General features: G+C 42.0%; 6 protein-coding genes and 4 pseudogenes across 11 annotated transcripts in view; 9 read left to right on the top strand and 1 right to left on the bottom strand.

The window, feature by feature from the left end:
* The first annotated feature begins 2,185 nt into the window (after window positions 1-2,185).
* On the top strand, window positions 2,186-11,538 carry LOC133133093 (organic cation/carnitine transporter 2-like; annotated as a pseudogene).
* A 4,239-nt stretch (window positions 11,539-15,777) lies between these two features.
* LOC133132474 (organic cation/carnitine transporter 2-like) lies at window positions 15,778-16,637 on the top strand (annotated as a pseudogene).
* A 224-nt stretch (window positions 16,638-16,861) lies between these two features.
* On the bottom strand, window positions 16,862-17,936 carry LOC133133051 (uncharacterized; annotated as a pseudogene).
* Window positions 17,937-19,373: 1,437 nt separating this feature from the next.
* On the top strand, window positions 19,374-28,345 carry LOC133133050 (organic cation/carnitine transporter 2-like). Its single transcript, XM_061249011.1, has 10 exons — window positions 19,374-19,772; window positions 19,900-20,003; window positions 20,107-20,261; window positions 21,189-21,360; window positions 25,466-25,592; window positions 26,537-26,619; window positions 26,772-26,986; window positions 27,582-27,764; window positions 27,963-28,098; window positions 28,256-28,345. Exons 1-10 carry the CDS (start codon window positions 19,374-19,376, stop codon window positions 28,299-28,301), a joined length of 1,620 nt encoding a protein of 539 aa, XP_061104995.1. The 3' UTR covers window positions 28,302-28,345.
* A 4,786-nt stretch (window positions 28,346-33,131) lies between these two features.
* Window positions 33,132-44,294, top strand: LOC133132475 (organic cation/carnitine transporter 2-like). The gene is made up of 8 exons (XM_061247931.1): window positions 33,132-33,530; window positions 35,401-35,504; window positions 41,419-41,545; window positions 42,478-42,572; window positions 42,726-42,940; window positions 43,489-43,671; window positions 43,870-44,005; window positions 44,163-44,294. The coding sequence occupies exons 1-8, from the start codon at window positions 33,132-33,134 to the stop codon at window positions 44,206-44,208; spliced, it is 1,305 nt and encodes a 434-aa protein (XP_061103915.1). The 3' UTR covers window positions 44,209-44,294.
* Window positions 44,295-48,746: 4,452 nt separating this feature from the next.
* LOC133133762 (organic cation/carnitine transporter 2-like) lies at window positions 48,747-60,468 on the top strand (annotated as a pseudogene).
* Window positions 60,469-68,440: 7,972 nt separating this feature from the next.
* On the top strand, window positions 68,441-77,143 carry LOC133133098 (organic cation/carnitine transporter 2-like). Its single transcript, XM_061249085.1, has 9 exons — window positions 68,441-68,839; window positions 68,967-69,070; window positions 69,182-69,336; window positions 70,264-70,435; window positions 74,550-74,676; window positions 75,622-75,704; window positions 75,858-76,072; window positions 76,623-76,805; window positions 77,004-77,143. The coding sequence occupies exons 1-9, from the start codon at window positions 68,441-68,443 to the stop codon at window positions 77,141-77,143; spliced, it is 1,578 nt and encodes a 525-aa protein (XP_061105069.1).
* Window positions 77,144-79,045: 1,902 nt separating this feature from the next.
* On the top strand, window positions 79,046-91,232 carry LOC133132100 (organic cation/carnitine transporter 2-like). 6 transcript variants are annotated; one of them, XM_061247263.1, is made up of 11 exons: window positions 79,046-79,686; window positions 80,671-80,774; window positions 81,976-82,130; window positions 82,906-83,077; window positions 83,373-83,499; window positions 84,306-84,397; window positions 84,512-84,726; window positions 85,451-85,618; window positions 88,818-89,000; window positions 89,202-89,337; window positions 89,775-91,232. In XM_061247263.1, exons 1-11 carry the CDS (start codon window positions 79,288-79,290, stop codon window positions 89,845-89,847), a joined length of 1,824 nt encoding a protein of 607 aa, XP_061103247.1. In that variant the 5' UTR covers window positions 79,046-79,287; the 3' UTR covers window positions 89,848-91,232. The 6 variants fall into 6 exon arrangements, 5 of the variants coding, with proteins under 5 accessions (XP_061103247.1, XP_061103248.1, XP_061103249.1 ...); XR_009709069.1 differs by lacking the exons at window positions 89,202-89,337; window positions 89,775-91,232 and adding an exon at window positions 86,211-86,313 and having other exon boundaries at window positions 80,653-80,774; window positions 88,818-88,852; XM_061247264.1 differs by lacking the exon at window positions 85,451-85,618 and having other exon boundaries at window positions 80,653-80,774.
* Window positions 91,233-92,682: 1,450 nt separating this feature from the next.
* LOC133132104 (organic cation/carnitine transporter 2-like) lies at window positions 92,683-105,538 on the top strand. Its single transcript, XM_061247277.1, has 10 exons — window positions 92,683-93,096; window positions 93,514-93,617; window positions 93,997-94,151; window positions 95,376-95,547; window positions 96,826-96,952; window positions 102,019-102,116; window positions 102,238-102,452; window positions 104,743-104,925; window positions 105,126-105,261; window positions 105,408-105,538. The coding sequence occupies exons 1-10, from the start codon at window positions 92,698-92,700 to the stop codon at window positions 105,481-105,483; spliced, it is 1,665 nt and encodes a 554-aa protein (XP_061103261.1). The 5' UTR covers window positions 92,683-92,697; the 3' UTR covers window positions 105,484-105,538.
* A 31,589-nt stretch (window positions 105,539-137,127) lies between these two features.
* LOC133132105 (organic cation/carnitine transporter 2-like) overlaps window positions 137,128-144,179 on the top strand; it is a 15,682-nt gene continuing 8,630 nt past the window's right edge. The window contains exons 1-2 of the mRNA XM_061247278.1: window positions 137,128-137,211; window positions 141,308-141,708. Of these exons, the coding sequence (XP_061103262.1) occupies window positions 141,316-141,708 (393 nt within the window). The 5' untranslated portion in view covers window positions 137,128-137,211; window positions 141,308-141,315. The remainder of the gene's footprint in view (window positions 137,212-141,307; window positions 141,709-144,179) is intronic.

A 144,179-nucleotide genomic window follows, 5' to 3' on the forward strand; every position in this document is an offset into this window, starting at 1 on the left:
TTGAGCTTTAGATGGTGGTTGTCCATCCAGCTCTGGATGTCCCTCAGGCAAGCAGAGATACGGGCTGAGACCTGCGTATCAGACGGCGGGAACGAGACGAAGAGTTGGGTATCGTCCGCATAGCAGTGGTAGGATAGCCCATGTGCAGTGATCACCGGGCCAAAGGAGCGAGTGTAAAGAGAAAAAGGAAGCGGGCCAAGGACTGAGCCCTGGGGAACTCCTGTGGCAAGGGGCCAAGGTGTCGATACCGAACTAGCCCAGGCAACCTGGAAGGAGCGACCAGAGAGGTAGGACTCAATCCAGTCCAGGGCTGTGCCACAGATGCCCGTTGCTGACAGGGCAGACAGGAGGATGGAGTGATCCACAGTGTCGAAGGCAGCAGAGAGATCTAGAAGAATGAGGACAGAGGAGAGGGAGGCTGCTCGTGGGCTGCCCCAAAAAAACAAAAAGCAGAGCATGCTCAACCCAAGTACAGACAAAGCGCTGTACGGTCCTGAACACTTTTGCTTTCACTTTTTAGGCAACATGCAATTCCATGCCGAGAAGGGGAGGAGTAATGCAAGTAAAAAAAACAAAACAGATTTTGTTCCATGAGTTTTCATAATTAACAGTTACTTCGCAGTTTTTATAGTTTTTTTAGCTGATGCTTTCATCCAAAGTGACTTAGGTTGGTTAGACTAAGCAGGGGAGCAGAGTGGAGAAAAGGGCCTGGTAACGGGTAAGAATAAGGCCCCGATCTTAATAAGATCACTGCTCTTATTGTGGCTATGCTGGGGCTTGAACCACCAACCTTCCAGGTCCCAGTCATGCACCTCAGCCAGGAGGCTATAGGCTGTTTTGTATGTGGATACTGAACCATAGATAGACAGACAGACAGACAGACAGCCAGTCAGGAACTCGGTTTAAGAGGTTGAAGAAATCCACTTCATGCCTCAAAAACATTTCAGATTGTCTCAGATATGTAGGCCATATTTTTTTCCCTCACATACCAGGGCAATAGGTGGATTATCAAGACATATGTACATGTAACATGGAAGAGTGGAAAGACTCTACATGCATTATCTTTTTTGGTCACTAGGTGGTGAAAGAGTTCATGTGATCCACTGAAGTCTCAAACTGGAAAATCAGTCATGCCTGTCATCCGGATAGTTTTAGCCAACACACCGGGGCAGCCTGTAGTCTAGTGGCTAAGGCACATGACTGGGAACTGGGAGGTTGTTGGTTCAAGCCCCCACCGGGGCAGCCTGTAGTCTAGTGGCTAAGGCACATGACTGGGAACTGGGAGGTTGTTGGTTCAAGCCCCGGTGTAGCCACAATAAGATCCAAGGGCTGTTGGGCCCTTGAGCAAGGCCCTTAACCCCGTATTGCTCCAGGGGAGGATTGTCTGCTTAGTCTAATCAACTATAGTTTGGTTTGGATAAAAGCATCAGCTCAATAATTAATAATAGGGTAACCAGTTAAAATAAGGTGCCATGAATTGGCATGTTAACTAACTACTACTGTGTAGTTAATCTGTATAGCTCTGTTCATCATTAATTTATTGTCCATTAGTTAATGGCAATTCATGAGACCAATTCTAATTATTATGGTAAATGGTTGGAATTTATATAGTGCCTTTATCCAAAGCGCTGTACAACTGATGCTTCTCATTCACCCATACACACTCACACACCATTGGTGATTGGCTGCCATGCAAGGCACTAACCAGCTCGTCAGGAGCATTTGGGGGTTAGGTGTCTTACTCAGGGACACTTCGACACACCCAGGGTGGAATCAAACCGGCAACCCTCCGACTGCCAGACGATTGCTCTTGCCGCCTGAGCCAATGTCAGCCCCTCTGTTGTTATTATCTGCTCAGGTGCGATTGGTCTGGATGGGCACTAAACCAAGGTGCGAAACACATGCCCATGACAGTCCTGTAGATGTTCCAGCCTGGTTAAACAGATGATGTGTAATGGTGTGGGCTAATCGGTTCAATGAGTCAATGAACCGCATCCATGATGGATTCGATGGATCCGCATCCATCTCTAGTTAGCTGGCATAGCTTTTCGAAATTACATTTAAATACCATTTGAAATGCAAAGCCAATGTCACTGCAACGTGGCATGAGAACTGTTATGAGATTAACTGCAACCGCAGTTGATACCTCAGTTCTGTGTGCAGTCTGCACTCAATTGTGCTTACAATGACCACGACAGACTATGACGATGTTACCAAATTTCTGGGAGAATGGGGACATTTTCAAAAACTGATCGCATTACTCCTCTGTATAAGCGTAATTCCTAACGGGTTGACAGGTTTTTCCGTTGTATTCATCGCTGACACGCCTCCGCACCACTGCTTGATACCACCAAACGCCAATATTAGCGCAGAATGGAGAAACTATTCTATTCCACTGGAAGAAGATAATGGGGAGATGCGGTACAGCAAATGCACCCGATACAAACTGGACGTAATAAAGCGTCTTTCAGACAACGGATCCGTGCCTGGAATCGACGTGAATGTCACTGAAATAGAACAGGAAAGCTGTAAGGATGGATGGCATTACGACCGATCAATTTACATTTCAACCATCGTGTCCGAGGCAAGTGACTTTCGTTTATTTGTAATTGATACGTGTGTCAGTTAATTAAAAGAAAAACGTAATAACCTGAAGTAGGTGTCGTGAGCCACGGACCCCTTGCCGAGCTCAGACCTCACGTTCCCACGAGCAGTACCTCACCATGAAGTGTCTCGGGGACGAACTCAAGTACTCCGAACGTCCTGGAGCCCTGGTAAGTTCTACTGAACTTCCAGCTCAGTCTCAAAGTGAAGGGTGTGATGCAAATCTGGTAATCGATGTCCTGTATTCAATGTATTCCTCTAAAGAATCTTTATCACATATGATTATAGTAAGATATACTTTATTATAATCAATCAAAAGAATAGAGTTGTACAAATTACAGTGTACATATCATCTTTTGCAGTTTGCTAATCACATGCAAGTTACATATACCCCTCTTAGCTCTTTCTAAATTACCTTTCCACCACGATGTTTAAAAATCAAGGTACACCCTTCCTATATCCATCCTCTTTGGCCGTAGCCTTATCCTATAGCTCCCCCTTCTTGACGTTTAAAAAGAAACTATTCCTATAATATTATATTTATCTAAATATGATAATTTCTCTACATTTTTCTACTTTATATAGTACCCTAATAAGAAATAAAAGATATATAAAAGTAAACTTATAATATGTTACTTTTCCTACTTCTACAAGTAATATAGATTATAATTACCACTCCAGCTTGGTTATAATTGTTCTGCGTGGCTCTTTCTTCACCAGCTCGTAGATATCTTCTGAAGCCAAATTCTGGGATCCTGCTCTAAGGTCTAAAAACTTATCCCTTATATATCTTTTTTGCATACAAAAGTGTACCTTTTTTGATAAGAAATGCCCCCATTATGTCAAGCGGGAAGACATTTATCTTTTATATAACCTGTTTTTTTAATGATCATATTAATTATTTCTGTTTTTCCAATTGTCATTTTCTCATACCTCAAAAGAACTGTCCCCAATATTTTATTTCATGGGCCCCTCTGGTTTGGGAATTTCCACCATCTTAATATATGAGTGGAAAAACACTAGCCCTTATGTTGTTTTTAATGAACCTATTCATCACTGGTGTCTGTGTCAGTTTCATAATCTCTCCTTGACTTCCTCCAAACTTTGATCTCATGTAAGCCAGACGTTAAAGCCTGCCACCATCCCAACACCCTCTTCAGGTGCCCCTTTTTGTGGCGCCTTAAGGGATCTACAAAGGTCATCCAGCTAATAGCTGAGTGTAATTCATCATTTAACTCCTCTATAGTCAGTCCTTTAAATCTATTCGATAAATTATTTGTGTTATCCTCAGGGAGGCCCTTGAAGCCTCTTAATTTTCTTTCGGTATTGACGTCCATGCCATTTTCCTTATCTCTTTTACATTTTTCAATCTCCTCCTGCTCTTTGATTTCCCAATTATTTTCATTGTCTTTCTCATCCTGTTTTTTTAACCAGGCCTCGTGCTCCTCCCCTGTAGGAGCCAGCCCACACGTGTCAACCAAGTATGTTATCACATCTATCATCTCCTTGAATGCAAAACTCCCTGGGTCCCCAATTTTCCGTTCTGCGTGTTCAGCACCTTCCATGGTCATGCTAGAACACATTCTACGCATGGCCTCAGTCAGGCCTTTAGCCTTGCTCTCTAAAACCCTGAATCTAAGTCCTCTGACTTCAGACTCCTCAGTATCCATATACGGTTGTACATTTATCTTGTACCATATACTTCTCCTCTTACGGGAGCTTTTACTCCTACCCCATTGGCGTGTGCGAGGGGTTAACAATGCATTCCTGCTTAACCCATCTTCTGTCAATCTCTCATCAGGAGGGCCTAGGGCCGGGTCCTCGACATAGGTATGAATGTTTTAACATGTACAGAACTGTAAATATGTGCTCTTGTCATCAGTGGGATCTGGTGTGTAGTGATGCATGGAAGGTCCCCATGACCACTTCTGTGTTATTCTTTGGATTGTTAACGGGAGCCTTTTTTCTGGACAATTGTCGGACAGGTAATTTTCTCTCTCTCTCGCCCCCTCCAATCACCAGCAAGTTCTCAGAACTTTAAAATAGTTGCAATAATCTCTCTCTCTCTCTCTCTCTCTCTCTATCTCTCTCTCGTTTTTTAGGTTTGGGAGAAAAAACATTCTCTTCGTTACAATCGGAGTTCAGACTTTGTTCATATTCTTCCAGATTTTCTCCACGTCCTGGTTTATGTTCTCTGCACTTTTCTTTGTAGTTGGAATGGGAGAAGTTTCTAACTTTGTGACGGCATTTGTCCTAGGTAATTATGAGCCATTTCATTCAATGAATGAATTCAAACTGAGCTAGTGGCCACCCAGTGGGCTCAAGAATAACTTGCAATGCACAAAACATACTTAAAAAATAAACTATATAATTATTAAGATAGGGCGGCACGGATAGGGTGCAGTGGGTAGCACTGCTGCCTCACAGCAAGGAGGTCCTGGGTTTGAATCCCCGTCAGCCGGAGTTTGCATGTTCTCCCCGTGTCTGCATGGGTTTCCGTCCAAAGACATGCAGGTTAGGCTGATTGGAGAGTCTAAATTTCCCGTAGGTGTGAGTGTGCCCTGCGATGGACTGGCAACCTGTCCAGGGTGTATTCCTGCTTTTTGCCCAATGTATTCTGGAATAGGCTCCAGCCCCCCTGCAACCCTGTTCAGGATAAGTGGGTTAGGATAATGAATTAATGAATTAATTCATTATGAAGATAAACTATGAAAAATACTACAATCTATGATTTCTATGAACAAGCACCATGTTTCAGACATATTCCCATGGGCATTTTGCCATTGACACCATTTGCATTGTTCAATTTCATTTCTACATTTTTGAATTTTAAGTTAGTGGAGGGATCGCTCTGCCCTCACTTTATGGAAATATAGGAACATAGTGAAACATACTGCCAGTGATGCAGGAGCAGCATAAACACAAGGCATGATTGTTCAAGCTGACAGGAAGGCCACACCAACTCAAATAACCACACAGTGCAACAGTGGCATGCAGAAGAACATGAACCCACACCATGCCAGACCTTCAAGTGGATGGGCTATAGCAGCAGAAGACCAATAAAGTGGTCACTGGGTGTAGTTTGTCAATGTAGTAGATACAGTGATAGGCTTTGGATCTCATCTTTCAGCACTGCTGCAGTTATACCTGTTGTCCTCCTGTTCTCTATAAATGTTGTGTAAAGGAACAGAAGTTTTGACTCCACGCATTCGGACCATATACTGCACTGCGGGAGTGTCCACTTTTTTTGCCGTTGGCTACATGTTGCTTCCCCTGACGGCCTTCTTCATCAGAGACTGGAGAATGCTGCTGATCGCCATAGCTCTGCCAGGAGTTTTCGGTTTCCCCCTGTGGAGGTAGGTGTGCGATACAGTTTCATGTATCTTGTCCTGTAGGTCATCATGTATCCTCACTGCACTAACCTTAGCTAAGCAACGCTATTGCAATTATGTATCCCCACTGCATTAACGTTAGCTAGCTAGCTTACTGGTTTACGTAACACCAGACGACATTCACACACAAGTCATTTGTCTTTGCTGGAGACGTTTATCTGGGCACTGTCGGGTATTACATTACATTTACATTAATGGCATTTGGCAGATGCTCTTATCCAGAGCGGCAAAGTGCAAAATACAGACCCATAACCAGGGATAAGTGCGCTAATACCGATCCAGTCACAGGCACACATCACTAACGGTATGCCTTCTTATATCGACTGTGTCACACAAATCAAATTTTCTTCTGAACTAATACAGAGAACACAAACTAAACAACGACATAAGAAAATGCCCGTAGGTATGAGTGTGTTAGTGAATGGTGTGTGTGCCCTGCGATGGACTGGCGACCTGTCCAGGGTGTATTCCTGTCTTTCGCCCAATGTATGCTGGGATAGGCTCCAGCCCCCCTGTGACCCAGTTCAGGATAAGCAGATTAGGATAATGAATGAATGAATGAACAAACTGCACCATACAAGCTTGCAACCTGTCCTGGGACGTGCGAATCAGATTGGTGCTTCTGACAGGTGCGCTTTTGATGGCAGGCAGCAAAATGGGAAAGATGGTGTCTTGGTAAAAGACATAGCAGACTGACTATGTGCGGGGTGGCGGGGTGGCCAATCAGATTTTAGGGGTGGCACCGGCCCCCCCTTTAGAACCGCCCTTGCTGAGGCCAGAGTTTGAGTTTTAGTTTAGGTTTTATTTATATACATTTAAAGGTAAACAAAACAAAATTCTGACACAAATAAGACAAAACACGGAAACACTGGTGTGTGCGGTCAGGCAGTGTAGTACATAACATAACATAAGGTAATGGCCAGGCCATTCAGCCCAGCAATGCTCGCCTTTTCCTAGCGTACCTACTGCCCAAATTGCCTAAAAGCGAAATAAAATCTAACACTGTATCAAGCCTGGTCTTGAAAACCCTCAGTGTTTCCTCCACTACATGCGCTGGCAAGCTATTCCACACATTGACCATTCGCTGTGTGAAAAAATACTTCTGAATATCTGTACGGAATTTCTCCTTTGACAGTTTCCATTTGTGACCTCTCCTTCTGCTAACCGAACATGAATAATACTTCATTTTGTTAATCCCTTGAATGAATTTAAAAGCCTCAATCAAATCCCCCTTAGCCTCATTTTACTCAATTTAAAGAGATTAAGCATCCTAATCTATCCTCGTAACTCTCATCTTTCATACATGGAATCAATCTGGTTGCCCTTCTCTGAACCTTTTCTAGTGCCTCTATGTCCTTCTTATAGTGCAGTCCCCAGAACTGCACACAGTACTGCAAGTGTGGTCTAACAAGAGTATTGTATAAGGTGAGTATAACTTCCTTGGATAATCAATACTCCTGGCTATTTATCCTAACATCCTATTGGCCTTCTTTACTGCTACTGCACATTTACACAAATAACTGGTGTATTGTAGAGTCCTTAACAGAAACAGATGAGTATTCTCCCCCCCCCCCAAAAAAAACAAAACAAAAAAACGACATAGGGGAGCGACCCCTGTTCCAAAGTCGGTGCACAAAACAGTTCTCCACTACTAAAAAAAAAAAAACTAAACATTGGTTCACTTTTTTTTCCAAACAAACACCAAACATCTCTTCAAAAACCTCCGCCAATCTCACACCCCTCCACTTCCAGCTGCGTCCGTTTTAAGCTCTTATGGAGGAGGAAACTACGTCTTGCAGCCATGTGCAAAATAAAATAAATAAATAATAATAAATACATTTAAAAAACGTGTACAACATGACGTATGTATGCGACCTCATACTAGAAATACCTAGCAGCTGTCAGACATTCCCTGGGCTTGTCACTGCTTGTGCTGCTTCTGCATCCTTTGCCTGCTCCTCAAAATGAAGTATTCCTCTTGCCTAACAATCGTTGTGCTATGAATTTATGCTCTAGTCTGTTGCAATAATTGCTGTTCAATTAATTTTTTTGCTCAAATAATCGCTGCTCTATGAATTTCTGTCTTTCGGGTCTTAACAAGGCAAGAGGCTGGTGTTTAAGTAGCATTTGGTTTTTTAAATGAATTTATTTATTCCCCAATCTTGGTTGCAAATGGTTTTATTAATAATTTTTCCAACAGGTTGCACTCGCTAACATAATCAGAACCCCATCACTAATTGACACCTCCTATTCCTGATGCTTAGCCTTTATGATCCTTGGGCAAGGCTAACCTAATCTATGTACATTCTGTGTTCAAATAGCGGGCATATTTATATATTTATACTTTCTTAAGTAAGTAGTAAGTTTGCATGCTGGACAGGTAAAACAAGATAGTGAGACTGATGCTGATGGAATATGAGGAAACTGGTTGCATGCCTAGGGTACATTTTGTCTTCATATGAAGAGTGTTTTTTTCTTACTTACAGGAAATACGTAACAGCTGCTATATTTCCATGAACATTTACCAGACAGAACACAACCTTGTAAAACCTTGTGTGAATTCTACTACTCAAATGATCTCATGCAGATGCAACTTTAATTTCATGGTTGCAGAGCTGTACCCTTATAGAACCGCACCATGAACTGACTTTGTGTTTGGACAGGTTAATCCCGGAGTCTCCCCGATGGCTTCTCTCTCAGGGCCGGGTGGAGGAGGCAGAGGCCATTTTGAGAGGTGCTGCCAAGAAGAACAGAGTCAAAGCCCCGGAGGTCATCTTTCAGCCTCTCCAGGTCCTGCTAATCTTACCTTCATACAAATGTCTCCACAATTGCCATTGCCTGTACTATCCAGTCACAGCATCCTTTGTATGGTCACCTCCAGACAAATGTATGCACTCTACCTTAGTCCTCCCTCCTGATTTCCCCCGACCCCCTTTCTGATATCCCTATCCCTCTTGTCTAACCCCCCCCCCCCCCCCCCAAAAAAAAGAAGAAAAATGCACTTATGATGACTATATGTTTAGAACAGCATTTCATGTGTATTTTCCAAGTTATGGATGTGATGCTTTGACTTGTGGAAGAACCTATGCACTTGAAAATCACTTTGGATTAAAAGCATCTGCCAAATGACTAAAATGTAAATGTAAATGTGACCACTTAATTCGGTATTTATTGGATTTATGAGTCTTCTGCTGCTGTAGCCAATCTACTTCAAGATTCCATGTCTTGTGTGTTCAGAGATGCTCTTCTGCATACCACTGCTGTAACGTGTGGAGGTACCTGTCAGCTTGAACCAGTCTAGCCATTTCCTCTAACCTCTCTTAATAATAAGGTGTTTTTCACCCAGAGAACTGTTGCTCACAAGATGTGTTTTATTTTTGGAATCATCAACTATAGAGACTGTTGTGTGTGAAAATGCTATGAGATCAGCATTTTCTTTTAACCAAACCGTCTGGTGTCATTTAGATCACATTTCTTCCCCATTCTGATCTGAACAACAACTCAACCTCATGATTGGCTGGTTATATATTTGCTTTAACAAGCTGGAGTACAGTTATATCTAATAAAGTGGTCACAGACTGGATAGTAACAGTATATCACCTTGTTGTACTCCATTTGCTCCTCCATATACTTTCAAACCAGTTCCTCAAGAGCATAGATGTTGGATACTTGACTGGATCACCATGGGTTTAAAGCCAATACGTTCATTGTGATGTGTTGCTTTAGGCAGAATACCAGGAAACGTTGAACCACCACAACATCTGTGATCTCATTAAGTCCAGCAGCATCCGCTGGATCACGATCAAACTGATCCTAATGTGGTAAGTGTCCCAAGATTTAGCCTAAATTACATGAATCATGTGAGACTGCTCAAAGCCAAGAGTAATAGATTCACTTTTATGTAAACCTCATTTTTTTCCCAAACGTTGAACATGGATGGCTGAAACCTCTAAACAATCTCCCATCTTTTCAGGGTGATAATCTGCCTTGGGTACTTTGCCTTATCTTTGAACACCTCAAATCTGTCTGGGGACCCCTTTTTGAACAGTTTCTTTTCGGCGGCTGTTGAAGTCCCAGCCTACATTTTGGCCTGGCCCCTATTTCGCTCTTGCCCAAGGCGACTGTGTCTCTCTCCCACGCTGTTCCTCAGTGGAGTGGTATTACTGGTCACACAGCTCATACCAGGAAGTAAGTGTCATCAAGAGGGAATCAGCAAGGCACTGTTTATTTCTGTACCTCAGCTCACAAACTAGCCCTGTTCACAACATGCATCTTAATCCATATTTTCTGAGTCAGCATCAGACTCGTCCAGTTTTCAATTATTATTATTTTTTACCCAATGTAGCTAGCTGACTAGTGCCACATATCAGTATTATTTATTGAAATACATTATTTATTTTCATCACACCTTATTTAAAACAGCTCCACATATTTGGGATTATATAACTGCGAAATTGGCTCAAAAATATCTGCCTGTTTTTAAAGAAGAATTAACGTAAAGATAACATTTGTCCCACAGTGCTTCAAACCTGGTAATGGTGTGGGTTCCATGTGCAAAAGGGTCAAAGTGGGCAAGGAATACAAGGGATTCAGCACAATTGGTTCATAGTTTCAATAAAAAAAAGGTTTTGCAGATACAAACAATATATTGCTATTGAAATTATTTTCAGGATGCCCTCATTTCCCTCATGGCAGGTTGGGATCAGTCAGTTCTGTAATCTCTCTTTAATTGACAGAGCTGAGTTCAGTGTCTATTGCACTGGAGATGATGGGGAAATTTGGATTCTCGGTGGCTTACATTCTGGTGTACGCTTTCACGGCGGAGCTGTACCCCACCGTCCTGAGGAACACCGCGGTGGGCACCTGCTCCACCATTTCCCATCTGGGCAACATCGCAGCACCCTATTTCCTCTATATGGGTTAGTGAGGCTCGATACTAGCTCCACACATCCTGTCAACATCCCACAGCCGGTGGGCTCTCTTTAAATAAGCACCCCTCTTTCACCTAGAGGCTCATATGTGCACCACAATGAGGTGCCAAAAACAAATTAGCCATCCGGCCACTCTGGATATTGGCCTAGCAGTGGCAAACTCTGCTTTTTCCTTCCCTTATGCAGGAACCTATTACAAGTCCTTGCCATACATATTAATGGGGAGCCTCTGTGCTTTGGGGGGGTTGCTTGGCCTCCTGCTTCCTGAGACCTATGGTTTGCCTCTCCCAGAGACCATCGATCACATGCAGACTATTCAAAGGTAAGGCAGCCACATCTCACAAACACAGGGTCTGCTGCCTCAGCTGTTAGCACTGTGCTGCAGCACCTTCTGAGATCGAATGTTCGTTGAATTAATGGTTATTATTCAATGCCAATAAAGGAATATGACAATTTTTCATCCATTTTGTTTCCCTCAGGTATAAAAAGCGACAAACATCAAATCGAGGGCGGCCTGTAGTGTAGTGGTTAAGGTACATCACTGGGACCCGCAAAGTCGGTGGTCCGACCCCGGTTGTAGCCACAATAAGATCCGCACAGCCGTTGGGCCCTTCAGCAACGCCCTTAACCCTATATTGCTCCGGGGAAGGATTGTCTCCTGCTTAGTCTAATCAACTGGATAAGAGCGTCTGCCAAATGCCATTAACGTAATGTCTATGAGCTCCAGCAGCCATTGTAATAAATTATGAAGGGTGATGCTTTTCTTCTGACTGCAGTTTTTTCTCAACTGGCCTTTTCTTGGTGGTTGGTTTTGGCCTGGTTTTTGCATGACTGTTTCCTCTGTCTTTTTGGGGTGTCTCTGTAAAAAGTGTGAAACAAATATAACTGAATTGAATTATGCTGAATGTGCACTTACAAGTTACTCTGGATTAGAGTGTCTACAAAATAGCGGTTTCACTGCCGACTTGATAAAAATGCCTCATATATAGTATCATTTCATAAAATTACCTTGATGTAACCACAGTATTTCACTCATTAAAACATTCAGGATGGACTGGGTGCATTTCTTCATTCATGAATTTTCAGTGAATAATACTGTGGATGACCCTTCTACATCATACAGAGTACAGCAAACCTTAGCTGATTTGCTGTCTACAGGCACAGACACTATCCTTACCTAATTAGATGATATGCATATAAGATGATGTGGATACTTCTTCCAATTAATCATTCTACTGCTGCAGAAGATCCGCTGTCTGTCTCTCCCACTTTCTCCCCCTGTAAATTCCCGTTCAAAACTGTAAGGTTGTATTTCTTCGTCAAAAACCAAAAGCTCGCCCTCTAACTCGGCGAAGTCAGAGCTGTTCGTCATATCGCTCAGGCTAGCCAAGGTAGGTACTGTGATATGTGTATACTAACGTTCACCCTATTTCCAAGGGTGGAGTTTGAGCTCCCGTTTCCTTCTGGGTAACACACACTGCCCTGAGAAGTTTTGCCCCATATTTAGGAAACGGCTACACTGACAGTTATTTCCTACACACATCATTTAAGCATTTAATCCAAATAAACTCAGCTGAAAAAAGCGCGACACTGCCTGCTATGCATATTCCTCAACGGCAGTAAGCAACAGAACCGGAGCCGGAGAAGTACCGTAAGTTATTTGCTGTTGTGACATCACTCTGATTTCAGAAACCGTTACAAGGCTGGAGTAGTCTAGGGGGATCCAAGATGGCGCTCTGATCACAAGTGTTTGGATGTGCTCCGCAAACCTAAATGTTTTTCTATTATATATGGTGTGAACAAAACAACAATATTAGTTTAGTTTGATGGTATTTGTACCAGGCTACTTTTTGGTAACGCCAATAAACCATGATGAAAGCCTCGGGGAAAAGAAAGAGCGGTGAAGGGAGTGTTAAGGTTAGCTCTGCTAGCGAGCTTTCTATACTAGCTATCGCCGGGCAAGCCGAAGCTAAGAACGTACTCATTGACAACATGCACAACTACGCCGACCAGATGAAGGTGTCTCTGATGGAGGAAGATTTTCCACCTCTTCCCGTTACACCGTCTAAGCCTCCTGCAGTGAAACAGAGAAGAGTTGAAGACATGGAGATGTCTGCCATTCTCTCCCAGCTCTTGTCTCTCCCTCAGCTGATGAACAGCAGGTCCGACGCCCTGGAAAAGATGGTCAGTGACAACTCCAATGTGATTGCTGAAAACGCGAGACAGATTGCAGGCGTCAAAGAATCGTTTGATTTGGTTTATGCTGAGACGAAAGGTGTGAAGGAGAGAGTTGTTCACCTCGAAGCAAGCTCTGACACACGCAAGAAACGGATCTCTCACCGGGAAAGCTATTCGCGCCGATGGAATCTAAAGCTTTACGGCTTGGAGGAGAAGGAGAAGCAGGACGTGTGAAAAGAAGTCATCCAGGTGTGCCAAGCTCTTCTGCCAGAAGCCAAAAGTAAACTACCAGATGTGATTGATACGGTGCATCGCCTCGGTCCCAGGAAACCGAACAACAGCCAACCCAGAGGCATCATCATGCAGTTCACCTCCCAGACCTACCGCGATGCTGTTTGGCATTCTGCGAAAAACTCAACCTATCTGAAGAACAACAACAACAACAAGCTGACAGTGGACCTGTCTGCAGAAGACAGGGAAAGGAGAAATAAGCTGTGGCCCGCCGTAGAAAAGGCACGGAAGGAAAACAAGCTAGCCTTCTTTGTTGGAGGACGTGCTTTTGTGAATGGAGCAGAAATATTCCCACCTTAGAGACACGGTTAGTGTGCCAGATTTAGCACTGGGTACAATCAGGGTTCAGCTTACAGCGTAGGCTTCCTTGTATAGCCTAATGCTATAAAATGTTCTTAAGCTTGTTTAACATGTTCTACTAATGTTACTATTCAGTATGTTCACGTATTTTTGCCTTAAAAAGGTTTGCGGCTCTCATCCTTTTGTTAGTACACTCTTAGTGACCGTAAGTTCTCTATTTCTGTGTATTAACATCTATTTGGTCTAACATCTATTTTTCTTTTCTTATTTTTCCTTTTTATTATTCATTATGTCATTATCTATTATTTCACTCAACGCGAGAGGGCTAAGAAACCATGTTAAACGTAAAGCTACGTTTCTATATTTCAAACAACATAATACTGACTTTTGCTTTATACAAGAATCTCACTCAACTGAACAAGATGCTGATTTCTGGAAATCACAATGGGGATGTGATTCATGGCTGTCTCATGGGTCAGAACGCTCAGCTGGTGTTTGCATTTTGAAAAACCGTTTTATTGGGAAAGTTTTGTTCTCTGACTGTGACAAAAATGGCCATTATATACTCCTGGGACTTGAACTTGCAAACTCTAATTACATCATAGTTAATGTTCATGGTTTCAACTCTCAAAGAGAGAATATTGCTTATATTGACAGTTTAGATGGGCGACTACTTCACTGGTTATCTAAATTCCCAAACTCTTCTGTAGTTCTTGGTGGCGACTTCAATACTGTGCTAGACAATCATATTGATAGGTGGCCTTCAAGGAGCTCAGACTCTGCTAGTTCTCATATAAAGATGTTCACACATAGATTTAATTTAACTGATACATGGAGGGATAGCCATCTACTACAGAAATCATATACGTGGTGCAACAAGTCACTAACAAGCCAGTCACGTATTGATTATTGGCTTATCTCCAAAGAGCTGAAAAATGTTTTAACAGACATTCTACCCTCACCGTTATCTGATCATAAGTCTATCCATATCCTTATTCCTCTATCGCCTTTCTCCACTACCCCTAAGTCCTCATACTGGAAACTTAATAGTACTATTCTTAAACATAGTGTTGTAGCTGACACAATTAAAAAAATGATTATGTTGTACTGGAACAAAGTTCTAAATGAAAATGTGTATAGGGGGAGTTAATTGGGAGTTATTAAAATATGAGATTGCGAAATACCTTAGGAAATACAGTAGTGATTTAACAAAAAGTAGAAGAGCAGAAGAAGATGATACAATCCTTAAGATTGCAACTTTAGCTTCTAAACCAGTAGATGTCCTCACTGAGTCAGAGAAGATTGAACTTATTGAGCAGCAGCATAGGTTGGATGAGATCTATAAACGTAAAGCTGAAGGTGCGTTTGTTCGATCACGTAGAAGATGGCTCGAAGCATTTCTTACAAAAGTTGAAGAATGACATAGACGTGAATTGTTCTTTCTGTGAATTACATCCAGAGACTTGCTCCCATTTGTTTTGGTCTTGTAAATTTACCTATACATTCTGGAAAGATGTGAATGATTTTATAGTTGACAACATTTTTGGGGATTTTGCTTTTTACTATAAAAATGTTATACTTGGCTGCTATGATTATAATGACAAAGATGATAATGCCTTTTTTCTTATTAATTTATTTTTACTTCTCGCCAAATTTCACATTCACAAGTGTAAATTTGCAAACAAAAAAACAAAATTTTGTGTGTTTATGAAGGAATTTGAATTGTATCTGTCAACTATTTCTTCCTCACTAAACCAAAAAGCAATTAGAACAATGAGTGTATGCAATATTTTTAAGATAATTAAGTGAACTACATTCTCGCGTCCTTTCTTTTTATGTTTTATTTTTCTTTATTTTATTTTTATTTTTATTTGTTTACTTATTCTTTTTCTTTTCATATTGATTTATCTATATAGGATGAGAACTGTATTTGTATGTTTGTTGACAATTTGTTATAAAAGTTTGTCGGAAAGTTAGCAAACAACTCTGCACAGAACACTCGAAAAGGTTGCTCTTGTATTTACAGTTTTTGAAGTGAACGAAAGTAGATTGAGGACAGCCTGCTGAAAAACTTGAACACAATGAACACGGTCGACTACGACGATGATACGAAATTTCTGGGAGAATGGGGACCTTTTCAAAAACGGATTATGTTATTCCTCTATATAAGCGTAATTCCTAACGGGTTGACAGGTTTTTACGTTGTATTCATCGCTGACACGCCTCCGCACCACTGTGTGATACCACCAAATGCCAATATTAGCGCAGAATGGAGAAACTATTCTATTCCACTGGAAGAAGATGATGGGGAGATGCGATACAGCAAATGCACCCGATACAAACTGGACGTAATAAACGTCTTTCAGACAACGGATCCGTGCCTGGAATCGACGTGAATGTCACTGAAATAGAACAGGAAAGCTGTAAGGATGGATGGCATTACGACTGATCAATTTACAATTCAACCATCGTGTCCGAGGTAAGTGATTTATTTGTAATTGATACGTGTTTCAGTTAATTAAAAGAAAAGCGTAATAACATGAAGTAGATAAGAATGTTTTAACATGTACAGAACTGTAAATATGTGCTCTTGTCATCAGTGGGATCTGGTGTGTAGTGATGCATGGAACGTCCCCTTGACCACTTCTGGGAACGGGAACCTTTTTTTCTGGACAATTGTCGGACAGGTAATTTTCTCTCTCTCTTGCCCCCTCCAATCACCAGCAAGTTCTCAGTACTTTAAAATAGTTGCAATCATCTCTCTCTCTCTCTCTCTCTCTCTCTCTTTAGGTTTGGGAGGAAAAACATTCTATTTGTTACAATCGGAGTTCAGACTTTGTTCATATTCTTCCAGATTTTCTCCACTTCCTGGTTTATGTTCTCTGCACTTTTCTTTGTAGTTGGAATGGGAGAAGTTTCTAACTTTGTGACAGCATTTGTCCTAGGTAATTATGAGCCATTTCATTCATTACATTACATTACATTATTGGCATTTGGAGGGAAGTACAATTTCAACTGCTACCTGTACAACAAAGATAAGGACGAGGGCCAATGTGTTTTTTTTTTTTTTTGAACAAAGAAACAAACAAACAGAGCAAAAGTGACCAAAGTTAACAATCCAACAATTAAGGTTCACAGGGAGGTAGGGAGGGATGGGGAGAGGTGCTGCTTGAAGAGGTGTGTCTTCAGCTTGCGCTTGAAGGTGGGGAGAGATTCTACAGTTCTGACCTCAACTGGGAGTTTGTTCCACCACCGTGGAGCCAGAACAGACAGTAGTCGTGAGCGTGAGGTGGAGAGGGGGAGGTGCCAAGCGGCCTGAGGAGGCTGAACGAAGAGGTCTGGCAGGGGTGTAGGGTCTGATGATTTTTTGTAGATAAGCTGGAGAAGACCCTTTAACTGCTTGGAAGGCTAGCACCAATGTTTTGAATTTGATGCGAGCCATGACAGGCAGCCAGTGGAGGGAAGTAAGCAGGGGGGTGACGTGTGAGTATTTGGGAAGGTTGAAGACCAGACGGGCTGCTGCATTCTGGATGAGTTGGAGGGGTCTGATGGCGGACGCTGGGAGGCCAGCCAAGAGGGAATTGCAGTAGTTCAGGCGGGACAGAACCATTGCTTGGACCAGGAGCTGGGTCGAGTAGGGGGTGAGAAAGGGGCGGATTCTCCGTGTGTTGTATAGGAAGAACCTGCAAGACCGGGTCACCGCCGCAATGTTCTCGGAAAGGGACAGTCTGCTGTCCATCACCACGCCGAGGTTCCTTGCACTGGGTGACGCCGTGAGTGTGGTATCCCCGAGGGAAATGGAGAGATCCAGATGGGGAGAGGTATTAGCAGGGATGAATATCATTTCAGTCTTGCCTGGGTTGAGCTTTAGATGGTGGTTGTCCATCCAGCTCTGGATGTCCCTCAGGCAAGCAGAGATACGGGCTGAGACCTGCGTATCAGACGGCGGGAACGAGACGAAGAGTTGGGTATCGTCCGCGTAGCAGTGGTAGGATAGCCCATGTGCAGTGATCACCGGGCCAAAGGAGCGAGTGTAAAGAGAAAAAGGAAGCGGGCCAAGGACTGAGCCCTGGGGAACTCCTGTGGCAAGGGGCCAAGGTGTCGATACCGAACCAGCCCAGGCAACCTGGAAGGAGCGACCAGAGAGGTAGGACTCAATCCAGTCCAGGGCTGTGCCACAGATGCCCGTTGCTGACAGGGCAGACAGGAGGATGGAGTGATCCACAGTGTCGAAGGCAGCAGAGAGATCTAGAAGAATGAGGACAGAGGAGAGGGAGGCTGCTCGTGGGCTGCCCCAAAAAAACAAAAAGCAGAGCATGCTCAACCCAAGTACAGACAAAGCGCTGTACGGTCCTGAACACTTTTGCTTTCACTTTTTAGGCAACATGCAATTCCATGCCGAGAAGGGGAGGAGTAATGCAAGTAAAAAAAACAAAACAGATTTTGTTCCATGAGTTTTCATAATTAACAGTTACTTCGCAGTTTTTATAGTTTTTTTAGCTGATGCTTTCATCCAAAGTGACTTAGGTTGGTTAGACTAAGCAGGGGAGCAGAGTGGAGAAAAGGGCCTGGTAACGGGTAAGAATAAGGGCCCCGATCTTAATAAGATCACTGATCTTATTGTGGCTATGCTGGGGCTTGAACCACCAACCTTCCAGGTCCCAGTCATGCACCTCAGCCAGGAGGCTATAGGCTGTTTTGTATGTGGATACTGAACCATAGATAGACAGACAGACAGACAGCCAGTCAGGAACTCGGTTTAAGAGGTTGAAGAAATCCACTTCATGCCTCAAAAACATTTCAGATTGTCTCAGATATGTAGGCCATATTTTTTTCCCTCACATACCAGGGCAATAGGTGGAGTATCAAGACATACGTACATGTAACATGGAAGAGTGTAAAGACTCTACGAAGAGTTCATGTGATCCACTGAAGTCTCAAACTGGAAAATCAGTCATGCCTGTCATCCGGATAGTTTTAGCCAACACACCGGGGCAGCCTGTAGTCTAGTGGCTAAGGCACATGACTGGGAACTGGGAGGTTGTTGGTTCAAGCCCCCACCGGGGCAGCCTGTAGTCTAGTGGCTAAGGCACATGACTGGGAACACTGGGAGGTTGTTGGTTCAAGCCCCGGTGTAGCCACAATAAGATCCAAGGGCTGTTGGGCCCTTGAGCAAGGCCCTTAACCCCGTATTGCTCCAGGGGAGGATTGTCTGCTTAGTCTAATCAACTATAGGTTGGTTTGGATAAAAGCATCAGCTCAATAATTAATAATAGGGTAACCAGTTAAAATAAGGTGCCATGAATTGGCATGTTAACTAACTACTACTGTGTAGTTAATCTGTACAGCTCTGTTCATCATTAATTTATTGTCCATTAGTTAATGGCAATTCATGAGCCTCATTGTAAAGTGTGACCAATTCTAATTATTATGGTAAATGGTTGGAATTTATATAGTGCCGTTATCCAATTAGTCAATGAACCGCATCCACGATGGATTCGATGGATCCGCATCCATCTCTAGTTAGCTGGCATAGCTTTTCGAAATTACATTTAAATACCATTTGAAATGCAAAGCCAATGTCACTGCAACGTGGCATGAGAACTGTTATGAGATTAACTGCAACCGCAGTTGATACCTCAGTTCTGTGTGCAGTCTGCACTCAATTGTGCTTACAATGACCACAACAGACTATGACGATGTTACCAAATTTCTGGGAGAATGGGGACATTTTCAAAAACTGATCGCATTACTCCTCTGTATAAGCGTAATTCCTAACGGGTTGACAGGTTTTTCCGTTGTATTCATCGCTGACACGCCTCCGCACCACTGCTTGATACCACCAAACGCCAATATTAGCGCAGAATGGAGAAACTATTCTATTCCACTGGAAGAAGATAATGGGGAGATGCGGTACAGCAAATGCACCCGGTACAAACTGGACGTAATAAAGCGTCTTTCAGACAACGGATCCGTGCCTGGAATCGACGTGAATGTCACTGAAATAGAACAGGAAAGCTGTGAGGATGGATGGCATTACGACCGATCAATTTACATTTCAACCATCGTGTCCGAGGCAAGTGACTTTCGTTTATTTGTAATTGATACGTGTGTCAGTTAATTAAAAGAAAAACGTAATAACCTGAAGTAGGTATGAATGTTTTAACATGTACAGAACTGTAAATATGTGCTCTTGTCATCAGTGGGATCTGGTGTGTAGTGATGCATGGAAGGTCCCCATGACCACTTCTGTGTTATTCTTTGGATTGTTAACGGGAGCCTTTTTTTCTGGACAATTGTCGGACAGGTAATTTTCTCTCTCTCTCACCCCCTCCAATCACCAGCAAGTTCTCAGAACTTTAAAATAGTTGCAATAATCTCTCTCTCTCTCTCTCTCTCTCGTTTTTTAGGTTTGGGAGAAAAAACATTCTCTTCGTTACAATCGGAGTTCAGACTTTGTTCATATTCTTCCAGATTTTCTCCACGTCCTGGTTTATGTTCTCTGCACTTTTCTTTGTAGTTGGAATGGGAGAAGTTTCTAACTTTGTGACGGCATTTGTCCTAGGTAATTATGAGCCATTTCATTCAATGAATGAATTCAAACTGAGCTAGTGGCCACCCAGTGGGCTCAAGAATAACTTGCAATGCACAAAACATACTTAAAAAATAAACTATATAATTATTAAGATAGGGCGGCACGGATAGGGTGCAGTGGGTAGCACTGCTGCCTCACAGCAAGGAGGTCCTGGGTTTGAATCCCCGTCGGCCGGAGTTTGCATGTTCTCCCCGTGTCTGCATGGGTTTCTGTCCAAAGACATGCAGGTTAGGCTGATTGGAGAGTCTAAATTTCCCATAGGTGTGAGTGTGCCCTGCGATGGACTGGCGACCTGTCCAGGGTGTATTCCTGCTTTTTGCCCAATGTATTCTGGAATAGGCTCCAGCCCCCCTGCAACCCTGTTCAGGATAAGTGGGTTAGGATAATGAATTAATGAATTAATTAATTATGAAGATAAACTATGAAAAATACTACAATCTATGATTTCTATGAACAAACACCATGTTTCAGACATATTCCCATGGGCATTTTGCCATTGACACCATTTGCATTGTTCAATTTCATTTCTACATTTTTGAATTTTAAGTTAGTGGAGGGATCGCTCTGCCCTCACTTTATGGAAATATAGGAACATAGTGAAACATACTGCCAGTGATGCAGGAGCAGCATAAACTCAAGACATGATTGTTCAAGCTGACAGGAAGGCCACACCAACTCAAATAACCACACAGTGCAACAGTGGCATGCAGAAGAGCATGAACCCACACCATGCCAGACCTTCAAGTGGATGGGCTATAGCAGCAGAAGACCAATAAAGTGGTCACTGGGTGTAGTTTGTCAATGTAGTAGATACAGTGATAGGCTTTGGATCTCATCTTTCAGCACTGCTGCAGTTATACCTGTTGTCCTCCTGTTCTCTATAAATGTTGTGTAAAGGAACAGAAGTTTTGACTCCACGCATTCGGACCATATACTGCACTGCGGGAGTGTCCACTTTTTTTGCCGTTGGCTACATGTTGCTTCCCCTGACGGCCTTCTTCATCAGAGACTGGAGAATGCTGCTGATCGCCATAGCTCTGCCAGGAGTTTTCTGTTTCCCCCTGTGGAGGTAGGTGTGCGATACAGCTTCATGTATCTTGCCCTGTAGGTCATCATGTATCCCCACTGCATTAACGTTAGCTAGCTAGCTTACTGGTTTACGTGACACCAGACGATATTGACACACAAGTCATTTGTCTTTGTTGTAGATGTTTATCTGGGCACTGTGGCCAGAAGGTATCTTATTGTGGCTACTGGCTACACTGGGATTCAAACTACCAACCTTGCCTGTCCCAGGCATTTACCTTAACCACTACGCTACAGGCCGCCCTTTTGACATGCACGATCACAGTGGAGCCATGCCTTTAGGCGAGTCCCTCCCCCTCTCACCAGACCACCGCTGTCTCCCCAGAGTGAGGAACATGCAAATAACCTGTTCGTCCAGCTCTGTCTGAGGCCCTGGGGCGGTTCTAGGACTTTCACAAGGGTTGCCTGGGGGTGGCCACCATATCTCCTGGCTTCCTGAACATTTTTTGACTTATTTCTGTTTTTTCATTGTTTTTTTATTTTTTTATAGTCGACTAAGACTAAACATAAGTTAATAGGCTATAAGCTACTGATAAGCTAATGTACCGGATGACATTAACAATGACAAATAAATAGGCTATCTTTTGTCATCTTTTGTCATCAAGACCCTTCTCTGAGCTCATGAAGGCTATTCAGTAGGCAAATGCTCTAAGCAAACCACCAAACAAAAATGCATCATGCAAACTAAGCATATGGAAAATGGAATGGAAAGCTCTGAGCCAACACATACAGTAGACTCCAGAGCATTCCATTTAATTTTCCATGTTTTAGCGCACAGTGCACTGAGGAGCCTCAAAATTGCACCAATTATAACCAATCTGAATTACATAGTATATCATACATGACATCATATATTGTTATCAAAAGACAATTAGATGTTTATGGATCAGGAATAAAAACAAATTGTTTGACCATATCTAAGGCCATTAAAGTCATAAACTGTGTTCTGCAGAGCAAACTACAAGGTGTAGAGCAATCCCTGCCAGGGTACACCAACATAACACCAATATTTACAGGCTTGTTTCAATCTGAGAAGAAGAATAACATGAAGTGACTGGATAAGTAACACATGCATCAGAGCTGGTGAGAATGTGATTCTGGACAAAGCAAGAATGTGTATTGTCATCATGAGGTATCTGAGATATATTACATAAATAATGCTCTGATCTGTAACTAAGCCTGTTCAAGAATATGTGGTCATGGATATCTCACAAATTAACTTATTATGATTGATATGATGAAAAAAATCATTATAATACACATTGTTGCTTTGTCCAAAATTACATTCTCACCAGCTCTGATGCATGCTACTTATCCAGTCACTTCATGTTAGTATTCTTCTGAACTAATACAGAGAACACAAACTAAACAACGACATAAGAAAATGTATCTTTAACATAGATTTCTTTTAAATCTTTTAAAACAATAAAGAGCTTTTGGAAACTATATGAATGAATTATTGTCTAAATACTATAAGAATTATGTACCAGCACCTACACAATGGGTACAATATTATTATATAAATACACATTCTTAAGGTAGCGATTTGGCTACATAGATTTAGCTGATTTAGCTTGTAGTACACAAGGGGGCCATATTATATTAAAGAAACACAGCATTCAAGTAATGTATTTATTGTTGAGGAGACTAACATTCGTTAGCTAGCTGGCTAACTAGTTTGATGTTATTTAATGATGGCATTTAAATGATATTTCAACCATACCATTCAGCATATTCAATATTCCAACCTGTCACGCTGACTAGAGCAAAATAACATTTAGAGGCTTACAAACTGCACCAAGGCAGCACAGATGGTGCAGTGGGTAGCACTGCTGCCTCACAGCAAGGAGGTCCTGGGTTCGAATCCCCGTGGGCCGGGGCCTCTCTGTGTGGAGTTTGCATGTTCTCCCCGTGTCTGCGTGGGTTTCCTCCGGGTACTCCGGTTTCCCCCCACAGTCCAAAGACATGCAGATTAGACTGATTGGAGAGTCTAAATTGCCCATAGGTATGAGTGTGTTAGTGAATGGTTTCTGTGCCCTGCGATGGACTGGCGACCTGTCCAGGGTATATTCCTGCCTTTCGCCCAATGCATGCTGGGATAGACTCCAGCCCCCCTGTGACCCAGTTCAGGATAAGCAGGTTAGAATAATGAATGAATGAATGAATGAATGAACAAATCAGATTTTAGGGGTGGCACCGGCCCCCCGTTTAGAACCGCCCTTGCTGAGGCCGGAGTTTGAGTTTTAGTTTAGGTTTTATTTATATACATTTAACGGTAAACAAAACAAAACTCTGACAGAAATGAGACAAAACATAGAAACACTGGTGCGTGCGGTCAGGCAGTGTAGTACATAACATAACATAAGGTAATGGCGTGAACAGGCCATTCAGCCCAGCAATGCTCGCCTTTTCCTAGCGTACTTACTGCCCAAATTGCCTAAAAGCGAAATAAAATCTAACACTTTATCAAGCCTGGTCTTGAAAACCCCCAGTGTTTCCTCCACTACATGCGCTGGCAAGCTATTCGACACATTGACCACTCGCTGTGTGAAAAAATACTTCCGAATATCTGTACTGAATTTCTCCTTCGCCAGTTTCCATTTGTGACCTCTCGTTCTGCTAACCGAACATGAATAATACTTCATTTTGTTAATCCATTGAATGAATTTAAAAGCCTCAATCAAATCCCCCTTAGCCTCGTTTTACTCAATTTAAAGAGATTAAGCATCCTAATCTATCCTCGTAACTCTCATCTTTCATACATGGAATCAATCTGGTTGCCCTTCTCTGAACCTTTTCTAGTGCCTCTATGTCCTTCTTATAGTGCAGTCCCCAGAACTGCACACAGTACTGCAAGTGTGGTCTAACAAGAGTATTGTATAAGGTGAGTATAACTTCCTTGGATAATCAATACTCCTGGCTATTTATCCTAACATCCTATTGGCCTTCTTTACTGCTACTGCACATTTACACAAATAACTGGTGTATTGTAGAGTCCTTACCAGAAACAGATGAGTATTCTCCCACCCCCCCAAAAAAAAAACGAAACAAAAAAACGACATTGGGGAGCGACCCCTGTTCCAAAGTCGGTGCACAAAACAGTTCTCCACTACTAAAAAAAAAAAACTAAACATTGGTTCACTTTTTTTTCCAAACAAACACCAAACATCTCTTCAAAAACCTCCACTTCCAGCTGCGTCCGTTTTAAGCTCTTATGGAGGAGGAAACTACGTCTTGCAGCCATGTGCAAAATAAAATAAATAAATAATAATACATTTTAAAAACGTGTACAACATGACGTATGTATGCGACCTCATACTAGAAATACCTAGCAGCTGTCAGACATTCCCTTGGCTTGTCACTGCTTGTGCTGTTTCTGCTTCCTTTGCCTGCTCCTCAAAATGAAGTATTCCTCTTGCCTAACAATCGTTGTGCTATGAATTTATGCTCTAGTCTGTTGCAATAATTGCTGCTCAATTAATTTTTTTGCTGCTCTATGAATTTCTGTCTTTCGGGTCTTAACAAGGCAAGAGGCTGGTGTTTAAGTAGCATTTGGTTTTTTAAATTAATTTATTTATTCCCCAATCTTGGTTGCAAATGGTTTTATTCATAATTTTTCCAACAGGTTGCACTCGCTAACATAATCAGAACCCCATCACTAATTGACACCTCCTATTCCTGATGCTTAGCTTTTATGATCATTGGGCAAGGCTAACCTAATCTATGTACATTCTGTGTTCAAATAGCGGGCATATTTATATATTTATACTTTCTTAAGTAAGTAGTAAGTTTGCATGCTGGACAGGTAAAACAAGATAGTGAGACTGATGCTGATGGAATATGAGGAAACTGGTTGCATGCCTAGGGTACATTTTGTCTTCATATGAAGAGTGTTTTTTTCTTACTTACAGGAAATACGTAACAGCTGCTATATTTCCATGAACATTTACCAGACAGAACACAACCTTGTAAAACCTTGTGTGAATTCTACTACTCAAATGATCTCATGCAGATGCAACTTTAATTTCATGGTTGCAGAGCTGTACCCTTAGAGAACCGCACCATGAACTGACTTTGTGTTGGGACAGGTTAATCCCGGAGTCTCCCCGATGGCTTCTCTCTCAGGGCCGGGTGGAGGAGGCAGAGGCCATTTTGAGAGGTGCTGCCAAGAAGAACGGAGTCAAAGCCCCGGAGGTCATCTTTCAGCCTCTCCAGGTCCTGCTAATCTTACCTTCATACAAATGTCTCCACAATTGCCATTGCCTGTACTATCCAGTCACAGCATCCTTTGTATGGTCACCTCCAGACAAATGTATGCACTCTACCTTAGTCCTCCCTCCTGATTTCCCCCGAACCCCTTTCTGATATCCCTATCCCTCTTGTCTAACCCCCCCCCCCCCCAAAAAAAAGAAGAAAAATGCACTTATGATGACTATATGTTTAGAACAGCATTTCATGTGTATTTTCCAAGTTATGGATGTGATGCTTTGACTTGTGGAAGAACCTATGCACTTGAAAATCACTTTGGATTAAAAGCATCTGCCAAATGACTAAAATGTGAATGTAAATGTGACCACTTAATTCGGTATTTATTGGATTTATGAGTCTTCTGCTGCTGTAGCCAATCTACTTCAAGATTCCATGTCTTGTGTGTTCAGAGATGCTCTTCTGCATACCACTGTTGTAACGTGTGGAGGTACCTGTCAGCTTGAACCAGTCTAGCCATTTCCTCTAACCTCTCTTAATAATAAGGTGTTTTTCACCCACAGAACTGTTGCTCACAAGATGTGTTTTATTTTTGGAATCATCAACTATAGAGACTGTTGCGTGTGAAAATGCTATGAGATCAGCAGTTTCTTTTAACCAAACCGTCTGGTGTCATTTAGATCACATTTCTTCCCCATTCTGATCTGAACAACAACTCAACCTCATGATTGGCTGGTTATATATTTGCTTTAACAAGCTGGAGTACAGTTATATCTAATAAAGTGGTCACAGACTGGATAGTAACAGTATATCACCTTGTTGTACTCCATTTGCTCCTCCATATACTTTCAAACCAGTTCCTCAAGAGCATAGATGTTGGATACTTGACTGGATCACCATGGGTTTAAAGCCAATACGTTCATTGTGATGTGTTCCTTTAGGCAGAACACCAGGAAACGTTGAACCACCACAACATCTGTGATCTCATTAAGTCCAGCAGCATCCGCTGGATCACGATCAAACTGATCCTAATGTGGTAAGTGTCCCAAGATTTAGCCTAAATTACATGAATCATGTGAGACTGCTCAAAGCCAAGAGTAATAGATTCACTTTTATGTAAACCTCATTTTTTTCCCAAACGTTGAACATGGATGGCTGAAACCTCTAAACAATCTCCCATCTTTTCAGGGTGATAATCTGCCTTGGGTACTTTGCCTTATCTTTGAACACCTCAAATCTGTCTGGGGACCCCTTTTTGAACAGTTTCTTCTCGGCGGCTGTTGAAGTCCCAGCCTACATTTTGGCCTGGCCCCTATTTCGCTCTTGCCCAAGGCGACTGTGTCTCTCTCCCACGCTGTTCCTCAGTGGAGCGGTACTACTGGTCACACAGCTCATACCAGGAAGTAAGTGTCATCAAGAGGGAATCAGCAAGGCACTGTTTATTTCTGTACCTCAGCTCACAAACTAGCCCCATTCACAACATGCATCTTAATCCATATTTTCTGAGTCAGCATCAGACTCGTCCAGTTTTCAATTATTATTATTTTTTACCCAATGTAGCTAGCTGACTAGTGCCACATATCAATATTATTTATTGAAATACATTATTTATTTTCATCACACCTTATTTAAAACAGCTCCACATATTTGGGATTATATAACTGCGAAATTGGCTCAAAAATATCTGCCTGTTTTTAAAGAAGAATTAACGTAAAGATAACATTTGTCCCACAGTGCTTCAAACCTGGTAATGGTGTGGGTTCCATGTGCAAAAGGGTCAAAGTGGGCAAGGAATACAAGGGATTTAGCACAATTGGTTCATAGTTTCAATAAAAAAAAGGTTTTGCAGATACAAACAATATATTGCTATTGAAATGATTACTTCCAATACTGTTTGTGAATCATACCCCATTGTTGTCTAAGTATTTTCAGGATGCCCTCATTTCCCTCATGGCAGGTTGGGATCAGTCAGTTCTGTAATCTCTCTTTAATTGACAGAGCTGAGTTCAGTGTCTATCGCGCTGGAGATGATGGGGAAATTTGGATTCTCGGTGGCTTACATTCTGGTGTACGCTTTCACGGCGGAGCTGTACCCCACCGTCCTGAGGAACACCGCGGTGGGCACCTGCTCCACCATCTCCCAGCTGGGCAACATCGCCGCACCCTATTTCCTCTATATGGGTTAGTGAGGCTCGATACTAGCTCCACACATCCTGTCAACATCCCACAGCCGGTGGGCTCTCTTTAAATAAGCACCCCTCTTTCACCTAGAGGCTCATATGTGCACCACAATGAGGTGCCAAAAACAAATTAGCCATCCGGCCACTCTGGATATTTGCCTAGCAGTGCCAAACTCTGCTTTTTCCTTCCCTTATGCAGGAACCTATTACAAGTCCTTGCCATACATACTAATGGGGAGCCTCTGTGCTTTGGGGGGGTTGCTTGGCCTCCTGCTTCCTGAGACCTATGGTTTGCCTCTCCCAGACACCATCGATCACATGCAGACTATTCAAAGGTAAGGCAGCCACATCTCACAAATACAGGGTCTGCTCCCTCAGCATTTAGCACTGTGCTGCAGCACCTTCTGAGATCGAATGAGTGTTGAATTAATGGTTATTATTCAATGCCAATAAAGGAATATGACAATTTTTCATCCATTTTGTTTCCCTCAGGTATAAAAAGCGACAAACATCAAATAGAGGGCGGCCTGTAGTGTAGTGGTTCAGGTACATCACTGGGACCCGCAAAGTCGGTGGTCCGACCCCGGTTGTAGCCGCAATAAGATCTGCCCAGCCGTTGGGCCCTTGAGCAACGCCCTTAACCCTACATTGCTCCGGGGGAGGATTGTCTCCTGCTTAGTCTAATCAACTGTACATCGCCCTGGATAAGAGCGTCTGCCAAATGCCATTCACGTATGGTCTATGACCTCCAGCAGCCATTGTAATAAATTATGACGAGTGATGCTTTTCTTCCGACTGCAGTTTTTTCTCAACTGCCCTTTTCTTGGTGGATGGTTTGGGCCTGGTTTTTGCATTACTGTTTCCTCTGTCTTTTTGGGGGTGTCTCTGTAAAAAGTGTGAAACAAATATAACTGAATTGAATTATGCTGAATGTGCACTTACAAGTTGCTCTGGATTAGAGTGTCTACAAAATAGCGGTTTCACTGCCGACTTGATAAAAATGCCTCATATATAGTATCATTTCATAAAATTACCTTGATGTAACCACAGTATTTCACTCATTAAAACATTCAGGATGGACTGGGTGCATTTCTTCATTCATAAAAGCAGACAACTTTATAGTTATTATTTTTACCTCTTTATTTATAAGAGAAAAATGTTCTTAAGCTTATTTAACATGTTCTACTAATGTTACTATTCAGTATGTTCACGTATTTTTGCCTTAAAAAGGTTTGCGGCTCTCATCCTTTTGTTAGTACACTCTTAGTGACCGTAAGTTCTCTATTTCTGTGTATTAACATCTATTTGGTCTAACATCAATTTTTCTTTTCTTATTTTTCCTTTTTATTATTCATTATGTCATTATCTATTATTTCACTCAACGCGAGAGGGCTAAGAAACCATGTTAAACGTAAAGCTACGTTTCTATATTGCAAACAACATAATACTGACTTTTGCTTTATACAAGAATCTCACTCAACTGAACAAGATGCTGATTTGTGGGAATCACAATGGGGATGTGATTCATGGCTGAACGTCTCATGGGTCAGAACGCTCGGCTGGGGTTTGCATTCTGAAAAACCGTTTTAATGGGAAAGTTTTGTTCTCTGACTGTGACAAAAGATGGCCATTATATACTCCTGGGACTTGAACTTGCAAACTCTAATTACACCATAGTTAATGTTCATGGTTTCAACTCTCAAAGAGAGAATATTGCTTATATTGACAGTTTAGATGGGCGACTACTTCACTGGTTATCTAAATTCCCAAACTCTTCTGTAGTTCTTGGTGGCGACTTCAATACTGTGCTAGACAATCATATTGATAGGTGGCCTTCAAGGAGCTCAGACTCTGCTAGTTCTCATATAAAGATGTTCACACATAGATTTAATTTAACTGATACATGGAGGGATAGCCATCTACTACAGAAATCATATACGTGGTGCAACAAGTCACTAACAAGCCAGTCACGTATTGATTATTGGCTTATCTCCAAAGAGCTGAAAAATGTTTTAACAGACATTCTACCCTCACCGTTATCTGATCATAAGTCTATCCATATCCTTATTCCTCTATCGTCTTTCTCCACTACCCCTAAGTCCTCATACTGGAAACTTAATAGTACTATTCTTAAACATAGTGTTGTAGCTGACACAATTAAAAAAATGATTATGTTGTACTGGAACAAAGCTCTAAATGAAAATGTGTATAGTAGTAATTGGGAGTTATTAAAATATGAGATTGCGAAATACCTTAGGAAATACAGTAGTGATTTAACAAAAAGTAGAAGAGCAAAAGATGATACAATCCTTAAGATTGCAACTTTAGCTTCTAAACCAGTAGATGTCCTCACTGAGTCAGAGAAGATTGAACTTATTGAGCAGCAGCATAGGTTAGATGAGATCTATAAACATAAAGCTGAAGGTGCGTTTGTTTGATCACGTAGAAGATGGCTCGAAGCATTTCTTACAAAAGTTGAAGAATGACATAGACGTGAATTGTTCTTTCTGTGAATTACATCCAAAGACTTGCTCCCATTTGTTTTGGTCTTGTAAATTTACCTATACATTCTGGAAAGATGTGAATGATTTTATAGTTGACAACATTTTTGGGGATTTTGCTTTTTACTATAAAAATGTTATACTTGGCTGCTATGATTATAATGACAAAGATGATAATGCCTTTTTTCTTATTAATTTATTTTTACTTCTCGCCAAATTTCACATTCACAAGTGTAAATTTGCAAACAAAAAACCAAAATTTTGTGTGTTTATGAAGGAATTTGAATTGTATCTGTCAACTATTTCTTCCTCACTAAACAAAAAAGCAATTAGAACAATGAGTGTATGCAATATTTTTAAGATAATTAAGTGAACTACATTCTCGCATCCTTTCTTTTTATGTTGTATTTTATTTTTCTTTATTTTATTTTTATTTTTTTACTTATTCTTTTTCTTTTCATATTGATTTATCTATATAGGATGAGAACTGTATTTGTATGTTTGTTGACAATTTGTTATAAAAGTTTGTCGGAAAGTTAGCAAACAACTCTGCACAGAACACTCGAAAAGATTGCTCTAGAATTTACAGTTTTTGAAGTGAACGAAAGTAGATTGAGGACAGTCTGCTGAAAAACTTGAACACAATGAACACGGTCGACTACGACGATGATACGAAATTTCTGGGAGACCTTTTCAAAAACGGATTATGTTACTCCTCTGTATAAACGTAATTCCTAACGGGTTGACAGGTTTTTCCGTTGTATTCATCGCTGACATGCCTCCGCACCACTGTGTGATACCACCAAACGCCAATATTAGCGCAGAATGGAGAAACTATTCTATTCCACTGGAAGAAGATGATGGGGAGATGCGATACAGCAAATGCACCCGATACAAACTGGACGTAATAAAGCGTCTTTCAGACAACGGATCCGTGCCTGGAATCGATGTGAATGTCACTGAAATAGAACAGGAAAGCTGTAAGGATGGGTGGCATTATGACCGATCAATTTACATTTCAACCATCGTGTCCGAGGCAAGTGACTTTCGTTTATTTGTAATTGATACGTGTGTCAGTTAATTAAAAGAAAAGCGTAATAACATGCAGTAGTTCAGGCGGGACAGAACCATTGCTTGGACCAGGAGCTGGGTCGAGTAGGGGGTGAGAAAGGGGCGGATTCTCCGTATGTTGTATAGGAAGAACCTGCAAGACCGGGTCACCGCCGCAATGTTCTCGGAAAGGGACAGTCTGCTGTCCATCACCACGCCGAGGTTCCTTGCACTGGGTGACGGCGTGAGTGTGGTATCCCCGAGGGAAATGGAGAGATCAGATGGGGAGAGGTATTAGCAGGGATGAATATCATTTCAGTCTTGCCTGGGTTGAGCTTTAGATGGTGGTTGTCCATCCAGCTCTGGATGTCCCTCAGGCAAGCAGAGATACGGGCTGAAACCTGCGTATCAGACGGCGGGAACGAGACGAAGAGTTGGGTATCGTCCGCATAGCAGTGGTAGGATAGCCCATGTGCAGTGATCACCGGGCCAAAGGAGCGAGTGTAAAGAGAAAAAAGAAGCGGGCCAAGGACTGAGCCCTGGGGAACTCCTGTGGCGAGGGGCCAAGGTGTCGATACCGAACCAGCCCAGGCAACCAGGAAGGAGCGACCAGAGAGGTAGGACTCAATCCAGTCCAGATGCCCGTTGCTGACAGGGCAGACAGGAGGATGGAGTGATCCACAGTGTCGAAGGCAGCAGAGAGATCTAGAAGAATGAGGACAGAGGACAGGGAGGCTGCTCGTGCGGTATGGACTCACTGACGGAGAGGAGCGCAGTCTCTGTTGAGTGCCCCGATCTGAAGCCAGACTGATGGGGGTCTAGCAGGTTGTTGTTAGAAAAGAAAGAAGAAAGAAGAAAGTTGAGTAGACGCGGCTGGTTCTATAGTTTTAGAAAGGAAAGGAAGAAGAGATACCGGGCGGTAGTTCTGGATGATGGGCCCTTGATGTTCTGTTGGGCCCTTGAGTAAGGCCCTTAACCCCGTATTGCTCCAGGGGAGGATTGTCTGCTTAGTCTAATCAACTATAGGTTGGTTTGGATAAAAGCATTACCCTATTAATAATAGGGTAACCAGTTAAAATAAGGTGCCATGAATTGGCATGTTAACTAACTACTACTGTGTAGTTAATCTGTACAGCTCTGTTCATCATTAATTTATTGTCCATTAGTTAATGGCAATTCATGAGCCTCATTGTAAAGTGTGACCAATTCTAATTATTATGGTAAATGGTTGGAATTTATATAGTGCCTTTATCCAAAGCGCTGTACAACTGATGCTTCTCATTCACCCATACACACTCACACACCATTGGTGATTGGCTGCCATGCAAGGCACCAACCAGCTCGTCAGGAGCATTTGGGGGTTAGGTGTCTTACTCAGGGACACTTCGACACACCCAGGGTGGAATCAAACCGGCAACCCTCCGACTGCCAGACGATTGCTCTTGCTGCCTGAGCCAATGTCAGCCCCTCTGTTGTTATTATCTGCTCAGGTGCGATTGGTCTGGATGGGCACTAAACCAAGGTGCGAAACACATGCCCATGACAGTCCTGTAGATGTTCCAGCCTGGTTAAACAGATGATGTGTAATGATGTGGGCTAATCGGTTCAATGCGTCAATGAACCGCATCCATGATGGATTCGATGGATCCGCATCCATCTCTAGTTAGCTGGCATAGCTTTTCGAAATTACATTTAAATACCATTTGAAATGCAAAGCCAATGTCACTGCAACGTGGCATGAGAACTGTTATGAGATTAACTGCAACCGCAGTTGATACCTCAGTTCTGTGTGCAGTCTGCACTCAATTGTGCTTACAATGACCACGACAGACTATGACGATGTTACCAAATTTCTGGGAGAATGGGGACATTTTCAAAAACTGATCGCATTACTCCTCTGTATAAGCGTAATTCCTAACGGGTTGACAGGTTTTTCCGTTGTATTCATCGCTGACACGCCTCCGCACCACTGCTTGATACCACCAAATGCCAATATTAGCGCAGAATGGAGAAACTATTCTATTCCACTGGAAGAAGATAATGGGGAGATGCGGTACAGCAAATACACCCGATACAAACTGGACGTAATAAAGCGTCTTTCAGACAACGGATCCGTGCCTGGAATCGACGTGAATGTCACTGAAATAGAACAGGAAAGCTGTAAGGATGGATGGCATTACGACCGATCAATTTACATTTCAACCATCGTGTCCGAGGCAAGTGACTTTCGTTTATTTGTAATTGATACGTGTGTCAGTTAATTAAAAGAAAAACGTAATAACCTGAAGTAGGTGTCGTGAGCCACGGACCCCCTTGCCTCACCATGAGGTGTCTCGGGGACAAACTCAAGTACTCCGAACGTCCTGGAGCCCTGGTAAGTTCTACTGAACTTCCAGCTCAGTCTCGAAGTGAAGGGTGTGATGCAAATCTGGTAATCGATGTCCTGTATTCAATGTATTCCTCTAAAGAATCTTTATCACATATGATTATAGTAAGATATACTTTATTATAATCAATCAAAAGAATAGAGTTGTACAGATTACAGTGTACATATCATCTTTTGCAGTTTGCTAATCACATGCAAGTTACATATACCCCTCTTAGCTCTTTCTAAATTACCTTTCCACCACGATGTTTAAAAATCAAGGTACACCCTTCCTATATCCATCCTCTTTGGCCTTAGCCTTATCCTATAGCTCCCCCTTCTTGACGTTTAAAAAGAAACTATTCCTATAATATTATATTTATCTAAATATGATAATTTCTCTACATTTTTCTACTTTATATAGTACCCTAATAAGAAATAAAATATATATAAAAGTAAACTTATAATATGTTACTTTTCCTACTTCTACAAGTAATATAGATTATAATTACCACTCCAGCTTGGTTATAATTGTTCTGCGTGGCTCTTTCTTCACCAGCTCGTAGATATCTTCTGAAGCCAAATTCTGGGATCCTGCTCTAAGGTCTAAAAACTTATCCCTTATATATCTTTTTTGCATACAAAAGTGTACCTTTTTTGATAAGAAATGCCCCCATTATGTCAAGCGGGAAGACATTTATCTTTTATATAACCTGTTTTTTTAATGATCATATTAATTATTTCTGTTTTTCCAATTGTCATTTTCTCATACCTCAAAAGAACTGTCCCCAATATTTTATTTCATGGGCCCCTCTGGTTTGGGAATTTCCACCATCTTAATATATGAGTGGAAAAACACTAGCCCTTATGTTGTTTTTAATGAACCTATTCATCACTGGTGTCTGTGTCAGTTTCATAATCTCTCCTTGACTTCCTCCAAACTTTGATCTCATGTAAGCCAGACGTTAAAGCCTGCCACCATCCCAACACCCTCTTCAGGTGCCCCTTTTTGTGGCGCCTTAAGGGATCTACAAAGGTCATCCAGCTAATAGCTGAGTGTAATTCATCATTTAACTCCTCTATAGTCAGTCCTTTAAATCTGTTCGATAAATTATTTGTGTTATCCTCAGGGAGGCCCTTGAAGCCTCTTAATTTTCTTTCGGTATTGACGTCCATGCCATTTTCCTTATCTCTTTTACATTTTTCAATCTCCTCCTGCTCTTTGATTTCCCAATTATTTTCATTGTCTTTCTCATCCTGTTTTTTTAACCAGGCCTCGTGCTCCTCCCCTGTAGGAGCCAGCCCACACGTGTCAACCAAGTATGTTATCACATCTATCGTCTCCTTGAATGCAAAACTCCCTGGGTCCCCAATTTTCCGTTCTGCGTGTTCAGCACCTTCCATGGTCATGCTAGAACACATTCTACGCATGGCCTCAGTCAGGCCTTTAGCCTTGCTCTCTAAAACCCTGAATCTAAGTCCTCTGACTTCAGACTCCTCAGTATCCATATACGGTTGTACATTTATCTTGTACCATATACTTCTCCTCTTACGGGAGCTTTTACTCCTACCCCATTGGCGTGTGCGAGGGGTTAACAATGCATTCCTGCTTAACCCATCTTCTGTCAATCTCTCATCAGGAGGGCCTAGGGCCGGGTCCTCGACATAGGTATGAATGTTTTAACAAGTACAGAACTGTAAATATGTGCTCTTGTCATCAGTGGGATCTGGTGTGTAGTGATGCATGGAAGGTCCCCATGACCACTTCTGTGTTATTCTTTGGATTGTTAACGGGAGCCTTTTTTTCTGGACAATTGTCGGACAGGTAATTTTCTCTCTCTCTCGCCCCCTCCAATCACCAGCAAGTTCTCAGAACATTAAAATAGTTGCAATAATCTCTCTCTCTCTCTCTCTCTCTATAGGATAGGGTGCAGTGGGTAGCACTGCTGCCTCACAGCAAGGAGGTCCTGGGTTTGAATCCCCATCGGCCGGAGTTTGCATGTTCTCCCCGTGTCTGCATGGGTTTCCGTCCAAAGACATGCAGGTTAGGCTGATTGGAGAGTCTAAATTTCCCGTAGGTGTGAGTGAATGGTGTGTGTGCCCTGCGATGGACTGGCGACCTGTCCAGGTTGTATTCCTGCTTTTTGCCCAATGTATTCTGGAATAGGCTCCAGCACCCCTGCAACCCTGTTCAGGATAAGCGGGTTAAGATAATGGATGGATGGATGGATGGATGAAAAATACTACAATCTATGATTTCTATGAACAAACACCATGTTTCAGACATATTCCCATGGGCATTTTGCCATTGACACCATTTGCATTGTTCAATTTCATTTCGACATTTTTGAATTTTAAGTTAGTGGAGGGCTCGCTCTGCCCTCACTTTATGGAAATATAGGAACATAGTGAAACATACTGCCAGTGACGCAGGAGCAGCATAAACACAAGGCATGATTGTTCAAGCTGACAGGAAGGCCACACCAACTCAAATAACCACACAGTGCAACAGTGGCGTGCAGAAGAACATGAACCCACACCATGCCAGACCTTCAAGTGGATGGGCTATAGCAGCAGAAGACCAATAAAGTGGTCACTGGGTGTAGTTTGTCAATGTAGTAGATACAGTGATAGGCTTTGGATCTCATCTTTCAGCACTGCTGCAGTTATACCTGTTGTCCTCCTGTTCTCTATAAATGTTGTGTAAAGGAACAGAAGTCTTGACTCCACGCATTCGGACCATATACTGCACTGCGGGAGTGTCCACTTTTTTTGCCGTTGGCTACATGTTGCTTCCCCTGACGGCCTTCTTCATCAGAGACTGGAGAATGCTGCTGATCGCCATAGCTCTGCCAGGAGTTTTCTGTTTCCCCCTGTGGAGGTAGGTCTGCGATACAGCTTAGCTTCATGTATCGTTCCCTGTAGGTCATCATGTTTCCTCACTGCACTAACCTTAGCTAGCTAGCTTGCTGGTTTACGTATGGGGCGACATGGCTCGGGCAGTAAGAGCAGTCGTCTGGCAGTCGGAGGGTTGGAGGGTTGCTGGTTCGATCCCCCGCCCGGGCTGTGTCGAAGTGTCCCTGAGCAAGACACCTAACCCCCAAATGCTCCTGACGAACTGGTTGGGGCCTTGCATGGCAGCCAATCGCCGTCGGTGTATGAATGGGTGAATGGAGCAGCATCAATTGTACAGTGCTTTGGATAAAGGCGCTATATAAATGCCTGCCATTTACGTAACACCAGACGACATTCACACACAAGTCATTTGTCTTTGCTGGAGACGTTTATCTGGGCACTGTCAGGTATTACATTACATTTACATTAATGGCATTTGGCAGATGCTCTTATCCAGAGCGGCAAAGTGCAAAGTACAGACCCATAACCAGGGATAAGTGCGCTAATACCGATCCAGTCACAGGCACACATCACTAACGGCATGCCTTCTTATATCGACTGTGTCACACAAATCAAATTTTCTTCTGAACTAATACAGAGAACACAAACTAAACAACGACATAAGAAAATGTATCTTTAAAGTATATTTCTTTTAAATCTTTTAAAACAATAAAGAGCTTTTGGAAACTATATGAATGAATTATTGTCTAAATACTATAATAATTATGTACCAGCACCTACACAATGGGTACAATATTATTATATAAATACACATTCTTAAGGTAGCGATTTGGCTATATAGATTTAGCTGATTTAGCTTGTAGTACACAAGGGGGCCATATTACATTAAAGAAACACAGCATTCAAGTAATGTATTTATTGTTGAGGAGACTAACATTCATTAGCTAGCTAGCTAACTAGTTTGATGTTATTTAATGATGGCATTTAAATGATATTTCAACCATACCATTCAGCATATTCAATATTCCAACCTGTCACGCTGACTAGAGCAAAATAACATTTAAAGGCTTACAAACTGCACCAAGGGGCACAGATGTCCTGGGTTCGAATCCTCGTCGGCCAGGGCCTCTCTGTGCAGAGTTTGCATGTTCTCCCCGTGTCTGTGTGGGTTTCCTCCGGGTACTCCGGTTTCCTCCCACAGTCCAAAGACATGCAGGTTAGGCTGATTGGAGAGTCTAAATTGCCCGTAGGTATGAGTGTGTTAGTGAATGGTGTGTGTGCCCTGCGATGGACTGGCGACCTGTCCAGGGTGTATTCCTGCCTTTCGCCCAATGCATGCTGGGATTGGCTCCAGCCCCCCTGTGACCCAGTTCAGGATAAGCAGGTTAGGATAATGAATGAATGAATGAATGAATGAATGAATGAATGAACAAATCAGATTTTAGGGGTGGCACCGGCCCCCCGTTTAGAACCGCCCTTGCTGAGGCCGGAGTTTGAGTTTTAGTTTAGGTTTTATTTATATACATTTAAAGGTAAACAAAACAAAACTCTGACACAAATAAGACAAAACACGGAAACACTGGTGTGTGTGGTCAGGCAGTGTAGTACATAACATAACATAAGGTAATGGCCAGGCCATTCAGCCCAGCAATGCTTGCCTTTTCCTAGTGTACCTACTGCCCAAATTGCCTAAAAGCGAAATGAAATCTAACTCTCTATCAAGCCTGGTCTTGAAAACCCTCAGTGTTTCCTCCACTACATGCGCTGGCAAGCTATTCCACACATTGACCATTCGCTGTGTGAAAAAATACTTCTGAATATCTGTACGGAATTTCTCCTTTGACAGTTTCCATTTGTGACCTCTCCTTCTGCTAACCGAACATGAATAATACTTCTGTAAGGCCGACATCTGGCATTATCACTCAGGGCTGGTCAGCTTGCTGGCTTCCTCTGGTATTGTGGAATATGTAGCTGTAAAGTAATTTAGGAGCATGCATCATGAACCCCCCCCTTATCTCCACACCCATACGGGCAGGAGCCTGTGGGGGAAGACTCAGGCCTCCAGTCGTAAAACTCTTACGACAGGGCAACATTCTTTACGGCACTGGAAGGTTTCAGAGGGCACGGCCTGTCAGGCCCGACCTTCTCCTGAACCCTTTATTACTCTCCCTCTTGACTCAGTCACTAAATGATGTGTACAGCATTGGATGTTTCATGACAAAGTCAGTTTAGATAATATTCATGTTTGGTATTATTCTGATTGTTTCAGTGCGACTGGTGCAATGATTTTATTTCTGCAACAGCAAACCCTGTACATCATAACCAACCAGGAGAAGCTGTGTGGAGCTCTGCCCCAGTGAAAGCCATGTGTCTCAACCCCCCTGCGCTTCCTGGGGAGGCGTGGCTCCAAATTACAGATGGGGGACTCATTTCTAAGATTAACATCAAAGGCCAGAATTTGGATTTAAGGACAGCAAACTAAGCAATCTGGGAGAATGCAATCAGCCTCCCGTGCACTCCGTGCACGTAGTTTCTACGTACAGGGTATCTGTAGCCAGACTCCCGTATGTAGCTTTTATTACCAGGTATGACGTTTAAGACTCCGTAATTTGGTTTGCATTGTAATGTTTTTATTTGGAACTAGTATGCAATTACGTGTATGTAACCTGCCTGGTAAAATAAAATTGTTAAAACTTGATCTGTTTGGTTTTCCTTACTGACACTTAATGTTACACAGGGAATGCGTGGTTTACCCCCTCGAACTGGTCTAGGGAGGATGATTATTTCCACTTACTGTATCACGGCGTATAGCACCCGTAGACCTATGTTGGTAAATCCCTCGCCTCCGCTTGGTAGTTCATTCATGTCGAGCACAGCCGTAGCTATGTTGGTCTGCTTGGGTCCCTAGGCTGTAAACAGATATACCCGAGAGTAGCTATTCCTGCGACCTCTGTAATGACTACAGATAGCTAGTCAGTTCGTGAGACGTGCACATTACGCGCGATGTGACATGCGGTGGTACCAGCAGAGGATTGTTCAGCGAGTTCTTCTCAGTACAGGATTCCTATAGCGATCAAGTCAAAATTATAAATACGACATCCACTAATGTGGATAACTAATCTAAATTATTATTCTAAAATGGAGTCAGATAAACAAAGGTGAATCTATTGGCCCTATTGTGGAGATTCTGGGTCAGCCCCGGACCAGTAAAGAGCGGAAGGCAGAGTGGTACTACTGCCTTTGTATCGTGGTTTGTTTATTGGCTGATCTAGACTGTCTGCATAGGGGCCACTACTTTTTAACCCTATTAGTATTCTTTCAGCAACACCAGAAGGACGAGCACGCTGATACCTTCAGCCCTCGCTAAATTCCGTCGTTGGGTTAGCGTTGGGTTTTACACTTCATTTTGTTAATCCCTTTAATGAATTTAAAAGCCTCAATCAAATCCCCCTTAGCCTCATTTTACTCAATTTAAAGAGATTAAGCATCCTAATCTATCCTCGTAACTCTCATCTTTCCTACATGGAATCAATCTGGTTGCCCTTCTCTGAACCTTTTCTAGTGCCTCTATGTCCTTCTTATAGTGCAGTCCCCAGAACTGCACACAGTACTGCAAGTGTGGTCTAACAAGAGTATTGTATAAGGTGAGTATAACTTCCTTGGATAATCAATACTCCTGGCTATTTATCCTAACATCCTATTGGCCTTCTTTACTGCTACTGCACATTTACACAAATAACTGGTGTATTGTAGAGTCCTTAACAGAAACAGATGAGTATTCTCCTCCCCCCCCCAAAAAAAACAAAACAAAAAACGGCATAGGGGAGCGACCCCTGTTCCAAAGTCGGTGCACAAAACAGTTCTCCACTACTAAAAAAAAAAAAAACGAAACATTGGTTCACTTTTTGTTCCAAACAAACACCAAACATCTCTTCAAAAACCTCCGCCAATCTCACTCCCCTCCACTTCCAGCTGCGTCCGTTTTAAGCTCTTATGGAGGAGGAAACTACGTCTTGCAGCCATGTGCAAAATAAAATAAATAAATAATAATAAATAAATTTAAAAAACGTGTACAACATGACGTATGTATGCGACCTCATACTAGAAATACCTAGCAGCTGTCAGACATTCCCTTGGCTTGTCACTGCTTGTGCTGTTTCTGCATCCTTTGCCTGCTCCTCAAAATGAAGTATTCCTCTTGCCTAACAATCGTTGTGCTATGAATTTATGTTCTAGTCTGTTGCAATAATTGCTGCTCAGTTAATTTTTTTGCTCAAATAATCGCTGCTCTATGAATTTCTGTCTTTCGGGTCTTAACAAGGCAAGAGGCTGGTGTTTAAGTAGCATTTGGTTTTTTAAATGAATTTATTTATTCCCCAATCTTGGTTGCAAATGGTTTTATTCATAATTTTTCCAACAGGTTGCACTCGCTAACATAATCAGAACCCCATCACTAATTGACACCCCCTATTCCTGATGCTTAGCCTTTATGATCCTTGGGCAAGGCTAACCTAATCTATGTACATTCTGTGTTCAAATAGCGGGCATATTTATATATTTATACTTTCTTAAGTAAGTAGTAAGTTTGCATGCTGGACAGGTAAAACAAGATAGTGAGACTGATGCTGATGGAATATGAGGAAACTGGTTGCATGCCTAGGGTACATTTTGTCTTCATATGAAGAGTGTTTTTTTCTTACTTACAGGAAATACGTAACAGCTGCTATATTTCCATGAACATTTACCAGACAGAACACAACCTTGTAAAACCTTGTGTGAATTCTGCTACTCAAATGATCTCATGCAGATGCAACTTTAATTTCATGGTTGCAGAGCTGTACCCTTATAGAACCGCACCATGAACTGACTTTGTGTTGGGACAGGTTCATCCCGGAGTCTCCCCGATGGCTTCTCTCTCAGGGCCGGGTGGAGGAGGCAGAGGCCATTTTGAGAGGTGCTGCCAAGAAGAACAGAGTCAAAGCCCCGGAGGTCATCTTTCAACCTCTCCAGGTCCTGCTAATCTTACCTTCATACAAATGTCTCCACAATTGCCATTGCCTGTACTATCCAGTCACAGCATCCTTTGTCTGGTCACCTCCAGGCAAATGTATGCACTCTACCTTAGTCCTCCCTCCTGATTTCCCCCGACCCCCTTTCTGATATCCCTATCCCTCTTGTCTAACCCCCCCCCCCCCAAAAAAAAAGAAGAAAAATGCACTTATGATGACTATATGTTTAGAACAGCATTTCATGTGTATTTTCCAAGTTATGGATGTGATGCTTTGACTTGCGGAAGAACCTATGCACTTGAAAATCACTTTGGATTAAAAGCATCTGCCAAATGACTAAAATGTAAATGTAAATGTGACCACTTAATTCCGTATTTATTGGATTTATGAGTCTTCTGCTGCTGTAGCCAATCTACTTCAAGATTCCATGTCTTGTGTGTTCAGAGATGCTCTTCTGCATACCACTGTTGTAACGTGTGGAGGTACCTGTCAGCTTGAACCAGTCTAGCCATTTCCTCTAACCTCTCTTAATAATAAGGTGTTTTTCACCCACAGAACTGCTGCTCACAAGATGTGTTTTATTTTTGGAATCATCAACTATAGAGACTGTTGTGTGTGAAAATGCTATGAGATCAGCATTTTCTTTTAACCAAACCGTCTGGTGTCATTTAGATCACATTTCTTCCCCATTCTGATCTGAACAACAACTCAACCTCATGATTGGCTGGTTATATATTTGCTTTAACAAGCTGGAGTACAGTTATATCTAATAAAGTGGTCACAGACTGGATAGTAACAGTATATCACCTTGTTGTACTCCATTTGCTCCTCCATATCCTTTCAAACCAGTTCCTTAAGAGCATAGATGTTGGATACTTGACTGGATCACCATGGGTTTAAAGCCAATACGTTCATTGTGATGTGTTGCTTTAGGCAGAACACCAGGAAACGTTGAACCACCACAACATCTGTGATCTCATTAAGTCCAGCAGCATCCGCTGGATCACGATCAAACTGATCCTAATGTGGTAAGTGTCCCAAGACCCTAGCCTAAATTACATGAATCATGTGAGACTGCTCAAAGCCAAGAGTAATAGATTCACTTTTATGTAAACCTCATTTTTTTCCCAAACGTTGAACATGGATGGCTGAAACCTCTAAACAATCTCCCATCTTTTCAGGGTGATAATCTGCCTTGGGTACTTTGCCTTATCTTTGAACACCTCAAATCTGTCTGGGGACCCCTTTTTGAACAGTTTCTTCTCGGCGGCTGTTGAAGTCCCAGCCTACATTTTGGCCTGGCCCCTATTTCGCTCTTGCCCAAGGCGACTGTGTCTCTCTCCCACGCTGTTCCTCAGTGGAGTGGTATTACTGGTCACACAGCTCATACCAGGAAGTAAGTGTCATCAAGAGGGAATCAGCAAGGCACTGTTTATTTCTGTACCTCAGCTCACAAACTAGCCCTGTTCACAACATGCATCTTAATCCATATTTTCTGAGTCAGCATCAGACTCGTCCAGTTTTCAATTATTATTATTTTTTACCCAATGTAGCTAGCTGACTAGTGCCACATATCAATATTATTTATTGAAATACATTATTTATTTTCATCACACCTTATTTAAAACAGCTCCACATATTTGGGATTATATAACTGCGAAATTGGCTCAAAAATATCTGCCTGTTTTTAAAGAAGAATTAACGTAAAGATAACATTTGTCCCACAGTGCTTCAAACCTGGTAATGGTGTGGGTTCCATGTGCAAAAGGGTCAAAGTGGGCAAGGAATACAAGGGATTTAGCACAATTGGTTCATAGTTTCAATAAAAAAAAGGTTTTGCAGATACAAACAATATATTGCTATTGAAATTATTTTCAGGATGCCCTCATTTCCCTCATGGCAGGTTGGGATCAGTCAGTTCTGTAATCTCTCTTTAATTGACAGAGCTGAGTTCAGTGTCTATTGCACTGGAGATGATGGGGAAATTTGGATTCTCGGTGGCTTACATTCTGGTGTACGCTTTCACGGCGGAGCTGTACCCCACCGTCCTGAGGAACACCGCGGTGGGCACCTGCTCCACCATCTCCCAGCTGGGCAACATCGCCGCACCCTATTTCCTCTATATGGGTTAGTGAGGCTCGATACTAGCTCCACACATCCTGTCAACATCCCACAGCCGGTGGGCTCTCTTTAAATAAGCACCCCTCTTTCACCTAGAGGCTCATATGTGCACCGCAATGAGGTGCCAAAAACAAATTAGCCATCCGGCCACTCTGGATATTGGCCTAGCAGTGGCAAACTCTGCTTTTTCCTTCCCTTATGCAGGAACCTATTACAAGTCCTTGCCATACATATTAATGGGGAGCCTCTGTGCTTTGGGGGGGTTGCTTGGCCTCCTGCTTCCTGAGACCTATGGTTTGCCTCTCCCAGAGACCATCGATCACATGCAGACTATTCAAAGGTAAGGCAGCCACATCTCACAAACACAGGGTCTGCTGCCTCAGCTGTTAGCACTGTGCTGCAGCACCTTCTGAGATCGAATGTTCGTTGAATTAATGGTTATTATTCAATGCCAATAAAGGAATATGACAATTTTTCATCCATTTTGTTTCCCTCAGGTATAAAAAGCGACAAACATCAAATCGAGGGCGGCCTGTAGTGTAGTGGTTAAGGTACATCACTGGGACCCGCAAAGTCGGTGGTCCGACCCCGGTTGTAGCCACAATAAGATCCGCACAGCCGTTGGGCCCTTCAGCAACGCCCTTAACCCTATATTGCTCCGGGGAAGGATTGTCTCCTGCTTAGTCTAATCAACTGTATATCGCCCTGGATAAGAGCGTCTGCCAAATGCCATTAACGTAATGTCTATGAGCTCCAGCAGCCATTGTAATAAATTATGAAGGGTGATGCTTTTCTTCTGACTGCAGTTTTTTCTCAACTGGCCTTTTCTTGGTGGTTGGTTTTGGCCTGGTTTTTGCATGACTGTTTCCTCTGTCTTTTTGGGGTGTCTCTGTAAAAAGTGTGAAACAAATATAACTGAATTGAATTATGCTGAATGTGCACTTACAAGTTACTCTGGATTAGAGTGTCTACAAAATAGCGGTTTCACTGCCGACTTGATAAAAATGCCTCATATATAGTATCATTTCATAAAATTACCTTGATGTAACCACAGTATTTCACTCATTAAAACATTCAGGATGGACTGGGTGCATTTCTTCATTCATGAATATTCAGTGAATAATACTGTGGATGACCCTTCTACATCATACAGAGTACAGCAAACCTTAGCTGATTTGCTGTCTACAGGCACAGACACTATCCTTACCTAATTAGATGATATGCATATAAGATGATGTGGATACTTCTTCCAATTAATCATTCTACTGCTGCAGAAGATCCGCTGTCTGTCTCTCCCACTTTCTCCCTCTGTAAATTCCCGTTCAAAACTGTAAGGTTGTATTTCTTCGTCAAAAACCAAAAGCTCGCCCTCTAACTCGGCGAAGTCAGAGCTGTTCGTCATATCGCTCAGGCTAGCCAAGGTAGGTACTGTGATATGTGTATACTAACGTTCACCCTATTTCCAAGGGTGGAGTTTGAGCTCCCGTTTCCTTCTGGGTAACACACACTGCCCTGAGAAGTTTTGCCCCATATTTAGGAAACGGCTACACTGACAGTTATTTCCTACACACATCATTTAAGCATTTAATCCAAATAAACTCAGCTGAAAAAAGCGCGACACTGCCTGCTATGCATATTCCTCAACGGCAGTAAGCAACAGAACCGGAGCCGGAGAAGTACCGTAAGTTATTTGCTGTTGTGACATCACTCTGATTTCAGAAACCGTTACAAGGCTGGAGTAGTCTGGGGGGATCCAAGATGGCGCTCTGATCACAAGTGTTTGGATGTGCTCCGCAAACCTAAATGTTTTTCTATTATATATGGTGTGAACAAAACAACAATATTAGTTTAGTTTGATGGTATTTGTACCAGGCTACTTTTTGGTAACGCCAATAAACCATGATGAAAGCCTCGGGGAAAAGAAAGAGTGTTAAGGTTAGCTCTGCTAGCTCAAGCTTTCTATACTAGCTATCGCCGGGCAAGCCGAAGCTAAGAACGTACTCATTGACAACATGCACAACTACGCCGACCAGATGAAGGTGTCTCTGATGGAGGAAGATTTTCCACCTCTTCCCGTTACACCGTCTAAGCCTCCTGCAGTGAAACAGAGAAGAGTTGAAGACATGGAGATGTCTGCCATTCTCTCCCAGCTCTTGTCTCTCCCTCAGCTGATAAACAGCAGGTCCGACGCCCTGGAAAAGATGGTCAGTGACAACTCCAATGTGATTGCTGAAAACGCGAGACAGATTGCAGGCGTCAAAGAATCGTTTGATTTGGTTTATGCTGAGACAAAAGCTGTGAAGGAGAGAGTTGTTCACCTCGAAGCAAGCTCTGACACACGCGAGAAACGGATCTCTCACCGGGAAAGCTATTCGCGCCAATGGAATCTAAAGCTTTGCGGCTTGGAGGAGAAGGAGAAGCAGGACGTGTGAAAAGAAGTCATCCAGGTGTGCCAAGCTCTTCTGCCAGAAGCCAAAAGTAAACTACCAGATGTGATTGATACGGTGCATCGCCTCGGTCCCAGGAAACCGAACAACAGCCAACCCAGAGGCATCATCATGCAGTTCACCTCCCAGACCTACCGCGATGCTGTTTGGCGTTCTGCAAAAAACTCAACCTATCTGAAGAACAACAACAACAACAAGCTGGCAGTGGACCTGTCTGCAGAAGACAGGGAAAGGAGAAATAAGCTGTGGCCCGCCGTAGAAAAGGCACGGAAGGAAAACAAGCTAGCCTTCTTTGTTGGAGGACGTGCTTTTGTGAATGGAGCAGAAATATTCCCACCTTAGAGACACGGTTAGTGTGCCAGATTTAGCACTGGGTACAATCAGGGTTCAGCTTACAGCGTAGGCTTCCTTGTATAGCCTAATGCTATATCTATAGGATCTATAGGAGGATCTATACCTTCGCTCAATGAACATTTCAGTTATTTTATTAGTTAATTACAGAGCGAGTGGTCATTTGATTAAAAAAGCTGCTATGTTCAACGTTTATTTTATTTTGAATATATTTTCAAATGCAACATAAACGACAATTCATGGTAGATAAAAGCAGACAACTTTATAGTTATTATTTTTACCTCTTTATTTATAAGAGAAAAATGTTCTTAAGCTTGTTTAACATGTTCTACTAATGTTACTATTCAGTATGTTCACGTATTTTTGCCTTAAAAAGGTTTGCGGCTCTCATCCTTTTGTTAGTACACTCTTAGTGACCGTAAGTTCTCTATTTCTGTGTATTAACATCTATTTGGTCTAACATCTATTTTTCTTTTCTTATTTTTCCTTTTTATTATTCATTATGTCATTATCTATTATTTCACTCAACGCGAGAGGGCTAAGAAACCATATTAAACGTAAAGCTACGTTTCTATATTGCAAACAACATAATACTGACTTTTGCTTTATACAAGAATCTCACTCAACTGAACAAGATGCTGATTTCTGGAAATCACAATGGGGATGTGATTCATGGCTGTCTCATGGGTCAGAACGCTCGGCTGGTGTTTGCATTTTGAAAAACCGTTTTATTGGGAAAGTTTTGTTCTCTGACTGTGACAAAGATGGCCATTATATACTCCTGGGACTTGAACTTGCAAACTCTAATTACATCATAGTTAATGTTCATGGTTTCAACTCTCAAAGAGAGAATATTGCTTATATTGACAGTTTAGATGGGCGACTACTTCACTGGTTATCTAAATTCCCGAACTCTTCTGTAGTTCTTGGTGGCGACTTCAATACTGTGCTAGACAATCATATTGATAGGTGGCCTTCAAGGAGCTCAGACTCATATAAAGATGTTCACACATAGATTTAATTTAACTGATACATGGAGGGATAGCCATCTACTACAGAAATCATATACGTGGTGCAACAAGTCACTAACAAGCCAGTCACGTATTGATTATTGGCTTATCTCCAAAGAGCAGAAAAATGTTTTAAGACATTCTACCCTCACCGTTATCTGATCATAAGTCTATCCATATCCTTATTCCTCTATCGTCTTTCTCCACTACCCCTAAGTCCTCATACTGGAAACTTAATAGTACTATTCTTAAACATAGTGTTGTAGCTGACACAATTAAAAAAATGATTATGTTGTACTGGAACAAAGTTCTAAATGAAAATGTGTATAGTAGTAATTGGGAGTTATTAAAATATGAGATTGCGAAATACCTTAGGAAATACAGTAGTGATTTAACAAAAAGTAGAAGAGCAGAAGAAGATGATACAATCCTTAAGATTGCAACTTTAGCTTCTAAACCAGTAGATGTCCTCACTGAGTCAGAGAAGATTGAACTTATTGAGCAGCAGCATAGGTTGGATGAGATCTATAAACGTATAAGCTGAAGGTGCGTTTGTTCGATCACGTAGAAGATGGCTCGAAGCATTTCTTACAAAAGTTGAAGAATGACATAGACGTGAATTGTTCTTTCTGTGAATTACATCCAGAGACTTGCTCCCATTTGTTTTGGTCTTGTAAATTTACCTATACATTCTGGAAAGATGTGAATGATTTTATAGTTGACAACATTTTTGGGGATTTTGCTTTTTACTATAAAAATGTTATACTTGGCTGCTATGATTATAATGACAAAGATGATAATGCCTTTTTTCTTATTAATTTATTTTTACTTCTCGCCAAATTTCACATTCACAAGTGTAAATTTGCAAACAAAAAAACAAAATTTTGTGTGTTTATGAAGGAATTTGAATTGTATCTGTCAACTATTTCTTCCTCACTAAACCAAAAAGCAATTAGAACAATGAGTGTATGCAATATTTTTAAGATAATTAAGTGAACTACATTCTCGCGTCCTTTCTTTTTATGTTGTATTTTCTTTTTCTTTATTTTATTTTTATTTTTATTTGTTTACTTATTCTTTTTCTTTTCATATTGATTTATCTATATAGGATGAGAACTGTATTTGTATGTTTGTTGACAATTTGTTATAAAAGTTTGTCGGAAAGTTAGCAAACAACTCTGCACAGAACACTCGAAAAGGTTGCTCTTGTATTTACAGTTTTTGAAGTGAACGAAAGTAGATTGAGGACAGCCTGCTGAAAAACTTGAACACAATGAACACGGTTGACTACGACGATGATACAAAATTTCTGGGAGAATGGGGACATTTTCAAAAACTGATCGCATTACTCCTCTGTATAAGCGTAAAACGGGTTGACAGGTTTTTCCGTTGTATTCATCGCTGACACGCCTCCGCACCACTGTGTGATACCACCAAATGCCAATATTAGCGCAGAATGGAGAAACTATTCTATTCCACTGGAAGAAGATGATGGGGAGATGCGATACAGCAAATGCACCCGATACAAACTGGACGTAATAAAGCGTCTTTCAGACAATGGATCCGTGCCTGGAATCGACGTGAATGTCACTGAAATAGAACAGGAAAGCTGTAAGGATGGATGGCATTACGACTGATCAATTTACAATTCAACCATCGTGTCCGAGGTAAGTGATTTATTTGTAATTGATACGTGTGTCAGTTAATTAAAAGAAAAGCGTAATAACATGAAGTAGATAAGAATGTTTTAATATGTACAGAACTGTAAATATGTGCTCTTGTCATCAGTGGGATCTGGTGTGTAGTGATGCATGGAACGTCCCCTTGACCACTTCTGTGTTATTCTTTGGATTGTTAACGGGAACCTTTTTTTCTGGACAATTGTCGGACAGGTAATTTTCTCTCTCTCTTGCCCCCTCCAATCACCAGCAAGTTCTCAGAACTTTAAAATAGTTGCAATCATCTCTCTCTCTCTCTCTCTCTCTCTCTTTAGGTTTGGGAGGAAAAACATTCTATTTGTTACAATCGGAGTTCAGACTTTGTTCATATTCTTCCAGATTTTCTCCACTTCCTGGTTTATGTTCTCTGCACTTTTCTTTGTAGTTGGAATGGGAGAAGTTTCTAACTTTGTGACAGCATTTGTCCTAGGTAATTATGAGCCATTTCATTCATTACATTACATTACATTACATTATTGGCATTTGGAGGGAAGTACAATTTCAACTGCTACCTGTACAACAAAGATAAGGACGAGGGCCAATGTGTTTTTTTTTTTTTTTGAACAAAGAAACAAACAAACAGAGCAAAAGTGACCAAAGTTAACAATCCAACAATTAAGGTTCACAGGGAGGTAGGGAGGGATGGGGAGAGGTGCTGCTTGAAGAGGTGTGTCTTCAGCTTGCGCTTGAAGGTGGGGAGAGATTCTACAGTTCTGACCTCAACTGGGAGTTTGTTCCACCACCGTGGAGCCAGAACAGACAGTAGTCGTGAGCGTGAGGTGGAGAGGGGGAGGTGCCAAGCGGCCTGAGGAGGCTGAACGAAGAGGTCTGGCAGGGGTGTAGGGTCTGATGATTTTTTGTAGATAAGCTGGAGAAGACCCTTTAACTGCTTGGAAGGCTAGCACCAATGTTTTGAATTTGATGCGAGCCATGACAGGCAGCCAGTGGAGGGAAGTAAGCAGGGGGGTGACGTGTGAGTATTTGGGAAGGTTGAAGACCAGACGGGCTGCTGCATTCTGGATGAGTTGGAGGGGTCTGATGGCGGACGCTGGGAGGCCAGCCAAGAGGGAATTGCAGTAGTTCAGGCGGGACAGAACCATTGCTTGGACCAGGAGCTGGGTCGAGTAGGGGGTGAGAAAGGGGCGGATTCTCCGTGTGTTGTATAGGAAGAACCTGCAAGACCGGGTCACCGCCGCAATGTTCTCGGAAAGGGACAGTCTGCTGTCCATCACCACGCCGAGGTTCCTTGCACTGGGTGACGCCGTGAGTGTGGTATCCCCGAGGGAAATGGAGAGATCCAGATGGGGAGAGGTATTAGCAGGGATGAATATCATTTCAGTCTTGCCTGGGTTGAGCTTTAGATGGTGGTTGTCCATCCAGCTCTGGATGTCCCTCAGGCAAGCAGAGATACGGGCTGAGACCTGCGTATCAGACGGCGGGAACGAGACGAAGAGTTGGGTATCGTCCGCGTAGCAGTGGTAGGATAGCCCATGTGCAGTGATCACCGGGCCAAAGGAGCGAGTGTAAAGAGAAAAAGGAAGCGGGCCAAGGACTGAGCCCTGGGGAACTCCTGTGGCAAGGGGCCAAGGTGTCGATACCGAACTAGCCCAGGCAACCTGGAAGGAGCGACCAGAGAGGTAGGACTCAATCCAGTCCAGGGCTGTGCCACAGATGCCCGTTGCTGACAGGGCAGACAGGAGGATGGAGTGATCCACAGTGTCGAAGGCAGCAGAGAGATCTAGAAGAATGAGGACAGAGGAGAGGGAGGCTGCTCGTGGGCTGCCCCAAAAAAACAAAAAGCAGAGCATGCTCAACCCAAGTACAGACAAAGCGCTGTACGGTCCTGAACACTTTTGCTTTCACTTTTTAGGCAACATGCAATTCCATGCCGAGAAGGGGAGGAGTAATGCAAGTAAAAAAAACAAAACAGATTTTGTTCCATGAGTTTTCATAATTAACAGTTACTTCGCAGTTTTTATAGTTTTTTTAGCTGATGCTTTCATCCAAAGTGACTTAGGTTGGTTAGACTAAGCAGGGGAGCAGAGTGGAGAAAAGGGCCTGGTAACGGGTAAGAATAAGGCCCCGATCTTAATAAGATCACTGCTCTTATTGTGGCTATGCTGGGGCTTGAACCACCAACCTTCCAGGTCCCAGTCATGCACCTCAGCCAGGAGGCTATAGGCTGTTTTGTATGTGGATACTGAACCATAGATAGACAGACAGACAGACAGACAGCCAGTCAGGAACTCGGTTTAAGAGGTTGAAGAAATCCACTTCATGCCTCAAAAACATTTCAGATTGTCTCAGATATGTAGGCCATATTTTTTTCCCTCACATACCAGGGCAATAGGTGGATTATCAAGACATATGTACATGTAACATGGAAGAGTGTAAAGACTCTACATGCATTATCTTTTTTGGTCACTAGGTGGTGAAAGAGTTCATGTGATCCACTGAAGTCTCAAACTGGAAAATCAGTCATGCCTGTCATCCGGATAGTTTTAGCCAACACACCGGGGCAGCCTGTAGTCTAGTGGCTAAGGCACATGACTGGGAACTGGGAGGTTGTTGGTTCAAGCCCCCACCGGGGCAGCCTGTAGTCTAGTGGCTAAGGCACATGACTGGGAACTGGGAGGTTGTTGGTTCAAGCCCCGGTGTAGCCACAATAAGATCCAAGGGCTGTTGGGCCCTTGAGCAAGGCCCTTAACCCCGTATTGCTCCAGGGGAGGATTGTCTGCTTAGTCTAATCAACTATAGTTTGGTTTGGATAAAAGCATCAGCTCAATAATTAATAATAGGGTAACCAGTTAAAATAAGGTGCCATGAATTGGCATGTTAACTAACTACTACTGTGTAGTTAATCTGTACAGCTCTGTTCATCATTAATTTATTGTCCATTAGTTAATGGCAATTCATGAGACCAATTCTAATTATTATGGTAAATGGTTGGAATTTATATAGTGCCTTTATCCAAAGCGCTGTACAACTGATGCTTCTCATTCACCCATACACACTCACACACCATTGGTGATTGGCTGCCATGCAAGGCACCAACCAGCTCGTCAGGAGCATTTGGGGGTTAGGTGTCTTACTCAGGGACACTTCGACACACCCAGGGTGGAATCAAACCGGCAACCCTCCGACTGCCAGACGATTGCTCTTGCCGCCTGAGCCAATGTCAGCCCCTCTGTTGTTATCATCTGCTCAGGTGCGATTGTTCTGGATGGGCACTAAACCAAGGTGCGAAACACATGCCCATGACAGTCCTGTAGATGTTCCAGCCTGGTTAAACAGATGATGTGTAATGGTGAGGGCTAATCGGTTCAATGAGTCAATGAACCGCATCCATGATGGATTCGATGGATCCGCATCCATCTCTAGTTAGCTGGCATAGCTTTTCGAAATTACATTTAAATACCATTTGAAATGCAAAGCCAATGTCACTGCAACGTGGCATGAGAACTGTTATGAGATTAACTGCAACCGCAGTTGATACCTCAGTTCTGTGTGCAGTCTGCACTCAATTGTGCTTACAATGACCACGACAGACTATGACGACGTCACCAAATTTCTGGGAGAATGGGGACATTTTCAAAAACTGATCGCATTACTCCTCTGTATAAGCGTAATTCCTAACGGGTTGACAAGTTTTTCCGTTGTATTCATCGCTGACACGCCTCCGCATCACTGCTTAATACCACCAAACGCCAATATTAGCGCCGAATGGAGAAACTATTCTATCCCACTGGAAGAAGATAATGGGGAGATGCGGTACAGCAAATGCACCCGATACAAACTGGATGTAATAAAGCGTCTTTCAGACAACGGATCCGTGCCTGGAATCGACGTGAATGTCACTGAAATAGAACAGGAAAGCTGTAAGGATGGATGGCATTACGACCGATCAATTTACATTTCAACCATCGTGTCCGAGGCAAGTGACTTTCGTTTATTTGTAATTGATACGTGTGTCAGTTAATTAAAAGAAAAACGTAATAACATGAAGTAGGTATGAATGTTTTAACATGTACAGAACTGTAAATATGTGCTCTTGTCATCAGTGGGATCTGGTGTGTAGTGATGCATGGAAGGTCCCCATGACCACTTCTGTGTTATTCTTTGGATTGTTAACGGGAGCCTTTTTTTCTGGACAATTGTCAGACAGGTAATTTTCTCTCTCTCTCGCACCCTCCAATCACCAGCAAGTTCTCAGAACATTAAAATAGTTGCAATAATCTCTCTCTCTCTCTCTCTCTCTCTATAGGATAGGGTGCAGTGGGTAGCACTGCTGCCTCACAGCAAGGAGGTCCTGGGTTTGTATCCCCGTCGGCCGGAGTTTGCATGTTCTCCCCGTGTCTGCATGGGTTTCCGTCCAAAGACATGCAGGTTAGGCTGATTGGAGAGTCTAAATTTCCCGTAGGTGTGAGTGAATGGTGTGTGTGCCCTGCGATGGACTGGCGACCTGTCCAGGTTGTATTCCTGCTTTTTGCCCAATGTATTCTGGAATAGGCTCCAGCACCCCTGCAACCCTGTTCAGGATAAGCGGGTTAAGATAATGGATGGATGGATGGATGGATGAAAAATACTACAATCTATGATTTCTATGAACAAACACCATGTTTCAGACATATTCCCATGGGCATTTTGCCATTGACACCATTTGCATTGTTCAATTTCATTTCGACATTTTTGAATTTTAAGTTAGTGGAGGGCTCGCTCTGCCCTCACTTTATGGAAATATAGGAACATAGTGAAACATACTGCCAGTGATGCAGGAGCAGCATAAACACAAGGCATGATTGTTCAAGCTGACAGGAAGGCCACACCAACTCAAATAACCACACAGTGCAACAGTGGCATGCAGAAGAACATGAACCCACACCATGCCAGACCTTCAAGTGGATGGGCTATAGCAGCAGAAGACCAATAAAGTGGTCACTGAGTGTAGTTTGTCAATGTAGTAGATACAGTGATAGGCTTTGGATCTGACTGCTGCAGTTATACCTGTTGTCCTCCTGTTCTCTATAAATGTTGTGTAAAGGAACAGAATTCGCATTCGGACCATATACTGCACTGCGGGAGTGTCCACTTTTTTTGCCGTTGGCTACATGTTGCTTCCCCTGACGGCCTTCTTCATCAGAGACTGGAGAATGCTGCTGATCGCCATAGCTCTGCCAGGAGTTTTCTGTTTCCCCCTGTGGAGGTAGGTGTGCGATACAGCTTCATGTATCTTGTCCTGTAGGTCATCATGTATCCCCACTGCATTAACGTTAGCTAGCTAGCTTACTGGTTTACGTAACACCAGACGACATTCACACACAAGTCATTTGTCTTTGCTGGAGACGTTTATCTGGGCACTGTCGGGTATTACATTACATTTACATTAATGGCATTTGGCAGATGCTCTTATCCAGAGCGGCAAAGTGCAAAATACAGACCCATAACCAGGGATAAGTGCGCTAATACCGATCCAGTCACAGGCACACATCACTAACGGTATGCCTTCTTATATCAACTAATACAGAGAACACAAACTAAACAACGACATAAGAAAATGTATCTTTAAAGTATATTTCTTTTAAATCTTTTAAAACAATAAAGAGCTTTTGGAAACTATATGAATGAATTATTGTCTAAATACTATAAGAATTATGTACCAGCACCTACACAGTGGGTACAATATTATTATGTAAATACACATTCTTAAGGTAGCGATTTGGCTGTATAGATTTAGCTGATTTAGCTTGTAGTACACAAGGGGGCCATATTATATTAAAGAAACACAGCATTCAAGTAATGTATTTATTGTTGAGGAGACTAACATTCATTAGCTAGCTAGCTAACTAGTTTGATGTTATTTAATGATGGCATTTAAATTATATTTCAACCATACCATTCAGCATATTCAACATTCCAACCTGTCACGCTGACTAGAGCAAAATAACATTTAAAGGCTTACAAACTGCACCAAGGCGGCACAGATGGTGCAGTGGGTAGCACTGCTGCCTCACAGCAAGGAGGTCCTGGGTTCGAATCCTCGTCGGCCGGGCCTCTCTGTGTGGAGTTTGCATGTTCTCCCCGTGTCTGCGTGGGTTTCCTCCGGGTACTCCGGTTTCCTCCCACAGTCCAAAGACATGCAGGTTAGGCTGATTGGAGAGTCTAAATTGCCCGTAGGTATGAGTGTGTTAGTGAATGGTGTGTGTGCCCTGCGATGGACTGGCGACCTGTCCAGGGTGTATTCCTGTCTTTCGCCCAATGTATGCTGGGATAGGCTCCAGCCCCCCTGTGACCCAGTTCAGGATAAGCAGATTAGGATAATGAATGAATGAATGAACAAACAGCACCATACAAGCTTGCAACCTGTCCTGGGACGTGCGAATCAGATTGGTGCTTCTGACAGGTGCGCTTTTGATGGCAGGCAGCAAAATGGGAAAGATGGTGTCTTGGTAAAAGACATAGCAGACTGACTATGTGCGGGGTGGCGGGGTGGCCAATCAGATTTTAGGGGTGGCACCGGCCCCCCGTTTAGAACCGCCCTTGCTGAGGCCGGAGTTTGAGTTTTAGTTTAGGTTTTATTTATATACATTTAAAGGTAAACAAAACAAAACTCTGACACAAATAAGACAAAACACGGAAACACTGGTGCGTGCGGTCAGGCAGTGTAGTACACAACATAACATAAGGTAATGGCCAGGCCATTCAGCCCAGCAATGCTTGCCTTTTCCTAGCGTACCTACTGCCCAAATTGCCTAAAAGCGAAATAAAATCTAACACTGTATCAAGCCTGGTCTTGAAAACCCTCAGTGTTTCCTCCACTACATGCGCTGGCAAGCTATTCCACACATTGACCATTCGCTGTGTGAAAAAATACTTCTGAATATCTGTACGGAATTTCTCCTTTGACAGTTTCCATTTGTGACCTCTCCTTCTGCTAACCGAACATGAATAATACTTCATTTTGTTAATCCCTTGAATGAATTTAAAAGCCTCAATCAAATCCCCCTTAGCCTCATTTTACTCAATTTAAAGAGATTAAGCATCCTAATCTATCCTCGTAACTCTCATCTTTCCTACATGGAATCAATCTGGTTGCCCTTCTCTGAACCTTTTCTAGTGCCTCTATGTCCTTCTTATAGTGCAGTCCCCAGAACTGCACACAGTACTGCAAGTGTGGTCTAACAAGAGTATTGTATAAGGTGAGTATAACTTCCTTGGATAATCAATACTCCTGGCTATTTATCCTAACATCCTATTGGCCTTCTTTACTGCTACTGCACATTTACACAAATAACTGGTGTATTGTAGAGTCCTTAACAGAAACAGATGAGTATTCTCCCCCCCCCCAAAAAAAAACAAAACAAAAAAACGACATAGGGGAGCGACCCCTGTTCCAAAGTCGGTGCACAAAACAGTTCTCCACTACTAAAAAAAAAAAAACTAAACATTGGTTCACTTTTTTTTCCAAACAAACACCAAACATCTCTTCAAAAACCTCCACTTCCAGCTGCGTCCGTTTTAAGCTCTTATGGAGGAGGAAACTACGTCTTGCAGCCATGTGCAAAATAAAATAAATAAATAATAATACATTTTAAAAACGTGTACAACATGACGTATGTATGCGACCTCATACTAGAAATACCTAGCAGCTGTCAGACATTCCCTTGGCTTGTCACTGCTTGTGCTGTTTCTGCTTCCGTTGCCTGCTCCTCAAAATGAAGTATTCCTCTTGCCTAACAATCGTTGTGCTATGAATTTATGCTCTAGTCTGTTGCAATAATTGCTGCTCAATTAATTTTTTTGCTGCTCTATGAATTTCTGTCTTTCGGGTCTTAACAAGGCAAGAGGCTGGTGTTTAAGTAGCATTTGGTTTTTTAAATTAATTTATTTATTCCCCAATCTTGGTTGCAAATGGTTTTATTCATAATTTTTCCAACAGGTTGCACTCGCTAACATAATCAGAACCCCATCACTAATTGACACCTCCTATTCCTGATGCTTAGCTTTTATGATCCTTGGGCAAGGCTAACCTAATCTATGTACATTCTGTGTTCAAATAGCGGGCATATTTATATATTTATACTTTCTTAAGTAAGTAGTAAGTTTGCATGCTGGACAGGTAAAACAAGATAGTGAGACTGATGCTGATGGAATATGAGGAAACTGGTTGCATGCCTAGGGTACATTTTGTCTTCATATGAAGAGTGTTTTTTTCTTACTTACAGGAAATACGTAACAGCTGCTATATTTCCATGAACATTTACCAGACAGAACACAACCTTGTAAAACCTTGTGTGAATTCTACTACTCAAATGATCTCATGCAGATGCAACTTTAATTTCATGGTTGCAGAGCTGTACCCTTAGAGAACCGCACCATGAACTGACTTTGTGTTGGGACAGGTTAATCCCGGAGTCTCCCCGATGGCTTCTCTCTCAGGGCCGGGTGGAGGAGGCAGAGGCCATTTTGAGAGGTGCTGCCAAGAAGAACGGAGTCAAAGCCCCGGAGGTCATCTTTCAGCCTCTCCAGGTCCTGCTAATCTTACCTTCATACAAATGTCTCCACAATTGCCATTGCCTGTACTATCCAGTCACAGCATCCTTTGTCTGGTCACCTCCAGACAAATGTATGCACTCTACCTTAGTCCTCCCTCCTGATTTCCCCCGACCCCCTTTCTGATATCCCTATCCCTCTTGTCTAACCCCCCCCCCCCCAAAAAAAAAGAAGAAAAATGCACTTATGATGACTATATGTTTAGAACAGCATTTCATGTGTATTTTCCAAGTTATGGATGTGATGCTTTGACTTGTGGAAGAACCTATGCACTTGAAAATCACTTTGGATTAAAAGCATCTGCCAAATGACTAAAATGTAAATGTAAATGTGACCACTTAATTCCGTATTTATTGGATTTATGAGTCTTCTGCTGCTGTAGCCAATCTACTTCAAGATTCCATGTCTTGTGTGTTCAGAGATGCTCTTCTGCATACCACTGTTGTAACGTGTGGAGGTACCTGTCAGCTTGAACCAGTCTAGCCATTTCCTCTAACCTCTCTTAATAATAAGGTGTTTTTCACCCACAGAACTGCTGCTCACAAGATGTGTTTTATTTTTGGAATCATCAACTATAGAGACTGTTGTGTGTGAAAATGCTATGAGATCAGCATTTTCTTTTAACCAAACCGTCTGGTGTCATTTAGATCACATTTCTTCCCCATTCTGATCTGAACAACAACTCAACCTCATGATTGGCTGGTTATATATTTGCTTTAACAAGCTGGAGTACAGTTATATCTAATAAAGTGGTCACAGACTGGATAGTAACAGTATATCACCTTGTTGTACTCCATTTGCTCCTCCATATCCTTTCAAACCAGTTCCTTAAGAGCATAGATGTTGGATACTTGACTGGATCACCATGGGTTTAAAGCCAATACGTTCATTGTGATGTGTTGCTTTAGGCAGAACACCAGGAAACGTTGAACCACCACAACATCTGTGATCTCATTAAGTCCAGCAGCATCCGCTGGATCACGATCAAACTGATCCTAATGTGGTAAGTGTCCCAAGACCCTAGCCTAAATTACATGAATCATGTGAGACTGCTCAAAGCCAAGAGTAATAGATTCACTTTTATGTAAACCTCATTTTTTTCCCAAACGTTGAACATGGATGGCTGAAACCTCTAAACAATCTCCCATCTTTTCAGGGTGATAATCTGCCTTGGGTACTTTGCCTTATCTTTGAACACCTCAAATCTGTCTGGGGACCCCTTTTTGAACAGTTTCTTCTCGGCGGCTGTTGAAGTCCCAGCCTACATTTTGGCCTGGCCCCTATTTCGCTCTTGCCCAAGGCGACTGTGTCTCTCTCCCACGCTGTTCCTCAGTGGAGCGGTACTACTGGTCACACAGCTCATACCAGGAAGTAAGTGTCATCAAGAGGGAATCAGCAAGGCACTGTTTATTTCTGTACCTCAGCTCACAAACTAGCCCTGTTCACAACATGCATCTTAATCCATATTTTCTGAGTCAGCATCAGACTCGTCCAGTTTTCAATTATTATTCTTTTTTACCCAATGTAGCTAGCTGACTAGTGCCACATATCAATATTATTTATTTAAATACATTATTTATTTTCATCACACCTTATTTAAAACAGCTCCACATATTTGGGATTATATAACTGCGAAATTGGCTCAAAAATATCTGCCTGTTTTTAAAGAAGAATTAACGTAAAGATAACATTTGTCCCACAGTGCTTCAAACCTGGTAATGGTGTGGGTTCCATGCGCAAAAGGGTCAAAGTGGGCAAGGAATACAAGGGATTTAGCACAATTGGTTCATATTTTCAATAAAAAAAAGGTTTTGCAGATACAAACAATATATTGCTATTGAAATTATTTTCAGGATGCCCTCATTTCCCTCATGGCAGGTTGGGACCAGTCAGTTCTGTAATCTCTCTTTAATATTGACAGAGCTGAGTTCAGTATCTATCGCGCTGGAGATGATGGGGAAATTTGGATTCTCGGTGGCTTACATTCTGGTGTACGCTTTCACGGCGGAGCTGTACCCCACCGTCCTGAGGAACACCGCGGTGGGCACCTGCTCCACCATTTCCCATCTGGGCAACATCGCAGCACCCTATTTCCTCTATATGGGTTAGTGAGGCTCGATACTAGCTCCACACATCCTGTCAACATCCCACAGCCGGTGGGCTCTCTTTAAATAAGCACCCCTCTTTCACCTAGAGGCTCATATGTGCACCGCAATGAGGTGCCAAAAACAAATTAGCCATCCGGCCACTCTGGATATTGGCCTAGCAGTGGCAAACTCTGCTTTTTCCTTCCCTTATGCAGGAACCTATTACAAGTCCTTGCCATACATATTAATGGGGAGCCTCTGTGCTTTGGGGGGGTTGCTTGGCCTCCTGCTTCCTGAGACCTATGGTTTGCCTCTCCCAGAGACCATCGATCACATGCAGACTATTCAAAGGTAAGGCAGCCACATCTCACAAACACAGGGTCTGCTGCCTCAGCTGTTAGCACTGTGCTGCAGCACCTTCTGAGATCGAATGTTCGTTGAATTAATGGTTATTATTCAATGCCAATAAAGGAATATGACAATTTTTCATCCATTTTGTTTCCCTCAGGTATAAAAAGCGACAAACATCAAATCGAGGGCGGCCTGTAGTGTAGTGGTTAAGGTACATCACTGGGACCCGCAAAGTCGGTGGTCCGACCCCGGTTGTAGCCACAATAAGATCCGCACAGCCGTTGGGCCCTTCAGCAACGCCCTTAACCCTATATTGCTCCGGGGAAGGATTGTCTCCTGCTTAGTCTAATCAACTGTATATCGCCCTGGATAAGAGCGTCTGCCAAATGCCATTAACGTAATGTCTATGAGCTCCAGCAGCCATTGTAATAAATTATGAAGGGTGATGCTTTTCTTCTGACTGCAGTTTTTTCTCAACTGGCCTTTTCTTGGTGGTTGGTTTTGGCCTGGTTTTTGCATGACTGTTTCCTCTGTCTTTTTGGGGTGTCTCTGTAAAAAGTGTGAAACAAATATAACTGAATTGAATTATGCTGAATGTGCACTTACAAGTTACTCTGGATTAGAGTGTCTACAAAATAGCGGTTTCACTGCCGACTTGATAAAAATGCCTCATATATAGTATCATTTCATAAAATTACCTTGATGTAACCACAGTATTTCACTCATTAAAACATTCAGGATGGACTGGGTGCATTTCTTCATTCATGAATATTCAGTGAATAATACTGTGGATGACCCTTCTACATCATACAGAGTACAGCAAACCTTAGCTGATTTGCTGTCTACAGGCACAGACACTATCCTTACCTAATTAGATGATATGCATATAAGATGATGTGGATACTTCTTCCAATTAATCATTCTACTGCTGCAGAAGATCCGCTGTCTGTCTCTCCCACTTTCTCCCCCTGTAAATTCCCGTTCAAAACTGAAAGGTTGGTACTGTGATATGTGTATACTAACGTTCACCCTATTTCCAAGGGTGGAGTTTGAGCTCCCGTTTCCTTCTGGGTAACACACACTGCCCTGAGAAGTTTTGCCCCATATTTAGGAAACGGCTACACTGACAGTTATTTCCTACACACATCATTTAAGCATTTAATCCAAATAAACTCAGCTGAAAAAAGCGCGACACTGCCTGCTATGCATATTCCTCAACGGCAGTAAGCAACAGAACCGGAGCCGGAGAAGTACCGTAAGTTATTTGCTGTTGTGACATCACTCTGATTTCAGAAACCGTTACAAGGCTGGAGTAGTCTGGGGGGATCCAAGATGGCGCTCTGATCACAAGTGTTTGGATGTGCTCCGCAAACCTAAATGTTTTTCTATTATATATGGTGTGAACAAAACAACAATATTAGTTTAGTTTGATGGTATTTGTACCAGGCTACTTTTTGGTAACGCCAATAAACCATGATGAAAGCCTCGGGGAAAAGAAAGAGTGTTAAGGTTAGCTCTGCTAGCTCAAGCTTTCTATACTAGCTATCGCCGGGCAAGCCGAAGCTAAGAACGTACTCATTGACAACATGCACAACTACGCCGACCAGATGAAGGTGTCTCTGATGGAGGAAGATTTTCCACCTCTTCCCGTTACACCGTCTAAGCCTCCTGCAGTGAAACAGAGAAGAGTTGAAGACATGGAGATGTCTGCCATTCTCTCCCAGCTCTTGTCTCTCCCTCAGCTGATAATCAGCAGGTCCGACGCCCTGGAAAAGATGGTCAGTGACTCCAATGTGATTGCTGAAAACGCGAGACAGATTGCAGGTGTCAAAGAATCGTTTGATTTGGTTTATGCTGAGACGAAAGCTGTGAAGGAGAGAGTTGTTCACCTCGAAGCAAGCTCTGACACACGCGAGAAACGGATCTCTCACCGGGAAAGCTATTCGCGCCAATGGAATCTAAAGCTTTACGGCTTGGAGGAGAAGGAGAAGCAGGACGTGTGAAAATAAGTCATCCAGGTGTGCCAAGCTCTTCTGCCAGAAGCCAAAAGTAAACTACCAGATGTGATTGATACGGTGCATCGCCTCGGTCCCAGGAAACCGAACAACAGCCAACCCAGAGGCATCATCATGCAGTTCACCTCCCAGACCTACCGCGATGCTGTTTGGCATTCTGCGAAAAACTCAACCTATCTGAAGAACAACAACAACAACAAGCTGACAGTGGACCTGTCTGCAGAAGACAGGGAAAGGAGAAATAAGCTGTGGCCCGCCGTAGAAAAGGCACGGAAGGAAAACAAGCTAGCCTTCTTTGTTGGAGGACGTGCTTTTGTGAATGGAGCAGAAATATTCCCACCTTAGAGACACGGTTAGTGTGCCAGATTTAGCACTGGGTACAATCAGGGTTCAGCTTACAGCGTAGGCTTCCTTGTATAGCCTAATGCTATATCTATAGGATCTATAGGAGGATCTATACCTTCGCTCAATGAACATTTCAGTTATTTTATTAGTTAATTACAGAGCGAGTGGTCATTTGATTAAAAAAGCTGCTATGTTCAACGTTTATTTTATTTTGAATATATTTTCAAATGCAACATAAACGACAATTCATGGTAGATAAAAGCAGACAACTTTATAGTTATTATTTTTACCTCTTTATTTATAAGAGAAAAATGTTCTTAAGCTTGTTTAACATGTTCTACTAATGTTACTATTCAGTATGTTCACGTATTTTTGCCTTAAAAAGGTTTGCGGCTCTCATCCTTTTGTTAGTACACTCTTAGTGACCGTAAGTTCTCTATTTCTGTGTATTAACATCTATTTGGTCTAACATCTATTTTTCTTTTCTTATTTTTCCTTTTTATTATTCATTATGTCATTATCTATTATTTCACTCAACGCGAGAGGGCTAAGAAACCATGTTAAACGTAAAGCTACGTTTCTATATTTAAAACAACATAATACTGACTTTTGCTTTATACAAGAATCTCACTCAACTGAACAAGATGCTGATTTCTGGAAATCACAATGGGGATGTGATTCATGGCTGTCTCATGGGTCAGAACGCTCGGCTGGTGTTTGCATTTTGAAAAACCGTTTTATTGGGAAAGTTTTGTTCTCTGACTGTGACAAAAATGGCCATTATATACTCCTGGGACTTGAACTTGCAAACTCTAATTACATCATAGTTAATGTTCATGGTTTCAACTCTCAAAGAGAGAATATTGCTTATATTGACAGTTTAGATGGGCGACTACTTCACTGGTTATCTAAATTCCCAAACTCTTCTGTAGTTCTTGGTGGCGACTTCAATACTGTGCTAGACAATCATATTGATAGGTGGCCTTCAAGGAGCTCAGACTCTGCTAGTTCTCATATAAAGATGTTCACACATAGATTTAATTTAACTGATACATGGAGGGATAGCCATCTACTACAGAAATCATATACGTGGTGCAACAAGTCACTAACAAGCCAGTCACGTATTGATTATTGGCTTATCTCCAAAGAGCTGAAAAATGTTTTAACAGACATTCTACCCTCACCGTTATCTGATCATAAGTCTATCCATATCCTTATTCCTCTATCGCCTTTCTCCACTACCCCTAAGTCCTCATACTGGAAACTTAATAGTACTATTCTTAAACATAGTGTTGTAGCTGACACAATTAAAAAAATGATTATGTTGTACTGGAACAAAGTTCTAAATGAAAATGTGTATAGTAGTAATTGGGAGTTATTAAAATATGAGATTGCGAAATACCTTAGGAAATACAGTAGTGATTTAACAAAAAGTAGAAGAGCAGAAGAAGATGATACAATCCTTAAGATTGCAACTTTAGCTTCTAAACCAGTAGATGTCCTCACTGAGTCAGAGAAGATTGAACTTATTGAGCAGCAGCATAGGTTGGATGAGATCTATAAACGTAAAGCTGAAGGTGCGTTTGTTCGATCACGTAGAAGATGGCTCGAAGCATTTCTTACAAAAGTTGAAGAATGACATAGACGTGAATTGTTCTTTCTGTGAATTACATCCAGAGACTTGCTCCCATTTGTTTTGGTCTTGTAAATTTACCTATACATTCTGGAAAGATGTGAATGATTTTATAGTTGACAACATTTTTGGGGATTTTGCTTTTTACTATAAAAATGTTATACTTGGCTGCTATGATTATAATGACAAAGATGATAATGCCTTTTTTCTTATTAATTTATTTTTACTTCTCGCCAAATTTCACATTCACAAGTGTAAATTTGCAAACAAAAAAACAAAATTTTGTGTGTTTATGAAGGAATTTGAATTGTATCTGTCAACTATTTCTTCCTCACTAAACCAAAAAGCAATTAGAACAATGAGTGTATGCAATATTTTTAAGATAATTAAGTGAACTACATTCTCGCGTCCTTTCTTTTTATGTTGTATTTTATTTTTCTTTATTTTATTTTTATTTTTATTTGTTTACTTATTCTTTTTCTTTTCATATTGATTTATCTATATAGGATGAGAACTGTATTTGTATGTTTGTTGACAATTTGTTATAAAAGTTTGTCGGAAAGTTAGCAAACAACTCTGCACAGAACACTCGAAAAGGTTGCTCTTGTATTTACAGTTTTTGAAGTGAACGAAAGTAGATTGAGGACAGCCTGCTGAAAAACTTGAACACAATGAACAGGGTCGACTACGACGATGATACGAAATTTCTGGGAGAATGGGGACCTTTTCAAAAACGGATTATGTTATTCCTCTGTATAAGCGTAATTCCTAACGGGTTGACAGGTTTTTACGTTGTATTCATCGCTGACACGCCTCCGCACCACTGTGTGATACCACCAAATGCCAATATTAGCGCAGAATGGAGAAACTATTCTATTCCACTGGAAGAAGATGATGGGGAGATGCGATACAGCAAATGCACCCGATACAAACTGGACGTAATAAACGTCTTTCAGACAACGGATCCGTGCCTGGAATCGACGTGAATGTCACTGAAATAGAACAGGAAAGCTGTAAGGATGGATGGCATTACGACTGATCAATTTACAATTCAACCATCGTGTCCGAGGTAAGTGATTTATTTGTAATTGATACGTGTTTCAGTTAATTAAAAGAAAAGCGTAATAACATGAAGTAGATAAGAATGTTTTAACATGTACAGAACTGTAAATATGTGCTCTTGTCATCAGTGGGATCTGGTGTGTAGTGATGCATGGAACGTCCCCTTGACCACTTCTGGGAACGGGAACCTTTTTTTCTGGACAATTGTCGGACAGGTAATTTTCTCTCTCTCTTGCCCCCTCCAATCACCAGCAAGTTCTCAGAACTTTAAAATAGTTGCAATCATCTCTCTCTCTCTCTCTCTCTCTCTCTTTAGGTTTGGGAGGAAAAACATTCTATTTGTTACAATCGGAGTTCAGACTTTGTTCATATTCTTCCAGATTTTCTCCACTTCCTGGTTTATGTTCTCTGCACTTTTCTTTGTAGTTGGAATGGGAGAAGTTTCTAACTTTGTGACAGCATTTGTCCTAGGTAATTATGAGCCATTTCATTCATTACATTACATTACATTACATTATTGGCATTTGGAGGGAAGTACAATTTCAACTGCTACCTGTACAACAAAGATAAGGACGAGGGCCAATGTGTTTTTTTTTTTTTTTTTAACAAAGAAACAAACAAACAGAGCAAAAGTGACCAAAGTTAACAATCCAACAATTAAGGTTCACAGGGAGGTAGGGAGGGATGGGGAGAGGTGCTGCTTGAAGAGGTGTGTCTTCAGCTTGAGCTTGAAGGTGGGAAGAGATTCTACAGTTCTGACCTCAACTGGGAGTTTGTTCCACCACCGTGGAGCCAGAACAGACAGTAGTCGTGAGCGTGAGGTGGAGAGGGGGAGGTGCCAAGCGGCCTGAGGAGGCTGAACGAAGAGGTCTGGCAGGGGTGTAGGGTCTGATGATTTTTTGTAGATAAGCTGGAGAAGACCCTTTAACTGCTTGGAAGGCTAGCACCAATATTTTGAATTTGATGCGAGCCATGACAGGCAGCCAGTGGAGGGAAGTAAGCAGGGGGGTGACGTGTGAGTATTTGGGAAGGTTGAAGACCAGACGGGCTGCTGCATTCTGGATGAGTTGGAGGGGTCTGATGGCGGACGCTGGGAGGCCAGCCAAGAGGGAATTGCAGTAGTTCAGGCGGGACAGAACCATTGCTTGGACCAGGAGCTGGGTCGAGTAGGGGGTGAGAAAGGGGCGGATTCTCCGTGTGTTGTATAGGAAGAACCTGCAAGACCGGGTCACCGCCGCAATGTTCTCGGAAAGGGACAGTCTGCTGTCCATCACCACGCCGAGGTTCCTTGCACTGGGTGACGCCGTGAGTGTGGTATCCCCAAGGGAAATGGAGAGATCCAGATGGGGAGAGGTATTAGCAGGGATGAATATCATTTCAGTCTTGCCTGGGTTGAGCTTTAGATGGTGGTTGTCCATCCAGCTCTGGATGTCCCTCAGGCAAGCAGAGATACGGGCTGAGACCTGCGTATCAGACGGCGGGAACGAGACGAAGAGTTGGGTATCGTCCGCGTAGCAGTGGTAGGATAGCCCATGTGCAGTGATCACCGGGCCAAAGGAGCGAGTGTAAAGAGAAAAAGGAAGCGGGCCAAGGACTGAGCCCTGGGGAACTCCTGTGGCAAGGGGCCAAGGTGTCGATACCGAACCAGCCCAGGCAACCTGGAAGGAGCGACCAGAGAGGTAGGACTCAATCCAGTCCAGGGCTGTGCCACAGATGCCCGTTGCTGACAGGGCAGACAGGAGGATGGAGTGATCCACAGTGTCGAAGGCAGCAGAGAGATCTAGAAGAATGAGGACAGAGGAGAGGGAGGCTGCTCGTGGGCTGCCCCAAAAAAACAAAAAGCAGAGCATGCTCAACCCAAGTACAGACAAAGCGCTGTATGGTCCTGAACACTTTTGCTTTCACTTTTTAGGCAACATGCAATTCCATGCCGAGAAGGGGAGGAGTAATGCAAGTTAAAAAAACAAAACAGATTTTGTTCCATGAGTTTTCATAATTAACAGTTACTTCGCAGTTTTTATAGTTTTTTTAGCTGATGCTTTCATCCAAAGTGACTTAGGTTGGTTAGACTAAGCAGGGGAGCAGAGTGGAGAAAAGGGCCTGGTAACGGGTAAGAATAAGGGCCCCGATCTTAATAAGATCACTGATCTTATTGTGGCTATGCTGGGGCTTGAACCACCAACCTTCCAGGTCCCAGTCATGCACCTCAGCCAGGAGGCTATAGGCTGTTTTGTATGTGGATACTGAACCATAGATAGACAGACAGACAGACAGACAGACAGCCAGCCAGTCAGGAACTCGGTTTAAGAGGTTGAAGAAATCCACTTCATGCCTCAAAAACATTTCAGATTGTCTCAGATATGTAGGCCATATTTTTTTCCCTCACATACCAGGGCAATAGGTGGAGTATCAAGACATACGTACATGTAACATGGAAGAGTGTAAAGACTCTACGAAGAGTTCATGTGATCCACTGAAGTCTCAAACTGGAAAATCAGTCATGCCTGTCATCCGGATAGTTTTAGCCAACACACCGGGGCAGCCTGTAGTCTAGTGGCTAAGGCACATGACTGGGAACTGGGAGGTTGTTGGTTCAAGCCCCCACCGGGGCAACCTGTAGTCTAGTGGCTAAGGCACATGACTGGGAACACTGGGAGGTTGTTGGTTCAAGCCCCGGTGTAGCCACAATAAGATCCAAGGGCTGTTGGGCCCTTGAGCAAGGCCCTTAACCCCGTATTGCTCCAGGGGAGGATTGTCTGCTTAGGTTGGTTTGGATAAAAGCATCAGCTCAATAATTAATAATAGGGTAACCAGTTAAAATAAGGTGCCATGAATTGGCATGTTAACTAACTACTACTGTGTAGTTAATCTGTACAGCTCTGTTCATCATTAATTTATTGTCCATTAGTTAATGGCAATTCATGAGCCTCATTGTAAAGTGTGACCAATTCTAATTATTATGGTAAATGGTTGGAATTTATATAGTGCCGTTATCCAATTAGTCAATGAACCGCATCCACGATGGATTCGATGGATCCGCATCCATCTCTAGTTAGCTGGCATAGCTTTTCGAAATTACATTTAAATACCATTTGAAATGCAAAGTCAATGTCACTGCAACGTGGCATGAGAACTGTTATGAGATTAACTGCAACCGCAGTTGATACCTCAGTTCTGTGTGCAGTCTGCACTCAATTGTGCTTACAATGACCACAACAGACTATGACGATGTTACCAAATTTCTGGGAGAATGGGGACATTTTCAAAAACTGATCGCATTACTCCTCTGTATAAGCGTAATTCCTAACGGGTTGACAGGTTTTTCCGTTGTATTCATCGCTGACACGCCTCCGCACCACTGCTTGATACCACCAAACGCCAATATTAGCGCAGAATGGAGAAACTATTCTATTCCACTGGAAGAAGATAATGGGGAGATGCGGTACAGCAAATGCACCCGGTACAAACTGGACGTAATAAAGCGTCTTTCAGACAACGGATCCGTGCCTGGAATCGACGTGAATGTCACTGAAATAGAACAGGAAAGCTGTAAGGATGGATGGCATTACGACCGATCAATTTACATTTCAACCATCGTGTCCGAGGCAAGTGACTTTCGTTTATTTGTAATTGATACGTGTGTCAGTTAATTAAAAGAAAAACGTAATAACCTGAAGTAGGTATGAATGTTTTAACATGTACAGAACTGTAAATATGTGCTCTTGTCATCAGTGGGATCTGGTGTGTAGTGATGCATGGAAGGTCCCCATGACCACTTCTGTGTTATTCTTTGGATTGTTAACGGGAGCCTTTTTTTCTGGACAATTGTCGGACAGGTAATTTTCTCTCTCTCTCACCCCCTCCAATCACCAGCAAGTTCTCAGAACTTTAAAATAGTTGCAATAATCTCTCTCTCTCTCTCTCTCTCTCTCTCTCTCGTTTTTTAGGTTTGGGAGAAAAAACATTCTCTTCGTTACAATCGGAGTTCAGACTTTGTTCATATTCTTCCAGATTTTCTCCACGTCCTGGTTTATGTTCTCTGCACTTTTCTTTGTTGTTGGAATGGGAGAAGTTTCTAACTTTGTGACGGCATTTGTCCTAGGTAATTATGAGCCATTTCATTCAATGAATGAATTCAAACTGAGCTAGTGGCCACCCAGTGGGCTCAAGAATAACTTGCAATGCACAAAACATACTTAAAAAATAAACTATATAATTATTAAGATAGGGCGGCATGGATAGGGTGCAGTGGGTAGCACTGCTGCCTCACAGCAAGGAGGTCCTGGGTTTGAATCCCCGTCGGCCGGAGTTTGCATGTTCTCCCCGTGTCTGCATGGGTTTCTGTCCAAAGACATGCAGGTTAGGCTGATTGGAGAGTCTAAATTTCCCATAGGTGTGAGTGTGCCCTGCGATGGACTGGCGACCTGTCCAGGGTGTATTCCTGCTTTTTGCCCAATGTATTCTGGAATAGGCTCCAGCCCCCCTGCAACCCTGTTCAGGATAAGTGGGTTAGGATAATGAATTAATGAATTAATTCATTATGAAGATAAACTATGAAAAATACTACAATCTATGATTTCTATGAACAAACACCATGTTTCAGACATATTCCCATGGGCATTTTGCCATTGACACCATTTGCATTGTTCAATTTCATTTCTACATTTTTGAATTTTAAGTTAGTGGAGGGATCGCTCTGCCCTCACTTTATGGAAATATAGGAACATAGTGAAACATACTGCCAGTGATGCAGGAGCAGCATAAACACAAGACATGATTGTTCAAGCTGACAGGAAGGCCACACCAACTCAAATAACCACACAGTGCAACAGTGGCATGCAGAAGAACATGAACCCACACCATGCCAGACCTTCAAGTGGATGGGCTATAGCAGCAGAAGACCAATAAAGTGGTCACTGAGTGTAGTTTGTCAATGTAGTAGATACAGTGATAGGCTTTGGATCTCATCTTTCAGCACTGCTGCAGTTATACCTGTTGTCCTCCTGTTCTCTATAAATGTTGTGTAAAGGAACAGAAGTTTTGACTCCACGCATTCGGACCATATACTGCACTGCGGGAGTGTCCACTTTTTTTGCCGTTGGCTACATGTTGCTTCCCCTGACGGCCTTCTTCATCAGAGACTGGAGAATGCTGCTGATCGCCATAGCTCTGCCAGGAGTTTTCTGTTTCCCCCTGTGGAGGTAGGTGTGCGATACAGCTTCATGTATCTTGCCCTGTAGGTCATCATGTATCCCCACTGCATTAACGTTAGCTAGCTAGCTTACTGGTTTACGTGACACCAGACGATATTGACACACAAGTCATTTGTCTTTGTTGTAGATGTTTATCTGGGCACTGTGGCCAGAAGGTATCTTATTGTGGCTACTGGCTACACTGGGATTCAAACTACCAACCTTGCCTGTCCCAGGCATTTACCTTAACCACTACGCTACAGGCCGCCCTTTTGACATGCACGATCACAGTGGAGCCATGCCTTTAGGCGAGTCCCTCCCCCTCTCACCAGACCACCGCTGTCTCCCCAGAGTGAGGAACATGCAAATAACCTGTTCGTCCAGCTCTGTCTGAGGCCCTGGGGCGGTTCTAGGACTTTCACAAGGGTTGCCTGGGGGTGGCCACCATATCTCCTGGCTTCCTGAACATTTTTTGACTTATTTCTGTTTTTTCATTGTTTTTTTATTTTTTTATAGTCGACTAAGACTAAACATAAGTTAATAGGCTATAAGCTACTGATAAGCTAATGTACCGGATGACATTAACAATGACAAATAAATAGGCTATCTTTTGTCATCTTTTGTCATCAAGACCCTTCTCTGAGCTCATGAAGGCTATTCAGTAGGCAAATGCTCTAAGCAAACCACCAAACAAAAATGCATCATGCAAACTAAGCATATGGAAAATGGAATGGAAAGCTCTGAGCCAACACATACAGTAGACTCCAGAGCATTCCATTTAATTTTCCATGTTTTAGCGCACAGTGCACTGAGGAGCCTCAAAATTGCACCAATTATAACCAATCTGAATTACATAGTATATCATACATGACATCATATATTGTTATCAAAAGACAATTAGATGTTTATGGATCAGGAATAAAAACAAATTGTTTGACCATATCTAAGGCCATTAAAGTCATAAACTGTGTTCTGCAAAGCAAACTACAAGGTGTAGAGCAATCCCTGCCAGGGTACACCAACATAACACCAATATTTACAGGCTTGTTTCAATCTGAGAAGAAGAATAACATGAAGTGACTGGATAAGTAACACATGCATCAGAGCTGGTGAGAATGTGATTCTGGACAAAGCAAGAATGTGTATTGTCATCATGAGGTATCTGAGATATATTACAACAAATAATGCTCTGATCTGTAACTAAGCCTGTTCAAGAATATGTGGTCATGGATATCTCACAAATTAACTTATTATGATTGATATGATGAAAAAAATCATTATAATACACATTGTTGCTTTGTCCAAAATTACATTCTCACCAGCTCTGATGCATGCTACTTATCCAGTCACTTCATGTTAGTATTCTTCTGAACTAATACAGAGAACACAAACTAAACAACGACATAAGAAAATGTATCTTTAACATATATTTCTTTTAAATCTTTTAAAACAATAAAGAGCTTTTGGAAACTATATGAATGAATTATTGTCTAAATACTATAAGAATTATGTACCAGCACCTACACAATGGGTACAATATTATTATATAAATACACATTCTTAAGGTAGCGATTTGGCTACATAGATTTAGCTGATTTAGCTTGTAGTACACAAGGGGGCCATATTATATTAAAGAAACACAGCATTCAAGTAATGTATTTATTGTTGAGGAGACTAACATTCGTTAGCTAGCTGGCTAACTAGTTTGATGTTATTTAATGATGGCATTTAAATGATATTTCAACCATACCATTCAGCATATTCAATATTCCAACCTGTCACGCTGACTAGAGCAAAATAACATTTAGAGGCTTACAAACTGCACCAAGGCAGCACAGATGGTGCAGTGGGTAGCACTGCTGCCTCACAGCAAGTAGGTCCTGGGTTCGACTCCCCGTGGGCCGGGGCCTCTCTGTGTGGAGTTTGCATGTTCTCCCTGTGTCTGCGTGGGTTTCCTCCGGGTACTCCGGTTTCCCCCCACAGTCCAAAGACATGCAGATTAGACTGATTGGAGAGTCTAAATTGCCCATAGGTATGAGTGTGTTAGTGAATGGTTTCTGTGCCCTGCGATGGACTGGCGACCTGTCCAGGGTGTATTCCTGCCTTTCGCCCAATGCATGCTGGGATCGACTCCAGCCCCCCTGTGACCCAGTTCAGGATAAGCAGGTTAGGATAATGAATGAATGAATGAATGAACAAATCAGATTTTAGGGGTGGCACCGGCCCCCCGTTTAGAACCGCCCTTGCTGAGGCCGGAGTTTGAGTTTTAGTTTAGGTTTTATTTATATACATTTAACGGTAAACAAAACAAAACTCTGACAGAAATGAGACAAAACATAGAAACACTGGTGCGTGCGGTCAGGCAGTGTAGTACATAACATAACATAAGGTAATGGCGTGAACAGGCCATTCAGCCCAGCAATGCTCGCCTTTTCCTAGCGTACCTACTGCCCAAATTGCCTAAAAGCGAAATAAAATCTAACACTTTATCAAGCCTGGTCTTGAAAACCCCCAGTGTTTCCTCCACTACATGCGCTGGCAAGCTATTCGACACATTGACCACTCGCTGTGTGAAAAAATACTTCCGAATATCTGTACTGAATTTCTCCTTCGCCAGTTTCCATTTGTGACCTCTCGTTCTGCTAACCGAACATGAATAATACTTCATTTTGTTAATCCATTGAATGAATTTAAAAGCCTCAATCAAATCCCCTTTAGCCTCGTTTTACTCAATTTAAAGAGATTAAGCATCCTAATCTATCCTCGTAACTCTCATCTTTCATACATGGAATCAATCTGGTTGCCCTTCTCTGAACCTTTTCTAGTGCCTCTATGTCCTTCTTATAGTGCAGTCCCCAGAACTGCACACAGTACTGCAAGTGTGGTCTAACAAGAGTATTGTATAAGGTGAGTATAACTTCCTTGGATAATCAATACTCCTGGCTATTTATCCTAACATCCTATTGGCCTTCTTTACTGCTACTGCACATTTACACAAATAACTGGTGTATTGTAGAGTCCTTACCAGAAACAGATGAGTATTCTCCCACCCCCCCAAAAAAAAAACGAAAAAAAAAAACGACATTGGGGAGCGACCCCTGTTCCAAAGTCGGTGCACAAAACAGTTCTCCACTACTAAAAAAAAAAAACGAAACATTGGTTCACTTTTTTTTCCAAACAAACACCAAACATCTCTTCAAAAACCTCCACTTCCAGCTGCGTCCGTTTTAAGCTCTTATGGAGGAGGAAACTACGTCTTGCAGCCATGTGCAAAATAAAATAAATAAATAATAATACATTTAAAAAACGTGTACAACATGACGTATGTATGCGACCTCATACTAGAAATACCTAGCAGCTGTCAGACATTCCCTTGGCTTGTCACTGCTTGTGCTGTTTCTGCTTCCTTTGCCTGCTCCTCAAAATGAAGTATTCCTCTTGCCTAACAATCGTTGTGCTATGAATTTATGCTCTAGTCTGTTGCAATAATTGCTGCTCAATTAATTTTTTTGCTCAAATAATCGCTGCTCTATGAATTTCTGTCTTTCGGGTCTTAACAAGGCAAGAGGCTGGTGTTTAAGTAGCATTTGGTTTTTTAAATTAATTTATTTATTCCCCAATCTTGGTTGCAAATGGTTTTATTCATAATTTTTCCAACAGGTTGCACTCGCTAACATAATCAGAACCCCATCACTAATTGACACCTCCTATTCCTGATGCTTAGCTTTTATGATCCTTGGGCAAGGCTAACCTAATCTATGTACATTCTGTGTTCAAATAGCGGGCATATTTATATATTTATACTTTCTTATGTAAGTAGTAAGTTTGCATGCTGGACAGGTAAAACAAGATAGTGAGACTGATGCTGATGGAATATGAGGAAACTGGTTGCATGCCTAGGGTACATTTTGTCTTCATATGAAGAGTGTTTTTTTCTTACTTACAGGAAATACGTAACAGCTGCTATATTTCCATGAACATTTACCAGACAGAACACAACCTTGTAAAACCTTGTGTGAATTCTACTACTCAAATGATCTCATGCAGATGCAACTTTAATTTCATGGTTGCAGAGCTGTACCCTTAGAGAACCGCACCATGAACTGACTTTGTGTTGGGACAGGTTAATCCCGGAGTCTCCCCGATGGCTTCTCTCTCAGGGCCGGGTGGAGGAGGCAGAGGCCATTTTGAGAGGTGCTGCCAAGAAGAACGGAGTCAAAGCCCCGGAGGTCATCTTTCAGCCTCTCCAGGTCCTGCTAATCTTACCTTCATACAAATGTCTCCACAATTGCCATTGCCTGTACTATCCAGTCACAGCATCCTTTGTATGGTCACCTCCAGACAAATGTATGCACTCTACCTTAGTCCTCCCTCCTGATTTCCCCCGACCCCCTTTCTGATATCCCTATCCCTCTTGTCTAACCCCCCCCCCCCCCCCCCCCAAAAAAAAGAAGAAAAATGCACTTATGATGACTATATGTTTAGAACAGCATTTCATGTGTATTTTCCAAGTTATGGATGTGATGCTTTGACTTGTGGAAGAACCTATGCACTTGAAAATCACTTTGGATTAAAAGCATCTGCCAAATGACTAAAATGTAAATGTAAATGTGACCACTTAATTCCGTATTTATTGGATTTATGAGTCTTCTGCTGCTGTAGCCAATCTACTTCAAGATTCCATGTCTTGTGTGTTCAGAGATGCTCTTCTGCATACCACTGTTGTAACGTGTGGAGGTACCTGTCAGCTTGAACCAGTCTAGCCATTTCCTCTAACCTCTCTTAATAATAAGGTGTTTTTCACCCACAGAACTGCTGCTCACAAGATGTGTTTTATTTTTGGAATCATCAACTATAGAGACTGTTGTGTGTGAAAATGCTATGAGATCAGCATTTTCTTTTAACCAAACCGTCTGGTGTCATTTAGATCACATTTCTTCCCCATTCTGATCTGAACAACAACTCAACCTCATGATTGGCTGGTTATATATTTGCTTTAACAAGCTGGAGTACAGTTATATCTAATAAAGTGGTCACAGACTGGATAGTAACAGTATATCACCTTGTTGTACTCCATTTGCTCCTCCATATCCTTTCAAACCAGTTCCTTAAGAGCATAGATGTTGGATACTTGACTGGATCACCATGGGTTTAAAGCCGTTCATTGTGATGTGTTGCTTTAGGCAGAATACCAGGAAACGTTGAACCACCACAACATCTGTGATCTCATTAAGTCCAGCAGCATCCGCTGGATCACGATCAAACTGATCCTAATGTGGTAAGTGTCCCAAGACCCTAGCCTAAATTACATGAATCATGTGAGACTGCTCAAAGCCAAGAGTAATAGATTCACTTTTATGTAAACCTCATTTTTTTCCCAAACGTTGAAGATGGATGGCTGAAACCTCTAAACAATCTCCCATCTTTTCAGGGTGATAATCTGCCTTGGGTACTTTGCCTTATCTTTGAACACCTCAAATCTGTCTGGGGACCCCTTTTTGAACAGTTTCTTCTCGGCGGCTGTTGAAGTCCCAGCCTACATTTTGGCCTGGCCCCTATTTCGCTCTTGCCCAAGGCGACTGTGTCTCTCTCCCACGCTGTTCCTCAGTGGAGCGGTACTACTGGTCACACAGCTCATACCAGGAAGTAAGTGTCATCAAGAGGGAATCAGCAAGGCACTGTTTATTTCTGTACCTCAGCTCACAAACTAGCCCTGTTCACAACATGCATCTTAATCCATATTTTCTGAGTCAGCATCAGACTCGTCCAGTTTTCAATTATTATTATTTTTTACCCAATGTAGCTAGCTGACTAGTGCCACATATCAATATTATTTATTTAAATACATTATTTATTTTCATCACACCTTATTTAAAACAGCTCCACATATTTGGGATTATATAACTGCGAAATTGGCTCAAAAATATCTGCCTGTTTTTAAAGAAGAATTAACGTAAAGATAACATTTGTCCCACAGTGCTTCAAACCTGGTAATGGTGTGGGTTCCATGTGCAAAAGGGTCAAAGTGGGCAAGGAATACAAGGGATTTAACACAATTGGTTCATATTTTCAATAAAAAAAAGGTTTTGCAGATACAAACAATATATTGCTATTGAAATTATTTTCAGGATGCCCTCATTTCCCTCATGGCAGGTTGGGACCAGTCAGTTCTGTAATCTCTCTTTAATATTGACAGAGCTGAGTTCAGTATCTATCGCACTGGAGATGATGGGGAAATTTGGATTCTCGGTGGCTTACATTCTGGTGTACGCTTTCACGACGGAGCTGTACCCCACCGTCCTGAGGAACACCGCGGTGGGCACCTGCTCCACCATTTCCCATCTGGGCAACATCGCAGCACCCTATTTCCTCTATATGGGTTAGTGAGGCTCGATACTAGCTCCACACATCCTGTCAACATCCCACAGCCGGTGGGCTCTCTTTAAATAAGCACCCCTCTTTCACCTAGAGGCTCATATGTGCACCGCAATGAGGTGCCAAAAACAAATTAGCCATCCGGCCACTCTGGATATTGGCCTAGCAGTGGCAAACTCTGCTTTTTCCTTCCCTTATGCAGGAACCTATTACAAGTCCTTGCCATACATATTAATGGGGAGCCTCTGTGCTTTGGGGGGGTTGCTTGGCCTCCTGCTTCCTGAGACCTATGGTTTGCCTCTCCCAGAGACCATCGATCACATGCAGACTATTCAAAGGTAAGGCAGCCACATCTCACAAACACAGGGTCTGCTGCCTCAGCTGTTAGCACTGTGCTGCAGCACCTTCTGAGATCGAATGTTCGTTGAATTAATGGTTATTATTCAATGCCAATAAAGGAATATGACAATTTTTCATTCATTTTGTTTCCCTCAGGTATAAAAAGCGACAAACATCAAATAGAGGGCGGCCTGTAGTGTAGTGGTTAAGGTACATCACTGGGACCCGCAAAGTCGGTGGTCCGACCCCGGTTGTAGCCACAATAAGATCCGCACAGCCGTTGGGCAACGCCCTTAACCCTATATTGCTCCGGGGAAGGATTGTCTCCTGCTTAGTCTAATCAACTGTACATCGCCCTGGATAAGAGCGTCTGCCAAATGCCATTAACGTAATGTCTATGAGCTCCAGCAGCCATTGTAATAAATTATGAAGGGTGATGCTTTTCTTCTGACTGCAGTTTTTTCTCAACTGCCCTTTTCTTGGTGGTTGGTTTTGGCCTGGTTTTTACATGACTGTTTCCTCTGTCTTTTTGGGGTGTCTCTGTAAAAAGTGTGAAACAAATATAACTGAATTGAATTATGCTGAATGTGCACTTACAAGTTACTCTGGATTAGAGTGTCTACAAAATAGCGGTTTCACTGCCGACTTGATAAAAATGCCTCATATATAGTATCATTTCATAAAATTACCTTGATGTAACCACAGTATTTCACTCATTAATAAATTTAGGATGGACTGGGTGCATTTCTTCATTCATGAATATTCAGTGAATAATACTGTGGATGACCCTTCTACATCATACAGAGTACAGCAAACCTTAGCCGATTTTCTGTCTCCAGACACAGACACTATTCTTACCGTATTCGATGATATGCATATAAGATGATGTGGATACTTCTCCCAATTAATCATTCTAATGCTGCTGAAGATCCGCTGTCTGTCTCTCCCTCTTTCTCCCTCTAAATTCCAGTTCAAAACTGTAAGGTTGTATTTCTTCGTCAAAAAGCTAAAAGCTTGCCCTCTAACTCGGCGAAGTCAGAGCTGTTTGTCATATCGCTCAGGCTAGCCAAGGTACTGTGATATGTGAATACTAACTGTTACTGCCATTTTCCCTGTTGTGGATTAAATTTAAATTAATTCGAAGTTGTTTTATTTTTGCCAATGTATGTACAAGTTTAATTTACTTACCTGTTAATATTATTAATATTATACAGATTACAGTGTATAGATCATAATAATTGAATTAGAATTACAGACTTTTAGGCAGTAGACTGTTTATTGTTTGTATTTTAGTTATTTAGGCTTCCGTAGGTCAGTAAAAGATTGTGCATTGTAACTTTCCCTGGTCAGTCCGTTCTGCAATAAAGACGGGAGCAACAAATAGTTTCTACCGTCGTAAACTGCATACACGCGTAGACTCGTTTTTCCTGTATTGAAGTGGTTAATAAATGCAGAACATATGAAAGAAAGTTTAAGACCTCAGTAGACATTTTGGCAACGTTCACCGCATTTTCGTTGGAGTGTCATCTGATCGCCTGGATGGGTTGAGTTTGAGCACCTGTTTCCTTCTGGTAACACACACTGGAGATTCATGCCCTTAGAAGTTTTGGGCCATATTTAGGAAACGGCTACACTGACAGTTATTTCCTACACACATCATTTAAGCATTTAATCCAAATAAACTCAGCTGAAAAAAGCGCGACACTGCCTGCTATGCATATTCCTCAACGGCAGTAAGCAACAGAACCGGAGCCGGAGAAGTACCGTAAGTTATTTGCTGTTGTGACGTCACTCTGATTTCAGAAACCGTTACAAGGCTGGAGTAGTCTCAGACAGCCCGCCCACAGTTGCACTCTCATTGGCTGTCCGCAATGTGAATCACAGGAGTGTGGACTAAATCGGTACTTATGTTTTTATCAGTCGGTCGGAAAGTTAGCAAACAACTCTGCACAGAACACTCGAAAGGTTGCTCTTGTATTTACAGTTTTTGAAGTGAACGAAAGTAGATTGAGGACAGCCTGCTGAAAAACTTGACTATTTGACTCAACGACTGAAATATTTTGCATGAATCACCCAAAATATAAAGCTTGGTGGAACGGGTGCAGCAGTTTGTGTCTCAGCCCTATCTGCACTAATTTGTGTTGACAATGAACACGGTCGACTACGACGAAGATACGAAATTTCTGGGAGAATGGGGACCTTTTCAAAAACGGATTATGTTACTCCTCTGTATAAGCGTAATTCCTAACGGGTTGTCTACTTTTAGCATTGTGTTCCTTGCTGACACGCCTTCCCACCACTGCGCGATACCACCTAATGCCAATATTAGCGCCGAATGGAGGAACTATTCTATTCCACTGGAAGAAAACAAAGGAGTGATGCGATACGGCAAATGCACCCGTTACAAATTGGACGTAATACAACGTCTTTCAGACAATGGATCCGTGCCGGGAATCGACGTGAATGTCAGTGAAATAGAACAGGAAAGCTGTAAGAATGGGTGGGAATACGACAGATCAATTTACATTTCAACCATCGTATCCGAGGTAAGTCACCTCAGGAATCAGGTGGTTTCGTTTTTAAAAAAAATCATATCAAAAAGGGTATATCGGACTCTTGTAGCAAGAGTTACCTGTTTAATTGTTTATTATCTCTATGTTTGAGGTCCATAACGAGTTTCACTTACAGTCAGTGATCACTTTACTTGGTAGACCTGTACACCAGCTTGTTTAATGTAAATAATTAATCAGCTAATTACGTGGCAGCAACTAAATGCATAAAAGCATACAGATGTAGTCAAGAGGTTGAGCTGTTTTTCAGACCAAATGTCAGAATGCAGAAGCGTAACTGAGAGGGGAGTGAAAAATAAATGAAGATGTGCTTGGGTTGAATAAAATGGCAACCGCGTAATACTTGGTGCAGAAATTCCGTGAAGCTGATTGTTATTTCTGCACTGTTTGACAGAAAACGTATAGGATAGTATCGGGAAGAAGGTGCTGCTTCGGCATGAAGCGTGATGCTGTGCGCGCGCTTGAATACACGGGAGCGATAGTGACAGCTGCGAAGGCGACAGCTACGCCAGACCGCGCGTGCGATCACAAAATCCGCGGGTGCACGTTCATTGCGCAACACGACCTCTCATTCACAATCACCAAATTGTCTATTTATGTGAAAAGCTGTCTGGGGACAAAAACGCGCTTGCAAAGACTTATTACTTTTAACACACAAGGCAGCTATGTATATAGTCATGGTATTGCCCCTCCGTTCAAGCAATGTTTATCTGACGAAAAATGTTTTCCTTAAATGCTGATGAGGCATAAATCACCATACATCACCACAATGTTGTATTGATTTTACTTACTGTGTAGTTGCCGGACACTATGCAATATATTACTGTATTGGAAATACATTTACAAAAGGCTATTTAAAAAATGTGTATTTATTTATGCATATTGCCAACAACTGAAAGAAAGGTGAGATTACGTAGTGAATGACTAACTTGTGCAGTACAGAATGTCCTCTCTCTACAGTGGGATCTGGTGTGTAATGATGCATGGAAGGTCCCCATGACCTCTTCTGTGTATTTCCTTGGATTGATGGTTGGATCGATCATTTCTGGACAACTGTCTGACAGGTAAAGTACACAGAGTCACACCCTCAAAGCTCTCTCAGATACATAGAAACAACTTGGCATGGGTCATTCAGGACTCTGAAGTGTTAGTAAATGGACAATTCCACAGTAATGCCAACCTGAGCAAAAATAAACTTACTTACTTCACAATTAAACTTATATCCCATTTTAAAATCTGCTAAAATGTAGACTAACGACAGGAAAATGCTTTAAAATGTATTTGTAATGTATTCATCCCATTACCATTGAAATCGATCCTATTTGGTAGCCATCTTGAAAAACATTCGAAACGATTTCAGATGGTTTACTCAGTGTCAAAACTGATATTCAGAATCATTTCAGATGGCAACAAATGTGTCATGACAAAATTTGATTGGGACAATGTGCTTGTCACATTAGAAATGTCACATCCAAAATGCAATGTTGTCACATCCATAACGCTGGTATCTTCTCATAAAAATCAAGACAAAGATATCATTATTTTTTAAATTGCTATTTTTATGTTCAGCGAAGCCTCCTATATTACATGGATATCACACTCATCTGCATTAGCACAATATGCAGAATGCACAATATATATACTGTGTATATATATATATATATATATATATATATATATATATATATATATATATATATATATATATATACTGTATATATATATATATATATATACTGTATATATATATATATATATATATATATTTATTTATTTTTTTGGCTCTTTCCCTCAGCCAGGTGGGTGCTATGATAGTATGCATTAACATTTTTTGTCATGAAAGAAGAGTAATTTTTTTGAGGGATTTTGTTTGTCATTTTGTTTCCAAATGTCTCATCCATGCCAAATGACAAAAAAAAAAAAATGTAAATAATGCTGGAATTGCCGAAATGTTAGTAACTTTTATGTGCATGTTGCAATTGTGTGCCAGTGCGGTAAGTAAATATTTTGAATGTTCAATTTGGCCAATTTAAAATTTAATCCTGGCAGTTGATTACCTACCGATGGAAAAATAAATGGAATGCTGACTTTCAATGATCAGTTTCATCTTGGTTTTGTCAATAAGTTGGTATAAATTCTGAGAAAGGAGTCTTTTAAAGTGGCAAAAAAGTAGTTGACAATGAATACAGAGAATACTTAAAATAGATGCACAAGGGGTTTCCTATGACAGAATATTTTGTGTTTGTGTTTTTTTTTTTCTTTTAGGTTTGGGAGGAAAATCCAACTGTTTACAACAATAGGAGTTCAGACTTTGTTCATGTTCTTCCAGATTTTCTCCACATCCTGGTTCATGTTCTCTGCATTTCATTTTTTCATTGGGATGGGTGCAATTTCTAACTACATGGCAGCATTTGTCCTAGGTAATTATGAGCTTGTGTTTCCATTTCCTTTAATAGTATATGCTAATTGCTCAACAAATTGGTAAATAATCGCTCAATATGTTTTCATGGCTTCTCATTACATTACATTATTGACATTTGGCAGACGCTCTTATCCAGAGTGACGTACAGTTGATTAGACTAAGCAGGAGACAATCCTCCCCTGGAGCAATACAGGGGCTTGCTCAAGGGCCCAATGGCTGTGCAAGCTTGTTACCTCATTTTTATACTCTAGCGAAACAGGAAGGGGCGAAATGACACAATATAGGTAGTCGTCGACTTATGGCCGTAATTGGTTCCGACCGACCGGTCGTAAGTGGAACTGGTCGTAAGTCGGCCTATGTTATAATTACCTTACATATATTACACTGTGTAATGATATTACAATCATCTTTAAGTCATATTTTATCAATATTTTCTTTGTTCATTATTGTTATAATCATTGTATCACCAGTCTTAGTACTGTTATCATCTTTTAAAACTTTGTTTGATTATATTAAGATGTTATTTCCAGTAACCTGAGAGTAATTGTATTGAAATATATGTGTATATTTTCCTCACTTGTTTGAACATAACAGATTTTTATCTGTGTTGTTTATCATATGCAGCTGGAGGTGACTGTATGTATGTATTCCGTTTTTTTAATGTATATATTAGCCTTTGGCTTTCATGGTTCAGATTTGTTGCAGTTATACCTGACCATAAGCACAGTTTTCGCTGCAACTGTTTTCCTCTTCTCTTTAAATGTTGTGTAAAGGAACAGAAATTTTGTCCACAAGAATTCGGATCATATTCTCCACTGTGGGAGTGTGCATTTTCTTTGCCATTGGCTACATGTTACTTCCCCTGATGGCCTTCTTCATCAGAGACTGGAGGATGCTGCTGATCGCCATCAATGTCTCAGGAGTTTTTCATTTCTTCCTTTGGTGGTAGGTGTGTGATACAGCTTAGCTTCATGTGTCTTGCCCTGTAGTTCATGCATCACAGCACTGCTTTGCAAATAAATGTTTATGGCAAGTGCCATTCAGGTGGATATTGGCCATCATTTGAGTATTCATTACTCCTGGATTATATTCCAACTCCATGTGTGGAACTGAGATGATTTTTCTGATATTGTTTTCCTTCAATGTAATGCAACGTTTATTTCATGGTGCAGAGCTGTACCCTTACAGAACCACATCATGAAATCACTCTCTAGTGGAGGCTGACTTTGTGTTGGGACAGGTTCATCCCGGAGTCCCCCCGATGGCTTCTCTCTCAGGGCCGGGTGGAGGAGGCAGAGGCCATTTTGAGAGGTGCTGCCAAGGAGAACGGAGTCACAGCCCCAGAGGTCATCTTTCAGCCACTCCAGGTCCTGCTAATCTTACCCTTACATAAATATCTCACTGTATATATTATCCAGTTTCCATAGGATGATTGTTTATATTACATTACATTAATGGCATTTGGCAGACGTTCTTATCCAGAGCGACATACAACAAAGTGCAGAGTGCATACCCACAACCAGGGACAAGTGCGCTGAAAGACCTGAGAGGGAAGTACAATTTCAACTGCGGTTTTCACAGGATGGTTGTTTATATGTCCCACATTCTGATCATTTTGTTTATATGTCCCACAAATACTTGCTATGCTTGTGTTTCTTTACTTGATCATCCATTGGCAACCTCCTAGCTCCTGGCTCATAGCTCCCTCCAGGAACATTTGGGGTGAGACATTGAACCAGTGAGACAAAGGACGATAAATGTCAGGCTGCCACTGTAGCTACAAGCTTAATCTTTCTTCATGGTTTTGAACAATCGCAGATGCAAAAATGTTGGATGACTACTCCTTTGGCTGGGGATTTTGAATTTGGAGGTGAGACCCTTGCAGTTTAATGTGGATAGTCATGGCACTGCCAAAATCAGGGACTTCATGACATCCATATTTGCTGCTGTGTCACTATGAAAACAAAACTATGACGTTGCTACATTGGAATCAAGGGAAACATCATACAAAAATGGAGCTGCCTGAAGGGTCAGTGTTATTAATTTTAAAGTGAATACTGTTCCTGTTCAATCTTCGTAAGAACCAAGTAGGCAACTGTTATTGACAGGATGTTTTTTTTTATTGACAGGACCGTGATAAGAACAAATGTATTTATTGTTACTGTTGCTATAGGTAGAAGGGGAAAAATTGAGCCACCACAACATCTGTGATTTCGTGAAGTTCGTCAACATCCGCTGGATCACGGTCATGCTGAGCTTTGTGTGGTGAGTGTCACAAAACATGTTAGGCTGCTAAAAGCCAAGATTAATGGGTTTTATGTGAACCTTCATTTATCTAAACATTGGACTGATGGCTGAAACCTCCACACCCATTTTCAGGTGGGTCGTTGCCATTGGGTACTTTGCCTTATCTTTGAACACCTCCAGTCTGCTTGGGGACCACTTTTTGAACTGTTTCTTCTCAGCGGTTGTTGAAGTCCCAGCCTACATTTTGGCCTGGCCCCTATTTCGCTCTTTCCCAAGGCGATTGTCTGTCGTTCCCATGCTGGTTTTCTCTGGGGCAGTACTACTGTCTACTCAACTCATACCAACAAGTAAGTACATATCTTTGCAGTCATTCCCTAATGGTCACGCCCCTTTTAGGTCTTTTCTTATTTAGATATGAGAATCCCACATGATTGTGTATATTATGATTATTAGTGGTTATGATGGGTTGGCTTGAGGTGAGGTATGGTGATGGTGGTTATTGTGAAGTGGATGTGACCATGACCCCGTGTTACACGTTTCCTGGTGAGGTTGCTGGAACGCGCAAAATGCGCAGGTTTCAAAAGTGGGGTGGATGCCCCTGGAGAGGAGACCTAATGCCTGGCGCGGTCGCTGATTACTGAGAAGAGACGGTCCGTTTGCTGGCGGCCTCGTCTCATCACACGCAAGGACCACAACAAGTCAAGCCACTCAACTTTCAGAAACCAATCAATAGAACTGAAACAACGTGACCGAGCGACTGGGCTGTCCGCTTCGGAGTTTCGGTGGAGCTGGTCCGCGTCGACACGGCAAGCTCCTTCCAGTTTCTACCATTAGCCCTGCTTTACCTCAAGCCGTACAGCTGAGTTAAACTGCCTGGTCCACTCTGTAGCCTCGCTGCGGGTCTGCTGTGGGAGAATTGCTACCCCTGGACCATGACCACTTAGTTATAGCTAACTATTCAAGAAATCTCTTGCAAAGCCTGACTAGTCCACTGCAGTATCAAGAGGCTATTAGATGAGTCACAAATGTCAGTGATCGATATGAAATTATTGAATGCATGTTCTGTGTCAGTGTCATGTGTGAACAGCAGCAGGATTCGAATTTTCTGTGTAAGACGTTCCTCCAATTTGCCTGGTCTGGACCGAGTAAGATTTAGGAAATTCGTCTGCCATGCCTCTAGTGTGAACCATAGAGTTCAGTGGTGTGAACAAAGCAATTCCTGGATGAAGCACAAAAAAGGTAACAGTTCTTACACATCACCTTTTGTTTCTGCCACAATTTATGTGAAAAATAATCTGCCCTCTCAACAAATCTAGCACAAATGTGATACTTTGCACATAGATATTGGAGAGTTAGTGTATGATTTTGTGAAATTTATTTGAGGAATGGGGGGTTACTAGTCTAAATATAGCTAGCTATTTAACTTGGCAAACATAATTATTATACAATTATAGGCTCTGTACTGCACAATCATAGGGGGCGGCCTGTGGCGTAGTGGTTAAGGTGAGTGACTGGGACACGCAAGGTCGGTGTTTCTAATCCCAGTGTAGCCACAATAAGATCCGCACTGCCGTTGGGCCCTTGAGCAAGGCCCTTAACCCTGCATTGCTCCAGGGGAGGATTATCTCCTGCTTAGTCTAATCAACTGTACATCATTCTGGATAAGAGCATCTGCCAAATGCCATTAATGTAATGTAATGTCATAGATTTATAATCAAACAAGTCACAAATCGTTAAAAGATGTGTAGATTATCAGCTTTCATTTAAGGGTATTTTTATACATTTTGGTTTCACCATGTCGTAATTACTGCACTTTTTTCTTATTTCTCAGCCTCATGATGGCTCATTGGCTCTGGTCCCCATGTTGACAAAGGCCATTTGTCCCAACTCTTATGGTGCCCTCAAATGGGGGCAGGGGGATTTATGTATAAAAGGTCCTGTAATTTCTCCCCGTTGAAGTCACAACGATCTAGTCTAGCTAGCTCTAGTGCAGCAGTGACTTGCCTAGCTCATTTGACACTCACATAGAAAACATCACCAAAACAGCTTTCTTCCACCTCAAAAACCAAATTCCGCCCCTCACTTAACCCCACCGCTGCTGAGACTCTCATCCATGCATTCATAACCTCCAGACTTGATTACTGTAACGCCCTTCTCTTTGGTATCTCAGCAAGGAGATTAAAAGGAGACTCCAATACATTCAAAATTCCGCTGCAAGAGTTCTCACCCGCACTAGGCCCTGGCAACACATCACTCCCATCCTCCATCAACTACACTGGCTCCCTGTGCAATACTGTATTCAATTCAAAATCATTCTACTTGTTTTCAAAGCCCAACATAATCTTGCACCCTCTTATCTTTCAAACCACCTGACCCCATACCAACCAACCCGCACCCTACGCTCCACCAATACCCACCTCCTGCTCACCCCCACTGCACATCTCCGTTCTGTGGGTGACAGGGCGTTTAGTGTAGCTGGCCCCAAACTCTGGAACTCCCTCCCACTTGCACCACGGAAAATCACCTCACTGTTGTTTTATATACTTTAAATTTTTTTTACATTTTTGTATAGTGTCTTTTAATAAGTGTACAGTGTCTGTCCCTATATGTTGTTTTATGACTGCCACTTGCCACTACTGTACAGTGTCCTTGGGTGACGTGAAAGACGCTTTAAATAAAATGTATTATTATTATTATTATTATTATTATTATTAGCTTCAGAACATAAAAACCTTAGTCTAGCTATGTGGTGGGAATTTTAATTTATTCCTGTAGGAAATCACTCAGAGACAAAGACAGTAAAAATAATTCATCAATCTTTACTATGCATAGGGTCCAGGTTACATGCAAAAACAAGGACAAAGGTTCCAGGACCTTTGTCTGGATATATGTATGCGCAGAGCGCAACAAATGTACGGCCCTTCATTAGTATTCATTAGTATTTCCAATAATCAATATTCAAAGACAATCCACCCCTCTTCTCCTTGCAACAGATGTTTCTTAACTTTCTCCTCCCTTAAGGTATCTGTCCACGTGAATGTATGTTTTGGGAACATTCCGAAGGGCCCTCGCTTATCTTGTTTAAGCTCCCTGTCTCCAGGGAGAGATACTCCCCAGATCAACATTCTGTCCACGTGAATGTATGTTATGGGAACATTCCGAAGGGCCCTCGCTTATCTTGTTTAAGCTCCCTGTCTCCAGGGAGAGATACTCCCCAGATCAACACTCTGTCGACGCTGAATGTTGATGATCTGTGAGAATCACAGGCACCAGCTCCTTCTCAAATAAACAGATACCATGCTGTTTCTATGCCTCGCGGTGCCCTGTGGCCTTCAAAGCCCCGCAGGGCAGAGAAGGAAAAGAGACATCTCAACTCACACAGTTTACAGAAAATAGTTTCCATTAATACAAAGCTAAGTTATGATACTTTAATAAGTGTGTATGCTCTGGATCACTCCAGCATAAGCAACCAATAATAGTATAAGCAATTAGTAAAGGATAAGCAATTAATAATATGATAAGCAATTAATAATGAAATAATCACATGAATATATAATTTCAACAACAAGCTAGTACTAGTGCAGCAGTGACTAGCCTAGCTTCAGAACATAAGGAGATAAAGATAGCACCGAATCGACGAATGTGTCGGTCGTCTTTTTGCGATGGACGATGTCACAAGATCGTTTGTCTGGATTGGCCGAAACCTCAATTGAGTACCAGATCTGTCGCGAATTGGATTACTCCCAAGATAATTGAAGAGTCTGCAGGCACCCAAAGCAAGAAAGGTCCTCTTTTAAATGATGAGTCAATGGTATTAACTCATGACTTAAGTAAAAAATAGTGGTCAATATGTGATAAAAAAAAAATTTCTCTCTTAACGTAGGGAGTGGCATATTCCTATTTTGCCCAGAGCGCTGGATTCTCTTCCCCTGGCCCAGCTAACAGTGCACATATAAACTGTTAATTATATAAACATATAAATTAAATGTGACCTACTGTGAACGCTCGTTTGTACCACCACTGGCACAACAGTGTCTATAGAAAAAGTTCACTGAAATCATTTAAAGTATAGTGTCACTTTCAATTGTAAAAACTGAAAATCCGTTGTTGCTTACAGTCCCTTTTACTTCCAACAGCAACGTTGTTTTTGCAGGTCTCTGTTCCAAGAGCTAACTAAGCCCACGCCTAGGTAGCTTTAGCAATGAGCAGGGAACAGGGTCGTACAGCTGCTAGCAAGTAAAAGGCAAGAAAAAATTCAATGAATAGGGCATAATGGCATAAGTGCTGACAGTGTTTGGACACATTATGACCTGAGACTTAACACAATCGCTTGATGGTTTCAATAGAAATTGTACATTGGCAGAAGAAAATACAAGCGACATATTTCTATTTAAGTTTTTCGGATTTTTCACTTCTGTTATCTCTCTTTCCTCGACAGATTTGAGTTCAGTATCGATTGCACTGGAGATGATGGGAAAATTTGGGGTCACAGTGGCTTTCAGTATCCTGTACCCCTACACGGCGGAGCTGTACCCCACAGTCCTGAGGAACACCGCAATTGGCATCTGCTCCATGGCTTCTCAGCTGGGTGCCATTGCTGCACCCTACTTCCTCTATCTGGGTTAGTGAGCCTTGATACTAGCTCCCCACTTTCTGTGAACACCCGAAATTCACCACTGGCCCTCTGAACACCCTCTTTCACCCAGAGGTTCAACCATGCACCACAACGATGTGCCAAAACTGAATGCTCCTCTATGTTTTCATGTTGTACTTTATTTGCCAGACAGTGGGGGAAACTGCACCTTTTCTTCTCGTTATGCAGGTACCTATTACAAGTCCTTGCCATACATAATAATGGGGACCCTCAGTGTTTTGGGGGGGTTGCTTGGCTTCCTGCTTCCTGAGACCTATGGTTTGCCCCTCCCAGAGACCATCGATCACATGCAGACTATTCAAAGGTAAGGCAGCCACAGCTCACAAATACAGTGTCTGCTTCCTCAGGTGTTAGCACTGTGCTACAGCAAAATGGTTGGCATTTATATAGCGCCTTTATCCAAAGCGCAGTACAATTGATGCTTCTCATTCACCCATTCATACACGCACTCACACACCGACGGCGATAGGCTGCCATGCAAGGCACAGACCAGCTTGTCAGGAGCATTTGGGGGTTAGGTATCTTGCTCAGGGACACTTTGACACAGCCCGGGCGGGGGATCGAACCGGCAACCCAGACGACTGCTCTTACTGCCTGAGCCATGTCGCCCACAACCTTCTGAGATCAAATGTGTTTTGAATCGATGGTTCCAGATTGTTGAATCTCATGCTTTTCTCATTTGTTTGTGCCAATAAAGGAAAAATACAGTATTTCATTTTTTTTCCATTTTGTTTTCCTCAGGTGTAAATCACGACAAACATCAAATCATTTATCCAGTGATTCCGCAGCAATCAACAATGTCTCAATGTTGTAATGACTGAATTACGCCACGATATTAGATATTGGCTTATATAAAGATGGCGATATTACTTCTCAAACATGTACTGTGTGCACCTTTGTTATTAGTAATAATTTTACACTGTCCTAGAAGGCAATTATAATATTTTTATAACTATTACACTAAAATCCTGAACCTATTCACCAGATGTGTCAGGCAGTCCCATTTCCTGCATTTGGTCGATGGTCCACTAGTTTTTTCTCAACTGCCTGCTTTTTGGTGGTTGGTTTAGGACTGGTTTTTGCCCAATTTCCGTTTCCTCTCTCTGACAAGGACAGTGAGACCTTAAATGCCCCACTTTCCTTAAATGAATCAGAGAAAGCCCTTCAGGGCATTGTCTGGATGGGACAGCATACCTTTAGCTTTATCTTAAATTCTGGGCTAAAACAGGCCCTTTCTTGATGTGTTTAACACAGATCATTTCATTTCATCATGACTCAAATTTGAGCATAGTATCTGTATTTTTAAAGAAAAATAAGGATTGCACATCTTGTGGAAACTACAGACCAATTTCTTTAATGAATTCCAATGCCAAGCTATAGTTCTAGCTAATTGCATTAATGAATATATGACTAAATTTATACATCATGACCAAACAGGTTTCATTAAATCCAGACTTAAATCTGACAATATCTGAAGACTTGTGCACGTGGCTCATTCTGCCAGAGATGCCCACACCCTACGCAAGGTGCTTTCACTTGATGCCAAGAAGGCTTTTGATCTGCTGGAGAAGGGGTGTCTCTGGGCGGTTTTCAAACTGATTCCATTCATATGATCAAAGTTCTGTATACCAAACTTCTGCAATGGTTCTTACCAATAATATTTGCCCTCCACGGTTCCCCATTTCCAGAGGCACTTGTCAGGGCTGCCCAGTCTCCCCTCTTGCGTTTGCTCTGTCCCTGGAGCCTCAGTTCGTCAATCAAGCATAATAACACCCAGCATAAAATATCCTTGTATGCTGATGAAGTCCTGTTATTTGTTGATGTTACTGCTTCGCTACCACATATTCTGTCCACTTTAACAAATTTAGTGCTGTGTAAGGATCCAAGATAAACTGGACACAATTTGCACTGACGCCCCTTAGGTCTTACGGAATATGTAAGTAAGTCAGTAAATTTTATTTATATAGCACCTTTCACAGACACACACTGTCACAAAGTGCTTCACAGGATCAAAAATAAAAATAAGTAATAACAATAATAATACATAAAAGAACAGTCAATGTGCCCTCTCATATACCAATAGTTAGAAATATCTTGATGTTCATATCCATCCCTCACTTCATTTGATTGCCTTAAAAAAAATTTCAAAACATTTTTAAATAAATAGGCTGAATAATAGGCAAAAAATGGTCTCAAGAAATCTCCCAAGCTCTGTAAAGGCTAAAGAATTTATTAAAAAAAAAAAAGTTCATACTCTTGTGTCAAATGTTATTTGGAAAGGCAAATGTCCCAGAATTAATTTTAATTTTAAATTTTAATTTTACCCGTATCTACATTTGCGCCTGGCAATGACAATCCACAGGGTCCCTTGGGGCATAGAGCTCCCCAAACATGGAGGGGACATCCCCCATAAATAATGAACTTTGTGCATAGACATAATGTTACATATCACAGTTGGGATGTAGCTTTGCCAACTAGATGGAAATAATATAGCCTTGCCATACTAGTAGACGATAGGAGGATGTAGCTAATGTTAGTTGTTTTCACTTCGTTCATATGAACATACATTTAGCAAGTAGATGTAAATGGTAAATGGCAGGCATTTATATAGCGCCTTTATTCAAAGCGCTGTACAATTGATGCTTCTCCATTAACCCATTCATACACACACTCACACACCGATGACAATTGGCTGCCATGCAAGGCCCCGACCAGTTCGTCAGGAGCATTTGGGGGTTAGGTGTCTTGCTCAGGGACACTTCGACACAGGGGGATCGAACCGGCAATCCTCTGACTGCCAGACGACTGCTCTTACTGCCTGAGCCATGTCGCCCCCTCAGGGAATATGCAACTGTATCAGATTATTTCTACAAAGGTTAAGTAACATGAGTGAATGCTTAACAAGCTCTGGTTTTATATTGGGTAAAGATGGGAATAGTTCCCTGTCTGCCATGGGTTACATAAATAGGCTTGGCTAATGGTAGCACAGTATTAGTTAATGATGAACAATCTCTGGTTTTCCATTAGTTATGAATTAGTAAAAGTTAGGAAATATGCCAGGATCGGTCAAACCTTACACAAGTGATGTCAACGGAATGATGTCTTCAGCTCCTGATTGAAACAGGAGGAAGGACTTTTACCAAGTATGTGATAATACAGAGTAATCAACCACAGTGATTAATGACATACTTTGATTACAAGTCATTAACTTGTGTTAAGTGCAGCATTAGTAATGTAAGATCCTTTACCCTAATTGAAATTACATATAGACCTGCCTTATGATTTAATTTCCCACAGAACTATACACTTAGCAATAGTCCCACTCAATTTAATTTGCCAGGTTTCCTCCAACTTCTGGATATTATTTGTTGTTTAACTGAGGCTTTTATCCAAAGTGACTTACAGTTGATCAGAATAAGCAGGAAACAATCCTCCCCTGGAGCAATACGGGGGTTACGGGCCTTGCTCAAGGGCCAAACAAGGGCCAGATCTTATCATGGCTACACCAGGGCTTGAATCTTCTGGGTCCCAGCCATGTACCTTAGCCACTAGGCTATAGGCTGCCCATAGGACTTTGACCAGGAATGACTAAGATTCCAGGAAGTTATAAAAGCTGCAGCCGCAGTTACTGCCCCAGTCCTGTCTGCACTCATTTGTGCTTACAATGAACACGGCAGACTATGACGACGTCACCAAATTTCTGGGAGAATGGGGACCTTTTGAAAAACGGATCGCATTACTCCTCTGTATAAGCGTAATTCCTAACGGGTTGTCTGCTTTTACCATTGTGTTCATTGCTGACCCGCCATCGCACCACTGCTTGATACCACCAAACGCCAATATTAGCGCCGAATGGAGAAACTATTCTATTCCACTGGAAGAAGATAATGGGGAGATGCGGTACAGCAAATGCACCCGATACAAACTGGACGTAATAAAGCGTCTTTCAGACAACGGATCCGTGCCTGGAATCGACGTGAACGTCACTGAAATAGAACACGAAAGCTGTAAGGATGGATGGCATTACGACCGATCAATTTACATTTCAACCATCGTGTCTGAGGTAAGTCTAGAAATGCAAGGTATGAGCCTGAAGGCTCACTGATAACTGCACCTCAGGAATCAGGTAGTTTTGTTATGTGCAGTTTGCACACTTATTTTAATGTCATATCAAAATAGCATATATGGGACAACTCGTAGTCAGGGTTACCTACTGAATTGTTTATTATTTCTTTTAGAATCATGCTGACCATGATCAGCCATAATTGCAGAAAACTACGCAAAATATTACTGTATTTGGGAAATATATTTAGAAAAGGCATGTAACATTTTTGAAAACTTTGTCACAAACAATTTTCCAGTATACATCCAGTAGTGTCCAAAATAATAATTTATTGTCACTGCATATTGCCAACAATTAAAAGAAAATCGTGATTACGTGGTAAATAACTAACACAGTAAAAATGTCCTCTCTCTACAGTGGGATCTGGTGTGTGGTGATGCATGGAAGGTCCCCATGACCTCTTCTATGTTTTTCTTTGGATTGATGGCTGGATCCATAATTTGTGGACACCTGTCTGACAGGTAAACTGGACAGTCACTCTCAAAGCTCTCTCTCCCTCTCTCTGATTTGGGGCATGGGTCATTCAGAACTTGTAAATGTTAGTACCTTTAGTGTGCCTGTGTTAAGTGTGGTAACTAAATATTTAGAATGTTCAATTTGGCCAATTTAAAATTTAATCCTGCCAGTTGATTGCCTACCAATGGAAGAAAAATGGAGACATGTCATGACTTTTAATCATCAGGTTTATCTTGGTTTTGGCAATAAATTGGTATAAGTTCTCAGAAAGGGGTCTTTTAAAGTGGCAAAAAAAAATGTTTTCACCAATGCATAGAGAATACTTAAAATTGTTACAACAAGGCGTTCTCTTTGACAGAATGTTTTGTGTGTCTGTGTTTTTAGGTTTGGGAGGAAAATCACACTGTTTGCAACAATGGGAGTTCAGACTTTGTTCATATTCTTCCAGATTTTTTCCACATCCTGGTTCATGTTCTCTGCATTTTACTTTTTCGTTGGGATGGGTGGAATTTCTAACTATATGGCAGCATTTGTCCTAGGTAATTATGAGCATGTGTTGCCATTTCCTCCAACAGTATAACATGCTAATTACTAAATAAATTCAAGCAATGAAATCAAGGACTCCGGATAAAAATGAGCTCTATAGCTAAATCCGGTACAAGTGTCGTGCATGGTCCTCAATACATAAATAAATTGGTGAGTAATCGCTAAAAATGCTTTCACGGCCCCCTCCGCCGGTTTGGAGTGCCCTGTCTTGCAGGCCAGTTCCCATACTGCTGCCACTGTCGTTATTACGTGTTTATCTCAAGAACGCACATGCAGCAGAACATGTGAAGCCCCTGTTGTTCACAGGGTGTGGAACCTGAGCTTGTGCACACACTGTGATAACTGATCTATGAACCCCCCTACTTTACTATCCTAAAATAGTTCCACTGGTTCACAGGTAAGTGCACTTGCTCATGGATTAGGTGGGATAGAGGTCATTTTTAGGCATGATGAAATTTCTAAATTAGGGGTGATTTATTTGAAATTATAGATAATTATACACCCAGTCATCACTTTATTGGGTAGACATGTACACCAGTTTGTTAATGCAAATATTTAATCAACCAATCATGTGGCAGGAAATAAATGTTTTTACACATGATTGGCTGATTAAATATACAGATGTAGTTAAGAGGTTCAGCTATTTTTCAGACCAAATGCCAGAATGCCATGCACAACATGTCTCTCCAGTTCGCAGAGAATAGTGCGAAAAACAAAAATCATCCAGTGAGCAGCAGCTCTGCAGACAAAAACGTGTTAATGAGAGAAGTCAGAATCGAAGGGCTAGACTGGCTGACAGGAAGGTGACAGTAATGCAAATAACAACTCATTACAACAGTGGTATGCTGAAAAGCATCTCTGAACACATAACACATCAAACCTCTAAGTAGATAGGCTGCAGCAACAAAAGACTTAAGTAAAAAATAAAAAAAAGTCTTATGAATTCCAAATAAAGTGATCACTGAGTGTAGTTCCTTAAGACTAAGATTAACGTAATTTAGTTAAATGTATTGAAAAAACATATTTTTATTTATTTAATCATGTTCATTTCTTTATCATTTCTTAATTTTTATCAAGGGTGCCAATAATGAGTATGTATTCCTGTTTCTTAATGTATATATTAGCCTTTGGCTTTCATGGCTCAGCTTTATTGCAGTTACACCTGACCATAAAATCAGTTTTCTGTGCAACTATTTTTCCTGTTCTGCGGTGTAAAGGAACAGAAATTCTTCCTCCATGCATTCGGATCATATTCTGCACTGCGGGAGTGTCAAGTTTTTTTGCCATTGGCTACATGTTGCTTCCCCTGACGGCCTTCTTCATCAGAGACTGGAAAATGCTGCTGATCGCCATCAATGTCCCAGGAGTTTTCTATTTCGTCTTTTGGAGGTAGGTGTGTGACACAGCTCAGCTTGCCCTGTAGGTCATCAATCTCAGCACTGCTTTTTGTTACAGTAGCCTTTTTTGTTCCCAATTCAAAAAGATTAAGAAACTGATATAGTTACTGATTAATATTTGCTTTTAATCAGTAACTATCAACGTTTCGTGCATTACAAATGTTACGCTGTAGTGACAAGCCTTTTACATTGGCACAGCAACTATAAATTAGTTGTATTAACTCATATTGTGCTGTTAAATTAACTAATAGGTCCACACAAAAACAAATTTCCATGCCTTATTTATTTTTACCCCACAAACACCTATTCCTTATGTTGGCCAAGTAAGCTGAGCAGCACAATATGGGTTAATACAACTTGCTCTATTTATGGTTACTGTGCCTACGGAAAAGGCTTATCACCTGAGCTAAGAATTTGTAATCCACAGTACCTTGAACCTTGAAAGTTTAGTAAATCGTTTTTCAGTCTTGCCTTGTGGTCAACATGCTTTTAGGGTGTGGACCAGATTTCTTAGTATAAAAAAAAAAACAAGCAAAAAAACTATTGATCACAAAAATATGAAATCAAAGAAATAAATAAAAATAAAGCCGTATACCGGAAAATCACTCCCAGAACAGATTTTCACTTAGTTTCTTGTTAATATGTATTGGGAAGATTACATTGCTCTGTTCTTCCGGGCACATGTACAAACCTGAAATGATTTAACTGTTTTAATATGAAACTTGGATATGGGAATACATACTGGGTCGAAAGAACCAGGCGGCAACTCGCAAATAGGTCTCTTGCTGACCCAGGTGTCCAGTCCATGGTAGTGTGTGTGCTATACATAACACTATTGGTTTAGGTGTAGTGGGTACCACTAAGCGAGACCTGTCAACATACGAAATACTATTTTCAATAAGGTAGTTGTCCCCACAATGGAAAGGTTTGTTGTCTCCAGCTGTCTATACGGTCAAATAAGGGGGTCAAGCATACCAACTGGGGATCCAGCCACGGGTCAGAGCAAGGTCAGAGCAATCCAGAATAGCACTCTAATAATTTTCCGGAAGACAACCCAATAAAACCTTTGTGTGAATTCAAACTCCCTTGAGAAAATGCACTGCTTTCCGAGTTCTTCCAACGGTGTTCCAAAAGAAAATCTATTTAGGTGTGAGATGATTTTTCTCACGTCATTTTCCTTCACCTAATTGCAAAACTTTTTTGAAATTTGAGCCTTACAGAGCCACACCATTAAACCACTTTAGTACACACTGACTTTGCGTTGGGACAGGTTGATCCCGGAGTCCCCTCGATGGCTTCTCTCTCAGGGCCGGGTGGAGGAGGCGGAGGCCATTTTGAGAGGCGCCGCCAAGATGAACAGAGTCGCAGCCCCGGAGGTCATCTTTCAGCCTCTCCAGGTCCTGCTAATCTTACTTCTATGAATGTCTCCAGATTTGCATTCTCATTTGCATACTGGCTCGTAGCTCCCTCAAGGAACATTTAACAGGTTGGAATGTCCTTAAAGATCTCAATTGATTTCTGACCCATGGGTAAATCGGCGACAAATGTCAGGCTGCCGCTGTCACTACAACTTCATATTTCTTTGCGGTTTTGAACAATTGCAGATGCAAAAACTTTGGAAATTGTGGATGACCTCCTTTGGCTGGGAATTTAGAATTTCCAGGTGAGACCCTTGCAATGTATTCTAGGATATAACAATTATAGAAATAAGTCAGCAAATGTCAAGGTAGTTTGTAAGCTTGCTAGCAACAAATAAAGGAGTTGGGATGATAGCTATCCTGGTTGTTTTAACGTTACTTCAGTAAATCCGTTTTATCTTACGAACTAATATGACAATCCGACTGAGATATAATCCAGTACAATTATTAATGAATGATCAAGCTGTAAGGTTTAGGTTAGTTATTGGTAAGTACGAGTTGGCATAGAATGAACAAATGACAAAGTTGTAATATGTGTTATTGATAAGCAAGCTTCAGTAGAGAAAGGCAGCTGTGAAGTCAGTTAAGTGAAATATTGAAAGTTGATACAGATATTAATGAATGGTCAAGCTGTAATGTTCGTTATTGATAACCAAGCATCAGTACTGAAATTATTGAGTTGTATCATAGTTTCCCTCTCGTTGGCCAAAATCTATCTCATAGTGGTCCTCGAGTTTTTACTTCTTGAAATGCAGATGACATTTCAACCAGGTTTCCTAGGGGATGGCAAAAAAAGGCATTTGGCTCAATCCAATAGCTTATTTTTCTCATCCTGTCTCATTGTTCCTTGCCTGATCAATCAAGGTCCGACATCATTAGGGAAATTCCAGTCCAATAAATGTTCCTTCCAGGAGCTAGAAGCCAGGAGCCAGAGGATTTCCTGAGCAAGAAAACACGAGCGCACCTTTGCGGACATATCTTTCCAGAATGCATGACGTACGTATAAAGATTTGGAAACCTGTCAATCCACCTGTCCCAAGCTTCCACGCATCAGCTACATCTGTAACTGATGTTTGAGGGAGCAAAGACATTTAATTTGCCTAATTAATACTTTTTAATGCGCATGCTAAGGTGAAAAGGTCTTGGGGTGAGTTGATCAAAGTCTTTCCAGTTCTAGTCAATCTGCTGTGACAGTAAAAAAGGCCAACTTGTTGCTAGTATACATAGCCAAGATAATTGAGTATAAATCCAAGGATACTCCCCTTATACAATACCCTAGTCAGACAACACTTAAGATTATTTTGTGCAGTTCTGGGGAGCATAGTACAAGAAAGATATAGAGGTGCTGGAAAAGGTTCAAAGAATGGCAACCAGATATTGATTCCATGTATAAAAGCTAAAACTTAAGAGACTTAAGCTTAGTAAAAAAAAAGACTTAAAAGTGGATTAGATTGAGGCTTTTAAATTATCAAAGGGATAAACAGTGAACTGCAGGTGATTCTTCAGGTTGAGTTTATTTAGTAGAATGGGGGGGGGGGGGGCATAAATGAAAATGAGCAAAGGATAAATTCCGCACAGATATTAGGAAGTATTTTTCCCACATAGAGAGTGGTCACTGTGTGGAATAGTTTACCAGGACATGTAGTGGTGGCAGAAACACTTGGGGTTTTAAAGACCAGGCTTGATAAGGTGCAAGATATTATCTAGCTTTTAGGCAAATTAAGCAGTAAGTACACTCCAGTGGTAGGAAAAGCATTGCTGGACTGATTGGCCTATTGGCCTATGTTATGTTAAAAAATAATCCTGGAAATAATTCTCCTGTCCTTATCATCAGGCCCTGAATATGATTCAATTTTAAATTGCCTGAACTGAATTCTAGCCTAGTACAGGGTTCCATACTAACTTTTTTAAACTGGTGGCACAATTAAGAAATACGGTGGTAAAACATTTTGCTGCACATTATTATATGTATATTATATTTTATATAACAAGTTATTATTTTGCTACATTTTGCAGTGGCCTCTGATTTGTATTCATGCAATAGGCCTACGTGAAGGCTTTGAAATCAGAAATAATGTGCAACATTTTATACGAGCATACGCTTTTGAGAATGGATTAAGAGCACAACAACAAATAGAAAAGTGCTTCTTTACCAAGCCTCCTGTTAATATAAATCACTCTAAACACCTCAAGATGACCAGCTCTGATAGTTTGGCCTTCTTCACCATTTTTCCTGGTTAAACCAACTTGAACAGATTCCTCAATTTCCGCAATTCTCAGGCAGGTACGCTTGACATAAATGGGAATATACATTCCGTGATGGCTATCAAAAACATTCCATTTAACCACCAACCCGGCATGTGGGCCGGGTTGGTGCATTCTTAAGTCTCTTTTCAGCCCGTGGCTTCTATCAGCAAACATAGTTTACTGATGGGTCTTTGTAGGACATTGGTCTTTGTCTTGACGAGGACACTTCGCACAATGCCTTTACTGTCTGGCAATGTCTTCACTATGCGTCCCATTAGCCACGAGTTTCGGGGGGCCGTGTCATCCTTTTCGGGTGGTTCCACTTATTCCTCTCCTGCATGAGCGGCAGATATTCTCAGATCCATCTTTTCCAGAAGAGGTCTGCAATGTATTGAGCTTGTCTCCATCTCCTCTTGCAATATAAGTCCTCTTTCCGGAAAAGTCCAGGTGGCATAACTGGTTTCCCTTTGGACTGCAGCAGGTGATTGGGCGTGAGAGCCTCCAAGTCGTTGGGATCATTTGAGACACTTGTAATCGGCCTGTCATTCATGATCAGTTCCACTTCACACAAAACTGTTTGTAGACCTTCATCATCCAATGTCTGCGCTTTAACCACAGAACTGAAGATCTTCTTTACCAGTCTGATGAGCCTCTCCCAGACGCCTCCATGATGGGTTCCTGAGGGAGGGTTCATTGTCCATTTTATTCCTTCAGTCAACAGAGCCTTTTGGATCTTGTCGTGATCCAGCTCTTTGAGTGCTTCTCCAAGCTCTTTCTGTGTTCCAACAAAATTGGTGCCTTGATCTGATCGAATACTTGTCACTGGACCTCTTCTGCAGATGAATCATCTGAGTGCATTGATGCACAAATTTGTATCCAGGTGACTCGCAACTTCAAGGTGAACCGCTCTGCTCACAAGGCAGGTAAAGATGACTCCCCATCTCTTGACATAAGCACGACCTGTTTTGACCTCTATGGGTCAGAAATAGTCGACACCCACATGAGTAAAGGGGGGCAGATCTGGTAGGACGCGATCTTGGGGAAGGTCGGCCATCTTCTGCTCACCTACTCTGGCTTGCAGGCGTCGACAGAATACACAGTTTCTGATGGTTCTTCTTGCCAGGGAGTTGGCACAAGGTATCCAGTAGCGCTGCCTTAGTCTAGACAGCATGTGGTTTCGGCCAGAGTGGCCCACTTGCTCGTGAATGTGTTTCAACAGAACCTGGGAGATGTGGGAGTCCTTGGGGATGATCATGGGATGTTTCAAGTCCATTGGCATAGCGGTCTTGCTTAGCCGTCCACCAACTCTGAGGATTCCATTCTCCATAACTGGGTCCACTTTCCTGATTGAGCTCGTCTTGGTACAGCTCTTGCCTTCCTTCAAAAGGCCAACTTCTTCTTTGAAGTGTTGCTCTTGTGTGTAGCGGATGAGATCTCTCTCTGCTTCCTCCAAGTCCTTCACTGTGAGACTTTGGGGTCCAAGAGTCTTCTTGAATTTCTCCATCAGTTCTTTCACTGAGTCGGTCTGTTCACCGATGTCATGTCTCCTTTTACTCATCTGTCTGAGCACTCCTTTCAGTTTGAGCATCAATGCAAGAGCTTTCTTGAGTCTTGTCGAGTCTGAAAAGTATTCAATGAGCCTGGTCTTCTGGCCTGTTTTCTTCCACACTGATACTGCTGACGATCAACTCCTTTCGAACCTCGACATCACTGGAGGAAAGGGAGTTCATGACCTCCTTAGGGATCTCTGGCCCTTCCGCTTCTGGTTTGGACAGGTAGTCAGGACCCTTCAGCCATCTTGTGTTGTTCAAGAAGACCTCCACATTTGAATCCCTTGAGGCACCGTCTGCTGGGTTTTGTGCAGAGCTCATATATCTCCATTGCGATGGACTGGACAGTTCACGAATCACGGATATCCGGTTTGCAACAAACGTTTGGAACCTCTTTGTCTCATTGTTGATGTACTTCAGCACTGATTGGCTGTCTGTCCAGAACACTGAGTCTTCCATTTTGAGCTGCAATTCGGTCTTCAATATTCTGTCAATGCGCGCAGACAAGGTTGCTGCGGCAAGTTCCAGTCTAGGAAACGTGATCTGTTTTAACGGCGTGACTCTTTTGCCATGACGAGTACCGTGTGAGTTTCCTCTTTCTTGTTCGTCATCCTGTCTTAAGAAATCTGATAAATACCCAATAAAGTGCTATATTCTGGATTTGTTAGTACCAGATTTTGAAATCTTTCTACTTTTAACTATGTTGTACTTGGTGTCCTTGGCTGTAGTGTTTGGTGTCCTGGATCCTGTTGTATCGCGCTTTGAAGCAATGGAATTGTATTCCGGGGCGACGTGGCTCAGGCAGTAAGAGACAGTCGGAGGGTTGCCGGTTCAATCCCCCGCCCGGGCTGTGTCGAAGTGTCCCTGAGCAAGACATCTAACCCCAAAATGCTCCTGACGAGCTGGTCGGCGCCTTGCATGGCAGCCAATCGCCGTTGGTGTATGAATGGGTGAATAAGAAGCATCACTTTTACAGCGCTTTGGATAAAGGCGCTATATATATGCCAACCATTTACCATTTTTACCATTTATATTCAACCTACCAAATCCCAATTATTTTTTCCCCCATTCAAAGAATGTAGAATGGGGGTTGACCAAGGCAGGCTTCACAGTAGTTATATTTCCTCTTTGTACCCCATTTACTCATCTATATCATTTAAAATCAGTCCCTCAAGTCCACAGATGTTGAATATTTGCCTGGGTAATCGTGATGAAAACAAATGCATTTATTGTGACATGTTGCTACAGGTAGAACACAAAGGGGAAAAAGTGAACCGCCACAACATCTGTGATCTTGTGAAGTCCAACAACATCCGCTGGATCACGATCATATTGAGCTTCGTGTGGTGAGTGTCACAAAACATGTTAGGCTGCTGAAAGCCAAGATTAATGGGTTCACTTTTATGTGAACCTTCATTTATCTAAACATTGGAGACTGATGGCTGAAACCTCCACACCCCTTTTCAGGTTGGTGAATGCCATTGGGTACTTTGCTTTATGCTTGAACACCTCCAATCTGTCTGGGAACCCCTTTTTGAACTGTTTCTTCTCGGCGGCTGTTGAAGTCCCAGCCTACATTTTGGCCTGGCCCCTATTTCGCGCTTTCCCAAGGCGATTGTGTGTCGTTCCCATGCTGGTTCTCTCTGGGGTAGTACTACTGTTTACTCAACTCATACCAACAAGTAAGTACGTGTCAAGAGGGTATCAGATGAGTGAAAGCTTTTCTGTACCTCAAGTAACAAATGTTAGTGATCAATAAGAAATTCTGTACAGCCACTTTCTCACATGAATTTTAATCCATAAATGTTCTGAAAATGTTCTGTGTCAGCATCATGTGTGAACAGCAGCAGGATTAGATTTTCTGTGTAACCGCAGCAGAAGACATTAATGGCATTTGGCAGAGCGATGTACAACAAAGTGCAAAGTGCATACTCATAACCAGGGATAAGTGCGCTGAAAGACCCTAGAGGGAAGTACAAGGACTAGGGCCTGTTTGATCATCGGAAAGTAGTCGTGAGCGGGAGGTAGAAGTACGGAGAGGGGGAGGCACCAGGCATCTCTCCCCACCTTCAAGGCCCTCGTCCTTATCTTTGTTGTACAGGTAGTAGTTGAAATTGTACTTCCCTCTAGGGTCTTTCAGCATACTTATCCCTGGTTATGGGTATGCACTTTGTTGTACGTCGCTCTGGATAAGAGCGTCTGCCAAATGCCAATAATGTAATGTAATGCATCCTGTGGTGGCCGAACGGAGAGGTCTGGCAGGCGTGTAGCCTTGGAAGGCTAGCACCAATGTTTTTAATTTGATGCGTGCCATGATAGGCAGCCAGTGGAGGGAAATAAGCAGGGGGCGGGGCATGAGAGTGTTTCGGAGGGTTGAACACTAGACGAGCTGCTGCATTCTGGATAAGTTGGAGGGGTCTGATGGTGGATGCTGGGAGGCCAGCCAGGAGAAAGTTGCAGTAGTCCAGGTGGGACAAAACCATCGCTTGGACCAAGAGCTGGGTCGAGTAGGGGGTGAGAAAGGGGCGGATTCTCTGCAGTGACCTGCACAACCAGGTCACTGCTGGAATGTTCCGAATGTTCTCGGAAAGGGACAGTCTGTTGTCCATCACTAGGCCGAGGTTCCTTGCACAGGGTGATGGCGTCAGTGAGGTATCCCCTAGGGCAGGGGTCTGAAACCCTGGTCCTGGAGAGCCGCAGAGTGTGCTGGCTTTCGTTGTTACTCTGCACTTAATTGATTAATTAAAGCAGTCGATTACACAGTTAACTCGCCTCACCTGGTTTCTTGGGTCTGAATCGGTTGCTGATATTAAGGCGAAAACCCCAAAAAAAGCTTGCATATGCAGCATGGAGTGTTTCACTGACAGAGAGGAGTGCGGTTCAATTGCTTTAGACAGAAAAGGAAGAGATACCGGGCGGTAGTTCTGGATGACAGAGGGGTCCAGGGTAGGCTGTTTTAACAGGTGATGGGTGATGTGGGCCATCTTGGGGCCATCTTGGAGGATGATGGAAAACAGCCAGAAGACAGGGAGGAGTTTCACGAGGGAGTTCATATCTAAAGACAATAAGTCTAATAAATACCTATTTAAGTGCTTTGTATATTCCCAAAAGATTTTATCCTAATCCACTTTCAAGCTGTCACTATTCAACTGCACTTTACTGGCAAGATTTACTTCTCTGCCAAAAGCATTACTGAGCTAAATACCTGCCCCTTTAAAGAAGAACTAATGTAAAGTTAATATTTGTTCTGCATTGATTCATAGGGCAGACAATCTGCCTTGCATCCGGGATGGTTATGTCTGGTGTGAACAGTGAACTTTACTGTACAAGAGAATGGCGAAAACCACATCTTAGCCCAGATAATGGAACCCAGTCACCTTGTGGGCTACACATGTGAAAGGGGCTAATGTGTCAAAGTGGGCAGAAAATTCAAGGCATAATATAGTCAATCAGATACGGGAGATGATTAAGTAAACAAATTGAGACATTTTTGGGGGGGAATTTGACCCCTACAGCACAAGATCTTTAGTAACCACAGTGAGTTGGGGCCTTGATTTACATTTCACCAGAAATCTTAGTGCCTTTGTTATTGTGCTGGGTCATGCATTTCTATTTGCTACTGTATAGTGCCCCCTACTGGCCAAACATGACTTACTATCACTGATTACTTCCAACAACAACTTTGTTTTTGCAGGTCTCCATTCCAAGAGCTACTTAGCTACCTAAGCAGCTTCAGCAGTTTGACATGAGAAGGGAACGGGGTGATACAGCTGCTAGAAAATACAAGAAAAGAAAAGATTAATAAAAGGGGCATAAGTGCTGACAGTGTTTGGACACCATTATGATCTGAGACTTAGCACAATCGGTTGATGGTTTCAATACAAATAGTACTTTGGCAGAAGACAATACAAGCAACATATTTCTATTTAAATTATTGGGCTTTTTTAACTGTTATCTCTCTTTACTTGACAGATTTGAGTTCAGTATCGATTGCACTGGAGATGATGGGGAAATTTGGGGTCACAATGGCTTTCACCATCTTGCTCCCCTACACGACGGAGCTGTACCCCACAGTACTGAGGAACACCGCAATGGGCATCTGCTCCATGGCTTCTCAGCTGGGTGCCATTGCTGCACCCTACTTCCTCTATCTGGGTTAGTGAGCCTTGATACCAGCTCCCCACTTTCTGTGAACACCCGAAATTCACCACTGGCCCTCTGAACACCCTCTTTCACCCAGAGGTTCAACCATGCACCACAACGATGTGCCAAAACTGAATGCTCCTCTATGTTTTCATGTTGTACTTTATTTGCCTGACAGTGGGGAAACTGTATCTGTTCTTCCCGTTCTGCAGGAACCGATTCCAAGTCCATGCCGTACATATTAATGGGGAGCCTTGGTGTTTTTGGGGGGTTGTTTAGCATCCTGATTCCTGAGACCTACGGTTTGCCCCTCCCCGAGACCATCGATCACATGCAGACTTTTCAATGGTAAGGCAGCCACATCTCACAATTACAGAGGCTGCACCTTCTGAGATCGAATGTGTGTTGAATTAGTGGTTCTTGAGTATCGTATCTCATGCCTGTGCAATTTGAACATTCATGCTATATCTTTTTCCCCATTTTGTTTTTCTCAGGTGTAAAAAGAGACAAACATCAAAAAATGTAACCAGTGATTCTACACCAGTGGAGAATGTCTCAATGTTGTCATGACACTTTACTACACTAAAATGTTGGATATTGGGTTATATAAAGATGGAATTCAATTATGAAGTTACTTATCAAACATGTAACATGTGCACCATTGTTATTGGTAATAACTGCCTGGTAATAACTGCCTGTTTCACTGCCTAATTAATAAATATGCCTCATATATAGTATGATTTCACAAAACTGCCTTGAGTTCAACCACAGTATTTCACTCATTAAGAAATTCAGGATGGACTGGGTATGTTTAATGAATATTCAGTGAATCAGACGACTGGTTGTTTTTTGCTAAACCCTTTTACATCACACCTCACAGCAATTCTGATCCGATGCTGTCGACACACAGACCTCATAAGACTGTGTCAGAACAGATTCAGCCATACGTTTGAACCTGAACCACCTTGAAAATCTCTGTATGTGCATTGGATTTTTCCTAATGCACATACAGTGTTTATGTGCAAGGTAAAATATATTCACAAATTATTGTGGCTGAAGCCATGACTCCTTTATATTAGCCAACTCTGTCATTCCAGGGGGATTACAGTGATAAGCTGATAACTTTCAGCAATTAAAACCATGCTGATAGCCTTTACTCCTTAACTGAACAAAATGATTTTAACAAGCTTTGGTGGAGCCATATATTTTCTTTGATTTTGCGCACAAGCAGGTGTGTGGGCAGCCTGTAGCGTAGTGGCTAAGGTACATGATTGGGACCCACAAGGTCGGTGATTCGATCCCCAGTGTAGCCACAATGAGATCCGCACAGCTGTTGGGCCCTTGAGAAAGGCCCTTAACCCTGCATTACTCCAGGGGAGGACTGTCTCCTGCTTAGTCTAATCAACTGTACGTGGATAAGAGCATCTGCTAATAATGTAATGTAATGGCCATCATCCAGGCAGAAAGGACCACAGGACCCCTGTCACCCATAAACTAATTCCCCCCCCGTCCTATTGGTATTGTAGCATCCAAAACAGGATGAACAGGTTTAATAACAAGTTCTAACCACAGAGCTCCAACTCAACTGCTAACCACACAGAGCTGTATAACACATCACAACTGTGTGCACATACAGTAGGACTCTCGCACCGTAACTCTTAACTTATATAACACAGAATTCACCTGTACACTGCTCAATGTGTAGCAGGGTTAGCCCGGCTAGTTCGCTAGTAAGCACAGTTAAGTGCAGGAAAGCGGAGGCTCGTTAGGGGACAATACTCCCTGATGACGTTGCCCTTTGGTAGAGGCACTTTCGTTGTTAGCCGACTGGTAACGCGTTCATCCAAATGTTAGCACGAGTGAGAGGCTGGGGTTCAAATCCCACCTCGGACTCTCTAGTTACATTGGTGCCGTGACTTGGATCCGGTGGGTCGTGAATAAAAAAAAGTGTGGAGTTTCCACAGGGGGTGAGTGTAGTTTTATGACTGTAATAGCTGACTTGGATGAGGTCAAAGTGAGTCGTGCCTCAGAGAATGAGCCAGTCCGTTCAAAGATGGCTGTGCCCACCCAGGTGGTTAATAATTCATTTAGGTTAATGAAAAGCCACATATACATCTGATCAAAGTGCATGCCCACCACAAAAGTGTGCTTACAAATAGATACTCATTAGTTGAGGTATTTTCCGTCTGCTAATCCACAACATTCGGGGTTTTGAGAATGGGGGACTATGAGGGCTGCTCTGATGGATGGACCTACAGTAAGGAGATCTACCAGTCCACCATAGTCACTGAGGTGAGCAGCCCCCATGCCAGAGCTGATGGGTGCCCTGCATTATAGTATTTATTTATATAATATTTGAATTAAGGTTTTTAAAGACAATGGGTCTCATTCATGAAACGTGAGCTGAACGAATTTGTGTGTAAAATGCGAGTAGAGGGAAATTTACGGGTTTTTGGCATTCATCAATATTTTAGTAGCTCCGATCTTTTCGTAGCTACTAACAAAATCTACACCTGCTGCTGACCACGCGTAGTGCTTGTGTAAATTCAAGAATGCACATAAATAATGCTTGTCACTATTGGAAATTTACATTTTACTTCATATTGCGCTCTGTTATGTAAACAATACGCAGATGCCTTTGGAACACGTGATATGAACATGACAAACAATTAAAAGTTGGCAATTAGCAGGTTTAAGATCCAGATTAGGTTCATGATTGTGAATTATCTATGTAAATCGACTCAATAGATTACACATTCTTTCTACATATTGAATGATAATTAAAAAAAATATCTATATATATGTAAGAATATAGGCCAATAATAGGCTAAAATCACAAAAAGGATGTAAACAATTACCATATCTGGGTCACTTCCCACAATATAAAAGGCCTTCAGTCTTAGTTAATGGTAACAATGGCTGACCTTGCGCTCTTGCATGATTTGGCGCAATTAAGACGCTGGAGAGAGAGGTATTGTATGGTAATCATTGTCTATTCATGGGCGGGGATTTATGCTAATTACTGATTACCGGGAGCGCGCTTTCAATTTACGATGGATTGGCATTCATGATCATACACACAAGTTTACGATCAGATCTGAGTTTCCCGCGGCGTTCATGAATCCGGAGTAGGTTTTTAGTAGCGTGGACGTTTATGTGCAAATCTGAACATAGATTTACTAACATTTCATGAATGAGACCCAATGTCCTTATGAGTGTGTTATGTCGCCGTATGCCGAAGAGGAAATGCCCCTGAAATGGGTGTTTCAACAAGACAACGACCCCAAACACATGAGTAAGAGAGCAACATCTTGGTTCCAGACAAAAAGGATTGGGGGAATGGAGTGGCCAGCTCGATCCCCCCCCCCGACCTCAACCCCATTGAAAACTTGTGGGGTGACATGAAAAATACAGCTTCTGAAGCAAAACCCAAAAATTCACAGGAACTGTGGAATGTAGTTAGTTTGTTCCTTTTCTTTGCTTCCCGTAAAAGAATAACGCAGACTTGATAAAAAATATTTTTTTAACAACAATTTGCCTTACATTGTGGGTCTACATTCTAAAGCTCTATTTTGCCCTCCCAAATGTAAGTGGGCGACATGGCTCAGGCAGTAAGAGCAGTCGTCTGGCATTCGGAGGGTTGCCAGTTTGATCCCCCGCCCGGGCTGTGTTGAAGTGTCCCTGAGCAAGACACCTAACCCCCAAATGCTCCTGACGAGCAGGTCAGGGCCTTGCATGGCAGCCAACCGCTGTCGGTGTGTGAGTGTGTGTATAAATGGGTGAATGGAGAAGCATCAATTGTACAGCGCTTTGGATAAAGGCGCTATATAAATGCCTGCCATTTACCATTTAAGTTCAAGTAAATATTACCATTTTATTATTTTTACCTAACATTAAGTTAAATTAACTGAGCTAACTAGTGAATCTAAACATGACTGAACTCCTGGACAAGTGAAAGACTGAGCAAGCCTACTGTCAAGTCCTGCAGAAACATGTTGTCCTCTCAGATCCAAGCAAATGCATCAGAACTGATCGGATGATGCTTAACTGTGCAGCAGGACAATGATCCAAAGCAACCAAGGCCTGGCAGGGAAGCAGGAAGGAGGCATCACCAAGGACGATACCCAGCATTTGGTGATGTCTACGGGTCATAGACTTCAGATAGTCATTGATTGCAAAGTATTTCCAGTGAAATACTGAATATGATGACATTCTTTCCGTTTGTGTTAATAGTTAATAATTATTAGCTACTTCATACTTTTTTATATAACATAAAAGTAAGCATGTGTTGTTTAATTGTAGTTTGCCTACCAGAGTGATATCATTCACCGTAACTGATCTTGGGCTGGGGATGGGATGCTTTTTAATTGATAAGGTGTATTTTTTCGTGGTACTACTAAATACTATATATTTCCCTCTTCATATAGAAAATTATAGAATTTCAATAACAAATAAATAATTAAATATAAATGACACAAGTAACCCCACATTGCTCCAAGGGAGATTCACCCCTGTTTAGACTAATAAACTATAAGTCACTTTGGATAAAAGCATCAGCTAAATAACTCTAATGTAATGTAATATAATGTAATGGGATTATTCCTAAATCCCAAGGTCCCTAGGGAATACTAGTACAGTGCAAATAGGGCATATGATATAGTCAGCTCAGCCCTATTTATTATTATTATTAGTATTATTATTATTATTATTATTATTTTATATAAATAAGAAATGCTGCTACAAATCTAGACAGTCGTGTCTCACCGTACTTGTAACTGTAATATAGTAATTTTATGAAGGTAACGAGAATGAAAATAGCTGAACTCTTAGAAGGCATACCATTGCTAAACACTAACTTTAAGTTGGTAGTGATAGCAAGTCCTTAATGCTATTTTAAAACAAGCCTTTAATTCTATTCTCAGAGTGTATGGGATTTCCTTGGCATAGGGCTGGCTGGCTGGCTGGTGCTAAACGTAATCATAGCAATCGGTTTCATAATGGATGATTGACAAAACTGATTATGTATTATACAGAATTGTCTGGTTAGCTGTCTTGCATTATCCCTGCTGTCAAGTGATACAACTAACGTTGCATTGCTTTTAATGCACAATTCTCTCTCTCTCTTTCTCTCTCTCTAGCTATGTTACGTCAGTTGTAGTATCAAGAGTGAGGTAATGTTTGCGCCGCCACTGCCGGAGGGCTCCGCTTGCGCCGAGGAGTAACCATAGCAACAGATTTAACGGTGGCCCCCCAATATCTACGTTTAAATACGCGGATAAAAAAGCCGTTCGTTCAGCGAACATCTTTGATATTCGATGTCACACTGAGCAACATGGTTGACGCCGGGTCGCACAAGTGCAGTACGCTTGGCTGAGGGAGGGGCAAGACCTTACCGTTGTTTCCTCTTAGTGGTTCGTGCAGCTACATTTTTAAATAGAGAAATAACGGCGTAACAGTGTACGGAACATACACATAGCCTATCCCCTAGTTTCTGTAGTTATGTCATGACTCTGATGATTGTTATTCTTCACTGCTATCTCGCTAGCAATCTGAGCAGGGTATTATGGGAAGTGGAGTCCCTAGGGGTTCGGTGCTGGGGTCACTTCTCTTCCTCATCTACACAAATGACCTTGACTGAGGCATTTCAAGTACTTTAGTTAAATTTGCAGATGATACAAAACTAGGATGTTTAGCTAACAGTTTGGAATCTCCTAAAGTAATCCAGAAATATTTAAACAGAGGACAACCTAGGGTTAACCTAGAACAAAATAATTCATATGAACAGAATAATAACCTGGAAAATCCAAGTAGTTGATTTAAAACGGTCTATTCTATTTTGAGCATGTGTTGTTGTTTCACTGGTGATTTGTTTTGTAATGTGAGTATAACAAGTCGGAAACTTGTTTGTTTATGAAGTAGCACCTGGTACTGCTGCCAAGGGGTCGCCAGAGTATATTATATGAAGTACAAATTATAAGCGAGTGTCCAAAAGGGCACTCGTTGAGGCGTATCTGTGCACATGCCTGACAACCAGCTATATCCAAGACAAAGAGGGTTTAGTTTGTGTGACCAGTACTTACACACAACACGGTGGACAAGCATAAACTGGATAGTTGAGGTGCTCTCCACTCCTTTTACCTTGCAAATCATTTACTAAATAACAGGTGTAATCCTACGCCTGATTGGTACATGGCTAAAGCATGTAGTGAATTATGACAGAGTAAATGATTGGTTATGTCTTATATCTTATCATATTGCATGCCTACTGGATGCATACAGGCTCTAAATCAGAAATAATTATTCGGTCTCCTAGATTAAAATGTTTTCAGTATTCTAACGGAAGGAAATGTGAGGCGGGAGCCGGCCAAAGGTGCCACAATGTCTGCAATGTGAAAGAAAGAAAGCACACACCCGTATATTTTTTGTAAGGGAGTTTATCTTATCTGTTTACATCAAGGACGAGACTTGGTTTGTGTTTGTGATTTATCTTTCAGTTAATGTTTTTTTTCATGATGCAAGTCAATCTGCTGGCACTCAACAGACTTCAGTTCAGTTTTTATGGGAAAGATAAGTCTTCATTGAGACATCTTCATCCCGAGCACATGTTACAACTAAACAAGCATTACATAATTTGATGAGCATAAAAAACTGAAATTAGACAGGGATGACTGACAAATAGGCACCTTGACTTACTGTTCATTTTTGTCTGATGATAGACTTAAATTCAGTAGTCATCCCTCCTGCCTATTAATTCATACAGGAACAGTGATGAGGGAAAAAATCTGAAATAAATAATTTAAAAAAGAAAAGATCATCGAGTGTGCACATTCAGCCATGAGATCTGATCTGAACTGGCCCGCTCCATCAACCAGGTCCCCCAACAAACCTGGGCATGAGCTAGCATAACTGACTCTGTTATGTTATTCCCCACCACAGCAGTCCAGTCTTTAATATTGCAGCATCCAAATCAGAACCAGAGTGGTAAAACAGTTTTTACCCACACCAGCTGAACCACTAACTACACTGCCCCACAGACCACAGTCACGTTTCCCCCCTCACCACGGAGCTGTATTGCACACGGACAGTGCATGCACCACAACACGAATGTGTGCACATACAGTCGGACTCTGGCACCTTAACCGATAACACACAACATACAATTCACTTGATCACAGCACAACACACCTGCACTGGTCACTTGTACTGCCACTGACAGTTTTTTTTTCTTCCCTATTTACTCCTTATTGTTTACTGCTTTTTTGTGTTTTAAAAACATTTTGTGTTTTAACTACAAGCTCTATAATGTTTGGGACTTTCATGCAGGGCGGCCTGTAGCATGTAGTGGTTAAGGTAAATGACTGGGACAGGCAAAGTCAGTGGTTTGAATCCTGGTGTAGCCACAATAAGATCCGGACAGCCGTTGGGCCCTTGAGCAAGGCCCTTAACCCTGCATTGCTCCAGGCGAGGATTGTCTCCTGCTTAGTCTAATCAAGTGTACGTCGCTCTGGATAAGAGCGTCTGCCAAAATGCCAATAATGTAATGATGGCACTGTATTCCACAATTATAGACTTATAGACCAAAAAATAAATTCATTTTTTTCCTAAAAATTCTACACACAACATAATGTTTTAAGTTTTTTTGAAATTTTTGCAAATTTATTTTAAAAACAAACTAAGAAATCACATACACATACACGTACATAAGTATTCACAGCCTTTGCGCAATACTTTGTTGATGCACCTTTGGCAGCAATTACAGCCTCAAGTCTTTTTGAATATGATGCCACAAGCTTGGCACACCTATCTTTGGGCAGTTTCGCCCATTCCTCTTTGCAGCACCTCTCAAGCTCCATCAGGTTGGATGGGGAGCGTCGGTGCACAGCCATTTTCAAATCTCTCCAGAGATGTTCAATCGGATTCAAGTCTGGGCTCTGGCTGGGCCACTCAAGGACATTCACAGAGTTGTCCTGAAGCCACTCCTTTGATATATTGGCTGTGTGCTTAGGGTCGTTGTCCTGCTGAAAGATGAACCGTCACCCCAGTCTGAGGTCAAGAGCGCTCTGGAGCAGGTTTTCATCCAGGATGTCTCTGTACATTGCTGCATCTTTCCCTCAATCCTGACTAGTCTCCCAGTTCCTGCCGCTTAAAAACATCTGCACAGCATGATGCTGCCACCACCTTGCTTCACTGTAGGGATGGTATTGGCCAGGTGATGAGCGGTGACTGGTTTCCTCCAAACATGATGCCTGGCATTCACGCCAAAGAGTTCAATCTTTGTCTCATCAGACCAGAGAATTTTGTTTCTCATGGTCTGAGAGTCCTTCAGGTGCCTTTTGGCAAACTCCAGGTGGGCTGCCATGTGCCTTTTACTAAGGATTGGCTTCCGTCTGGCCACTCTACCATACAGGCCTGATTGGTGGATTGCTGCAGAGATGGTTGTCCTTCTGGAAGGTTCTCCTCTCTCCACAGAGGAACGCTGGAGCTCTGACAGAGTGACCATCGGGTTCTTGGTCACCTCCCTGACTAAGGCCCTTCTCCCCCAATTGCTCAGTTTAGACGGGCGGCCAGCTCTAGGAAGAGTCCTGGTGGTTCCGAACTTCTTCCATTTACGGATGATGGAGGCCACTGTGCTCATTGGGACCTTCAAAGCAGCAGAAATTTTTCTGTACCCTTCCCCAGATTTGTGCCTCGAGACAATCCTGTCTCAGAGGTCTACAGACAATTCCTTTGACTTCCTGCTTGGTTTGTGCTCCAACATGCACTGTCAACTATGGGACCTTATATAGACAGGTGTGTGCCTTTCCAAATCATGTCCAATCAACTGAATTTACCACAGGTGGACTCCAATTAAGCTGTAGAAACATCTCAAGGTTGATCAGTGGAAACAGGATGCACCTGAGCTCAATTTTGAGCTTCACGGCAAAGGCTGTGAATACTTATGTACATATGATTTCTTAGTTTTATATTTTTAATAAATTTGCAAAAATTTCTAAAAAAACTTCTTTCATGTTGTCATTATGGGGTGTTGTGTGTAGAATTTTGAGGAAAAAAATGAATTTATTCCATTGTGGAATAAGGCTGTAACATAACAAAATGTGGGAAAAGTGAAGCGCTGTGAATACTTTCCGGATCCACTGTACATGCCCATCACTAGGTTCTCTGGTGATGCTCTGCTAGGCCTGTACTGCAACTGTCTTCAGCTAGTTGCCTATGGTTTCTCTTCAATGGATGAACTGCATGTTCATTTTGATGAATTTGGATAGGCTCCAGGCCCCATGTGACCCTGTTCAGAATAAGCGGGTTAAGATGATGGATGGATGGATGGATGCAACCTTCGTAATACTGTGTCACACTTGCATGAGGGATATTTGAATTTACACTGAAATGCAGGAATGATTATAGGGTAGGATAACGGAGAGAGATTATTTAAGCGCTATATGGGGGCTAGACCCCCGTTTGTATTTCCACACTGAAGAAGGCGACTGCCCAAATGTTTGTGCTTTGAATATTAAATAATCATTTTGGCTTTTACATTTTGGAGTTTTTTCTTCTGTCTTGGAAAGAACAGGCCACAAATGGTATTTTAAGTCCTAATTGAAGCCAAACAAATGTTCCACCCCACCATCTTGAAATGGCTTCTTTGGTTATTTTAGTTAAAATTTAAATTGTAATCTTTTGCAAAATGTAGTTGATTAGACTAAACAAGAGACAATCCTCCCCTGGAGCAATTCAGGGTTAAGGGCCTTGCTCAAGGGCCCAATGGCTGTGCGGATCTTAACCCTGATAACCCCTTTTATAAATCTGTTCAGACCAACTATTTAAGCATGGATTCTCAATATATTGTAACTCTATTGTTCATTTCTTTTCTTTTTCACACACTTTATGGACTTTGCACAGTGAAATGTCCAGTGTTAATTCAACTCTAACGGAGTACATATGAGCCCAATAGTACACTGGAGGAGTTGATTTAACGCCGTGTGGTTGTGCGGAGAGGGATGGGAAGAGCTGTGATGTCACATGAGGGCAGTTGGGCAGGCAGTTCCTAGGGATTAAGTGTACGGAGGGTAATTCTGCCGGAGGGCCGGTGTCTGTGCAGGTTTTTGTTTCCACCAATTACTCTGGAAAATTAGCCAATTAGCTGTATACACCAACACTGGTTGACTGGTACACTAGGTCATGATAAAATGTTTCATGGAGGGACACAAAAACAGTATTTGATTGTCAGACCAGACTGCAGAAATTAATCTGCGAGATGGGGGTCGATTAGGACCCCATTTAGCAAAAGCTGGAATCTAGACATCTAGAGGGATGGAACTGTGGGCTGGGAAGCGTTTTAACCAGACCAGGGTCAAATATGCAATTGTTTTGGATTCAAATGCTCAATCTTGTCTGTTGCAATTGAGCCAACCAAGAGGACCAGAAGGCCCGGTTTGCACTCTTTGAGAGTATTTCATAGGCTCCAATACACCAGACAGGCTCAATAAAGTGTAGAAAACACATAAACACAAACATAAGACATAAACTGACTTAGTTAATTCCAATAGAGTTTAGCTCTTCACTCGGATGTAGCTTGTTTATGTACTCTGACTTCAGCACAAAGACATTCACTGGGACGAGTAGTTTTTTTTTATAGGTAGGTGGTGACAGGGTTTGAACTTTGAACTACTGCATGGGCACCAGGTCATGTGACCCCGGGATTTCTTGAAAGACTCAGGGGAAGGTTGTCCAGCTAACACAAAATGGTATCACGAGAATGGAATGTTCTGTCAGTGTTATAACATTGCCACTACACTGAAGGAAATTCAATTCAATTCTATTTCATTTGTATCGCGCATTTCACAGAAGACTGTCACTAAGACGCTTCACAGTACAGTAGTGTTCCAGGAACAAACCCTTTTCCTGGAAATCCCAGTCCTGAGTCCCCAGAGAGCGCAGAAGGTTAAAAAAGAGGAAAACTCTGTAGTGGCCAGGAAAACCTTCAAACAGTGGTGAGAAAAATATCCATGATAGGCATGGATGCCAGAGAGGAAGATATCAAATTGACTACTTAAGTTGGTTACGTACGTTCCTGCAAAATGCCGTAATTACTATACATGCAGTTAGTCCAGCGTGCTTATGGGTGGCTCTCTGCATGCCCGTATATGATCTGATGAATCCGTTTTCACACGCAACAGTGTCTGTGTAGCCTCGTCGACTTTCCATTGCACTTTGTGCGCTGTTTAATCTGGAAATGATCACGTAGAAAAAGCTTGGCATTTCATTTCTGTTTGAAAAACTTTCCTTTTTACTTGGGCTATGCAACACGGGGCCGATGTGGGATTAAGACACTGGCAATTGAAAGTAATCTTTTAACAAAAATGATTAGCAAAGAAAACGCATCTATTATGTTGGGTGTATGAGTGTTGGATATTCTAGAATATATGTGTATATATACTGTACTTGTCCCTCATTTATATTCGTGTTAGCTCTTTCAGCCAAGCATACATGCAGAAAAAAATGACGTGACACATGAAATATGTCAAAGTTTTCAACTGAAACAATATTTTACTATTTAAAACGTACTCACTTACTGGAGCGTTGTTCACAGTATACCTACCCATCAGAGCACACCGCCTTTCTGAGCGTGCAGGTGCAGAGTGGGACAAACGCAGCAGATCCTCACAGTAACCCCGCCTACCGGCCAGACAGGTAAGATCGCCAAAAAATGTCAAAAGATCCTCAAGTGTCCAAACGTGGCTCCAAATCCAACGAGACTGCTTTTAAAATCATGTTTATTTCCATGTAGTGGGTTTTAATCCCTTCTCGGCCGACTCACCGTGAGAAAAGACAGGTGTGGCGTGTGAGCGTGTGAACTGGTTGAAATGCGCGTGTCTCACGGTCAATGGGTGAGACTTGAGAGGTTTGTACATTAACCAGTGTTATTTCTGACCTGCAGGTCTCCTTCACACGCCTTGTAGAAAAGCGGGCTGATGTCTCGGAAATCACATGGCCTGGCCTGGCAGTTTGTCGGAGCAATACTTGTCGTATCGCGCCTGCTCACAACACCGCCAAACTCCATCCCCGCTCACAAATGACATAAATGGGGAAATCCCACACTAGAGTTTTTAACTGGGCGCGCTTCGGAGACTCGGCACACGCTTGAGTGTGATCGGACTGGATACACGCATCTCAGCGAAGACGCGGAATAACTGCAGCCGCTTTTCAAAGGGTTTTCTTTTGCAAGATACATTGCATAAGTAAGTTTGTTTGTCTGTTGCTATTCATTCCCTGAACTGCATACACGTCTGCTTTATTGCTTAAACACCAACTTTATTTATAGCAATTAGAAATAGTTGCAGAATAGTTTAATATTGGTGCATGTCGTGCAATTATTTGTTTTTAATACAAAAAATGCTGTGGATGTTTTATCTGATTGACGGTTTATTCGTGAATGTCTTCGTAAATCAAGCCCGTTGATTATTATGTTTACTGTTTTTTTATTTGAGAGGGGGTATGCGGGATTTTTTATTAAACATTTTGCATATTAACATAATCACGCGTAAACGTTTAGAATATTTAAAATATGATGCAAGTTTATTTTCGGATGATCCAGTCATACTACAAAAGCAGGAAATACTGTATGCACAGTACAGTACTGCAAAATATTAATATTAATTACAGTAAAATATTGGGTATGTGTGTCGCGGAGTGTCTGCAGACATGGAAAACAGAGTCTGCGCATCCTACAGATTGAGTAGAAAATAATAATAATAACTATTATTATTATGGTTATTATCGTTGTTTTTTTGTTGCTGCCTTAACCAGTTAATCTGAAACATTATTCTGTACTAATGATGCGCACGGTGGACACACGGTGTATAGCGAGTTACAGTAATATCTTCACTCGAGTTTCAAAAGAGGCAGTTCGCCTTCAGTATACAGTATATGGACACAGTTTAAACGTTTCCGTTGTACTTGAACGTTTTCTTAAATTGACTTGATTTTAATTGAACAGGATATAAACTTGAATGTCCTGAAATCAGCAGCACATTTTGAGATAAAAATAAATAACACCGCTATGTTCCTGTGTTCTGTCTGTTAGTTTATCATTGTTTATTATTGTTATTCTTGTTGTGAGTGCAGCAAGCTGACTCACTAGCTTAGGACCTCAAAGTTATTTTGTACTCGACACAAAACGTCTGAAAATAAAAGTCTTGAATCCGAAGTTCTTCGTTTGTCTGTTTACTTACGAATTACAAATCATACAGTATAAAAACCTTAGGATCTTTACTTTTCTTATACACCAACTGTGTAGTTCTGTGTCGTTCTGCGTAGTTGAGACAAACTCTGTTGTTTAATGAGCATCTGAGTGACTTCGTTTTGACGCTGCAACACTTCGTGCAGGCCGTCTGTAGAAGAATCAGTGTGATCATGATGATTAGGACGTGGCATGCTGCTGCCACCATTGACAACCTTGACGACGACTTTCTTCTATCTGAAGCATCACCAATAGACCCATGAGCATCTTCAAATTCTTCATGCACCTTTAACTTGGCATCTGAGGCAGCAAGCTCGGTGTCAAGCTCCAATTGCTCTTTTTTCATTCTCAAGCGAATTTCTTCTTGTTCAATTGCTTCTCTCTTTTTCATTGTTGCAGCTCTTACCAACAGCGCTTCACATTCAGCTTTAATTCTCAGCATTGCAGAATTAGTACTGGAAGTGTGGCTTACCACAGAATTAACTTTGGATACACGATCATGTGGCCTAATATCATCTTCCTCATCTTTTAAGACATCTGCAATCCATTCGTTTGTGTCTTCTATAAACTGCTTGAATGCAGAATATCTGTTCTCATAAGCATCTTGATCCGCTTTCTTATCATCTTCATTTATTAACTCACACAACTCTTCATTAATCCGTTCATACTGTCCTAAGTATCTTTCAAACATTAGCAATGCTTCATCTTTAATGAAATTAACATTGTGTTCGTTTTCCTTCAATATGACTAATTCATTCTTTTTTGTGGTTACTTGTGCCAACTTTCCCTTGCGTTCACCTTTCAGCCTTTGTATTTTCTCCTCTACAGCCTTTTCGGTGGGCTTTGGCGCCCTCTTTTGGTCAACACGCGAAGCTGCGCTTTTATCTGCCATGTCATTTCACTCAAAAATCTTCACGCAAAACTGTCACAATTCCTCGAATTATCCACAGCTTCTACTCTTCTTATGCATTCACAAACATATGTGAAAAGAGTTACTGGTTATGTAAGATTTCTTGAAGGAAATCTCTATGACTAGACTTTCAGAACCGAATATCCAGCGGACGTTTACTTTAGCTTTTAGACAATGGTTAGCGTTAGCATCGCCAGGAGACTAATAGTCAATGAGAAAATATCAGACCTGTTCCAAGGAAAGCTTCATTCAGCCGACGTCTCACACTCAAGGTACCTCTGGCTTTCTGTCTGTCTTCTCAAGCTGCGACGTAGTTTTCGGCCGTCTTGGTCTATTTTCTTCGCTAGCAGCCGCTATCAGGTTTCTTCACTAGCACAGCCCAGTCGATTAGCTCGCCGTCCTCACGACTTCGTGCGTCTTGCAGTCTTTTCACGCGGCTCGTCTTTCGGCTTCGTCGAGCAATCTTCTGAATTTACTCGATATTTTGACTATGTCGACCAGTCTTTTAACTATGAGCCAAGTCTTTGGCTTTGCTGAGCAGTCTTTTGACTATGATGTGAGTGCAGCAAGCTGACTCACTAGCTTAGGAGCTCAAAGTTCTGTTGTACTCGACACAAAACGTCAGAAAATAAAAGTCTTGAATCCGAAGTTCTTCGTTTGTCTGTTTACGAATTATGAATTACAAATCATACAGTATAAAAACTTAGGATCTTTACTTTTCTTATACACCAACTGTGTAGTTTTGCGTAGGTCAAAAGACTGTGTTGCTCCAAGGTCCAGCGGCTTCTGACTGTTTCGCGGGGTTTCGATTATTTTATACTAACTCTAACAGCCAATCAAATTACATTATTCTAGATATCACTGGTCAACTGTTTACATTCCAATTTCGAACTCCATATGCAACACAGGTTTTCTCAGGTCTTAGCAAATAAACTCAAAATATTATGACTTCCATAGAAATGGCTTCAACACTTGTTATTTATTATTTTTCATATTCATGTCTGGTGTTCTGTTTATAGTCATTAGTCTTTGCACTTGTCTTCCCCTGTGATGTCTGAGTCTGAATGTTTACTAGCCCAGCCACTCCCTTGTCTGCGTGTCCCACTATTCGGGTGTTTACGGTAGTTCCGGGGTTCAACCTTCCTTCCAATCTTGCATTCCTTACTTCCTGCTTTCTCTCCATTTCATGTTTTGTACATAGCACTAATATACTAATCCCAACTAACATAGAAGTTGTACAGTACTAATTATACTAATACACTAATATGTTTGTCAAACTAACATTCACTAGTTTTGGGTTTTTTTAATTTCAATCACTTAACTAACTTACTAACGCATCTCCAGTTTCAATTCTGTTCTGTAACTCCACCTCCCTATTCTATCACTGATTACTTGCTTAGTTTCAGCAAAGTATTCGCACCTGTCTCTCCGTATTCTCTGCAATTGTCTACTCTCTAGTCCGGAGCCGTTTGTATTACATTTGTGTCTTTGTGAATCCAGTCGAATCTAGTTCGTGTTATCCTGTTTTTTGTTCCCGAGCCCTTTATTCCTTCCCCCAGTTCTAGCCCCCTTGTTCCTGAGTCCTTGTCCACAGACCTGTGCAGAATTTTAAAATAAAACACTGTGTGCAGATATCTGTGTGAACCTTTAAATAAAACACTGTGTGCAGATATCTGTGTGAACCTTTAAATAAAACACTGTCCATTCTTCTTCATCTACAGACAAGAAGTCCAGTGCATGGGACAGCAGAAAAAAGAGCAGAGCAAGTCCTGGATTTAGTGCGTGTTTATTTTCCAGTTCAGAGCACATACACAAATACATATTTTACCCCCGTGGAGACTGACACACCGCTGCAGTCACAGCTGCAGATTTTGCGACACATGAAATGCTTCGGCTGCTCTACAGCGAGTTGATGTTTGCAAGGAATGGTGCAAGGAATGGTGCAAAAAAAATCCAGTGAGTAGACAGAAACGCCTTGTTAATGAGAGATGAAGGGCCAGACTGGTCAAAGCTGACAGGAAGGTGACAGTAACACCAATAACCACACATTAAAACGGAGAATGGTTTTTTGATATGAAAGTTTTGCCGCTTTAGGGGAGGACCTGGACCTGGAGTCTTACATAGAGCTCACGGAGAGAAACGAAGAACTGACGAGGCTGAGAAACGTGTACGCTGACCTGTAATGAATGAATCAAATGAACATTTAATGACAGCTAAGCTTATGAAAATGCAAGAAACCACAGTGTAAACTGTCGAAATGAGAGCAAAGACTGCAAAAATGCATCAGGCTAAAGAAATACATTCACTGACTAAGAAGAAAGTATTAATCAGATGTCCATCCATCCATCCATTATCTGAACCCGCTTATCCTGAACAGGGTCGCAGGGGGCTGGAGCCTATCCCAGCATACATTGGGCGAAAGGCAGGAATACACCCTGGACAGGTCGCCAGTCCATCTATTAATCAGATGTTTAGTAGTATATTCACTCAGCCCTAGTGAGCAAGCTGGTTCCTCTGGGGCTTTCGATGATTTATGCTAGAGGTGTATCAATATGTGTATATGTGTATGTATATACAGTGGATAGAAAATGAATACACCCCCCTCAATATTTTTATGTCTTGTGTCACGGAATGTAAATTGAATGGATTAAAATGGGACTTGTTTTTCCCTGACCCAAAGAACACAACATACCATATGAATGCAGTGAAATTATTTTATTTTGAAAAAAAGAGTGCATTTATTGGACAAAACTGAAATTTCCTACTTTTTTTAAGTATACGCCTCCCTGAGTCAATATGCTTTGGGTCATTGTCGTGCTGGAATATGAATTTTGGACCCAGTCTCCTTGCAGACTTCTTCAGGTTCTTCTCCAGAATATCCCTGTATTTGGCCCCATCCATCCTCCCTTCAATGTTGACAAGTTCCCCAGGCCATTTAGATGAGAAACATCCCCATAACATTATGCTGCCACCACCATGCCTCACAGTCGGGGATGGTGTTTTTTTTGGTGATAGCGTTTGGCATTCATGCCAAAAAGTTCTATTTTGGTTTCATCAGACCACAACACGTTTTGCCAGTTTGTGGCAGGTTCCCCAAGGTGTTCTTTTGCTAATTTCAAGCGGGCCTCCTGGTGGACCTTTTTGAGAAATGGCTTTTTTCTTGCCACCCTTCCATACAGGCCAGACGTGTGCAATATCTTTGATATAGTTGTATGATGCACAAGTTTCCCTCTGTTGGCCATAAAATCCTGGAGCTCTTTCAATGTTGCCATTGAGTCTCTCTGACCAGTTCATCCCGGTCATCCAGTTTAGACGGACGCCCTGATTTTGGCAGACTGTGAGTGGTGCCATGCACTTTCCATTTCTTAATTATGGTCTTAACAGTGAGACTGCTCTTGCATACTAAGGGGCCATGGTAAACAGCTGTTTTTATTCATGTCATCAAGTTAATTGCTGTGATTTCACACAGGTGTGGGGCAATTAGCTATTGTTTGGTCTTGAAGGCAATTTGCCATTTCTTGAGAGTTTATGGGATGATTCAGTAAAGGAGGTGGATACTTATCAAACCAATTTATTGCAATTGTTCATTTTTAATTAATGTTAAAACAAGATTTTGATTGGTTTATCACTTTGAAAAGGTTAAGTACTGTGTGTAGATTTGTAGAAAAAACACATACATTAATTGCACTTTAATTACAGACTATATGTCAAGTAAATCAGAAAAAATGTGTATTCATTTTCTATCCACAATGATGTTTGCACCTGTTTTTTGGAATGTTTTTGGAGGAGTCAAGATAAGAACAGGGCATATATTGGGTGTAAAAATGAGATTCGAGGTCCATTTTCTGCAGAACTGATCCGACTTTATGCACTTGTGCTAATAAAGTCTGATTTTGCCGTGGTATCTTTTTCCCTCATTCAACTGCAGAGGTCTTCCTTGGCCTGCCAGAAAAATTGCTAAATTGTTTTGATATTATGATTATTATGGTTTCCTAAAGGAATATTTTGACTTAAGGCCAAGTTGGTGGTGTGAGTTTGTGTATTTTTTTGTGCCATATTAAATATGTTCCTGACTACAATGACAGCAAAATGATATTCATTACTATAGAATATGAATGCTTTTAGGCCCCTCTAATGGAAAATTGTCATAGAAATACTAAAAGTTGTTTTTCTTTCAAAACGAAATAAGATGATACCATTCCAAATTATTATGGTTAAGAACACCATTGCTGAAGAATGAATGAAATATCAAGTAAATTCCATTTATTGAGGAGATATTTGAAAACAAATAAATGCAGATGCTAAAAAAAATAGATAAAGATATGTATATAATTTGTACAATAATATGTATATGATATTTGTAATTACATGAACGGGGGGGGGTCCCGTGCATTTTGCACTTACAAAATTCACAGTTTGTGACAGGATAATTGAAACTTCACTTCCATCCGTGGTGCAGACCTGCTGATTTATGACCACTCGCAGATATCAGATTGCAGGTGAGAAATCTTTGTGGAGACTCACACTTTTTGGGAGAGGTGGGATGCCTGTAGATCATTACTCATCAGTATCTTAGACTATTCTTCCACACACATATAACCTTGAACTTTAGAGCGGCTATCTCCCTGTGCAGCACTTAACCCACATGAATTTTACAATGTCTTTTATGTGGTGGTCTTGAGAGGACAAAAAAACCAAAACAAAATATTGTATTTTGAACACTTAACCCCTTAAGTCTGAGTGGGGTTTTCCGTTTTTTTATGGTGCAATTTTCAATCACTATGGTAACAGAATATACGGTTTGAAAGCGTTAAAATTCACAGTTCTATCTGAATGACCTGTTTTAAGACGCCATTGCTTCAGTGACAACAGTTCTTTATTTTGTCACACGTTGGCGGCCGAGCGGGTTGCGCGCGTAAAGGAACAGTAGCCTTTTTTTAGGCTGAGACTCTTACGCTTCGGCAAAAACAGTTCTTGAGATTTGATGGCCAAAAAGGTTGACGTTTTACAACAAATATGCGATGTCTGCAACTAAATAGAAGACTTCCTTTGGGCGAGGTCTCTCGTCTCTCTAGACTTTCGAGTAAATATTTCTGAGGAAGACAGAAATGTGCGAAAACACATTTGGCTCCATAATAGAAGGAACTTTCATCGACGTGACCCCATTTTATATCAGTGATCATTTTCAAACATTTTCAAAATATCATATTATTATTCCGTATGCTTATAAATGCTTTTAATAATAAATAGCATATGAAATGTGTTTAACTTGTTGATGGGGGTTGGGTATTTGACAAAAATGCCAATCAATGGACCTCAACGAATATATTAGTATGCGAATACTAGTGCATTAGTGTTCTGCAGTGGGTTGGTAGCATCTTCTCCTGGATTAGTTAAGTATCATTTGTTTATTTGCTGTTAGTTGTCATTATAGTGTTCTGCTGTGTATTTGTTTGTTTGTTTGTTAGTTAATACAAGTGGTGTTTATTTAGATTACAGTGAAACTGGGTTAGGTGTTTGTTTCTCTCAGGTGAGCTAAGCTATTGAGTTAGGCTATTGTTTTTACTGGCTGGCAGGCCACAGCTTTTGTTGTCGGAGGAGCGAATAGTTTGCACCCTGTTAGGGTATAATTACTGGCACACCTGAACTCACTTCAGTGTGCATTAGTGTTCTGCAGTGGGTTGGTAGCATTTTCTGTATTCAGCGTCAGCGTTATTTAAACAGTTGTGTAGCGCACCAGCGGCAGGTGGGGGCAGCAGCCTCGGCTACTTGCCTCGGCATACGAAGTCGCAGGCGTACAAAGTCGAGGGTCTCTATCTACGGGTGTCCATCGAAGCTGTCTGAGAGCCTGATGAGTGATTTTGTTTTCGCTGCCTGCCCTCATTTCACTACGTAGTATTCCTCTTGTCCTCCCTAGTTCCCTCCATGTGTTTCCTTCCCATTCCTGTCCTCTCTCCTCTCCCCAGGTCCCAGTCAGGTAGGAGGTTTGCTTCCCGCCAACATGGCCGGAATATCTCTAACCCAGATCCACTGGTGTTGATCTCTGTGTGGCTGGTGGCCTCTGGAACGGCCAGAAAGCAGACTTCATATCAGCCTGTGCCTCCCACCTCAACCTTGACTTTCTTGCCTTAACAGAAATGTGGCTCTCACCAGAGAACACAGCCGCCCCAGCTGCCCTTTCCTCTGCCTTCTCTTTTTCCCACACACCCAGAACCTCTGGCAGAGGAGGTGGCACAGGTCTCCTAATATCATCCACATGGAGATCTAGTGTCTTCTCCTCATCCTTCTCCTTCTCCTCTTTTGAATTTCATGTGGGGTCCTGTGGGGAGCTTCTTGGATGAGATGGACATCCTCCTTAGCTCCTCGCCAGTCAATGGCACTCCTCTGATCCTCTGGGTGACTTCAACCTGAACTCAGAGTCCACCCAGTCTACATTTCTATCCTTCCATTCTTCTTTTGACCTTACCCTCACACTTTCCCCTCCCACCCACAAAGCAGGCAACCTTCTTGACCTGATCTTCACAAGGAGCTGCACAACAACCAACCTCTCTGTAACACCGCTATATATATCTGACCACTCCTTCATCTCTTTTTCTCTTCCACCCATCCATCTCTCCCACCATCCACTGTCACCTGTCGGCCGAACCTACGCCACCTGTCTACCTCCACCCTCTCGTCTACAATCCTCTCCTACTTACCATCTGCGGAATCTTTCTCTTGACTGTCTCCCAACGATGCTGCTATGTCCTCCCTCTCATCCTCCTTTTACTCTCCCCTCACCACCAAATTAGCCCAGGCCTCCCCCCCAGTCCTTGGCTTTCTGATGCTCTATGAGCTGTCCGAACCAAATTGCGGGCAGCGGAGAGAACATGGAAAAGGTCCTGTCTCCCCAGTGATATGGCTTCCTTCCATGCCCTCCTATCAACTTTCTATTCCTCTGTCTCTCTAGCTAAATCTTCCTTCTTTCACTCTAAAATTAACGCAGCCGCCTCTAATCCCCGCAAACTGTTTTCAACCTTCTCTCGTCTGGCCCCCCCCTTCCCCCCCACCTCCCTCATCACTCACACCTGATGACATTGTCTCCTTCTTTGAAAAGAAGGTTGATGCCATTCGCAATTCCTTCTCCCCACCCTCTCCCCCTGCTGACCTCCTACCTTCCCCAACTCCCTATGCTCCTTTTTTCCCCTCTCTGACTCTGACACTTTGAAACTCCTCACATCTCACCGCCCGACCACCTGTCCTCTTGACCCCATCCCCTCTCCCCTTCTACAATCTATCTCTAATGACATTCTCCCTTTTCTCTCCTCTCTAATCAACACGTCCCTCTCTTCTGGCACCATGTCTTCTTCCCTGAAGAGGGCCAGAGTCACTCCCCTACTCAAAAAACCTACTCTTGACCCCTCTGCTCTGAACAACTACCGGCCTGTCTCTCTTCTTCCATTTCTCGCTAAAACTCTGGAACGGTCGGTCTACTCCCAACTGTCCACTTATCTTCTCCAGAACAATCTCCACTCCACTGAGACCGCCCTGCTCATGGTCACTGGGGCACTCCACTCTGCTAAAGCCAAATCCCTCTCCTCTGTCTTCATCTTCCTCGACCTGTCGGCCGCCTTTGATACAGTTAACCATGAGATTCTGCTCTCATCGCTGACTGGGATGGGTGTCACAGGATCTGCACTTGCATGGTTTTCCTCCTACCTCTCTGGTCGTTCCTATGAGGTGACTTGGAGGGGCTCAGTCTTTGACCCTCACCCCCTACAACCTGGAGTCCCGCAGGGCTCAGTTCATGGTCCGCTCCTCTTCTCTCTATACACCGTGTCTCTTGGTTCTGCTATCTCTTCCCATGGATTTTCTTACCATTCTTACGCCGATGACACCCAACTCTTTCTTTCCTTCTTGACTTCCCACCACCTTAAGCTTAACCTTGCCAAGACTGAGAAAGCCACTCAGCTCCTAGTCCAGGCGCCTGTCATTTCCCGCCTGGATTACTGCAACTCCCTCCTAGCCGGTCTCTCAGCTTGTGCAATTTCCACTTATGTTGTACTAGTCCTATGAGTGTCAATATCTCAACGTTTCACTGCACACACATAGATGAAGACTTAAATTAAAAAAGAGACTTGTACCATTCAGAAACAAATTAATCATGAGCGTGTACATACAGTGTACACAAAAGCTACTTTAAAATACTGTTGGAGCCAATATGGGTGCTTTTTGATTTGGGTTTTACTTGGGTGTTATTATTATACCATGCCACTAGAGGGCAGTAAGATATTGGTGATGGGTTACATCACCTACAATCAGGTAACGAATAGGCACAGGTGTGTAGGCTCAGTATGTTTGGAAGGCAGAGATGAAATGGTTCTTACCGCAATCACTGGGTGATAGAACAGAATTAACCGAATTAAATGGCACAAAAAATATAGAATTAACAATGCACAAATACTAACACTTCAAGAAACTACATTCGGCGACAGCAAGATTGAGGAAGCAAGTGACAACAATAACTAAAGGTATGCGCGTCAAGGACACATTTTAGCATTTCATTCACCACCGTGGCTTTTTGGCAAAGGGCTGATTAGTCACTACAAAAAGTAAGAACCTATCTCAAGAGGACAACGTAACGTTTGATTTTGTTTACGTTGAGGACATCGTGGGATTGTTTTTTGTTTAATACGTTGAGGACATCGTGGGATTGTTTCAAATGGGACAATTTCACTGGGGATCATCAGTGCATGGATGAAAGCAGAGAGAAGACATTCATACCGGTGGGTGTATCTTTTCCATAACGCTACCCATAGTTGGAACAGTATTGGGCTGTGTTGTAAGATTGAACTGAGGGGATGCGATAATATAGACTGATGATGATAACGTTTGATTGGCGAGTCGGTGCAAGCTTTTGTTTTTGCGTTTAAATGCTTAAATTTGCATATGGAGGAATCCCAATTTCTAATCAAAATGACTGATAAAAACAATGGACTCCCTAATATCAGCGAGCAAGTCCATGACGCTGATGTTAAAGAAAAAAGGGTAACTAAACTGACTCCTAAGGGTTTGGAAATGTTTGTTGAAGATGTTCAAAGAAAAAGAAAAGCAAGCTTAAATAAAGCAAACCAATTGAGAAAACAAATCGAGACTCTTATGCAAACAAATGACAATGTATCTGAAATACAAAAGAATTTGAAACATTTTATGACACTTTGCGATGATGCTGTTGAAAAACACAATCAATTGATTGATTTGCCACTTCCTGAAGATGAGTGCATAAATCAAGAGGACTGGTTTAAAGCAAAAATGGGTGTAAATGCGGAGTTTGTTCGCAATGTGAAACAATGGCTGTTTGATAATGGCAATCCGCATGGGTCTGATATTATTGTGCAACCAGAAGATAGTATTTCAAATATTTCAGTGAAAACCAAGGTTTCAAAAACGTCTTCAACTACTTCCTCAGCCTGTCGTAAAGCTCAAGCAGAAAAGGCTGCTTTGCTTGAACGAGCTGCCGCACTAGATGCTAAACATGCATTGGAGGTTGAAGAGGAAAACATAAAAAGAAGAAAGGAGAGGTTAGAGCTGGACACCGAAATAGCAGCTACCAATGCAATGTTGGAGGTTTTGGAAGGAAGTGTTGTGTCTAGTCGTGCTAAAAGCAAGAGTGATGGCATGAGCTCATATCTTGACGTGTATAAAATGCAGCAATCTGAGGCTACGCCAAATGCTGAATTGAAAGAAATCAAGGCTACACCATTGCAAGCCCTGGAAGAGAAGAAAACGACTCAACCTACAAAAACAGTGTCACATACACAGGTTGTGCGATCAAAGGAACCAAGACCAAACCAGGAGCAAGGCGAATATGAACTAAGAAATATTGACAGGTCTCATAGACGACCAGTTTATTCACTTGGAGCAAGCGATGTCATGTTTCATCCTCCCAATAGGCCAACTTTGCAATCAAGGGCCACAACGGACCAACATCAAAATAGATTTCAAGATCAAGGGCGCAATGATTTAGTTTTGCCATCTACTCAAGATAACCCCAACATCCACAGCTTATTAAATAAGCAGAATGAAATCACATCATTATTAGTTCAACAACAGACAGCTGCCTTATTACCACAAAGAGATATCCCAGTGTTTAATGGTAATCCCCTGGAGTATGGAACATTTATTAAAGCCTTTGAACACTCTATTGAAAGGAAAACGAACAACAGCCAGGACTGTCTATACTTCCTGGAACAATTCACTACAGGACAACCCAAGGCGCTTGTGAAAAGTTGTCAATACCTGAGTCCAAATCAAGGTTACCAAAGGGCCAAATTACTGTTAAAGAAACATTTTGGAAATGAAAGTAAAATAGCTACAGCCTACATGGAAAAGGCTTATGCTTGGCCTGTAATTAAGCCAGAAGATGTAAATGCTTTACAGTCTTACGCTTTCTTTTTGAGAGAATGCTGTACTGCCCTCGAGGATATAACCGTTATGGATGAAATGAACACCACATCCAACATGCGGCAAATAATGATGAAGCTGCCATACAGGCTTCGAGAACGGTGGAGAGCTACAGCCTGCAAGCTACATGAACAAAGAGACTACAGAGTTAAATTTCCAGACCTGGTTAATTTCATTGAAAAGCAAGTACAAATATTGTCAGATCCTTTGTTTGGAGATATTCAGGACTCAAGAGTTGATACTGTCAAAAGGAATTTAAAATTTAAAAGTCTAAAGTATAAGGGAGGCAGTTTTGCTACTGCTACAGCTACTAGCAGCTGTTAATACTGCAATGGAATCAGAACAACTGCAAGAACGTAGTGTTACACCTGGCAATTCCAAGGAACTCTGTTTATGGTGTCAAGGAGCACACCCACTGGGTGAGTGCAACAAATTAAAGAAGAAGATGCACAATGAGAAGATAGCCTTTCTAAAGGAGAAAGGCGCCTGCGTTTGGATGTTTGGAGGTAGGACACATGAGCAAAGACTGTAAAGGACGGCTCATTTGCAATGTGTGCCATTCAAAGCACCCAAGCATTCTTCATATTCAGTTTAAAGAAAACGAAAAGAGAACAGGTCAGGACCAGGAAGCGCCGGGGAGCAGTGCTCTTATTACTATGGAATCGCGTGGTCATACAGGGGGCCGGAGAAGAGGATAACAGTGTCCTTTCCGTTGTGCCTGTACAGGTAAAAACACAAAAAGGTGATAACATGGTGCAAACATATGCTTTCCTGGACCCAGGACAGTACAGCTACCTTTTGTACTGATAATTTGCTGAAACAGTTGAACTTGACAGGAACCCGTAAGGAGATATTACTTCGCACAATGGGGCAAACCAAAGTTGTGACTTGTAATGCATTGAAAGGATTGGAAATATGTAAGCTCGATGGTGATCAATTTCTTCATCTCCCAGAAGTCATAACACAAAGGACAATGCCTGTGTCTAAGAGCAACATTCCTAAACAGGATGAAATATGGAAATGGCGGTACTTGGACAAAATCCAAATAAAGGAAATCAACGCAGACGTGGATCTATTGATAGGTACCAATGCTTCACATCTCATGGAACCTCTGGAGGTTATCAATAGTCGTGACAGTGGACCATATGCAGTACGAAAACAATTAGGATGGGTTGTTAACAGACCTTTGAGAAGTGGAAACGACAACAGTGACATTGTGACATCAAATAGAATCTCTGTTGCCAGGATATTGGAGCTCTTGGTGTCACAGTATAATCAAGACTTCAATGAAAAGATTACAAAAGAAAAACTTGAAATGTCAAGAGAGGACCTGAAGTTCATGCAAATTATGGATAATTCAGTCATACTTAAGGAAGGCCATTACAGCTTGGATCTGCCATTCAGAAATGAGAATATCACTATGTCTAACAACCACAACATTGCTGAGCAACATCTGCAGAGTTTAAAGAAAAGATTCAAAAGAGACTTGAAATATCAGAAAGATTACACTGCTTTTTTAAGTGAAGTTATCAACAAAGGATACGCTGAGATTGTGCCACCAAATCAAATACAGCGTAATGACAACAAGGTGTGGTACCTCCCTCATCATGGTGTGTACCACCCCCAAAATAAATCTTTGCGAGTAGTTTTTGACTGTGCAGCAGATTTTCAAGGTGTGTCTCTTAACAGCCAGCTACTGCAAGGGCCGGATCTCACAAACACTCTGCTTGGAGTTCTTTTACGCTTCAGAGAAGAACATGTGGCCTTAATGGCGGATATACAAGCAATGTTCCACCAGGTCAGAGTGTCAGAGAAGGACATCGATTTTCTTAGGTTTTTGTGGTGGCCTGAAGGAGACTGGACTAAGGATCCAGTAGAACATCGAATGCTAGTACATCTGTTTGGTGCCACTTCATCACCCAGTTGTGCTAATTACGCACTGAAGAAAAAACTGCTGAGGATAACAAGGATTTCTTCCTGCCAATAGTATGTGACACTGTCCAACATAATTTTTTTGTGGATGATTGTTTGAAATCACTGCCATCAAAGGAAGAAGCAATGCAAATGGTACAGGACCTGACTGCTATGCTTCAAAATGGAGGATTTCATCTGTCAAAATGGATTACTAACAGTCGGACAGTGTTGACATCTATTCCAGGGGAGAAAAGATCTAAAACAACGAAGGACTTGGACTTGGATAGGGATAATTTGCCCATGGAGCGAGCTCTTGGGCTGTACTGGTGTGTGGAGTCTGACACATTTCAGTTTAGGACGTCTGTGGAAACACGCCCATACACAAGACGTGGCATCTTGTCTGTGATCAGTTCCATCTATGACCCCTTGGGCTTCTAATCTCCTTTCATTCTCCCACCTAAACTGTTGCTACAGGATATGTGTAGAAGAAACTTGAGCTGGGATGAAGAAATACCTCAGAGTTTCTCTCATCAATGGCAAGAATGGATGGCGGACCTAAAAAAGATTTCAAGAGTTCAAAGTTCAACGATGCATCAAAGGCAAACACTCTGAAAGGCCAGAAAATGCAGAATTGCATCATTTTGCAGATGCAAGTGAGTACCGATACGGTACTGTATCTTACCTTAAACTGACTTTTGAAACAGGAACACAAGTCACGTTTATGTTGGGAAAGTCAAGAGTTGCTCCAATGAAACAGACTACTATTCCCAGGCTTGAACTCACGGCCTAGCTGTGCTAGCGGTTCGTGTGGACAAAATGCTAAAAAGGGAGCTTTCATTTCAATTGGAGAAATCAATCTTCTGGACAGACAGTACGACGGTACTTAAGTACATCACCAGTGAAACTACAAGGTTTCACACCTTTGTAGCAAATCGAGTGGCCATCATAAGGGAAGCGAAAGACATCTCATCTCACAGTGGAGATATGTCAGTTCAAAGAACAACCCTGCTGATGATGCTTCCAGAGGATTGTCCTCAGACCGCTTTCTGATTTGCAAGAGATGGATCAATGGTCCAGACTTTCTTCTGAAGACAGAAGAGGAATGGCCAAAGCTTGTCTTGGATCAAAATCCAAGTTCCAGCGATGACCCAGATGTCAAAAGGGATATTTGTGTGAATGTCATTACTGCGACTGATCCCAAGAATGCAACACAACAGTTATTGAGCTACTTTTCAGAGTGGAACCGACTAAGAATTTCAGTAGCTTGGTTTCTCAAGCTCAAAGATGCTCTTCTAAAGCTTGCAAGACCCAGAAGAGAAATAAAGGTCTCTGCTGAACAGAGTGATTCAAAAATTGGGTCAGAAAAGGTGAAAGCAGACATGATTAAGTTCAAACTTGCTCTTGGTGGCCTAGTTCTTGTCAATTAATCATTGTGTCTATCTATCGCCCACCCAGACCTTCTCCTGTTTTTCTCCCTGAGCTTTCTGAACTCCTGTCCACAGTCTGCACCATGTCTCCCAACGTACTTGTCATAGGTGATTTTAACATTCCTATTAACCCCGCCCGATCCACCTTCGCCACTGATTTCCTATCTCTACTGGACTGTCTAGACATTAAGCAACACGTTACCTTCCCCACCTAACAAAGGCAACACACTCGACCTAGTCTGTTCCACCGGCCAAACTCCCATCAATCTCACTGACCTACTGCTCCCCATCTCTGGTCATAAAGCTATCATGCTTGAGGTCCCTGCTCAGCTATATAGGAAAAAACCTCAACTCACCATCACATTTAGAAATATTAAAAACATTAACAATGCTGATCTCATCAGTCTGATCACCTCGCACCCCACCCCTGACCCACTCTCATCTACTGACAAACTGGTCACCCATTACAATGCCTGTCTCTCCTCCTCACTGGACACTTTAGCCCCTCTTAAGGCATGTACTGTCTTTTAACCACTCTTTTGTGCCCTGGTTTACCCCTCAACTCTGCCTTCTAAAAACTGCAGGGCGCCATCTGGAGAGACTATCCAAGAGAACTGGTTTAACCGTCCACTCCCAAACCTACTCTGACCATATTAACTTCTACAGAAATGCCCTCACAGTGGCCAAAAGCTCCTACTACTCCAATATCATCAACAGTGAGAGAGCCAATTCCAAAACCCTCTTCTCTACAGTGAAACACCTCCTTCAACCACCTGATAACTCCCCTGACAACACCTCCACTGACCGGTGCAATAAATTCCTGAGCTTCTTTCAAACTCAAATTGATGACCTCCAGAAACAGCTGTGCCTGTCACCCCCACCCACTGCCCTGCCCTCCTGGATGTCCACCCCCATGGACCCCCTATATCAAAGCTGTCTCTCCACCTTCACTCCAGTCGCTGAGGAGACTATAACCAAAATGATTACCACAGCCAAATCCTCCACCTGCCAGTTGGACCCTCTGCCTACCACTCTGGTTAAAGCTGCACTCCCTGCCCTCTCCCCACTGCTCACCCAGATTATAAACTCATCCCTGGTTTCTGGCTCTGTTCCTCCCTCACTAAAATTGGCTGCCATTACACCAATACCCAAAAAATCTGGTGTAGATTTTAACAATCTAACAATTTCCGTCCCATTTCCAACCTCCCATTGTGTCAAAAGTACTTGAACGTGTTGTGGCAGCCCAACTTCAAACTCACCTGGATTCAAATAACCTCCTTGAACCCTTCCAATCTGGCTTCCGACCAAAACATAGCACAGAGACTGCGCTTGTCAAGATCACAAACGACCTCCTCCGTGCTGCAGACTCTGGACTTCTCACCATCCTCATCCTCCTCGACCTCAGCGCTGCTTTTGACACCATCTCCCACCCACTCCTTCTGGAGCGCCTAGCAACCCTGGGGGTCACCGGTACTGTACTAGCCTGGCTAACATCCTACCTGACGGGGAGACAACAGTTTGTCAAGCTAAAACACCATAGGTCCAGGTCAGCTGCAGTTACCCACGGTGTCCCTCAGGGGGACAGTGCTTGGTTCATTATTGTTCATCATTTACCTCCTCCCCCTTGGCCGTATCATGCGTTATCATCACATCGACTTTCACTTATGCAGATGATACGCAACTCTATATCTCAACCAGGCCCTCTGTCCCCTTGCCCCCCTCCCCCCCCCCCATCCCCCCCGTCCCTCCTCAGCTGTCTTCATGACATTAAAACCTGGATGACTACAAACCTCCTTCAACTCAACGGCAATAAAACTGAAATCATGCTCATTGGTTCAAAATCCACATTGTCCAAAACACCCAGCTTCCCGACAACCATTGATGGTTTCCCTGTCCCCCTGTCAACACAAGTCAAAAGCCTTGGCATCATCCTGGACAATACTTTATCCTTTGGTCCCCACATAAAAAACATCTCAAGGACTGCCTTTTTTCACCTCCGCAATATCTCCTGACTCTGCCCCTCACTCTCCCACACCAGTGCTGAAACTCTAATCCATGCCTTTGTCACCTCCCGGCTGGATTACTGCAATAGCATCCTCTCAGGACTCCCCACCAAACTCAACAAAATTCTGCTGCCCGAATCCTGACCCGCACAAAATCTCATGACCACATCACACCCATCCTCACTCAGCTACACTGGTTACCAGTTCAACAGCGCATTGATTTCAAGATCCTCCTACTCTCATACAAGGCTTTGAACACCCTTGCACCCCCCTATCTCTCTGACCTTCTTCACGACTACACCCCACCCTTGCACTCTCCGCTCCTCCTCAGCTGGCCTCCTGTCGATCCCCACCACCCTCTCTACTATGGGTGCTCGAGCATTCAGCTCTACAGCACCCAGGCTCTGGAACTCTCTACCCACACACATCCGCCATGCAGAGTCACCGTCATCTTTCAAAAAACTTCTCAAAACTCATCTGTTTACTCTTGCATACCCCTGACTGTTTCCTTCCCTTTACATGTTGTTGTGTCTATCTCTGTCTGCTGTCTGTTTGTTTGATATTAATTGTATGTTCATTGTAAATTATTTTTAATTGGATATATTGTATCATGTTTTCTTTTTTGTTGATGATTTTAAATGGGATATCATGTTTTTACCATGTTTATTTTGTATTTTGCACAATGTAAGGTGACCTTGAGTGTCTAGAAAGGCGCCACTTCAAATAATTTTTATTATTCTTATTATTATTATTATTCTTATTATTATTATTATTATTATTATTATTATTATTATGATTACACCCGCATTCCACATGCGGGAGGTAATCTCTCCTGCAGAACTAAGCAGGCAAGCCCTCTAGAGGTCTGGAGCGGTAAATACTGAAATTTCCATCAGTAGACATTGAAAACCATGACACATTCATTAAAATCTGTTCGTCTCATCAATGACACACCTTAAAACCAAGAAGAAGAAGAAGAAGAAGAAGAAGAAATAGGATTTATTTCTGCATAAATAGTTCAGCACTTACCACTTCCACACAAGGTGGACAAGCCTGAACAGAAGAAGGTGTGGCGGTCCCTGTCTTTTATAATCAAAGAGTGTTTTACTAATTCCATATATAATTATAGACCTTCCACGATGCAAAAATGAATAAATTTAGTCTTATCAACCATATGCTTTCACAGTCAAGCCTTGTGGCGCCAGTGACCGTTCCTCTGTTTAGGATGGCATGGGGGAGGATACAGCAAAGACAGGCTCGCCTGCTTGGAGTGTCAGGAGAAAGAGAGAGACTCAGCTGAGAGGCCTTGGGATTGAGGTGGACATGACTCGAATATTGTACTACTGCCTCATTTTATTTTTTATTTTTTTTACATTTATTTGTATTTATCCTTTATTTACCAGGGAGGTCTCATTGAGATTAACATCACTTTATTCAAGTGCACTTTATTAATAATTCAATGGAATTATTCAAAGACGGTTAAAATAAAAAAAATATATCCCGGTGGATGTCAGAACGGCAGAGTCTCTGACCTCCTTCAAGCGCAGACTGAAGACCCATCTTCAGGCTACACCTTTCCCTCCCCAACTCACAATCACCGTGATTAGCCTTAGACCGTAATGGCACTTATGTATAGATATCGTTACGTGTATAAGTATTGTTGTTTTTATTGGCTGTTGTATTGTTGTATTCTAGCTGCCAGCTGTGGTATGCTAGTTTGATTGTTGATTGTACTCTTCAAGGGTTCTGAATTTCTGTATGTTTACACTAGGACTCGGAACAGTACTGTCCTCTTAGGTCCACTTTTGCACTTGTGTTTGATTTGCACTTTGTTGTACGTCGCTCTGGATAAGAGCGTCTGCTAAATGCCACGTAATGTAATGTAATGTAATCATTTCATGTTATGTGGTTCTGTTCATTGTTTAGCATACACGTTTTTGTGTCTTTCTGCAAACCTTGCATTCATGCTTTTTCTCTCTCTCCCTTTCTGTCACTCACGCTTCCCTAATCGTTTCAATTTCCCTTGTCTTCTTACTAAACGACTGACCTTAGATCAGGATTGGGTAATACTAACTTTCTAACCATGTGTTCATGTTTACCTTACGTTTCTTGTGCGTGTGCAGACCAACGTTATTAACTTCTATTTTTTTACCACGAACTTTTGCCCCACTGAGCGGACTTCGGTCTTGACTCTTGCACCGCTGACAGGACATCTTTGGTGTCTGAGTCGTGCATTTTGGGTCCTAAGCCCCCCCCCGCACCCGTCTCATAACTGGTTATGTGTGCCAGTCAACTGCTGGTTTTATCGTACCGTTTCATTCTTCATGAGGCGTTGCTTGTGTGGCAGGCACAATCTCCCCTAAGGTAGGAACTGCTTCATTCAGTTATTTTATTAATATTGCAGAATCGTAGTTATAATCTATGCTTACCTTGTTACCATGATTGTATATTAACTATATTTCATAACTTTAGTGTTACGCCACTGTTTTCCCCCACTATTGTGTTGTATCAGGTATCTAATACCGCTCTGCTGATTTACACTTCATGTGAAATTGTTTGTGTAGGTGTATTGGCAGCAGGCGTACTCAGATATAGAACTATTACAATATGTGGACATAATTGTCTATCTCAAAAAGGATTTGCTGCACACGTAACAGGTGAGAAATTGCCTGAGTCCGAGGTGGGATTTGAACCCCCGCCTCTCACTTGTCCAAATTATTTGTTGAACGAACGCGTTACCAGTCAGCTGAAGTCGAACTCGCCTCTAGCGTAGGGAGCGTTGTCGCGTGATAACCTGCTACCAGCCTTCGCTTTCACTGCACTTCACCATGCTTACTAGCAAACTAGCTTAACCATGCTACACACACACATGGTTGAAAAGGTTTTTATCGTATAGCAATAAACATCTAAATTTCTGAGTCAAGGACCAACCCGGAACTGTTCTATTTCTGCACAAACATGACACAGACATGTCAACTTGTGTACAGAATATTGTAAAGATACCGACAGGTATCCCAAAACTGCACCCGGATGTCCTCAAATGTCCCCAAATCTATCCAAATAAAAAACATCTGCATATCTTTGTCAAGACAAATTCAGAAAATCGTATGTTTCTATTAAAACAGATTTTTGATACAAAGTGTAAAGAAAATGAACCTTCACATGTTTTATTCACATATCTGAGAGTATGTTTTATAAAGCTCTCAAGTGCTCAAAAAGCGCTCCGAAAAGAATTGCTCAACCTAACGCTTTCTAACAAATCTGCATCACATTTCAAATGGATCTTTATTTCAAAAGTGGTTAACCAGAGCCCCGTTAGCCAGTACAAGTACAGGTTGACTAGCAAGTCCAAATTCTGTAATTGCGCACGTCTGTATCCTACTGATAAGTGAACGCGGGGATGTCCCGAAACAGTCCGTCATATGACACATTATACCTTGTTGGAAAGATTTGTATATTTTTGTTAAGTATTGGGCCAGATAAGGTTGGGGCGTCTTAGCGCTTTAAGATTGAATCGCCAATCACTGCAAAAAATCTCTAATTGTTGCCACAACAGTTTGACACGTATAAACTTTCATTGTGGGCGGCACGGATGGTGCAGTGGGTAGCACTGCCGCCTCACAGCAAGGAGGTCCTGGGTTTGAATCCCCGTCGGCCGGGGCCTCTCTGTGCGGAGTTTGCATGTTCTCCCTGTGTCTGCGCGGGTTTCCTCTGGGTACTCTGGTTTCCTCCCAAAGACATGCATGTTAGGCTGATTGAAGAGTCTAAATTGCCTGAGTGTGTGAGTGTGTGTGAGAGTGTGTGTGAGTGTGTGAGTGTGTGTGAGAGTGTGTGTGAGTGTGTGAGTGTGTGAGTGAGTGAGTGTGTGTGTGTGTGTGAGTGTGTGTGAGCGAATGGTGCGTGTGCCCTGCGATGGACTGGCGACCTGTCCAGGGTGTATTCCTGCCTTTCACCCAATGTATGCTGGGATAGGCTCCAGCCCCCCTGCGACCCCGTTCAGGATAAGTGGGTTCAGATAATGGATGGATATCTCAGCTTGTGCTTCCCCCTAGTGGCCAGCTATAACAAATTAACATTATATAACGGCAAACCTGGATGACGCAAGCAGCGTCTGCCAATTGAAGACATGTGCTTACCTGAAGGACACCGAGCTGAAATAGTTTTTTAACGAGCTTTGCTTTAAAGTTTCAATTGTTTTCATTTTTTTAGGAAAGGAAGTTTAAAGCCATTTCTAGAAGTGCTTTCTTTTATTTTGGATTGTCGTGCTTTTTTGTTTCCATCTGTTATATAGTCTCCTGCATAGCATATGCCTAGTATTTCAACTACAAACATAGCCTATACACACACATTCATTCATCCTTTAAACACCGTCAATCTGGAAGACTGGATACTTTGAACAAATCAAGAAATAATCAACTACCGTGAGTAACCCAATGCAATGATAAATGAAGTAAAATTGAATTAAAGTGAACTTATAACTCATATTGGTGATAGAGTACAGCCTTTAGAAATGGTAGAGAAGGCTGTCACGTTATGTTCATTTGTGCACTCATTTATGATTTCCAAATGAAATGCAATATTTACTTTCATCTGAAAAGAGGACTCAGGAGTGGCTTGACACTAGGAATGCAACACTTGTAGCCCATTTCCTGGACAAGTCCGCAGTCTTCCCCATGATTGCCCGACCAAGTATTGAGTGCATAAATGAACATACTTTTCAGAAGGTCTACATTTCTGTATTATAAATCCTTTTCATTAATTTTTTTTTATTTTTTATTGGTATGTAATATTCGAATATTTTGAGATACAGCTGTAAGCCGTTATCAAGATTAAAACAAAAGGCTTAAAATATTTCACTTTGTGTAATGAATCTAGAATATATGAACTGTTTGAATTAAATTGTGGGAAAAAATTTACTTTTCCACGATATTCGAATTGAGATGCACCTGTACATGCATAAACACACAAGCACACACACACACACACACACACACACACACATGCATGCAGGCACAGATGTACACAAATTCTCCTCACATGTGTTCAAACAATGAGTTTAGCTTTTTAATGGAATTTGTTCATTTGCATGTAATTGCTGTTGTGTTTTAATGTTATTTGAATATTTTCTATTATTAAATACCAACAGATCCACCTCCACGTCATTAACTCACACGAATCAAACCCACTGCATGGATCCGCACACACACACACACACACACTACATTTCTTATGATGCCTTGTTAAACTAAAAATGAAAGAATATTCATTGTTCAGAATGTTTTTGCTGTCCAGTTTCCCATTTTAGCTGAACAGGTGGCCTGATCGCAGTATGCTTGTCTTAGAAGGGAACATCTGATACTTAAATAGCTCTAGGACTAAAGCATTTGTTTTTTATTAGATAATTCCAACATAAAAAATGGTAGAGGAGACCTGACTTAAGAAATCCATCCATCCATTCATTCATTATCTTAACCCGCTTATCCTGAATAGGGTCGCAGGGGGGCTGGAGCCTATCCCAGCATACATTGGGCGAAAGGCAGGAATACACACTGGACAGGTCTCCAGTCCATCGCAGGGCGCACACACCATTCACTCACACACTCATACCTATGGGCAATTTATACTCTCCAATCAGCCTAACGTGCATGTCTTTGGACTGTGGGAGGAAACCAGAGTACCCAGAGAAAACCCACGCAAACACAGGGAGAGCATGCAAACTCAACACAGAGAGGCCTCAGCCGACGGGGATTCGAACCCAGGACCTCCTTGCTGTGAGGCAGCAGTGCTACTCACTGCACCATCCTTGCCGCCAACTTAATAAATGAGAAACATATTTGAAAGTTCAGCATTGTGTGTCCATAGCTATTTTTATGGTGTGAAAGACAATTAGCCAAGAACTGGCCCAATTTATCTGACCTCACCCCACTTCACGAATCTGAAGTGCTGTTCTCTCAAGCGGAGAGTCTGTTTAACAATCGGGCATCGCCGTCTTGTGATTATATTACGTCACAGTGTTTATTATCTTATGAACGCAACACTAATTTGGGATGTTGACATCTCAGCAATGTGGATGGGGTTAATACTTTGTGCAAACACCCCTGGCAGAGATGAGTCTGACAAGTCTTTTCCTATAATGTGTGATAAGGTTGGAGAACACAGAATTCAGAGGGATTGTTTGATCATTCCTCATGCAGACCTTTTCGAATCATTGATATCCTTGGGTTTGCATTTACGGACCCCCCTCTTCCGTTTGGACCGCAGGTTTTTGATGATTTAAGACAGAGATGGCAGTTGCAGAACATGGATGTTGTTTTCATTTAACCATTTCTGTGCGGATTTTTAGTTGAGTCATTGTTCAGCAGGACAATCTAAATACGTCCAAGTCTCTGCTTCCTAGCTGAGACAACCAGATTTCCTGCCAAAATTTCCTGGTACTTTCCTGAATTGTTGTACTTTCTAGGCTGGAGCATGGAGGACTATGATGAGGGGATAGCCTTCCTTGGCAACTGGGGCAGATTTCAGCAGATGATCTTTTTCCTGCTCTGCGCCACAGCTGTGCCCAACGGATTCAATTCTCTGTCCATCGTATTCCTGGGAGACAGCCCAGCCCATCACTGTCTGATCCCAGAGGGACTTAACATCACGGAGGAGTGGAGAAAGGCCAGCATTCCCACACAGGTAGTGAACGGGGAGACGGAGTACAGCAGGTGCAGGAGATACAGGCTGGACCTGATCTCAAACTTCTCAGCCCTGGGCCTGTCCCCCAGTAAGGATGTCAACCTCTCTCAAGTGCCACTCGAGGGCTGCTCTGATGGATGGACCTACAGTAAGGAGATCTACCAGTCAACCATAGTCACTGAGGTGAGTACACCCCATTGAAAAGCTGATGGGTGCCCTGCATCTAGTATTTGAATGAAGACTAATTTTAAAAAGTGTGTTTTAGCCTACTAGATTTGTCTTGAGGAGATCATTTTCAAGAGATGTAGTCCAAATTAACAGTGTCATCTGACATTATACATACAGTGGGCTCCAGAATTATTGGTGAAAATGTATACAAATGAAGGGAAAAGGCTGCATAGTATATTATAGTGGCCCGTATGTAACCTGAATTGAATAAAATAATGTGTATGCTTAAAAGGAAACTTGGAAAGTACCAAATAACACCATGTTTTGCATGATTCATTGTTTATGATTCCTCTTTGTTAAAAAACAGCTTGCAGGGCAGGATGTCTTGCGTTGTGGGGGTGGGCTATCTTTGTCCAAGGATAGTTTGCTCATGAGTCCTCTTGGCAAAAAAAAACTGCTTGCAGGGCAGGATGTCTTGCGCTGTGGGGGAGGGCTAGCTTGGTCAAGGACAGTTTTTACAGCTGTATGCCTGTACAATTTATTTTAAGAATAGCCTATGATAAGGAGCCGCGGTGGCGCAAGACGCAGCAGACTTGCAGTTGCAGTTTGCTGCAGTTGCACACCGGGGTTCGATTCTTGGTCCTGCCAAAAGCCGAGTTTGGCCGGCTCACGTGGGGCAGCAATAATTGGCTCGCTGCTCCAGAGGGAGGGACTTGGCTGGGTTATTAGAGCGCCGCACAATAAGCACCTTGGGCACCTCGGAATCACGGCAACGGGCACGAGACGAGACGGCTTGAAGAAGGCGTGTCGCTCTCATTCGGGCTGCCGAGGGATGGGGTACGGGCGGTACATCTAATACCACTACCTCCAATTGAATCAGACGAGGTACAATTGGCTACCAAATTGGGAAAAATCTGGAAAAAAATTGTTTTTTTTACAAAACAATAGCCTATGATACAAGATGTCATTTATTTTTGAACTTATGATGTAAAATGTCAATTAGTTTGGACAAGAGAACATTTAAGAATAGCTTACAAAACAAACGTTTAAAGAAAACATTTATATTTAGAGAATAGCATACAAAGCGAAATTACAATTTGGGCCAAAGATCAGCTTTTTTTTTTTTAGGAGGAGTTATGTTGAAAGAAGTGTATAAAATGTGTGTGAAACCAACAATCGAGGTTAAATTCTGCAGAATTGATCCGGCTTTGTGCACTTGTGCTAATAAAGTCTGATTTTCCTGAAGAGCTTGCTGCCGTGGTGTCTTTTCCCTCGTGAAGTTGTTTTTTCAACAAATTAGAGATTGGATTTAGAATTCTGTCGTTTCCTAGACACGACATTTGCATCTTGGGGTGGTGACCACAGGAGTCTCAAAAAGAACCATGAAGTGGAACCTCCATACCAACAAACTTCTTAGAAGGGTGGCACGAGGACAGCCCTTACTGAGCGCAATAAACAAAACCAAGCATCTGGAGTTTACCAACCTCATTTGGTAGGTTCGTATGACTGGAAGAGAGTGCTATGGTCAGATGAGAATGTTTTGGCCATACACACCATTGACATGTTTCGCAATAAAAAGAGGAATGCATAGAAGGAGAAGCACCTCAATCCGACTGTGAAATATAGAGGATGTTCACTGATGTTTTTGGAGATGTTTTGTTGCAAGCGGTTCAAGAGCAGTATTTAAGATCAATGGCACAATGAATGCAACAAAATATCAGGACATTTTTGGCAGAAGATCTGATTGTGCTAGGAAGCTGAGATTCAATTGGCAGATTGTCCATCAGGACAAAGACTCCAAACATGCATCAAAATCCACACAGGATTGGTTAAAGGCTATAAATATTACTTTGCGAAATTTTCACCTTTTACATATTCTAAAACACAGCCGTGGTTTTGCGGTCACAGGCTGGAACGGTGTGGCTTGGAGAAGGTGTGTTCTACAGGTCTCTAGATCTCACCGGGCCACTGAGGGACAAGGATGTGGACAGTGTACCCTAAGCTGCAGGAGTAATTAAATCCATAGGGGACAATTGCCTTTAATTATTCAAGTGGCATTAATCAAGTGGCTACCCAGCATTTGGTAACATTAATTAGCTGCCGTGTTATAAGCTAACTAAATTCAGTTTTGTGCGTCAGCTGGCTGACCATGATAGCGGTGTCCCACTACACACAACTACTTGTATTTTTGGGAGATTCTACTGGATCCTGACCTGGGCAGGAGCTCATGCCTAAATCCAAAAGACTCGTAGACTTTGAGAAGATGAAAACAAAAGCAAAGAATAGATGCATGCTTATGTTACAGAACTGTACTCCTCCTAGGCAGGCTAGAGCAGATTGAGATCCAACCGCAGCAGTGGCTGACATTGGTTAGTTATAGGCTAGCTACTAACTATAACTAACTACAAACACGAGTAATGTCAGTTAAACGGCGTCTTAAATGGCTTGTGTGGAAAGTGACTCCTAAAGCAGATGTTTTACGAATC

The sequence above is a fragment of the Conger conger genome, chromosome 7 (assembly GCF_963514075.1).
Source record: "Conger conger chromosome 7, fConCon1.1, whole genome shotgun sequence".
Taxonomy (NCBI): Eukaryota; Metazoa; Chordata; class Actinopteri; order Anguilliformes; family Congridae; genus Conger; species Conger conger.

Bases quoted from the DNA above. Each gene is read 5' to 3' on its own strand.
- LOC133132104 (XM_061247277.1), top strand. From the start codon at position 92,698: ATGAACACGGCAGACTATGACGACGTCACCAAATTTCTGGGAGAATGG. The intron at 93,097-93,513 runs GTAAGTCTAGAA...CTCTCTCTACAG, and splicing joins TTTCAACCATCGTGTCTGAG to TGGGATCTGGTGTGTGGTGA. The intron at 104,926-105,125 runs GTTAGTGAGCCT...CCCGTTCTGCAG, and splicing joins ACCCTACTTCCTCTATCTGG to GAACCGATTCCAAGTCCATG.
- LOC133133098 (XM_061249085.1), top strand. From the start codon at position 68,441: ATGACCACAACAGACTATGACGATGTTACCAAATTTCTGGGAGAATGG. The intron at 75,705-75,857 runs GTAAGTGTCCCA...CCATCTTTTCAG, and splicing joins ATCAAACTGATCCTAATGTG to GGTGATAATCTGCCTTGGGT. The intron at 76,073-76,622 runs GTAAGTGTCATC...TAATATTGACAG, and splicing joins CACACAGCTCATACCAGGAA to AGCTGAGTTCAGTATCTATC.
- LOC133132475 (XM_061247931.1), top strand. From the start codon at position 33,132: ATGACCACGACAGACTATGACGATGTTACCAAATTTCTGGGAGAATGG. The intron at 41,546-42,477 runs GTCCTGCTAATC...GTGTTGCTTTAG, and splicing joins TCATCTTTCAACCTCTCCAG to GCAGAACACCAGGAAACGTT. The intron at 42,573-42,725 runs GTAAGTGTCCCA...CCATCTTTTCAG, and splicing joins ATCAAACTGATCCTAATGTG to GGTGATAATCTGCCTTGGGT.
- LOC133132100 (XM_061247263.1), top strand. From the start codon at position 79,288: ATGAACACGGTCGACTACGACGAAGATACGAAATTTCTGGGAGAATGG. The intron at 83,500-84,305 runs GTCCTGCTAATC...CTGTTGCTATAG, and splicing joins TCATCTTTCAGCCACTCCAG to GTAGAAGGGGAAAAATTGAG. The intron at 84,727-85,450 runs GTAAGTACATAT...GTTCTGTGTCAG, and splicing joins TACTCAACTCATACCAACAA to TGTCATGTGTGAACAGCAGC.
- LOC133133050 (XM_061249011.1), top strand. From the start codon at position 19,374: ATGACCACAACAGACTATGACGATGTTACCAAATTTCTGGGAGAATGG. The intron at 26,987-27,581 runs GTAAGTGTCATC...TTTAATTGACAG, and splicing joins CACACAGCTCATACCAGGAA to AGCTGAGTTCAGTGTCTATC. The intron at 27,765-27,962 runs GTTAGTGAGGCT...TCCCTTATGCAG, and splicing joins ACCCTATTTCCTCTATATGG to GAACCTATTACAAGTCCTTG.